The sequence below is a fragment of the Leptomonas pyrrhocoris genome (assembly GCF_001293395.1).
Source record: "Leptomonas pyrrhocoris isolate H10 chromosome Unknown, whole genome shotgun sequence".
Classification (NCBI taxonomy): domain Eukaryota; phylum Euglenozoa; class Kinetoplastea; order Trypanosomatida; family Trypanosomatidae; genus Leptomonas; species Leptomonas pyrrhocoris.
The window spans coordinates 1-131,861 of NW_015438391.1; the positions used below are offsets into that span (position 1 = coordinate 1).

The 131,861-nt window shown below is 58.5% G+C and overlaps 29 protein-coding genes across 42 annotated transcripts; all 29 read right to left on the bottom strand.

Annotated features, from left to right (window-relative positions):
• Nucleotides 1–591: 591 nt before the first annotated feature.
• ABB37_09786 (hypothetical protein) lies at nucleotides 592–3,594 on the bottom strand (the record flags this gene model as incomplete). Its single annotated transcript, XM_015809415.1, has 1 exon — nucleotides 592–3,594. Exon 1 carries the CDS (start codon nucleotides 3,442–3,444, stop codon nucleotides 592–594), a length of 2,853 nt encoding a protein of 950 aa, XP_015651897.1. The 5' UTR covers nucleotides 3,445–3,594.
• Nucleotides 3,595–7,120: 3,526 nt separating this feature from the next.
• Nucleotides 7,121–8,780, bottom strand: ABB37_09787 (hypothetical protein; the record flags this gene model as incomplete). Its single annotated transcript, XM_015809416.1, has 1 exon — nucleotides 7,121–8,780. The coding sequence occupies exon 1, from the start codon at nucleotides 8,525–8,527 to the stop codon at nucleotides 7,121–7,123; it is 1,407 nt and encodes a 468-aa protein (XP_015651898.1). The 5' UTR covers nucleotides 8,528–8,780.
• A 738-nt stretch (nucleotides 8,781–9,518) lies between these two features.
• Nucleotides 9,519–12,157, bottom strand: ABB37_09788 (hypothetical protein; the record flags this gene model as incomplete). The annotated part of the gene is made up of 1 exon (XM_015809417.1): nucleotides 9,519–12,157. Exon 1 carries the CDS (start codon nucleotides 11,019–11,021, stop codon nucleotides 9,519–9,521), a length of 1,503 nt encoding a protein of 500 aa, XP_015651899.1. The 5' UTR covers nucleotides 11,022–12,157.
• A 693-nt stretch (nucleotides 12,158–12,850) lies between these two features.
• On the bottom strand, nucleotides 12,851–14,746 carry ABB37_09789 (hypothetical protein; the record flags this gene model as incomplete). Of its 2 annotated transcripts, none has more annotated exons than XM_015809419.1 (1): nucleotides 12,851–14,746. In XM_015809419.1, exon 1 carries the CDS (start codon nucleotides 13,835–13,837, stop codon nucleotides 12,851–12,853), a length of 987 nt encoding a protein of 328 aa, XP_015651901.1. In that variant the 5' UTR covers nucleotides 13,838–14,746. The 2 variants fall into 2 exon arrangements, with proteins under 2 accessions (XP_015651901.1, XP_015651900.1); XM_015809418.1 differs by having other exon boundaries at nucleotides 12,851–14,682.
• An 889-nt stretch (nucleotides 14,747–15,635) lies between these two features.
• On the bottom strand, nucleotides 15,636–16,232 carry ABB37_09790 (putative mitochondrial hypothetical protein; the record flags this gene model as incomplete). The annotated part of the gene is made up of 1 exon (XM_015809420.1): nucleotides 15,636–16,232. Exon 1 carries the CDS (start codon nucleotides 16,137–16,139, stop codon nucleotides 15,636–15,638), a length of 504 nt encoding a protein of 167 aa, XP_015651902.1. The 5' UTR covers nucleotides 16,140–16,232.
• Nucleotides 16,233–16,589: 357 nt separating this feature from the next.
• Nucleotides 16,590–17,739, bottom strand: ABB37_09791 (hypothetical protein; the record flags this gene model as incomplete). The annotated part of the gene is made up of 1 exon (XM_015809421.1): nucleotides 16,590–17,739. The coding sequence occupies exon 1, from the start codon at nucleotides 17,502–17,504 to the stop codon at nucleotides 16,590–16,592; it is 915 nt and encodes a 304-aa protein (XP_015651903.1). The 5' UTR covers nucleotides 17,505–17,739.
• A 681-nt stretch (nucleotides 17,740–18,420) lies between these two features.
• ABB37_09792 (mitochondrial edited mRNA stability factor 1 subunit) lies at nucleotides 18,421–21,366 on the bottom strand (the record flags this gene model as incomplete). Of its 3 annotated transcripts, none has more annotated exons than XM_015809424.1 (1): nucleotides 18,421–21,366. In XM_015809424.1, the coding sequence occupies exon 1, from the start codon at nucleotides 21,115–21,117 to the stop codon at nucleotides 18,421–18,423; it is 2,697 nt and encodes an 898-aa protein (XP_015651906.1). In that variant the 5' UTR covers nucleotides 21,118–21,366. The 3 variants fall into 3 exon arrangements, with proteins under 3 accessions (XP_015651906.1, XP_015651905.1, XP_015651904.1); XM_015809423.1 differs by having other exon boundaries at nucleotides 18,421–21,358; XM_015809422.1 differs by having other exon boundaries at nucleotides 18,421–21,352.
• Nucleotides 21,367–21,832: 466 nt separating this feature from the next.
• On the bottom strand, nucleotides 21,833–23,530 carry ABB37_09793 (hypothetical protein; the record flags this gene model as incomplete). The annotated part of the gene is made up of 1 exon (XM_015809425.1): nucleotides 21,833–23,530. Exon 1 carries the CDS (start codon nucleotides 23,261–23,263, stop codon nucleotides 21,833–21,835), a length of 1,431 nt encoding a protein of 476 aa, XP_015651907.1. The 5' UTR covers nucleotides 23,264–23,530.
• Nucleotides 23,531–24,354: 824 nt separating this feature from the next.
• ABB37_09794 (hypothetical protein) lies at nucleotides 24,355–25,844 on the bottom strand (the record flags this gene model as incomplete). 2 transcript variants are annotated; one of them, XM_015809427.1, is made up of 1 exon in its annotated part: nucleotides 24,355–25,844. In XM_015809427.1, the coding sequence occupies exon 1, from the start codon at nucleotides 25,726–25,728 to the stop codon at nucleotides 24,355–24,357; it is 1,374 nt and encodes a 457-aa protein (XP_015651909.1). In that variant the 5' UTR covers nucleotides 25,729–25,844. The 2 variants fall into 2 exon arrangements, with proteins under 2 accessions (XP_015651909.1, XP_015651908.1); XM_015809426.1 differs by having other exon boundaries at nucleotides 24,355–25,841.
• Nucleotides 25,845–26,453: 609 nt separating this feature from the next.
• Nucleotides 26,454–29,558, bottom strand: ABB37_09795 (hypothetical protein; the record flags this gene model as incomplete). Its single annotated transcript, XM_015809428.1, has 1 exon — nucleotides 26,454–29,558. The coding sequence occupies one exon, from the start codon at nucleotides 29,556–29,558 to the stop codon at nucleotides 26,454–26,456; it is 3,105 nt and encodes a 1,034-aa protein (XP_015651910.1).
• A 1,005-nt stretch (nucleotides 29,559–30,563) lies between these two features.
• ABB37_09796 (hypothetical protein) lies at nucleotides 30,564–32,424 on the bottom strand (the record flags this gene model as incomplete). Its single annotated transcript, XM_015809429.1, has 1 exon — nucleotides 30,564–32,424. Exon 1 carries the CDS (start codon nucleotides 32,286–32,288, stop codon nucleotides 30,564–30,566), a length of 1,725 nt encoding a protein of 574 aa, XP_015651911.1. The 5' UTR covers nucleotides 32,289–32,424.
• Nucleotides 32,425–32,785: 361 nt separating this feature from the next.
• On the bottom strand, nucleotides 32,786–35,106 carry ABB37_09797 (hypothetical protein; the record flags this gene model as incomplete). The annotated part of the gene is made up of 1 exon (XM_015809430.1): nucleotides 32,786–35,106. Exon 1 carries the CDS (start codon nucleotides 34,850–34,852, stop codon nucleotides 32,786–32,788), a length of 2,067 nt encoding a protein of 688 aa, XP_015651912.1. The 5' UTR covers nucleotides 34,853–35,106.
• A 502-nt stretch (nucleotides 35,107–35,608) lies between these two features.
• ABB37_09798 (hypothetical protein) lies at nucleotides 35,609–37,553 on the bottom strand (the record flags this gene model as incomplete). Of its 3 annotated transcripts, none has more annotated exons than XM_015809433.1 (1): nucleotides 35,609–37,553. In XM_015809433.1, the coding sequence occupies exon 1, from the start codon at nucleotides 37,265–37,267 to the stop codon at nucleotides 35,609–35,611; it is 1,659 nt and encodes a 552-aa protein (XP_015651915.1). In that variant the 5' UTR covers nucleotides 37,268–37,553. The 3 variants fall into 3 exon arrangements, with proteins under 3 accessions (XP_015651915.1, XP_015651914.1, XP_015651913.1); XM_015809432.1 differs by having other exon boundaries at nucleotides 35,609–37,497; XM_015809431.1 differs by having other exon boundaries at nucleotides 35,609–37,485.
• A 491-nt stretch (nucleotides 37,554–38,044) lies between these two features.
• On the bottom strand, nucleotides 38,045–39,266 carry ABB37_09799 (putative Protein kinase; the record flags this gene model as incomplete). The annotated part of the gene is made up of 1 exon (XM_015809434.1): nucleotides 38,045–39,266. The coding sequence occupies exon 1, from the start codon at nucleotides 39,035–39,037 to the stop codon at nucleotides 38,045–38,047; it is 993 nt and encodes a 330-aa protein (XP_015651916.1). The 5' UTR covers nucleotides 39,038–39,266.
• A 418-nt stretch (nucleotides 39,267–39,684) lies between these two features.
• On the bottom strand, nucleotides 39,685–40,919 carry ABB37_09800 (putative replication factor C subunit 4; the record flags this gene model as incomplete). Of its 3 annotated transcripts, none has more annotated exons than XM_015809437.1 (1): nucleotides 39,685–40,919. In XM_015809437.1, exon 1 carries the CDS (start codon nucleotides 40,768–40,770, stop codon nucleotides 39,685–39,687), a length of 1,086 nt encoding a protein of 361 aa, XP_015651919.1. In that variant the 5' UTR covers nucleotides 40,771–40,919. The 3 variants fall into 3 exon arrangements, with proteins under 3 accessions (XP_015651919.1, XP_015651918.1, XP_015651917.1); XM_015809436.1 differs by having other exon boundaries at nucleotides 39,685–40,913; XM_015809435.1 differs by having other exon boundaries at nucleotides 39,685–40,889.
• A 998-nt stretch (nucleotides 40,920–41,917) lies between these two features.
• On the bottom strand, nucleotides 41,918–42,760 carry ABB37_09801 (hypothetical protein; the record flags this gene model as incomplete). The annotated part of the gene is made up of 1 exon (XM_015809438.1): nucleotides 41,918–42,760. Exon 1 carries the CDS (start codon nucleotides 42,548–42,550, stop codon nucleotides 41,918–41,920), a length of 633 nt encoding a protein of 210 aa, XP_015651920.1. The 5' UTR covers nucleotides 42,551–42,760.
• Nucleotides 42,761–43,353: 593 nt separating this feature from the next.
• On the bottom strand, nucleotides 43,354–45,580 carry ABB37_09802 (hypothetical protein; the record flags this gene model as incomplete). Its single annotated transcript, XM_015809439.1, has 1 exon — nucleotides 43,354–45,580. The coding sequence occupies exon 1, from the start codon at nucleotides 45,241–45,243 to the stop codon at nucleotides 43,354–43,356; it is 1,890 nt and encodes a 629-aa protein (XP_015651921.1). The 5' UTR covers nucleotides 45,244–45,580.
• An 823-nt stretch (nucleotides 45,581–46,403) lies between these two features.
• On the bottom strand, nucleotides 46,404–47,693 carry ABB37_09803 (putative radial spoke protein 3; the record flags this gene model as incomplete). Its single annotated transcript, XM_015809440.1, has 1 exon — nucleotides 46,404–47,693. The coding sequence occupies exon 1, from the start codon at nucleotides 47,460–47,462 to the stop codon at nucleotides 46,404–46,406; it is 1,059 nt and encodes a 352-aa protein (XP_015651922.1). The 5' UTR covers nucleotides 47,463–47,693.
• Nucleotides 47,694–49,060: 1,367 nt separating this feature from the next.
• On the bottom strand, nucleotides 49,061–68,447 carry ABB37_09804 (putative calpain-like cysteine peptidase putativecysteine peptidase Clan CA family C2; the record flags this gene model as incomplete). The annotated part of the gene is made up of 1 exon (XM_015809441.1): nucleotides 49,061–68,447. Exon 1 carries the CDS (start codon nucleotides 67,577–67,579, stop codon nucleotides 49,061–49,063), a length of 18,519 nt encoding a protein of 6,172 aa, XP_015651923.1. The 5' UTR covers nucleotides 67,580–68,447.
• A 4,206-nt stretch (nucleotides 68,448–72,653) lies between these two features.
• ABB37_09805 (putative calpain-like cysteine peptidase putativecysteine peptidase Clan CA family C2) lies at nucleotides 72,654–92,102 on the bottom strand (the record flags this gene model as incomplete). Of its 2 annotated transcripts, none has more annotated exons than XM_015809443.1 (1): nucleotides 72,654–92,102. In XM_015809443.1, exon 1 carries the CDS (start codon nucleotides 91,140–91,142, stop codon nucleotides 72,654–72,656), a length of 18,489 nt encoding a protein of 6,162 aa, XP_015651925.1. In that variant the 5' UTR covers nucleotides 91,143–92,102. The 2 variants fall into 2 exon arrangements, with proteins under 2 accessions (XP_015651925.1, XP_015651924.1); XM_015809442.1 differs by having other exon boundaries at nucleotides 72,654–91,694.
• A 2,801-nt stretch (nucleotides 92,103–94,903) lies between these two features.
• On the bottom strand, nucleotides 94,904–107,629 carry ABB37_09806 (putative mitochondrial calpain-like cysteine peptidase; the record flags this gene model as incomplete). The annotated part of the gene is made up of 1 exon (XM_015809444.1): nucleotides 94,904–107,629. The coding sequence occupies one exon, from the start codon at nucleotides 107,627–107,629 to the stop codon at nucleotides 94,904–94,906; it is 12,726 nt and encodes a 4,241-aa protein (XP_015651926.1).
• A 1,972-nt stretch (nucleotides 107,630–109,601) lies between these two features.
• On the bottom strand, nucleotides 109,602–111,647 carry ABB37_09808 (hypothetical protein; the record flags this gene model as incomplete). The annotated part of the gene is made up of 1 exon (XM_015809445.1): nucleotides 109,602–111,647. Exon 1 carries the CDS (start codon nucleotides 111,471–111,473, stop codon nucleotides 109,602–109,604), a length of 1,872 nt encoding a protein of 623 aa, XP_015651927.1. The 5' UTR covers nucleotides 111,474–111,647.
• Nucleotides 111,648–113,865: 2,218 nt separating this feature from the next.
• On the bottom strand, nucleotides 113,866–116,445 carry ABB37_09809 (putative ABC transporter; the record flags this gene model as incomplete). The annotated part of the gene is made up of 1 exon (XM_015809446.1): nucleotides 113,866–116,445. Exon 1 carries the CDS (start codon nucleotides 115,930–115,932, stop codon nucleotides 113,866–113,868), a length of 2,067 nt encoding a protein of 688 aa, XP_015651928.1. The 5' UTR covers nucleotides 115,933–116,445.
• A 415-nt stretch (nucleotides 116,446–116,860) lies between these two features.
• Nucleotides 116,861–118,874, bottom strand: ABB37_09810 (hypothetical protein; the record flags this gene model as incomplete). The annotated part of the gene is made up of 1 exon (XM_015809447.1): nucleotides 116,861–118,874. Exon 1 carries the CDS (start codon nucleotides 118,856–118,858, stop codon nucleotides 116,861–116,863), a length of 1,998 nt encoding a protein of 665 aa, XP_015651929.1. The 5' UTR covers nucleotides 118,859–118,874.
• Nucleotides 118,875–119,819: 945 nt separating this feature from the next.
• On the bottom strand, nucleotides 119,820–121,000 carry ABB37_09811 (putative Rna processing factor 1; the record flags this gene model as incomplete). The annotated part of the gene is made up of 1 exon (XM_015809448.1): nucleotides 119,820–121,000. The coding sequence occupies exon 1, from the start codon at nucleotides 120,810–120,812 to the stop codon at nucleotides 119,820–119,822; it is 993 nt and encodes a 330-aa protein (XP_015651930.1). The 5' UTR covers nucleotides 120,813–121,000.
• A 406-nt stretch (nucleotides 121,001–121,406) lies between these two features.
• Nucleotides 121,407–123,237, bottom strand: ABB37_09812 (hypothetical protein; the record flags this gene model as incomplete). 2 transcript variants are annotated; one of them, XM_015809450.1, is made up of 1 exon in its annotated part: nucleotides 121,407–123,237. In XM_015809450.1, exon 1 carries the CDS (start codon nucleotides 123,099–123,101, stop codon nucleotides 121,407–121,409), a length of 1,695 nt encoding a protein of 564 aa, XP_015651932.1. In that variant the 5' UTR covers nucleotides 123,102–123,237. The 2 variants fall into 2 exon arrangements, with proteins under 2 accessions (XP_015651932.1, XP_015651931.1); XM_015809449.1 differs by having other exon boundaries at nucleotides 121,407–123,190.
• A 676-nt stretch (nucleotides 123,238–123,913) lies between these two features.
• ABB37_09813 (hypothetical protein) lies at nucleotides 123,914–126,306 on the bottom strand (the record flags this gene model as incomplete). 2 transcript variants are annotated; one of them, XM_015809452.1, is made up of 1 exon in its annotated part: nucleotides 123,914–126,306. In XM_015809452.1, exon 1 carries the CDS (start codon nucleotides 125,786–125,788, stop codon nucleotides 123,914–123,916), a length of 1,875 nt encoding a protein of 624 aa, XP_015651934.1. In that variant the 5' UTR covers nucleotides 125,789–126,306. The 2 variants fall into 2 exon arrangements, with proteins under 2 accessions (XP_015651934.1, XP_015651933.1); XM_015809451.1 differs by having other exon boundaries at nucleotides 123,914–126,262.
• Nucleotides 126,307–128,045: 1,739 nt separating this feature from the next.
• Nucleotides 128,046–129,152, bottom strand: ABB37_09814 (putative ribokinase; the record flags this gene model as incomplete). Its single annotated transcript, XM_015809453.1, has 1 exon — nucleotides 128,046–129,152. Exon 1 carries the CDS (start codon nucleotides 129,030–129,032, stop codon nucleotides 128,046–128,048), a length of 987 nt encoding a protein of 328 aa, XP_015651935.1. The 5' UTR covers nucleotides 129,033–129,152.
• Nucleotides 129,153–130,044: 892 nt separating this feature from the next.
• ABB37_09815 (putative mitochondrial heat shock protein DNAJ) lies at nucleotides 130,045–131,474 on the bottom strand (the record flags this gene model as incomplete). Of its 3 annotated transcripts, none has more annotated exons than XM_015809456.1 (1): nucleotides 130,045–131,474. In XM_015809456.1, the coding sequence occupies exon 1, from the start codon at nucleotides 131,179–131,181 to the stop codon at nucleotides 130,045–130,047; it is 1,137 nt and encodes a 378-aa protein (XP_015651938.1). In that variant the 5' UTR covers nucleotides 131,182–131,474. The 3 variants fall into 3 exon arrangements, with proteins under 3 accessions (XP_015651938.1, XP_015651937.1, XP_015651936.1); XM_015809455.1 differs by having other exon boundaries at nucleotides 130,045–131,431; XM_015809454.1 differs by having other exon boundaries at nucleotides 130,045–131,183.
• Between the last annotated feature and the right edge of the window lie 387 nt (nucleotides 131,475–131,861).

Genomic DNA, 131,861 nt, shown 5'->3' on the forward strand with positions numbered 1-131,861 from the left:
GATAATAATAATATAGCAGTGGCTTTTTGCGAGCGAGCACTTCAACGGTGAAGTCAGAAACAGCAGGAAAAACAAACACAAACAATATATATCATTATGGCAGAAGATGGAGAGGAGGGAGCGTGGTGCGACAGCTGGAGCACGGGGCACAGAGATACATCCATCGAAGCACATGCGCGACAGACGAAGGGCGGAGTTCCTCCTCGCGACCCAGAGAAACAACAACAAAGAGAGAACAAAACTCACGATCTGCTGTGCAGCGAGCACACAGGACAAAACGTGAGCAGTTTGCCCGGAGTGTTTGCCGCAGGTTGCAACATGGGCGCTACCCCCGTATGCGCGGCGAGTTCGTTGCGTGACCAAGGCAGTGACCTGCTTCACACGACTTTTGTTTTGTGTGACAAGATGTCAGTGGTGCTGTATCGTACGTCAACGTCTCGCTACACACATCTCATTAAGAAAAGTGCAAGAGGAAAAACTCAAACACTCTAATTTACATCGAAAAACCACCGCGAAAGATAACCAAAACCACCGCCCGGCGTTTGGTAGCGCGATGACTCCGTAACTGAGTAACAGAAGAGAATGCTGCCACTACGCCTCGTCGTTTGGCATCAAACAGCAGTGGCGTGTCAGCGACAGGCGAAGTGGCAGACAAAGCGCCATGAAGGCCTCATTCGAGAGACCGGCGTAGCGCCAGCGCGTAACGGATGCGCTGGACGGATAGGGCCGCAGTTCCAACGAGCTCTTCCTAATCTGGCCATCCTTCGCAGAAGCGCTTGGGCTCGCCACGTCGGCGCCTTCCGCGACTGCCGAGGAGGCAGCGGAGCGCTGCGGCTGAGCTGCCTTGCGGACTCGATACTGTCGAAGGGCCGCCTCCTTCCCCAAAGCACGCCCGTCCCCCGACGTAAAGCCAAGAACGTCCTCCCCGTCAATTTTGCTTTCTGCAGCGCGGGCGTTGGCGTCGAAATCGAACACGGCCTGTGTCGCCACTGCATTGCCCGAGAGCAAATGGCGATCCTCCGCTTCCGGGGCCTTCATTGCCAGAGTGGGGGTTTTCGCCCGCGCGACACCCAGCAAAAACTCCCCCTCTTGCAGGAGCACGAGATGACTTGCTAGATAGGTAGAAGTGCACAGGACGGCGGAGGCGGCCGCGGCGCGCTGCGCCGCCGACGAGGCATTTTGAATGTACTGACCCAGCTCCAGCTGCACCGGCACCGAAGCGAGCAAGACGGGGTGCAGCTGCGCAAAGGCGCTCATCGGCGTCCGTTGAAGAAACTGCTGTTGCAGCCGCTGGTATGGGGCGTAGAGGTAAAAGAAGGCGACAGAGAAGGGCAGTGCCCACACCGTATTCCCGTCCTGTGCACACGTGGCGAAGCGCGCGGTGCTGTGACGCGCGAAAGGCGATGCGCCAAGAGCTTTGGTAGCCTTGGTGTTGGTGTTGACGCTTGATGATGTCTTCGTCGGTGCAGCGGCATTGGAGTAAAGTGACATACAACCCAGCACCTCCGCCTCGCCGACCCATTGACCTGGCAATACGCGATTTACCTCGCCGCCTGCGTGCAGTGTCACACATGCCTGCGACTCCGCCACGTCCGTTGGCAGGAAGTACACGTACTGGCTGTCGGCTTCTCCCTCCGTGTAGAGGACCTGGTTATGCTGCAGCTGCACCGGCTCCAAAAGCTCCGCCAGCCGCCCTGCCAAGTAGCCCCATTGTTTGTCTTGGGTTTGGCAGATCGTCACGTAGTTCTCCTCGGCCGTAGTAAGGAGGTCCGCGTCCGTGTCATGTCGCATACCGGGTGGTGCCTGCGGGGGCGGAAGGAGCTGCTGGCGAATGCTCTTGAGAAACGAGCTCGACGAAAGCGCCTCCGCGGTGGGACGACCACTTAGGCCGACGCCGTCGCCGCCGCCGCCGCCTCCTTCGGCGTCCTCCGGCAGCGGCACGTTGGCCCACACCGACCGCCCACCCAACACCCGCTGCCGCGCCACCTGCCGGTCGAGAAAGGCCGAACGAACGACCTCTGCACACTCCGGCGTCCACGACGAACTCACCCGCGCCGTGGAGGACACCGCGGCCGCCGCCTCCGCCGCGTCGTAGCACAGATAGGCCACCTCGGTGCTCGGCCGGAAGGCGGACAGCAGCCCGGACGGGGTCGAAGCCGCCGCCGCCGCAGCGCTGTCCACTGTGGCGTAGCTGGAAGCCTTTCGCAGGGCGCTCGAGCCGGTCGCCGCCGGAGTTGTGGAGGAGACTGACGTGGTGGATAAAGTCTGCGCCGTGTAGCGACGGATGTACGCGGTGCAGTTGCCGAGAAGCCACGGCACGGAAGAGACGCCGACCTCCAAAGCGCGTTGGACTTCGTTAAGGGTCTGGGCGGACCAACTGGTTTGAATCGTCGAAAGAGGCGAAGATGGCGGCCCCGTTGCAGGCGAGGATGCCGCCGCCGCCGCCGTCGGTTCCGTGTTGTGCGCTAGGCGAAGCTGATTCAGGCGACATTGCGCCAACAACATTCGCTTCTCACTCTGCTGCAAGAGCGTGTCATCAAGCACGACGGTGGTTAAGGAGGGGGTCGACTGAAGCAGGCGAGACAGCGCAGGCACGAGAGCCGAAGCGACCGGGTTGCCGGAGAGATCGAGCAGATGGAGACACGGATGACCCTGCAGTGCCTCCAGCACGTATAGTAACACCTTGTTGCCATTGCCGTGGTGCTGCTCGGAGGTCGCGTCACTGGAAAAGTCGAGGGAGAGACGAACGAGGCGCACAGTGCGGAGCCGTGGCAGCAGGGAACACATTTCCTCCGCTTCGGGTGAGCTGCCGCTGTTGGAGGACGGTGCGGCTCCCTTACTCCACAGCGGGGCTACGGCTCGCACCACCACCGCGCGCGTACGGCTACGAGAGGCCGATGGGGAGGGGTGGCGGTGTCGTTGGGCGAGGGCGACGCGGTGCACGCGGCACAAATCTGCGAAGGCGAGAAGCGTCTTGGGCCCGGCGTAACACGACGAGAAGTCCAGCGCGGTGGCACGCGAGTAGAACAGCTCGGCGTCCTCCTCCTCATCACTTTCGTCCCTCGGTGTGCACCGATCTGTTGAAACTGAAGCGTGCCGATGGGCGACGAGGGACGACCCGGCAAGCATCGAAGCCCAAAACGCCGGCACACGAGCAGCGCCGTGATACGCACACAGCAGACGAAAGTACTCGAAGAGAACGGTGGGCTGCTCCACTACGCGCCGCACTGTGGACACACTCATTTTGGATTCGACGTCGTCGGAGAACGCGGCGGTTTGGTCCCATTCGGAGTCCTTGTCATCAGCGCTGCACAGCGTGGCGGAGGCTTCGCCGAGATCGTTGTTGAGACGAGCATGCGCACCAACAGGCTCAGGAGAAGCGCGAAAGTTTGGCAGCAACGATGTAAGGACGTGCGCGTGCCGGCTGGAAGGAACTGCCTTCATCTTTTGTTTTGTTTTGCTGTTTGAGTCCGAGTGTATGCCTGCCAGCTGTCGAATCGCTTTTGTTGGCAACGCTGAAGGCAAGTCAATGCTGGTGACTTCTTGAGGACAGTTATGTGCCGGCAAACAAACAGCGCCAGTGTGCGGCTAATCTTCATCATTTGAGTGTAGTGTGAGAGGGGAGGAGAAAAAATAAAGAAAGAAGGAGCAGGTAGAGCAGCGGTCACACCTTAAAACTTAAAAAAAGAGCTCGATGTTTTTTTTTTGCCCGTTCCTCTTCTACATGGAGCACCTCCTGTGCTTCGGACGACTTGTTTTGTACCCGAATGGAGCCGCTGCAATTCGTGCGCAGGCGACGTAGGCTTACGCTGCCGCAGTGAAGATGTATTTTCGCCTTGCCAGACTCGCCCCTCGGGGTCGACGAAGACAACGCATCGCGACACTCAACATGAAGACACAAAAAAGCCGGCATTATTGGCCACAGCCACCACGAAGCCCCTCTCCGCAACGCGTGTTCAGGAAGCCGTGCTGTCACTTGCTCAGCATCATCAGTTTTTTTGTGTCTTTCAGACCCGAAGATGTCCCGCTGTATATGAGAAATTGATACGCACAGTAATGGAAAAATAAAAATACAAAGAAGAAATCCTCGTATCAATGGACACCTAGAGGAGCACATGCACTACATCCATATCAAGGAAGCATCCAACACAATGACAACGCACAGTGTCTCACACAGCCACACACAGCGACCACCATGGAACACCGACCTAAAACCAGAGAAATCATTCGTGTTCCATTAGAAAAGGAAAAATGAGAAGACAAACCAAAATATAAAGTGCAGGAACTCGCAAGTAAAAACAGGAGGCTAAAACAATTGGTCGAAAGATATGAAAATGAGAAAGTTTATCAAGCAAAAACAGAGAAAACAAACTAACTTAAATAAATAAAAAATGAGCGTTAACATGAACATCGACTCCCCCCACGCACTACCTTAAAAGTCCAGTGGGAAAAATACGATTTAAAAGGCAGATGCAGTCTCTCCCCACCGAACAACAACAAAAGAACTAACACAGCAATAATAAATGGTACCTAAGAGGGAAAAGGAGACATACAAACAACTGTCATAAGCCCAACACGTAGGAGTTCTTCATTGACCGCCTTGTGTCGATACCATCGTCCAACCCAGCGGAAAACACCGGAGTGTCAGATCATCATTCGTATCTCCTTTATTCGAGTAGAGTCAGAAGAACAGTAGAGTGTCGAAAAGCAGAACATATTGCAGCTCCGTGCTGTTCATTTGTTTTTCCCACCTTCTGGACCTCTGAGACGACGCAGACAAAGAATTCTGTTTACACACACAAATAAAAATGCAGTTGAAGTTCAAAGGGTTCCAGTATGTATTTGTATATTCAAAAATAAAAAATAGACAAAAGGATTGCGGGGTGCACAAACACGAATCTTTGCCTTCGGCTCGAGAAACGATGCGCATTAGTGTGCCAGCAACCCACGAATTTATGTTGTCGATGATGCTTGCTCGCTTGTCTTCGTCGGCGCGATCATGAAACATTTCCCTCTACCCTCCATGTAGAGTCTTTGCAGGAGAGGATAACCCTATTTCAGATAAAAGACCCGTTCTAAACAAACGCATTTACGCGGCACGACAACATTTTTCCCCTTCTCCTTTCGCCCTTCATGTGGTGTGTGTGTGTGTGTTCGTTTTCGGAGCAGACGAATACATGTAAACAAAGCTGCGAAGTTCCACCAAGCAAAACTGTCGCGGGGAACGACGGAGCGGAACAACAACAATGAGAAGAAGAACATAAAGAACGTTTTTTTTGTGTTGTGTGTTGATGTGTTCGACATAGCCTGGTCAGTACTACACCGTCTGTACGGAACACACAAACGAAAGGAAAATAATAATAATAATAAAACTAACTGTGTATTCACATTTTGAGTTTTAAAAAGAAAAGAAAAAAGACCCTTTTGGCACTGAAACAGCGACTAAGCTACACACGTTTGAAAGGCGGAGGAAGAAGGAATGGTGGAGCTGAGAGCATAGTCGCTTTCGTGACGTTGGTGCCGCAGCTCAAAGGAGGGACACCAGAGGGGGACACGCAAAGTTGGGCAAAACAAAAAGAACCAAAAGAGAACAGAAAGTCGGTAAAGGAAGCCGGGGAGAGAAAGGAAGAAAAAAGGTTAAGGGCTACGCCGATGACAACACTGTTGAGCCCTAGAAACAAGCACAAGAAAGCAAGAAAAAGAATCGATTGCTTCTCTATTCGAACACTCCTCCCTCACATGTAATACTAGTAAGCCAAAAGGAGCCAGGCTGAAATTTGCAAGGGCCTCCCCTTCGCCCAAACAGCGGAGCCCCCGCCGATCCACACAATACGCTCCTCACTTCTCTTTTTTCAGTCACACAAGGAGGGAGTCATTTAGAGGAAAGAAAGCAGCAGGAGTTCGATTCCATCAGAAGAAGAAGAAAACCCAAAAACTACCAAATGTAAATCAACATCACTTCAAAAAAAAAAAACGAGCCGGAAGCCGGGTGAACGGACATAGGCGAAACAAGGCGAGAGAGATCAATGAAGAAACCAAAGGAGAACGAAAAGAAAAAAAAAAGAAGCAACACTCTTGAAAGGCAAAGCCCCGTTGCGAGGCCGATCGCCACAAACGCTCCGATAAGAAAACAAAAGAAAAGAAGAGAGAAGAGAGAAGAGAGATTGATACCTGCGCGGCGACATCAAACGAAAGTAAAGCAAATAAATGAGCGCCAACGCTGGCTGCTGTCGGAAAAGCGGGAATGAAATAACGTTCGTGCACGGAAAGAGAAAAGGTACGGAGGTGCAGCGCTGCATCGCGGTGTAAGTTTTAAAAAAATATCTGCCGAACATTCTTCCTTCATCATCAAGAGAGAGAGAGAGAGAGGCAGAGACGAAACCATGGGTCGTGCACGAACAGTCCCATCTCTCATCTCCCCACGATGACGACGCCGCAAACAATCGCAGCTATGCATCCCCCTCCCGTACAAAGAAGCAACAGCAAAGAGAAACTGAAGCCTCGTCAAAATGAAACGAATAGAAATTACGCTCCGGACCAACAGAAAAAAATATATGAGGAAAGGGCAGAATACTACTAGTAAAAAAAAAAAATGCGGCTGTAGACATAAAGCGTTTTTGATTTTGTCAAGAGGCGATTACAGAGAAATGAACGAAATAGACAGCGGACAAAGCGGCACAGCAGGGGCGCTGTGCGGGAAAAGAAAAGAGGCAAGGCCAAACATACCTAAGCAGTTCCGTGCTGTGAAAGAATGGGACATCGTCAGCAAAACGCAGGTGGTTTAACAGAAGTGCTGAAGCCGTCTTTGTTTTCACATCATATTCACATGCAACGAAGAAGAAGCAGAGCAGGAAGAGACTAAAACAAACGAAAACAAACAAAAAAGGTTCGGAAGCAAACAGAGCGTCAACTCGGCACGATAATCATGAAATTTACAGAGGGGGACATTCCTCGCTAATACTGCCGCAACCCACGTGCCCAACCACACACAGTTCTGTCTATCCATCGTTGTCGACCTTCCCTTGGTTACCTTGTTTCGCCCAGCTTCTTCTACGATCAGGGCTTACCGAAACTCGTCTTGCACTCACTTCCGATAAAACAAAATGAAAAACAGAGAGCCTCAGTCCAGAAAGCTCACCTTCGGATGGCGCCGCATCCGTCGCACCGACGCGGACGAGCTGAACAGAGAGCCGCTGAAGGAGTCATCCCGGAAGAAAGCTTCGTCAAACGGCGCCGGCGAGACGGACGGCGTAACCGCGTCGGCCACCCTCGATGCGGTAGACGAGTTGCTGAGAGAAGCTTCGAAGTTCGGCGAAGCGGGCGAAGGTGAGACCTCCGCAGGGGCCACGAAGGTGGCGAGCGACCTCGACTGTGCAGGGGCGAAGTAGGCCGTCCGCACACGTGCCTTTTCCGTCGGTGGGTAGTCGTTGGTGTTGAAGGACCGTTCCGACTCGTACAACACATCTTCGTCCTCGTCCGAGTCGAAAGAGGAGTGGGTTGATTTGGTGTCCCCCGTCGTATCCGAGATGGGCGTCGGCGACGAGGAGCGCGAGAGGTGCACGCTGGAAGCGGCTCGAGTGGCGGCCGGGGCAAAGCACCACCAGCGGTGTTTGCGCGCACAGCATACGAGAAGGACCACACCGATGACAGCGACAATGACGATGGCGACGCCGATGCCGACCCACATGCCGACGCCCGCATGTTTCGGCTCCGACAACGAATCGTTTGGAGCTGCAGTCGGAAGATCAGGTGGTTGCATCGTGGTGGTCGTGGTCAAAGACGCGGTGGAAGACGCCGCGGAACTGGAGGAAGGCTTAGTAGAAGGTGTCGTGGTGCTGGTCGATGAGGTGCTTGGCACATCCGGGATTGGTGTGGTCGTGGTCGTGGTGGTGGTCGTCGTGCTGGTGGTCGTGGTGGTGGTGGTGGTGGTGGTGGTGGTGGTGGTGGTGGTGGTGGTGGTGGTGGTCGCCACAACGTTCAAGCACCCCACAAAAAAGCTACCGCTCGGCATCGGCACCGTATTCCTATACGGGTACATCGTCTCATAGGCGTCGATCCAGCTCGGAAAACCAGCTGTACTCAAACGCATCATCATGATGTACTGCCCGTACGCTTCACCAGGGTAGATGGCGTCACGATTGTCGTTCGTCAGCCAGTACATCATCGCGATGTCAAGCGGCCTCGACCCCTGCAGCCCACCGTAGCCCTGCACGTAGGCGTGGAAATTGCCGACGTAGAAGGGCACCGCGTTCTCGATCCCCGCGTACCGGCCGACGTCCCAATACCATACGCAGTTCGTCGATGCAACATTTTTTGGGCAGTTCGCCGACAACCGCGTTGACCCGCCGAGGTAGGTGAAGAAGCGTCCGGTGTCGACGTGCTCCATCATGATCGTTTTGATGGCGGCGTGCATTGCGTTGGTGGCGTCGGGAATCAACGTGCCGCCGAGGCTGGAACAGACATTGGCGGAGCTGGCGTAGGTGAGGTAAGCGCTGCTTGCGGTAGCCGTCAGACGCACTTCGCTCATATCGTAGCCGGCAGAATCTGCCGAGGAGGGCAACGCTAAGGAGAGGAGGAGCCAAGCGGTGAGGGCGACTACGATGTGACGTGCTGAGGCGTCTCGCAAGCTCCTACAAGGCCTCTTTCTCGAGAACGGCATTACCGGTAGTTTTTCGTGGGATTCCTCGTAACTTTTGCAGACTGTGGGCTTTCCCTCCCAGACGTGCCTGAGACCGTTCCTTCCTTGAGGGAGGGGGAAAAAAAAAGGGAGCGGCGTGCGCTAACGACCGAACGAGATCAGAACCAGAGAAGATCAGAATGAGAAAAGAAACAGTTGTATGTGTGTGTTCTTTTTGATTCTAAGTCGGTCACAACACAGACGTGTAAAGTAGCTCTGCTCTGCGACAGCCACCGCTCGTAGATTGTGGTGCGCGAGCCACAACTCCAGCAGTTGGAACACATTGAAACAGCAAAAACGAAAAAGCGCGTCCTGCCTTGCAAAAAACGCAGGCGGCATTGGAAACGACTACGGCATTTGCCATTCCACCCCTGCGTCGCCTTCTGCGAGGCCGAAACGGGCTCGTTTGCGTAAACGCTGTAGCACCGCCGGTCGCAACAAGCTTGCCGCCAGTGACCAAACGCGCAGCTTGTTTTTCTTTGTTTTTACCTGTTAGTGGAAAAGTGAATCCTTTTTTCCTTAAAGTTGCACTGCAACTGCCTTTTTACGGTGACAAAGAAGTCGTGAAAGGCGAACGGCAGACCGCGCTTCAACGAGGAAGGCCACGTATGACTGAAGTGAAAGAAATATATATGTATTAAAAAAAACCAAAACTTGGGTAGCCAAAAGATCGCAGAAGGGTGAAATTGCGCACACAAGAATATATATAAGGTGCACCAGAAAGGTGTTTTTTCTCCATACGTGGCACCTCTGCTAAAACACGGAGGTCATTGGCGTACTAAAAAAAAAGTACACAAAAACAAACAAAAAGAATACGATGAAGCACACGGCCGTTAATCATTCACTCAGGTCCACAAAGCTCACGCTCGGCGATCGCCGATGCTGCGGACGGTGTGGCGTGCGTATGGTGGACATTCTTCGTGTGCGCGTCAGTCCAGCTTGCGGGACCGGCTCCGGCGGCAGCGACGGCGTCGGCGTGTACACGTACGGATTCGCTATGCGAGTGCCTTTCGACGCAGGGGACGTGACGACGGCGGGGACGGAGGCGGGGGAGGAAAAAGAGCTTGGGTGGGGCGGCTCCAGCTGCATCGGGCGGGGGGCGGGATGACCCCCGCCGGCGAGGGCCCTCGCCACGTCGTGCATCTCCTCTACTGCTGGCACGGCGAACTGCGCAAAGGCCGTCTGCAGACTCGCCAGCGAATCGGTGCTGTCGGCGCTCCCCGAACCCGCCCGGTGCGCCGGCAGGCGTTTTCGCCACGACGCGATCGCTGACGCTGCGTGACGTGGCAGCGGAGGTCGAAGCGCTGCGCGAGGCGAAAGACGGCCGAATGTCTTCACCAGCGTTGCGACGAGAATCGGAAGACGAAGACGACGCATCCGCCGCGGCAGCATCCGCTCGAGTAGAGATGCCGAAGCAGCACCAGCCGTGGTACTTTCCCAGCACGCACACAACGCCGACTACGAACGCGGTCGCCACCACGCCGATCACCACACCAATCCCAGCCCATGCACCAGCGCTCAACGGAGTGCTGGAGTTTTTGGGCTGCGTATCGGTACCGTCGTACGTGGCGAGAGAGAGGAAGCCGTCAGGTGCAGCGCCGCCAGCTGAGGAGACGCTTTCACGGCTTTGCAGTGGACTGCTGCGGCGTGTTTGCGAAGTGGGCGCCATCCTTGTCTTCGTCGCTGCAGATGTTAGCATACACAGCGCGTACCACGTGCCCGTGTTCAGTGTGCTATAGGAGAATTTGGCAGGGCTACTGTCCTTCCACGCCGCGCTCCTACCTGCTGTTTGCATCATGACGAGATGCTGTTGATGGTGGCTCTCAGGGTACTGCTGAGTGGAGTTCGCAGAGTACCAAAATGACGGCAGGTTGTTCAAGGGTCCAACACCGAGTAGTTTTTGCGGAGGAGCGTTGCCTTTGTAGAACAAGAACACGGTTTCCACCGCTCCGTAGCGGCCGCTGTCCCACCGCCAAATGCACTTGAGTGACGGACCTGTGGTGGGGCACGCAGGGGACTGCGCCGACGACCCGCCAAGGTAGCCGATGTAGGTCGAGACGCCCACGTGATTGATCATGTGCGCTCTCAGCTTTGCATGCACCGCAGTTGACACGTCGGTGAAGAGGCTGCCACCGACACGGTCGCACTCCAGTCGCTGGCCGGCCTCCGTGTTGAACTGTGGCGTTACTCTGGCCACCACGCTCACCGCCGATGCATCGAAGATAGCTGCAGAGGCGCAGGACAGGACGCAACACTCCAGTGTCCACAGAAGGCAAATGGCAAGAAGAAGACGATGACGGGGCCGTGACAAGCGAGTCGTACCAATGCCAACCAGAAAACTCATATTTAATGGAACGCACAACAAGTCGGTACGTGTTGAGTATGAAACAAAATATGAAGTTTATAAGGAGAGGGGAAAAAACAAGAAGAGTAACGAAGGGAAAAGGATTGAAACCGATGCTCGAGTACCCTGCTAAAGAGCACTCACCGTTAAAAAACAAAAGGGCGTTAATCGAACACCCCTCACACACCCAGAGAAAAACAACAACCAAAAATTGGACTTGCGATTCTAATAGGAATAGAAATACACGTACAAATAACAAAATCTAACGTAGACCAGGGGAAAAAGGAAAAAGGCCTCGGCGGACTTAACCTGTGTTTCCTACATGCAAAGGGTAGGAGTACGGAGGGGTTTTTACGGTTAACGATGGACGAGCAGCGCAGACTCAATAAGAAACACTTGGATTCGTGGGAAGTGAACTTTATGTACACAGAAAAGAAAAGAAAAGAAAAGAAGAAGAGAGCAGCAATAGCCAGCTACGGGATAGAAACGAGGGAAACCAGCGATATTGGAGTACAGGAATCAGAAACAAAAAGAAAACTTGCGGGGAGGATTATCGGTGCTGGAGCACGTTGTATGAACAGACGCAGAAAACGAAAGAGAAACGTTATTTTCACATTACAATCAAGGAGATGGATACACCGCTTTTTTATTCTGCTTTACAGTTTGCGCAGTCTGATGAAGTCGATCTCGATCTCTCTCCTAAACGTGCACCAGCAATTACGCAGGAGTGAAGGAAAAGAGACTCTTCAGTACCTTAGATGAGGATATCCCTCAACAAAGGAAGAAACAGTATGAGGAATATTAAAAAAGAATACGTGATTTCGTGGTGTACGAGCAATGAGCTATCTGACCAGTGGATCGTTGGTGTAAATATGCATGAATGGATATCCAAGAGGGCACGATACCTCTTTTAAGAAGACTCGGTTTTACTTTTCTCGAGCGTGACAGCTTGTGTTTTCGCTTTTACTTTACTTGGGACAGTTGTCGCGGTAAAACAATTCGGAAACACAAAAGGCAACGTACAGTTGTAATTCGCAGGAAAGAATAAGTTTTTTTTTTGCTTGGTCTGTGTGGTTACTCAACCTTCGTAGACCGCCGCGCTGGGTGGGGTCTTTCGGTGCAAAGTGTCAATTCTCTTCGGCAATGGGAAGCAGGTGTTTCGACGGCGTAGTGGTTGAAAGAACGAAAAAAAAGAATAAAATTGGAAAGAGAGAGAGATCAACGAGCGAAAAGCATCCGAGACGTTGTTGTTTTTAAGGCCCGTTAGCATTCCCGAGTGAGATCAAGCTTGTCGATCGTCATCAGGAAAGAGGAGCGCGTTGAATGATGAGGTGGCTGCCCAGCATATTCCAATGCGTGCCGCAACAGTTTTTCTTTTTCAACTGTTAGAGAAACTGTGTTCTCAACATTCGTAACAACGTCTCCTCAGAGCACAGGACGCATGACTGGTTCTCTTTTTAATGTTGTAGCAATCAGTTTAGAGTGGTCTTGTAGTTTCGCTAAGGTAGACAACGAAATAAAACAGAAAGACGCACAATCCAAAAAAAAAGGGCAAGTAAACTCCCGCTCATGTGCACATGGGTAATGTATACATATATAGGTATATATATATATATATATATATGTGTGTATATATTGTACGTGTTCCTTCGTCGTACGGAAACCACCCGCACATACAACGAAAGAAGAATCAAAACAACAAAACTGGCTCTTTCCTGTAAAACACCGCGATGCACATGGAACGCGAATTCTTGCTAGTCGCCGTCACGCGAGGATCAGCTTGAACTGCTGTGACCTGTCTGCTCCTTCTCTCCCGCGGTGCGGTCCCGTTAGTTAGAGAAGCTCACACTTGACGATCGTGGGAGACGCTGCTTTGACATGCCGGAGAGCCGGCGTTGTGGGGTAGAGGGTTGCTGCTTGGACTGGGATTGCCGTGGATGGAAGTGTCCAATCGGCGGTAAGGCTGGTGGAACAGTTGGCGAAAACGTCATCGCTGGGTTTTGCCCGGTTGCACCTTTTGGGGGCACCGTTCGGAGGGCTGCGTCGCCACCCAAGTGGCCGTTGCGCTCGCCGTTCTCCACGTACACTTCATCGTCGTCGTCGGACGAGTCGTCCTCGTCACCGTTCCGACTTCCATTCGCCGCGTTGATGTCGACCAGCGAGCGGCGCGGTGCGTTCTCATCCAGGGCGGCCTCGTGAAACGCCCGCTCGCCCTCGTGCAAACCGAAGGAGTCCTCGGAGGGGCTTTTGCTGCCGAAGCCGGTGGACCCGCCGGGAGAGATCACAACCATCTCGCGCGGCTTCGGCGCAAACCAGCACTTCTCCTTTGTCTTCAGTTTACAAAGCACGAGACCGGCTATCAGCCCGGCGAGGGCGACAATGGCGACGGAAATGCCGACCCACTGCGCCACTTTGGGGGCCGGCGTCGATGCGGGGCTTGGGAAGCGACTGGAGGTGGTGGTCGTCGTCGTGATCGTCATCGGCACCGCGCCGGAGGACTTCGTCACTGACTCGCTACCCGTGACCTCCGCCGCGCCCCTCACCGGAGGTTCGGCGTTGTCAACATCGGCCAGCGGTGTGAGCCCGCCCGGGCGGAGTACACTCTCGTGTTTCTGCCGCTCTTGCTGGTCCAGCATCCACAAGAGGGAGTTCACCACCGCGTCCGCCTCGGAGCTGCGAATGTCTGTGGTTGCGGGTGGGCGGTCATGGGCCGCGGGTCCGCCTGCCGAAGAGGCAGCTGCGCCGCAAAGATGAACGGTGACAAGAATGCAGAAAAGCGCTTTGTAAAGCGCCCTTCCGCGAGATATGGGAAGCATCGACAGATCAGGCAGCGACAACGGTGGAGGGGTAATAGAAGAGGAGAAATAATTTCAAAGTGAAACGAACGTGAAAGCGACCGTACGCGACCGGTAGAACAGACAGAGAGCCAACGGGAGAGAGACGTCGGGCGCGATGAGAGGAAAGACAGCAACGATATACACAAAAGCCACTACGCAGATAAAGCAAACAACAGGATCGAATGAACGCACAGCAGCGGATAGCCAAACCCGATATAGAACTCAGGAAGGGACGGAGATGATGCAACCTGGAGAGGAAGAAGAAAAGAAGGAAAGAGAAACAGCTTCTGGCAGAGAGAGAGAGAGAATGTGTGTGTGTGTAAAGCAAAACTCTACTAACATGAAAAGCGCCAACCGTAAGGGGAAAAGAGACAGAGGCAGTGCTGTGAACAGATAGCTATGCACATATCACAAGTACTTACCAACAGGAAGAAGAAAGAGGGCACCTTAATCACACCCAAGGAAGCAAGAGAAATTTAGATGTCCCTGCAAGCGCACGTACACGCCTTCGAAAGAAACAAACAAACAGAAAAAAAGAGACGATTCTGGTGATGAAATGAACGACGAGCTTAGAGGAGAAAAGAAAAAACGATGGGTGCTAAATGAATTCGCCAGTTGAGTGGAGAACCAAAAAAAAAAGGCTTTGCCCAGCTGTTAACGTACAGAAGAATGCCTAGCACCGCGAGAAACCTAGGAGCTTCGATACGCACACAACGGTAGTTACCACGGATAACCCTGCTGAGGACAGTTATTGCGAGGCAGCGGCGGAAGTTGCAGGTGGGTGCGAGAGCGCACTTCCTTCAAAGGCAACGAGGGAAATAGGCTTACAAGGTCAATAGTCGCAAGCCAAATAGGCTAGCTGGCAGAACAAGAAGTAACGCGTTGGGCTTTCATTAGAGAGAAACGAAGAGAGAGAGGGAGGAGGGGATAAGAAAAGCTAGGGTCAAAGTAAACCAAAACCAGATTGGTGTGAACACGCGCCTAAATCATTCCGAATTGTATCTTTCACCAGATGCTCAATTACGCGCGACGCAACCGTAAGTCAGCTATGAACGAGATCACACGATACATTCTCGTTGCGTTTGTCCAATAGGAGTTTGAGCTCTACGTAATAAGGCGTACTTTCCACCATGGAAATGCGTGTCGCCTCCAGATGTGTGTCAGCACGTCTAGGTCGCTTACCGGGGCAGGAGGAAAGTGAAGCCGTACGAGCGACACTCGATCCGCTGCATGGCCGTGATCATGCCTGCGACGACAACAAAGGGAAAAGCTCGCTTGTCCTTCTAACCTCGAAGGTTTCGTTCGTTTCTAGGGATTTGTAAACAGCTTAGCACGGGTTTCCGTGAGTCCCTACAAGCTACTACTACACTACAGATAGAAGGAAAAGAGTGAAGAGAAAAAGTATAGAGAGAGAACCCCGCACAGCCCAGCTACCTGTTAGGGACGCTGAATCGAATGTAGACAGGAGGAGGACCGAGAAACACAAGGAAACACAACAACACACAGCAGAAAATAATAATAATACGGTTCCTCCACGGAACTCCGTGGCTTGCGCGTGCCATACGTCCCTTCCCCTTCCTCCTTTCGTTCTCCTCTCCCACACAGAGTTTCTGTCGAGAGCGTTAGGCAATGAAAAACTTTGGCACTTAAGAGCAAAAGAAAAACACTCCTAAGTGCCGCCGCCCCGTCATTTCCAAGCCGCCTCCACTTCTTCGTCTTTCCCCCATCTTCGCAAATCCAACCATTACACAATAGCACTTCATTCGGCTCCGCATCTTTACGCGTACAGCTGCCTCTGGTTCTGCGGCAGCGTGGCCTTAATGTTGACCGGGAGGTACTCCTCGATCTTGCCGGTCTCCACCAAGCGGCGGGCCTGCTCGCCAAAGACGGTGTTCTGAAGCACGTAGGCGCGCAGGCGACGGCGTTCCTGAATGTGCTCGGCCGTGGCAAAGACGATAAAGGTGGGCGCGCCAACTACCAAAAGACGGCCGTAGCCCTGCGGGGTGTAGCGCCAGCGCGACGTCATGAACTGCGTCACGCTTTCCTTGATACGCACATCGATGCCGATGTCGAAGAAGTGAGGGGGGCCGAACTGGCGGCGAATGGTGGCCGTACCGGCGGTGTACATCGTGAGAGCGCCCATGACTGCGGCGGACACCACGATGTTCGTGCGGCGCCACCACTGGCGGTTCTTCTCAATCTCCCAGTCGCTCTCCGTTTGGAACTTGCGCCAGCGGAGCATCCACTCGTCCAAGTACTGCATGGTCAGCTCTACCTTCATCCTGTCGGGGGGAATAGAAGCGCGGGGGAGGGCTTAAGAAAAGAAAAGAAGTGCCGGAGACAACAGCAAAGTAATACTAACTACTCGCGTTACTGGTGTGCGTGGAGCACAACGGACGCGCGTGAAAGAGAAAGTGGGAGAGGGGGTGAGAGAGACGCAGACGTGGTAGAGGGAGCAAAAGCGCAGCAAAGAACACAAAGAGCATTGCTTGACGCAGATGCCGTCACCTCAACTTGCATTTGTGTAAGTTGGCAAAAAGCGTTGCTACGCCGTCGAATACAAACCGGTTTTTATTTTTCTTTCGCTGCCAACGGTACAATGGCGGTGGGACGATGTACTCCTTTCCCTCTCTGTTGTTAAGTGTGTCTTACGGCATATTCCTTTGCCAGTAAAAGTCTTTGGAAAGGCATATGCAAGACCAGTTGAGCGGATGTTTGAAGGGCGAGGAGATCAAAGCCAAGACGACCCGATCTCCTGGCAGAGAATCCGCAGCAGAGTTACGCGACCGTTTCGAAGCTCCTTCGTTATTTGGGATCGCATCGCAGCAGCAGCCTCGGGGGCGAGACGGCCTTGGGAACCATCATTTGCTGGCAATGTTTCCCTTGCTATCTGCTGATGTACCTCGTACAATCGCCGCTTCACACAGCGCTGAAAGTCCTTTGCGCTCTTCAGCTCGGCGCGCGCCTCCTCCAGCGCAGATGCCTGCTGCTTTTGTGCCGCTGCAGCACCAGCAAAACCGTTCGTGGTGTTGTCAGCGGTGAGCAACGCCGCTTGGCATCTCGCGCGCGCCACCTCTGATGCCAGAAGACGTCGTGCATCGAGTAAACGACGCTGATAAGAAAGCGATGCGTCGGACCAATACAACAAAGGGCGCAGTTCGAATGCCGAGGGCAACGCGTCTCCTAATGCAGGTCGTCCTTCTGCAGCTACTTGTTCCTTCCGACTCCTTTCAAGGGGCTGTGTGTCTTGACAAGTGCCAGGTGCTGTGAAGGAAGCTGACAGCGTCGTTCGGCAAGCCGTGTAGCGTGCGAGCGTTGACTTTAAGCTCTCCCTCACTCCTTCACCCCTCTCTGCTGCTACGAGAACTCGCACCGCTTCCACCAGAGTGTCGGGAACATTGGCCTCCGCATGCGCCTTGTCATCTGTGGTGCTCTGCAGATCAAGAAGAGAGGCTACGCAGCGCTGAAGCTGAGACAGCGTTTCCATGTGCGACGCCATCAAACGTTGTTGCCGGACGCGCACCAGACGCGCCATCGCGTACTCTTCACGCAGTGCCCGATACCGCGACAACGCGCCGTCGCGCTGTGCGACCTCGGAGACGAGCGCCGCGTGGACGACGGTGGAATTAACCGTATACGCTGACATGCGTGATGGGCCAACAAATATCCACGCGAACGCAAGCAGTATAGAGAATCTAAAGGAATAACTCCGTGTGTGAATCTATGAATCCTTAAAAAAATAAAAAGGTGAGAATGAAAACGACGAGAGGATGCGTGCGTGACCAATAACAGTGAAGGAAAAGGCGCGCCGTTTTCGGCAGATCGAATGCCCCGCTGAACTATCGCGTGTACAACGACGACGAGTGCGAGCTCAGGTCTACCTAAAAAAAAAAAGGAAGAGTTTGGGATGACATCAACACCACGCAAGGACACGTTATGGCAGGCACCAATGGAGCAGCGAAAGGGGATGACACAAGAAAAGAAAAGTTGAAGTGAGTGATTCGGTTGCAGGTGCGGCTACCCTGACAGAGAGCACTAGAGCGTCGGTCACGTTTTCATCTCTCCGGCGGGCACAGTGGGTCCAGCGATAAGTGTGAAAGCAGCGCGCATCGCAGCCAACGCCACGCCGAAACTCCCGGTGGTGATGAGCAGAAAATGCGGCGAACGGCTGCACCACCGATTGACTCTCACCTACTTGATGAAGGGTGAAAATACCTGCTTGCAAACACCCAGTTGGTATCACAGCGCGTCAACAATAAACTAGCAAGTTTGCGTGTGTGTTTGTGTGTGTGTGTCTGAAGGCGCGACGTCCACCTGTCAAATCAACACGTATTATTCGGGTTTCAGCTAAAAAGAGAGCTTTCTGTTGTCTGTGATTCTTCAAACAGTTTCCTGTGGCCTCAACAACGGCATCAAACGTGAAAACCACACAGTACCAACAACCACACAAAGGGCCGACATTGCAAGAGCATTAACAACTCAACAACGAAAAGCTGAACACCGCAAACGCAGCGCAGAGCGGCGAGGAGGGGGGGGGGTGAGAAATAAGAGAAGAAGAACCGTTACTCCTTCCTTGCCGGTTCGTCCATCGCGTCCTGCAACGTGTCCACCGTGTAGCCCTGCGCGTCCGCCGTGTCGGCTGTCTTGCGCACCTGCATACCCTTCACATCCAGCCACATGTCCATCGGTGTGACGAACAGACTGCGCTTCTTCGCCTCGCGGTACTTCTCGTACAACTCCTTGCTCCTCGCCTCGATACGAGAATCATCCAAAACGGAGTAGTACGTCTTGCTCTGCCCAGACGGCCGCCGCACCTTCACCTCTACTGTCGGCCAGTACTCCCGGCCGAGCTGTGCCTTGCGGGCGTCGGCGAGCAGCTCGGAGACCTTGGTCGAGCCGTAGGTGATGTTGTCCGATTGGTCCTCGTACTTGTCGCTGTCCAGCTTCAGCACCCCCATGCCGACGCGATCCCCCGCGAGAATGCGCAGGCGCCGCTCCGTTTGCAGCTCCACAAACGGGTTGCCGTAGGCGTCGAGCCGCTTCAACTCGTCAAGGCGGCAGCGGATCGACACGTTGCGGTTGTGCACGTCCACCATGCGCTGGTACCAGCCCTGCCAATCGTAGCGCTTGTACTGCAGGTTGTCGTACTGCTCCACCACACCCATCTCCGCCGGCACGTTGAACTGCGTCGTTGCGAGCCCGACGGCGCCAATGCGACGGCGCGTGCGCTGCGCCATGCTGGCCGCCGCCGCCTGCGGGACGTAACACAGACGGATGTACATGCGCGCCATGCACTCCACGTACCACAGCGCAGGGTTGGCCTGCGCCACGGCAGGAGCAGCGGGGAGCAGCACCCCGCTCGACCCCCACGACGGGTGACGCTGCCTAATGGCATCTAGGAGTAAGTCGAGCACCCCGCTGTCCACCTGTGGGCGTCGTACGAGTTGTTGGCGCTCCACGGCCGTCGCCGCCGACTCCAGTTCGTCCAGCGACACGCCCGCCTTGCGCAGCACCCCCAGCGTGCGATCCACCTGCTGATAGGAGGTGAGGTGGCGCACCAACTGCCCCACCTTGGCGTTACGCACCGTGGCGCGGTCGCTGCGGCGGTTCAGCACACCCTGCAGCTCATCGGCGTACTCCTGCGTGAAGAGCCGCTTCGTCGCCCCCTTGGCACCCACCGCATTCTTCAGGATTTTCTGAGTCGCGGCGAGGGTGGCGGGATCGCTCAGCAGCGCGCGTGCGTGTTGGCGCCACCGCGTAGTCCAGTCGACGGCGGCCATCGCCGCATCCCAATCAATCAACGGCTGATTCCTACCGGCGTTGCGGCCGTCCGTGAGTTGAAAGACATGTCGGACGTGCGCCTTGGCCGCGTCGTCGAGGCCGCTCAGGAGGGAGTGCAGCAGCGACTTCACCTCTGCCGTGCTGTCGAAGCGTTCCACAGCGTCTACCACGTCCGCCTGCAGGAGCTGCTGGTCATCCAACATCGCCTCGCACAGCGCCGCCTCGCGTGCCCAGTCGTAGAGCCCCTCCGCCCGCAGTGCCTTCGCCAGACGTCCGCAGTCCTGTGCCTGATCCAGCAACGCCCGTACCGCCTTCTCCGCAAAGGTACGCTTTGCCACGGGACTGACTAGACGCATGGAGTCGGCCGGAAGCCGCTGCACGTCATCGCCGCCAACGCCGTCATCTAAGTGCGCCGACGCACCGCGCAGCTCCGGCGGCGCCCGCGTGTGGCTCTCTGAAATCGCAGCTAGCAGCAGGTACAAGGCGACGGGCGCCGTCATGGCCGGCGTGCGCACCGCATCCTCCATCATGAGGGCATCCCAAGCAAACCCCAGCGTGGCGTGACCGGGGGAAACGGTCGAAGAAAAGAGCTCCGCCCTGTGCGCGTTGACGCTGTCGAAGAAGATGCGCCACACGGCGTCACCGTAGCCGAGGTACGGACTGTTTTTCACGAGCGGCAGCACGTCTTCTTTGAGAAAGGCATTGCGCTTCTCGACCGCCTTGCGGCGCAGCACCTCCAGGGCGAGGGCACCATCCTCGCGCGGTGTCAGCGCCGTCATCTCCGCCACACAACTCGCGTGCAGCGCCGCCAACTCTCGCAGAAAGGCGTCCTTATTGAATACGTGCGTCGTGTTCAGCTTGCCATACGCCTGCACGGCGCGCGTCCACGTCTCTTCCAGCTTCTGCTGTGCGTTTGGAGCAGCGGCGTCGCTTGCTAACCTGGGGATGACCTCTGCGGCAAAGCTCTGCACCATGCGATCTGCCGCCGGCGATACCGGCGGGGCGTCCGTGACGAGGAGCTGCTCCACGAAAACGGGCAGCCGGGGGTACTGGTCGCCCAACCAGTACTGCAGCGTGCCCCATTTCCTGTCCAGGCGCAGCCGCTCCTCCAACGACGGGGCGCTGACCGCGGCGGAGCGCAGTACGGAGCTCTCTGGCGCACGCGACTCCTGGTTCGGCAGCGTACGCGAGTACGGATCTTTATCACTGGTGCCGAGGCCTTCGTGCACTTTGCTGCGGAAGAGATCGGCCGCTGGGGCGGCGTTTACGACGTTGCGCGCAAACGTGTTGCGCAAGTCTTTGGTGGCCATCGACTCGTGCTTCACGAGACCGGCGCCGTGGGAGCCGTAAATGCGGTCCTTGTGCTGCAGCTGAAGCAGCGCAGACGACGTCGCAAACATGCGGCACGACGCCGCAGTTTGCACGAGGTGCGACGCACCCGGCGAGCCCGTCGGCGCGGCGCAAGAGATGCGATACATACGAGCTAGAAATACGTGCAACCGTCTTCGTGGGTTTAACCACCGCCCCGTGCGCGGCTCGGACAAACAACCAAAAAGGCGATGTTGTGCTGTAAACACACCTAAGTGGGTGCACAACTGTTATCGTGTTTTACAGTGTGGCTTCCAGAGGAGTGAAAATACGCGGCACGTAAGACAGATCCCGCAGAGACGGCCAACAACAGACCGTTGACCACGTTCTTACCTCTAACGTTTCTTTTTCTCTCTCTCTCAAACGTATAGGGTGGTGGTGGTACGTTGACATTCCACTCAAGCGAGAGAGAGAGAGGAGAGAAGCGGCGTAGCAGAAGGACAGTCGGAGAAGTCAAACACACAAACACTTACTCGATGGCGAGTCACTGGTTTAGCAGGCCTGTTCCGGGACACGATGGGACCTCAAGACGATTGCCCGAGGCCACGTGCAATATATATACATATCCACGTATATTGGTACGAGGAGCTGTGTTCCGATCCACAGCACTTCAGTTCTAAATATCTCTGTTAAGCCTGCCGCCGGGGCTCGGTGGATGCATTACTGGAATACGATACAAAAGGGAAAAGGAGAACTCTTTAATAAGATAGAAACGGAAAGGAAAAAAGAAGTGGAGAAGAACAGAGTGCGCCGTCGAGAAGCGATGAGACGCTGCGAGTGACTCCTTGGGGAAGCTGTCTTCGGTGCATCGCCAAAGAAAACTCTTTACAAAAACAGTTGGCTCAACAGACACAGCTTTTGAAACGTGGACGCAAAATTGCTACGGTGCAAGCCCACCTGGTGTTCCTTAACGTAATGCAAGGCGCCGTCGTACGACGCGTTCTCTGCGCCTGCCAGGCCCAACAGGAACGCCGACTGCACCGTGACGAGCACCACAAAGAAGGTGAACGTCTTCAACAAAAACGCCTTCACCATCTCGCTCGTCATGCCGAAAACCGCATTGGCGTTGCGTGCGGTGGACGAGGGCGGTGCGCCGGCCCCGCGGTAGTACAGGTGGCGCACCAGCGCGTACACAAGCAACAGAGGGACGTACACCCAGCAGTACTGGGCCAGGCCTCGAACACAAAACACCAGCAGCATCGGCACCAGCACCGCGGCGAAGGCCACAAAGCTGGAGCCTTGCGTCAACACCGTCGGCAGGTCATCCAGCTCCAGGCTGCTAATGCGGAACAGCAGCTCGACAATAAAGACGGAGTCCTTCTTCCCCTCGTCCACCTTCACAGCGGCCGTCTTCGCACGGTCGCGGTCGAGCGGCAGCAGTATAACGTTGAGGTACTCCCACACAGAGGTCAGTAGTCCAGAGAAGATGTTCGCCGCGCCACACACGCAGAGGCGTCGCCACCCGCCATCAATCGAGTCAAAGTGGTATTGGATGTACAGCAGCATCGCGCATGCTTTGATGGAGCACAGAATGATGTAGTAGGGGTGAAAACGAAAGATGAGGCGCTGAATCTCAAGACGGACAGCCTCCATCGTGTTGGTCAGGGCCTCCGTGACGACAGGGGCAGGGACAGGGGGAGACGGGTTCTCGCTTTGATAGACGGCCGCCATCTCCGCCGCTGGTACGGTCACTGTCTGACTGCCCGCCATAAAAGACGCCGGCCCGGCGGTCTGCGCGCGTGCGAGGCTTTCGATGGCGAAGGAAGGATCCTCCGGGTCCGCGCCGGGCGCCGCGATGCCGCGAAAAAAAGCTGCGCTGTCGTAGAGCTCGACCGGCGACATCAGCGGCGTGTGCTGCACGGAGACTGCAACGATGTGCCGCGTGTGGGTGAGGCGGTGGGCCTCGGCGGATGACGGGGCCTCGACGATGTGGGCCGCACGGCTCATCCACAGCACGCGGCTCCACTGCCGGAAGGTGTCCGTCACGCTGCGGTCGCGCTGTGCGAAGAGGTTGAAGAGGGCGTTGGTGAGCGTGAGACTTAGGCTGGCTAGAAAGAGAACGAGTAGCGAAGGAATCATCGTTTCGTCCGGAAGCATCTCGAGGATGGAGCGCTGCGGTTGTGGTGGTTGTGGTGGCGATGGAGATGGCGGCTGGGGCGGGACGGGGCCGAGGAAGAAAGGCTGCAGAGGACTAAACTGTGATGCAGCAGCTGCTGCCCCATCCGCACGATCCATCATGTTGCCGTAGGACGGCATTTGAAGTGCACAGCCAAAACACTTTCTATGAAAACAGACAAACAAAAAAAAAATGCTTTGATTATTGTGTTTCCAGCACAGAGCGAGAGAGCCTCGTAAAAGCGCAGGTGACGCGGCACCTTTGCTGATTGTTCGACGGCAAAATGTCAAGAGAACGTGTGGCGCATCGGCTCTCGGTTGGACGATGAAACAACACACGGCGATAATGCTCCGCGGCACGGGGTTTAACTCATGTGTGAGGCACAACGTTGGAACAGGCAGTGCAGCTCGAGAAGGACAAAGGAGGTCATTGGTGGGGGGGGGGGGGAAGGCGCGAAGGGAAGCAGAGAAGAGTTCATGTAAAGGCAAACTCGCAAGCCAAAGCTGAAAGCCGACATTCTGCGTGTCGAAGCCTCGATATCACAGAGCAGACGGACAGCATCAGGACTTCAACGCAGTCATCCCAACGCGCGGAGGCGTCATCAACAACAACAAAAAAAGAGCACCATAATTGCACCTATCGCAGAAGCACGCTTACGCGGCGCAAGAGCAGCGAAGGGAAAACGTTTCTTTTCCCTGCACACAGTAGATGCTTCACGACCTCCGGCTATTAAGAGCGGTCTCTTTTGCATCTTAACGGAAACACAGCGCACTTGTTGGGGGAGTACACATGTAACTGCAACCGCAAGTGACCATTAACAAAAAAAAAACGTACACATGTACAAGATAAAATACATCTGAGATAGAGTGAAAAGAAAGATGAGGAAACAGCCACCTCCATTCACGCCACGACACACGTCTGCTGAGTTTGATCCGCATGAACACGACGTGGGAAGAAATTGGAAAGAGGAAATGCCGACTTCTCTGAAGGTGCTCGTGAAACTGTGATAAAAACGAAACAAACAAAGATGACGGCGAAGACGGCGTGTTTTTAACCTTACAACCCACTGCATATCGCTGCAAAAATAAAACGCCGTCGCTGGGTGATTGTTCAAGGAGCAGTAGGAGAAGAAGACGAAGCTGATAGATTTGCGTAAGAAAACTGCACGGGTCGCCCCGCTTATGTCGCATGTGTACTTTAGAAGGAAAGCCAAAACAGAGAACGGCAAAAATCAAACGTCGAAGTCCTCTGGCAAAGGCAGCGCAACCGCCCTTCGACTGCTTTCAGAGCCACTGTACATATCGGCTGCAGCAGCCGAATCGCGATTCGCGGCACTGACCTGCTTAGCTACCGGGCTTTCGTCTTCTTGCAATGCCTCCTGCAACTCCTCCATAATGCGTGCCGCGCGGTGGTTCCATCGGCGATAGTTTTGGACCAGTGCCGCGTTGTAGCGCTGCTCCTGCAACTCCTGGGCACGTTGTTGATGCAGCGAAATGTCCTCGTCCAGCTCTCGGCCCGCCTCCACGTACTGCGCCGCCTGCCGCTCCTTCGCCCTCTCCGCCCTCTCCTTCTTTTCGCCGGCCCCCTTCACAATTTCCGTGCCACGAGACACGCGCTGCTCGATCACCCTCCGCAGCGTCGCCTGCTGCTGCTCCTGCCGAGCGGCGTGGAACTGCGCGCGCTGACGCAGGTAGGATTCTTGCTCTGCCTTGTTTTCGGCGAAGCGCTCCTCCTGCTGCTTTTGGCGCTGGTTGAGTTCACTGACGAGCTTGTCGTGGTCCCTGCGGACCGTTTCCAGAATGGCCTCACCGTTCTCCCACACTACCTTCGACTTGGCGCGGCTCGCCGCCTTCTTAGCCGACCACTTACTCATCTTGGACTCACGGATCGTGGCGAGTTTCATTTCGATCTCCTGACTGTGGATCTCCGCCTCGCGCGCCTTCTTCGCCTGCTCCCGCGCCGTCTGCGCAGCGCGACGCTCCCGCACCTGGCGGGCGTACGTCTGCTTCATCTGTTCTCGATCGTGCAGCTCCTTCTGCTTGCGTTGGCGCTCCATCGCGAGGTTCGCCAGGTTGCGCGTGCGGCGCCCCTCATTCGTGCCGGCCCTCTCCACCGTTTCCTCCTGTGCCTTTTCGTTGTGCGTGCGGCACTGCTGCGCCTTTGCGTCGGTGCGCTCGTTGCGGTCCTTGTAGTAGGCCACCTGCATGCTGCGCATCTCCTCCACCTGCGCACGGCGCTGCTTTTCCTCGTACTGTCGCTTCCGCTCGGCCTCCTCCTCGGCCTTGATGCGGCGAGCGTAGGTGTCTAAGAAGCGCTGGTTCTGTCGCATTTCAATCCGCCAGCGCGTCTCCGCATTGCGACGCTCCACCTCGTCCAGGGCGGACTGAATGAGCGCGACGCGGTGCTCGACTTCAGCTATGCTCACGTCGCGCGGTGGCTGCCCCGTCGTCTCCTCGAGCAGACCGCGCAGCTGAGCAATGTAGCTGGCGTACTCTTGGCACAGGGCGTAGTCGTCCGTCGTGCCCTTGGCTGCTGGGTGTGGATTTGGCGACGATGCGCCATCTTTAGATCCCGAAAGAGGTGGGAGCGGTCGCTGCGTACGCATCCTATAAAAAAGGTAATAATAATACAAAAAGAAATGAAGGGAGAAGGTCAACAACCGTCCGAGTTGTAAAAAACCTCAATGTGGCCTTTTTCTTTTCGAGAACCTTTTTCAGCTGCTGCGTTCGATGAAATGAACGTTGAGATAAGAAACAGAACGGGCAAAGAGAGACAGAGACGGGCGATAGGAGTTCGTCGGCGCCGTTTCGAAGTTTCGAAGTAGCTTACCTTCTCCAACACGAAACTCACTGAAAAGCGTTCTCCGCAAATATCCACCGTGGAGCACGCACTTGTGTGATTGCTACAGTCGCAAGAAAGGTCCACGGGTTCAGCAATGCGGCAAGATCCATTTGAATCGTCTTGCAAATGAGGGGCGTTTTTAAACCAGTGTGCATTACCGCTACGCACGCATGAATGTCCAAACTTGTGACTCTCTTCCCAAAACAAAAAAATTTGAAACACAAACACACAGGATTGGAAAGCGTAACTCCGAGCACCGAGGAAACAAAAAAAAGCGCACTGATGCATGTATGTTCGTTACCAAGATGACTCTTTTCTACAATAAGGTTGATCAATCGCGTCTGCCCCACAACGCTCCACATACGTCTTTGTATGAATAAGCTGTTCTATGAGTTTCATCAACTCCCTTCTTGTTAAAATTATTCTTACATCTTTCAGGCTTTCAGATACGTGTGTGTGTGTGTGTGTGTGTGTGTGTGCGTGTGCGTGTCAGACCGCTCGCCGGCGCTGGTGTTCGCGCAGCTGGCGAAGCAGCAGCGCACGTCCAAGACGTGCCCGTTCTTCCGGGGTGCTCTGCATGATTTGCTCCACAAATGACAACGGCGGCGCAGGCAGATCTATCGGAGGTCGGCGTGTTGTCTCCGTCGGCTTTGGAGTCGTCAGCGGGTGTGCCGTGTCGCGGTGCACGGCAGGTGATGAGCTAAGAGCTCGTTGCTGCTGCTGCTGTGTCGCTAAAGAGCTCGGTAGTGGTGCCCTTGCACGGTAGGGAGCCGGCGTAGCGTTGCCTGTCTTTGCTGCGGGCAGCGCTGCCTGTTGGCCTGACTTAACAGACGTCGCTTGCGGCGGCGAGCGGGAAGGCCCGCGAGTCCCGACAGAGGCAGCCCGCGGTTGTGGCCGTGGTGCGGGTGAAGTGCTCTGCCTGGCTGCGCTGCGCTCACGATCTGACGGGCCCAGTGCCGCCGCCGCGGCTCCGCTGCGTGAGCGCGCTCTTGGAGTTGCGCCACCAGCACGACCATGCCCACTGGCGATACCCTCCGCAGTGTTGGCTAATTGCGAGAAGAGCTCCCGGGCAGTGGAAGTCTGCTCTGCGGCTGATGCACTCACCATCGAGGAACCGTTGTCGACCTTTGTGGATGGAGCATGCACAGCAGGAACGTCGGGCGCTTGTTGACGAGACGCGATGTAGGCGCGCCGCAGCGCCTCACTCTTCGTCATTTTCACCGGCACCACGACATCGGGTCTGCACTCGTACGGGATGAGACGTCGAGGTGCGGGTCGGAAAGGGTAGTCCTCGTCCGTCACGACGCCCTCCGCAATGCCGCGTCGGCGCTGATGCTCCTTCTTCCACTCCTCCAGCGCCAGCGCACGGTTCTCGCGGATTTGGGCGATGAGCGCCGGGTCCGGTTTCTCACGTTTAATTCGTGGCAGGTTGAGCGGCGAACCGGCCACGCTGCCGCCGCCAGCGGAGCGCGGGGCACTGCTCGCCCGCTTCGCATTTGCGGCCCCGCTTCCTGCGACGGCGCATGCGGGCGGGGGTCGGGTGAGCAACGCGGCCTCAGCCGGCGCCACCTGCTGCTCCGCAAAGTACCGAAAGACGACGGCGACGAACTCTGCCTCGCGCAGTTTGTGCTGCCCACAGTTCTCCACTGCACTCAGCAGCTCCTCCGTTTCGTCTGTGCTAAGCAGGTCAAAGGAGGCCCGAGCGAGGAGGGCAACGGACTGCGGCGCTGCGGCACGGTACGACATGTGTTGGGTCTCGCTCACGTACTTAGCCAAGGCCCTGTACTTCGCCGCAAGGACAGACCGGTAGTATTCCTGCTGCAGACGCCGGCGGTCCTCGGCGAAGATCAAGGCCTGCTCCGCCCGCGCGACGCGCTCCTTCTCCTCATCCAGCTGCAGCCGAAGCCGATCCTTCATCGCGTCCCGCTCGGCTTGACGGTAGAGGTGGCGCACAATGTCGGGGTCCCGCTCACCGGCGGCTACCTGCGCCGCGACAATGCGCTGCGACGCCGCGGAGAGGAGAGGTTGGTGCTGCTGATCTGCAGAGTTCGGCGCCGTCATCGCCTCGGTTCCACCTGCCGTCGAGCGAGCCGCATACGGAGCTGCCCCTGCCCCTTCCTCCCCCTCGTACGGGGCTGGGTCCGCCGTTCGGACCACACCTCGTGCACACAAGCGATCCACCACCTCCGCCAACCGCTCCGGCCGCAGCGGCGACGGCTGCACGCGGCCCTCCATCTGCCGGAGAAGCAGCGGCTTCACCTCCGCCTCGAAGGCGCGCCGATCCTCCGCTTCTGCGTACAAGTTGTGGAACACCGCCGGCCCCGCAGGGGTGAGGGCGGCGGGGTCTAACTGCGCCGCGCGCAGCGTCAGCGGGCGGAAGGTGCACTCGCGCAGCTCGCGTTCCACCTCCTGCTGCTGCCGCTTTGCGAGCGACTGCTTGCGACGGATGATCTCCGACTGGACGCGGTTCTCCGGTCGTAGAGACGGCGGCCGCTGCAGCCGTGATGCGTACGGAGAGACCTGCGGAGCGAAGGGGCAGTCTCGGCGACGCCGTGCCTCTTCTAGCACGCCCTGCCGCGCACGCTCCAACGCCATCCACTGTTGCTTCGCCACCTTGGCGCGCATCGCCTCCTCATAAATGTCGGGTGGGTAGGCGGAGCTGCTCGTGGTGCCGTGGTGGTCTTGATCGTCGGTAACGCTATAGGAGTGGGAGCGAGGCGTGGTTGAGACCCACTGGCTGGTCAGAACTGCCGCGCCCTCCTTGCGGGACAGCGCTTGCATCAGCGCCGAGGAATACGCAGTTGCATGCGGTGAGGTGTCCGTGGTGACGGTAATGTCGCGCAGCCCGCTTTCCCACGGCACCGGCGTCGGCTGCTCTGCACTGGCGGCGGGGTTGTGCCGTTCTCCAAATGGAAAGTTTTGTAAGTCAGTTGGCGCGGCGGACGTTTGCGGTGGTGCTATGGTGAGCGCCGGCGGCGGCATCAGCGGTCCACCTTGGGCAGTGATTGACCTAGCGGTTTTATTACCGATATCACCACGCGCCGTCGGATGGGGGACGTAGACAGCGGTGATGGGCCGCGGTGAGGGCGGCGATGCCGCCTGCGGGGCTGACCCGGCTGGCATTGGTGCAGGCGGAGGCGTCGTCCGGTGTTGTGGCCCCCCTCCGTTTGTTGCCGTAGGAAGGGGGTGCGCCTCGTCTGATGTGCTCGCACCGCGTGCGCCGAGGTGGGAGATGAGTTGGTTAATGTTCGCGTCGGAGTCATCCGTGTCGACCGGAATTGGGCTCCCCATCGCCGTCGCCTCCGCCGGGTATCGATTCGTGGACGGGGTGTGCTCGCCGAGGCTGGTGCTGCCGCCGCCCTGTGTGGTGTGCAGCGTCGTACTGTTGTGGTTGTCGCTGTTCGGGTTGACAGAGGCGGATGCCGTGGCGTTGGCGGCAGAGGCGGAGCGCGACTGCGAGGATTGCCCGCGGCTCACCGCGTCCAGCCATCCAGGCGAGCGGGACTGCTTCGCCGCGAGGAACTCCGCCAAGTCCACGGAGTCGCTCAGGGAGCGCGACAGCGGCTGCACCGGCGGCTTCTTTTCTGCCGGCATGAGTTGAGCGATTACTCGATATACGTTCGGGGACCAACTGAACGTGTCAACGCGCCTCGGTGCTTCTACGGCACGCCCTCACAAATACCAGGATTCAAAGAAACAACAAAGAAGTTGAAACGGTAAAAACAACCAATAAAACACCCGCTGGTGACTCTTTTCGTTCTGTTTCTCTCTTTGTATATGTATATGTGGATTCTATACAGGGTACCCAGAATGCGTGGGCGTGGGTGCGTCTATGTGGCTCTTTATTCCTCACCAACTTCTGCGTCAACGAATCGCTCACAAAGGGGGTAAGGAGTAGGTGCTCGGCGGGATCAATGCGTATCGCGCGTGTTCAACCTGACGGCTTACCCGAGTCTAATACTTTTGAGTAGATGTGTGTGAGCAGTGCAGTCGAAGCTCTAATGAGCGCCCCTGCGAGTACAAATCTATGACAGAAGAGGTCTAATTTACCTGCGACTCTGGCGCACGTAATACATGCGTAATTCACGTTTCCAACTGCGTTTCAGCTTCCGTACGCACCGCAGGAAAACAAAGCAAAGAATAACGCATACGGTCACGAGAAGTGCGAGACAACAAAGGGGGAAAGTTTGGCAGAAGCGAAGAAGCATAGGCAACGACAGGTCGTGTGCATCCTTCTTCACGTATGTGCTGTAAAAAGCTATAAATAAATAAAAACGTCGTTGGGTTTGCTTGCAATGGCTCATCGAAAGGAGCTGGTCAAGCAGAAGCGACGCCGTCTTTAAGAGCTTCTGGTCAGCGCGAGCTCCTTCGCACAGGAAATTACCATCTCCGCTTTTTTTCGTTGCTTAGAGTGTTGATTAGAATAGCTGAGGCTGAAGAGGTGAACGACGTTATCCATCTTTTTAAAGCTCGTTCGTTTCTCCGCCTTACATAGGAAAGAAGCATTAGCGCACGCCCCCTCGACACTTCTGATTGCTTCGCATGTCCACCAACTGGACGGCAGCAACGGAGTGTTGAAAAGCCACGGAAAGGGAGAACTTACTCGGAGCGAGAAGGGACGAAGGCGAGCAAGGCAGGCTGCGCGTATCGCCTCGCCGACACCCTCTGCGCCTCCGTCATGGACCCTTGCACGGGACGCGGCTCCGGTGTACCTTCGTGCAACAGCCTCGTCAGCGCCTCTTCCTTCGCCCACTCGGCGTCTTTCGCGGAGCTTTCCACCTTCGCCACGTACGCGTCCTTCGCGACATCCTCGGCATCCACGATGAACTTCGCCGTCTCCGCCACCACCACGCCGTTCTCCTCCTGCATGACCCACTGAAAGAACTCTGGCGTCATGAACTGCGTGCAAGAGGTTCCAAAGAAGGCGGCATCCATGCGAGGCACCTTTCCCTCCCTACGGTGCAGCACAAAGCGATCCCAGTCGAGACCCAAGATGTGCACTCGCACCTTCGGCAGCGACGCGGCATACTCCACTCCGCTCGGGGTACCAGGAGGAAGGTAGTTGTAGTTCTTCGCGGCGTCCCAGGCGAAGGCGTGGTCCGCCCACGGCCACGGCAGGCCGGTCATCAACGTATAAAGCCAGGCCCGGACGTTGTGCAGAGAAACGACGCCGTTGCCGTACTTGCACGTCCCATCTGTCGTGCGGTGGCGAATGTGTGCGTTGTCCGTCAACGCGCCAAAGGCGAAGAAAGGGCCGTTCTTGATGTCCCCCGCGTAGGTGCCGCGCCCGGTGCGAGAGAAGAAGCACAGCGTCTTGTTCGGCATCTTGTAGTCGTACGAAAAGCCACGGCGAGGGTTGATGTGGCTGGTGTCAAACGCTACCCCCGTGTTGCGCCACGTGCGGTATTCCGGAAACTTCAGCAGGTTCGTGTACTCGGTGAGGTGAAAAACGAAGTCCCAGTCGATGATGTTGTCGCGATTGTCGTAGCGCTCCGCCATCTCTTGCCGTACGCGCTGCGTCCACTGCGACTCGATGTCGCACACCGAGGCGTCGGAGCTCCAGTGTGACAGCTGGCTCTCCACAAAGTCGCGCTCCTTGTACTTCATCTCCGCAAACGACACAATTTTGTGAAGCGCGGAGGAATCGTTCTCCAACGCCTTGCGCAGCCGCTGCACGACGTTGCGCACCTGCGCCGCTGTGATCTCACGCATTAAGGAGTTTCCATACACATCGAGGAACATCAGCACGCGTTCCTCCAGCTCCTCCAGGGCGAACATGCTATCCAACAGCCACTGCAAAAAGAAGAGATGCCGGCAGTGCAGTCGCAGGTTCGGCTCGTAGAGGTAAAAGTGATAGGTCGGTGTCGACGAGGTCTCCGTTGTCGCTCCGTGTGCGTCAGACGCGCGCAAGGCGGAGAGGGTGCGGAGAATGTGACGGATGTCGCACGCACCTGCCAGGAGGACGTGCACGTCGTTGTCTGCGTCACTACTGGTAGCGGCGGTGGCAGCCGCCGGTGCCTCCGTGGACGCCTTGTCAGGTGCGTCGGACTTATGACTGCGCGCTTGGGCAAGAAGCGCCTCAAAGTCTAGCTCGTCTTTGCTTTTCGCGGTCGTGGTTTCCGACGACGCCGGCACCGCTTGTGGAGCGTTCGCGTTTTCGCTCGGTCTCGCGTGGGCAACGGAATTCGGCGTTTTAACTGCACGACACGGACGCTGCGCGAGCAAGGAGACGAAGTCCACCGCCGGTGACCAGCCCCAGCACACCTCCGTACCGATGGAGTTGAGCAGCTGCTGCTGCTCATTGCGCAGGTACTTGTCGCTCATCGCTCAGATAATTACGTGCGCTGCGGTTATGGACTATGACGAAACAGAAAAATTGTATTTCCCGTAACGGTGTTTCGGGGAGCACTACCCGCATGAGACGCAGGAGGTACCGTGTGAAGAGAAACGAAAGCAGGTCTTGGAAGAGAGAGCTGCCTCGGTTGCAAACAAAGACGCCATAGTAAGCCCGAGCGGGAGCGTCTGCGGGGGCTGAGAGGTCAACCACATTTGACGACATTGGAAGAATGCTGACACGTACGCATCTGCCACGTTGTTGCTACAGCCTTTCACGTGTCACGTAGTGCCTTCTGCCGTTCTGCTCTTCCAGCGAAACAGCCGAGGTGTTCTTTTTTTCTCACATTGTCCGATTTCAAAAGACTGCAACACAAACAACAGCAACTCGGCACTTTTCACCTCTCCGTTGCGTAAGTGCGGGTGCACCAGAGTCCATTCAGCACTCAGAACAACAACGAAGAAAGAAAACTCATCGCAGTTTACGCTTACCAGATGTCGTACACGGCCGACAGCGACGGCCCATAAGCGATCACGCTCGACGGCTGGTGCTGGGACGTGGGCCAGACACAGGTTACATGCAGGTCCTTCACCGCCTTGCCAACCTCCACGATCACTACGGAGCTCTGGTCCGCCGCCTCCTTCACCTTCATGCAGCCCCCAAAGTCCGCCCACTGCTCGGCGTTGCACCACTTCATTTCAATGTTGTGCAGACTGACCGTGCCCTCGCTGTCGGCAGCGTAGAGGGACAGCAGCGGCACCGGCAGCGACACCACACTGTGCACATGCGGGAAGGCAGAGCGGAGGGGACGGGCCGTCACGATGATGCAGAGCACCTGAAGCGTGGGGGAGAAGTAGTGGCTGCCTTCATCGTTCACCGACATGCGGCAGACAGCGGCGTGGCCCGCGCGGGTGAGCAGGAGCACGTCGTGCGTGGCGATCACTCTCTCCTTGAGCAGTACACCTGTCTCGTGAGGCGCGTCATTGGCGGCCGAAAAGGAGGAGGAGAGAGCACCAAGGCCGTAGAGTTGAGTGGGCACCGCGTCCCGCAGCTCGCTGTGTAGCTGGCCCAGCGGAACCGGATCCTGTACGCGGTGTACCGCCACCACCCCAACGTCGTGCTCATCGGTCGTGCGCCCGTCTTCGAGACGCCACAGCGCCACCGTGCCGTCATTTCCGCTGCTTACAAAGCAAAAGCGCGCGTTCCCGCTTCGGTCGACGTTCGTGAGCGGCAGGAGGGAGTGCACAAAGGCGCTGGCGTGGCAGTTCGCCACCGTGCAGACCGGCGCCCCCGCCGCAATGTCCAGCACACGCACGGCGCCGTCGAAGGAGCCGGAGACGAGCAGCGACTGATGCCGTGACAGCCCCTCAACCGTTCGTGGTCCCGTGAAGAAGAGCGTCGTGACACCCGCCGTGTGCGCCCTCTCAAAGCGCCGCACAAGCTTTCGAGTCTCCAGATTGTACACCTTCACCCACCCGTCCCGGTAGCCCACGGCGACCCACTCCACACCCGCGTCCGCGCCTTCGGCGGTGTCTCGTGCGAGGGACAACACCCCTTCCGTGTGGCGCAGCGAGTTGCCCGTCACCTCGCCGTTCTCCGTGTTCGCAACGTCCACCACGCCATCCGCACGCCCAACCAGCAGCAACTTCTCCTCCAGCAGCAGCGGTGCGCAGCAGCAGGCGGCCTGCTGTCCATGGTACGGAAATCGACGCCGCACCTCTTTCGGAGCGGCCAGCGGGTACTGCAGAAACGTGTCCGCCCACGCCGTGTCGCCGGGCAGCTCCGACGGCCGATCCCGCTTGCGTGACGGCTGCGTAGCCTCCGACGTCGACGCCGACACACCGTTGCGTGCAGCTCCGCCTGGTGCAGCGGCCCGTGCAAGTGCCGCGGCTAAGCGGCCCACCGGCGCGTCGGTGCTGAACCGAATCGCCGTTTTGAGCTGTTGTAACAGCGCGGTGCGTCGCTGGCGCATTTCGGCTGTCACCCGCCGCGTCCCCGCCGTGCCCTCCGCCATCGTGCGCTGCCCTTGCTCAATCATCTTCTCCAGCCGTATGTACCGGGCTGGGGTGTCGACCTTCATGAGCTGAAAGATCGGCGCGTTGAGGAGCAGCGAGCGGGCAGCCGGCACTAAGCCGTGCAGCTCCACCATTTCCTCCAGGATGACCTCGTACAGCGTCGCCTTCACCTCCTCCGGAAGCAGCAGACCGTCCACGTACACGTGTAGGACCTCCGCCCAGCTGCCTTCCATTACTGCCGCCTCCAGGCCGTGCTCAGACGGACGCGCGAACTCTTTGCCGGACATCTTCTTGCTACCAGGTAGGTTTGCCTGGCTCGCTGCCGAATGCGCCGCGGTGCCGCCGCTGCCGTCATTACGAGTATTATCGCCGCTATCCTGTGCGACGTGAATGACGTTGTAGGGAATTTTCGATTCTGCCTGGAGGGCACGCAGCGACTGTTGATAGCCGTTTTCATCGAGGAACTCGTACACGCAGCGCAGAACCCTCTCATGTGCGATTACCCTAGATGAGGATGACAACGGGGAGAAAGACGCCATTACCGTAGCGGAGCCCCCTAACGGTTCGTGAACTAACGGCGCTTGGAAATGACAATCAGTCTTTATGAAGAGCCTAAGGTGTTGCTTCTGGGCAGCTGTGTATGTGTGTGTATGTGTGTGTGTGTGTGTCGATGAGCCTTGTTTTGTGTTATGCGGTAGTTGGTGTGGGAGAATATGTTCTCGCTATCAGTTTTAAAGAATCGTCTGTTTAATTATTTTTGACCCCTTGAGAATTCCCACCTCACTTGCGATACTTCAATTTTCAGGCACCACACGCAACAACAACGAAGAAATTGGGAATTGAAAACAGCGCAAGTTCATGTACGTCGCTGTGTCGAAGAGAAACGTTCTTTTCATCGGTTCCTCTTGGGTGATCGCGTCTGCCACTCTGTGTGCTGTATGAATGGCGAGGAACCCTCCCTTGGAAGAGGATAGAGAAGCGAGAGAAGCAACTCGTGCGTTACCGCCGGTAACACGGTGATGCATTCTATTTTCTGTTGTTGTCGGTTTCTTCTGAGACCTACTTCGCCAGGCACGGAAATTGGAAGCGGTTACGGAAAAGAAAGTGTATGAGGTAAAGAGAAAGAGAATATCGCCACCAGTGGTAATAACAGCGCAAGTAGCACGTGAGCAACACAGTCCGCTGCTCTACGGCCGGGCACGTTGCGGCCGAAACGGCTGAGTCTCGCCTTAAGCGTACACTTCTGACAACACCACGCGTCGTCGTGCGATGCAGACTAAAAAGAAAAAAGAGCCTCAAAGACGCGGGTGGCCCTGCTGGTCTCGCTCACGATGCTGGGCGATGGTGCGGGCCAGCTTCGCCAAGGCGGCGGCCTCCCTGTTTGCCTGGGCACGCACGAGTTGCTCACGCCGGCGACGCAGCGCAGCGCCCTTCGCATCCAGCTTCTCGCGCACCATCTTCCGTGCCTGTGCAGTGGCCTGGCTCCACATGTCCGCTTCGGAGGTGACGGTGTCGCCTTCGACGTGGCGCCGGTGGCGCAGCACAGGGAGGATTTCCGCGGCCCAGCGACGCACCATGCGCTCCTCCAACGCGTACCGCAGCTTTGGCTCAGTGAACTCCTTCTCCATGGAATCCAATTCGACGGAGAAGTCCTCCGCGGCGGTGCGATGCGGCCGCTTGCGTCCGTCGCTGTAGTCCAGGTTGCCCCGACTGACGCGGTAGGCCGCTTCTAGCCGCTCCGCCTTGGCGCGCTCGCGCTGGCGGCGTGTTTGGGCTTCCGCGGCGTGCCCTGTCTTGAACCTTTCGAGCCCGATGGCGGCCGCCACCGCGTGGGAGGTTGGGGAGAGAAAGTAAAGCTCGTCTTCCACCTCATCTGCACTGGGGGGGTTCTCCCGGTGACTGTGTACGTGACTTGGCTGCATCGATGTTGGCGGCGGAGCAAGAAGAATGTGCGGCTTTGAGAAGTCAACGCGCGCTCGTGGCACGACAACGGATGCGGTTGCGTGCGACGACGATAATGACGATGATGATGACGATGAACTAGAGCTGCTGGTGCTGCGACTGCCTCCGTATAAGGCACGCGATTCTGGCCGCGGTTCCACAGTCCGTGCAGTAGAAGACAACAGAGGAAGAGGACTGCGAACAGATGTATTTCTTGGACGCGCAGTGGTCCGTCGTGATGCGTCAGCAGCAGTTGATGTTGCTCTTGCCGCTGAGGATGGCGCGGGCGCCAGCGATGTTGCAGCTCGTTGCGCAGGCGCCGTGCGAGTAGGTGCCGCCACCGTCTTCGCCGACGTTGCTGCCGACGTGACGGGGGAATGCACCGTCGACGGGCTGACGATCGCTTCAGCAGCGGCATCCGCTTCATTTTCCTGCTCACGCAGCTGCGTGCATCGTGGGCAGAGAAACGTAGTAGGTCGCTCCGCCAAGCCGAGACAGTCGAGATGTGCCGCATATGGGCACTGCCGTCGGTCGCAGAAGATCATCCGAGCAGCATTGTGCGATTGCTGGCAGATATCACACACGACCTGCCCTGACGAGTCAGGCGCACGACGCACTGCGTCTTCCTGCTCCTCTTCGTCCTCGCCGTCGGAGTACGACAGCTCCCACGCCTTGTAGTTGCGTTTGCGCACCTTCGTCTCCTCCTCCTGCTGCGTGGCCGGGTTCAACGTATAGATGCGGGTGAAGCGAGCCTTGCACAGCGGGCAGACGTTGGTGTTCTTCGCCCACTCTTTAATGCAGTAGGAGCAGAAGGAGTGGTCGCAGGAGTTGAGGCGACCGCGCGGGTTGTCGACGCGGTGGATTTCGGTGAGGCAAATACCGCACATGTTTTCGTACGTCGCTGCTGACTCTAGCGGCGAGGAAGCCGCTACAGGGGATTTCGGAGACGACACCGGCTTCTGCGCCGGTGCCACCTGCGTATTGTCCGCCGGCGTTATGACAGAGGCATCCATAGTCTTCGGCTATCGGTGTTGAAAGGCAGAGCAGCTACACAGCGTGATGGCTCGTCGATTCGAGGTTGTGGTGCGTATCGTGCGCTCAATATTCGATGGGCTGGTGGGAAATGTTCGTATTGTGACGAAGGTGGAGGATCAACGCAGGGGAGCGCTTTTGTCCCCGCCCGGAGCTGCGCCACCGAAGCACACGCGGTATTTTTGTCTCAAGAGATTGCTATGCCGCACGCTGGTCAAGGGTGAGAACGGATTGTAAAGGAGAGGTAGACAGGAAAAGAAAACAAACTAGGCGAGGAAGAACAGTGAAATAGGCAGACTGTAGAGGTGGGAAAGGCACCATGACACGCAGTTTCGTTTTTGTATTTTCCTTTGTCCTCACGTCATGGTGTGCTGACCTCGCTATGTGACACAACCGATGAGGCCCCTCCATACGAATTACTCCGATGAGGTACAAGACGAGTAGGCGTCCACCGCAACGATGGTTGACTGTGCTCAGCAAAAAAAAAAGACGGTGCCAGACGGTGTTGTTGTGCCTTTCGCTACGCGCGGGCTGGCTGCATGAAAGGCGCGCGGCAGTCCCCAAACGTGATGACGCGGAGTCAACAAGCGGCTCAGAGCACCGAGAAGCGAATGAAAGGGGCGCCAACACAGCATCTATTTTTTTTTTTCGTTTGACAACGCAGTCTAATAGGACGCAAACAGTAAAAAGAAAATGACCACTACAACAGTTAGAGGGAGGAGGAGGAAAAGCCGAACGCATGAGAGGCGAACGCACGCTTATTGCGGCTCGTCTCGCAGAAAAGGGTGCTCTAGAATTTCTGGAATGGTGGGCCGCAGCTTCGGATTGGTGACAAGCAGATACGCGATGAACTCCACCGCCTTCTCGTCGTAGTCACGCAGCCTCGTTGGCAGCGGTGCCACGTGGAACACCTTAAAGTTTCGATCGTATCCGGGCAGCTTCGTCACGCCCGGCCACGTCTGCTCCGTCGGCGTACCGACGACGTAGAAGATCTTGTCCAACTGATCCCGTGAGTTTTCTCCGCGAAAGAGCGAGTAGCCGAGAATCATCTCCGCCACAATGCAGCCGACGGACCAGACATCCGCCGCCGGGGTGTAATGGCGCTCGCCGAGGATGATCTCCGGCGAGCGGTACCACAGGGTCATGACCTCGTGGGTGTAGGTCTGCACCGACATCTCGAAGGTGCGGGCCAGGCCGAAGTCGGCGAGTTTCACGTAAAACTTCGTTTCCCCGGTCTTTTTGTCCTTGTAGTTGGCGACAAGGATGTTGCCCGGCTTCAGGTCACGGTGGATAATGCGGTTGTTGTGGCAGGTCCACAGCGCGTAGAGCATGTGGCGCGTAAAGTCGCGAACAAAGGAGAGAGGCACAGCCGTGCCGTTTGTCGGTTTCTCACCGTGCACGGGGCGGTAGCGCTTAATAAAGGCGCGCAGATCCTCATCGAGCAATTCAAAGACAAGATACACACGGTGCTCGCTGCACACCACATCCAAAAGGCGCACCACGTTCGGGTTGTCGCTCAGGTCGTGCAGCAGCGTCACCTCACGAATTGTGGTCGCCGGCACGCCCTCCGAGAAGCCGTCGAGACGGAGCTTCTTGATGGCATACTTCGCTCCTGTGGCTTTGTTGCGGGCGCGGAAGACGACGCCGTAGGTGCCCTCGCCGAGCAGCACCTCCGGCTCGTAGGCGGCGCTCAGGGCCATGACGTCGACGGGGTCGAGCTTGCCGCCGAGGTTTTTCGCCTCCTCACTCATGATGAAGAGAAAACTAAAGTCCTACAAAGAAAGAGAACTACGGAAAGCAAAAGCAGAGGGAGGTGTGTATGACATGAACAAACGTCGGGTGCTGTGAGATCCCAAACGCTAAACGCTCGCTGCCTCTTCCTATATTATTTTCGTCCCCGCTTGCGCAACAACGTTTCCCCGTGACGTTGAATGTAGAAAAGAAGGGGGAGAAAGTGTTTGGAGTGTATTAAATGACTGCTTCAGCAACAAGAAACAAAAAGAGAAGGAGTACAGCAGGAGAGAAAGATCCGAGTTTGTGTAAGATGCTAAAGCAGGGAAGCAAAGTGAAGACCCTGTGGAAGAAGTGGCTGCTCTGATAGGTATCTTCTCCGTGTGTGTGTGTGTGAGTGTTCTACAGTAAGACAACACATCTACTTGAAATAGCGACGAAAGGTGTACTAATAGCAGCTGCCCTTTCATGTACATTCCCGTTTTGCTCACATAAGAAAACACCATGGATCTTCTTTCCCAAATGCTGTCACCGTACCCACCCGCGGAAAGCAACAAAGGACACAAAACTACCTTCACGGGTGGGGTTTGGATGGGTGTCGGGAGCTTTACGCTTCTCGTTGTCTACTTAGCTACTTCTCGTATTTTTTTATGAGTGTATGTGTCATCTATGATTCGTTATTCTCCACCGCGGCGATCATGCGTGCCAGCATCGCCGCCAACTGCAGCGGTGTGCCCACGCCCTCCGCAATGCGCATCGTCGTCTCACCCACGACTTTCAGCACTTCCAACTGCTGCAGTTCGCTACGGAATAAGCGCGCGTTGGTTTGCACCACCTTGAAGAACGTCGCGATGACGTCCGCCGGTGCGTAGCCGCGATTGAGCAGTCGATTCATTTCCTTATGCGCCTCCTCGATGCTGCGCTTCGTTACACAGGCCGCTATGATGTTCTCCACCAGCACCGGATGTGGTTGATCGCACACCTTGAACACGTTGTCCGCGTTCACGAGACCGTAGCCGGTGTGCGTCGCCTGCAGGGAGTTCATCGCCTGACGCAGGTCACCTTCCGCGAGGTACAACAGCGCTTCCAAGCCGTCGTCTGTGTAAGACACGTTTTCCTGCTGTATCACGTACACGAGCCGCCGAAGGATATCCGCGTCGCCAAGTTTCTTGAAGCGAACCACGGCGCAGCGCGACTGGATCGGCTCGATAATTTTACTGCTGTTGTTGCACGCAAAAGCAAAACGCGTAGTGCTGCTGTGCAGCTCCATCGTCCGACGCAGCGCCTGCTGGGCAGCGGGTGTCATGCTATCCGCCTCGTCCAGCAGCACCATCTTGTGAAGGTGGACGACCTGCTCCGCCGCCTGCGCCCCCTCGCCGCTCGTAAAGAACTTCTTCGGAAGCGTCTTCTTGGTTTGCGCAAAGAGCTTGATTTTCTCCCGCACCACATCCAACCCACGGTCGTCGCTGGCGTTCAGCTCCAGCACCGCGTCCTTGAGGATGTCTTTGCCCCTGGTCTTGTCTAGTGTGGCGGTGGCGGATGCTGCGGCGCTGCTCTGTAGCAGCAAGTCCCGAGCTAAGCACAGCATGCTCGTTGTCTTGCCCGTCCCCGGGGGGCCGCAGAGAAGCAGGTTCGGCAGATTGCCCTCCTTTGCGATCACCTGCAAACGTGAGATGGCCTCGGTGTTGCCGACGATGTCGGACACCGTCTGGGGGCGATATTTTTCAACCCACGGCGTGTTGGCGGTGGACATTCCTTTCGTTCCTTCAGCGGTCGCGACGGCGAGCCGTGAGTAGGACAATTGATTGAACTAACGAGCACTACGGCAGTAAATGCATATGATGTGGAAAGAAGCTTGAACTGCGCCGCTGCTGGATAGCGTCGATTTGATTTGCCTCGCACTCGCGCAGACAATACCAGAAGAGTAGTAAAACACACAACAATGGAACATCAAGACGCGAGAGGAGGTAGTAGGGAAAAAAAGAGCTGACGAACACCAGCATGGGAAGCTACACCGCACAATGTACTGAGAGCAGACCACATACTTTTCTGTTGTGGCTGTGGCATCCCGCTCATCATCATCTCTTTTGAACAGGCGACGTACGCTGCCGTGGTCGACTGCAAAGACCTACGTCACGCCTCTCCGACAGTACTGTTATTGCTCTTTGCGTTCACTTCCGCCACAATACGAAAAGCAACAAGTGGGAATAAATAAATATATATTAGGTCAAGAAAGAAAGAGAAAGGACAGCAACAACAGCTAGTGCTCGACTCACACTCTACGTCTGCTACTTCGGAGCACAACAATAATACACAGGGCGAACAAACAGCGACAGCACCACCTTTCACATTGAGCGGATTCTGTTGTACACATTGCAAGTAAAGGACAGAGAGAAAGAGAAAAAAAGGTCGCGCTTTCGCGTGCGTCGGCAGTTCATCGCGGCACGTGAACGGGGTTTGGCCAAGAAAGGCGTAACTTGAAGTGAGAACAACAACAACAAAAACTCACCAACCAAGCAAACAACACTGCGTCATGCTGTGCACATGGCATCTCAAAAGAGAAGCATCAGAAACAATAAAAGAAGACATTGAAACGGCGCCAAAAAGAAAAAACCCGTTCGTCGGTGCAAAAGGGGATGTATTTTTCCGCATTACAAGCAGAAGAAACGGGTGAAGAAGAGGACGGGTCTCGAGGACGAAAGAAAAAAAAACAGCTATTAACGAGCCAATGAAAACACAGGCAATAAAGACGGCGTGGTACACAATGAAGGAATAAGAACCACACTTCTTAGCTCTTCCTTCGCGCGCGTAGCCAGCGCGCAGCATCTCCACAGCAGAGAGCAAAAAAAAAAGGAAGAAGAAGAAGCACGTTACTGTCCCAAAACAGTAGCACACGTCATTTAATCTATAAACATCGTCAGCACACTCGCAACGAGGGAAAGGACGCAGGAAATGACGTAGAAGGCGAAGCCCGCCGTCAGGTCCCAATACGACGACTTCATCGAGGCGTCACCGCACCACCCATGCAGGTAGAGGTTTAGCATAATACCGAATGTCACCGCCGCCGCGGCACCAGATAAGAAAAAGTACAGCGCCAGGGGGAATTTCACCACGGCAGCGAAGGTGAAAGTGAAGGCGGACAGGATGAGGTTCGCCACACCCAGCACGCACGTTACGACGGCAACGCCCTCCGCAGCTTGAATCAGCATGTTGCCCGCGTAGCACGAGAAGTACTCATCACGAAGGTCCACCGTTGTTGTGCCGTCCCTCGCGTTCCCATACTTGAGTTTCCACAGTGTCATGGTGCTTTTCGCCGGCGGCGAACCGGCGAGTTGGCTGAATTTCTGCAGCGTCGCCGCATCTTTAGAGATGTCGAAGCTGGGACTCCGCACCGTCATGTTGAGCGCGTCCAATTCGTTCTGTTTGCTGGCGGGCACCACGAGAAAAGGCACGAATACGCCGATGACTGCGAACGCGAGGGCCACGATCGACAAGATGAGCACGATAATGCGGACTACCGTGTAACACGCCATATCTAAGAATATTGCAAGTGTCTAAAGAGCAGGTTATATTTGAAGCAATAGAGAAGTCTTCGCTTCCGCCAAAAGAGGTCAACGAGGAAAAAACGTAAAGGAAAAAAAGGCAAAATAGTTTTTTTCTTAAAAGAAAGAATGATACGAGAAAACGATTGTATTTTGCGCGAACGAAAGTGGATGGGTCGAGGTAACTGAAGGCACCGTTGCTTTTTGGAAAGCAAAACACCGTTTATTCCCCCAGAGAGAAAGAGAGAGGAAGAGAGGAGATTTGGATGAAGCAGTAGAGGTTACTCAATTAAAGGTTCCTAAGCAGTTAGTGAAGATCACAAGGACTCTGGAGACGTTAGCACCAAAGGCAGGTAGCCGCGTCGATTGCATTGAGAGTTCTTGCCCAGAGAAGCAGAGAAACGAGACAACTTCATGATGTTATGGTTGTTGTTTTCCCTGCGTGGATTCAGCGTACTGCGTTCATTTTCCTCTTGACTGAACAACAGAACAACAAAACTTCAGGTGTTTCCCGCAGCAGCGACAGGAGATAAAAAGAAAAACTCAGAATCACAATAATGATAACAAAACAATACAGTTTAACGATACAAGGAGAACGGTCGAAAAGCACGGACCACGGCCATCTAACGAGGTGCTGCCGTTGCCGTTCATGGGGTTGCATGATATCCGCGAGAAGCAGAATAAGCTACCGAGCGGAAGGGGGGGGGGGGAGAAGAACAGCTGCGCATGCAACGTCGCCAGGCCCTTCGCATTGAAGCGCCGTAGGGTGGAAGACATTCGATCTTTCTTTCCACCTACATCCGTAGGCGATTCGCCGTCGTTCGTCGCAACATCGCAATACGCGCCGACACGGGAAACAGAAAAACACTTCGGTCAAAATCCTCGGTGCCCTCGATGTCGCGACGATGGATATCCTCCTCCTGCAGCACCGCACGCAGACGTGCCTGAATGCGGCGCAGCGCTAACGTCGGCGAGGCATCTGCGGGAAAAGAAGTGACCGACGGGGTGTTGGTGCCGGCGCTGCTTTTGGAGTCGCGACGGCGCGGCGTCGTACGTCCTTCCGGTCCGTCTCCCCAGCCCGGTTTCGCTTCACCGCGGTGGAAGAGCGGGTCCTGATCCCACACGGAGGCCCCTCCGCTGGTGGTACTCGTTTCTTTGATGGGTGAGATGTTCGGCGTGTCGCGCGACATACGCGGCGTGCTCTGCGCTGCAGCACTGCTAGAATGCGGCACCCGAGAGCCGCGCGGCGCCGAAGCCAGTTGAGCGCGCAAGGCCCTGCCGAGGATGGCGCCTTCCGCGGGTGTCGCCTCTTCAGCGTCGCCGGACCGCGGAGTTCTGTTGAGGGGTGTCCGGAGAAACAGCTGCGGTGGTGGTGGTGGTCGCAGTGAGTAGGCGGACAGCGAGTGAGAGTAGACCCGTGTGGGGGTGTTGCCAGCCTGATGGTTGATGCTGCTAACAGGAACGGAGGACGCTGCAGGCGCCGCAGCGGACAGTGGTAGACGGACCCGCGAGGTTTCAGGCTTGGGTGCAGTCGACGGGGCTGCCGCGGAAGCCCGCATTTCCGTTTCCTTTTCTTGTCTTGTGCTGTTCTGTGCTTTTGCTTCTCCTCCCACTGTCGTTTCATCGTCACCGCTGAAAGTGCCGTTGGGGTGCTTCTCACCCAATAGCGTTGCGTCGGCCCAGCACTGCACCCGTCCCAGCATCTCCGCCCGGTACAGCCGCGCACGACCGTCCACCTCCACATCCTCCACCCTCCGTCGCGTAGCTTTTTCTTCCCGCTCCACCTCCTCATAGGCCTGTTGCCGCAAGGTGCGCATCGCCTGCATCCACGGCGAGGAACCCTCTGCCATCACACGCTGCAGGCCACTGTCGCGCGCCGTGTCCATCGCGTACCGAATGGTCGGGTAGGCCTCTGACCCCACGCCGGAGTTGCGCGGTACTGCGTGGGCCAGCGGTGTACCGGCGCGCCGTCCGCCCTCTGTCATTCGACGGCTGGCACTGCTCGTTATCGTCGTGCCTGCATCATACGGTGCTGCGCTTCGTGGGGGCCCGTTGACCGGCGACGTCCCTGCGTCCTCCAGTTCGTAGCGGCCCATGTCCTCTAAGGGGTCACGGCGGCCTCGTTGGGCACTGCCGCCCATCCCGCGGGAAGCGCTGCGCAGAGGCGTCATGCGACCTGCCTGTCGGCGCTTCTCTTCGCGCAACAGGTCCTCGCGCCTCTGCACCAACACCAAGATGGTGCGATCTTCTAGAAAAGGGGAGCAATCGGAGAGGAAGTTGTCGATGTCGTCGGAGCTCGTGGCGTCCAGCAGCTGCACGGCCACCTTTTGCGCCTCGACAAGTTCGTGCCGCAGTGTCTCCGCGTTGCACAGGTCGGTGTACATGCACAGCTGCACCTCATCGGGCGCACCGCGGGCCTGCACGAGGGCTTCGAAAATGCCACGCTCGTTCAGCTCCTTGCACGCCTTCCGCAGCGGCTTCACGTAGCGTCGGCAGGCTTCCATGTGCACCAGGTACATGTCCTTGGCGCGCGCGATCAGGTTTCCGAGCGACGATGATGCCTTGCGCGCGTGTGGTGAGGCGTGCATTGCGTCCTCGGCCGCCACAAGCGCCTGCTCGAGCTCTATCACATCACCTTTCTCGAGTGCGTCGCGCAGTGCAGCAGACACAGCTGTTACGGACATCAGCGGATTAAACAATTATCGTGCGATTGGAAAAAAAGGAAACGAATAAAAAGGCCGTGGTAGCAAGAATATGGCTTTCATCGAAACAAGACCGACTATATGTATGTATATACAAAATTTGACAAGTACGCCACAACACAGAGAACCTCCCGAACCGCTAGGCAACAACAGAGGCGAGCAAAAACGGTGGCGTTGACCACAGCTACCGCTTGGTTGCCCCAACTAGAGTGTCCCCGGCAAATACTAATAATAGAATGCTTCAATCGCTAGGCCGCGAAAAGCCGTTCTTTTGCTTTTGAAACACCAGCACACTCGTGTAGTGCGCGCACATTCGGACTGCAAACCGCACGAGGGAGAGAGAAGGAGAAATGCGAATGTTGAAGTAGAGAGCGATGAAACCTACGTTGGTACAAAGATTCGAATATACCGCGAACAGCACACTACAAGTGTTCAAAAGAGCAACTACGTTCGCGCCACGTTCTTGCGGTTGTGAAGCAGCAGCTCGGAGCTCTTCCCAGGGACCAACACCCAACCCAGCGAATACAGACAACACGAACAACTGAAAACAAAAACAAAGCCACCGTCGCCAACTCCGCTACAATCGACTATCCCATCGACTTCGCATGCGCTGCGTTGGTTTCCTGTCTGCTTTCATTTTCCTTTCTTTCCCGCAAGACAATAAAGTCATGTCAGCATGAACAGCAAGATCAAAACGGTACATAATTAGAACTATTGTTCTCAACAAACAAACAAACAACACGGGAAAAGAACTACATCGATGAAGCACACAACCTGACGTACATCTCCACTCCTCCCCCTTCCCTCCCCGTTTGTTTGGCAGCGGTCCTTGAAGAAACAGAAGAAACGGAGTGGTGTTTGACAAGGATTGGAAAAAGCAACTCCAGTTCGCCAACGACTGCTACATCAAGGGAGCTCTCTTCTGTTTTCAACGAGGGAGAGGGTAGAAGACACGACGGAAAATGTGAAGGCAATTGGTGTCTACTATACATGTGGGGCAACAACGCAACTACACATTGCTGCAAACAAAAAGGGAAAAGAACAACAACAAAAAAGAAGCATCAAGCGGTGCTGCAGAGAGAAAATGCCGTCTACCGCGCCTTTCTAATTAAAAAGGAGGTCTTACTTGTACTCCTTCTCCGCTACGCTGATTCCGCTTGCTGTGCGGCGCGACTCTCCTCTAACTGCAGCGCGTTCATGCGCACGACCTCACGAATAAGATCGTCTACAAGCGAGCGAGCCTTCTTCTTCTTCTCTAGCTCCTTGTCCACCTCACCCATCAGCCACGGGAAGAAGTCGAGCTCCACTTCGTTCAGCACACGATCGGCAAACCAGCCCTCGTCTTGCAAGCGTGAGATGACGCGGTTTTCCATGTTTGTCATGTAGGCCTTCGCAAACTGGCGGGCTTGCAGCTTCTCGCGCGTTTCCTTCTCCCGCTGGATGCGCTCCATCTCCTGCTTCTTGCGGCGCTCCTTCTCCTCAAACTTTCGACGCTCTGCTGACTCCAGCTTCTGCGCCTCCAGCAACTCCTCCTTGCGGCGCTGCTCAAACTCGATTTGTTGCTGCCGCAGCAGTTCCAGTTCCTCCTCCTGCATCACCTCTAGCATCGCCTGCTCGAGCGTCTTGCCGACCAGCACCTCCAAAATCGGCTCCACCGCCTCGTCGAAGCGGAACAGCTCGCCTTCGTAGATTTGCGTCTCGGCGTCGCGGCCAGACTTGGTCGGGATGTACTTCGGCGTCGCCGGCCGGTCCATCAGCGGGTCCGTCTGCGTCTCCTGCACTACCTGCTCCACCTTGTCGGTGAGCTCCTCGAGGTACTCCTCAGTCTGAATCGGGATGTTCTCGCGGCCCTCGCCGGGGTCAGGAGTGGCCATGTGGCGACGCGCCGACTCCAGCTGCTTGCGCCGCTTGATCGAGGCAGCGCGCTGCGAGGCCTGCTTGCGCCGCTGCGTGTCCACCATCTCCCGCTTCTCCATCTCAGCTCGGGCGGCGGTAGACATGATGGGGTTCGCGTAAGTGTTGCCGCGGTACACACGGCGGTCGTTCATGACGTTGCCATACCGCTGTGAGCCGCTATTTTGCTTCTCGCTGTCTTTGAGTCCTGATGGATCGCGGAACTTCGGCTTTTGGAAGCCCTGCGGAGGCTGGCGGAAGGTGTAAGCCGCCGTCGTCCCCTCCGTGTCCGCTGGTGGTCGCTGCATTGTGATGGCGGAGAAAAATTTCGAGCAGGGAGAAGGCTCTGTGTCTGCTATGCTTCTTAGAGGTGAATGTATGTGCCGGTCGCAACGTTCTCTTCACCGTGAATGCTATTGTGTCTGTGCGCCAGCAGTGTTTGCCACGCTTGCGATGATGACAAAATAGAAAAGAAAAGGGCTGCGTGCTTTCCCGTTTTTTCTTCTACTGTACAGCAGAATAACACAAGCGAACGTGACTTCCCAGAGGACGTTCAAATCAATGAAAGAGGCATGAGAAAGGGGCGCGTTTTGGAGTAGGTCACGAAGCCAAGGGAGAAGTCAACGGGTGTACAAGCGTAGAAGCACAACACAAGGGGGTGGGGAGCAAGAAGAAAGGCACATTAACATAAAATGAGAAAAACAGCGAGGGGAGGCGGCAGACAAGTGCGGTGAACAAAAGCGCGGTCAGCGCGCAACGACGGCGAGCACCTCGCAAAGCCCAACGCAATCACCCGGGCATCAGCAAGAGGAGGTGAAAGCACGAACACAGTGGTGGCTCTGTGCACATAGCTTCGGACCATGTGCCTTGTTACCCAACAGCGAGAGCGACAGACAGAAACCGCAAGAAAGGAGCTCAGAAGCTCTTCACCACGACGGTGCGGTGAGGTGCAATCCCTGTTCTGCACCACGCACTTCGTCGAGAAACGTTCGTGGTTCTTTGATTTTGTATGTGTAGTTGACTTGTCATACGGCTCACACAGCGCATGAGCTTGGGTGCGTTAAATACAAAAGTACATCAATCACAGGTAGAGATCCAATATACGAACAAATAATGAGAAGGAAGGCGACAGCCGCACATGGATGGAAGGACGGACAGGGGGGTCGAAAAAGGAAAAGGAAGAAGTGGAAATGAACATCCAATGCGAAAAAAGAAACGCGCAAAAGGAAAAACAAAAACCAAAAATGCAGGATCGTGTGCTCGTAAGAAAGTTGAAGACAGAAAGAAAGGAAACACATCGGACGGCGTGGCTCTGCGCTTTATCACATACGAAAAGGATGAAAGAAGAACAAAAGTAAACGGTGTTGTACATTTTTCTTTTTTTTTGGACATCGGACCTGCGCAGCGTACCGCACGTCCCAGCAGGTTCGAACGCTATTGCGGGAAAGAAAAGGCAAAGGAAGGGGAGATGACGATGGAGTTCCCTCAAACTCCACTTAACACGTATTTCTACGGTATGTGTAATCGCGGACCTTGCCACTCTGCTATCCAACTGCTTTAATATATATAAATATTTCCCCACGAATTGATGCCGAGTTGCCATCTTCCATTGATGCGGCACGAGCTGCAGGACAGCAACGATCTGTGCTTGAGCTTTCAACAACCATGACGTTTTCTTATTTTTTCCGGTTGACAGCCTCTGTCCGCTTTGCGGTGGTGGCGCAACAAAAATGACCCCCCCCCTCCGTCTCGAGCGATTTCGATTCCCTCAAACCGAAACGACGAGGGAAGGAGCGAAGAAGGCACACAGAATCGTGTGAAGAAGAAAAGGGGGAAAAAAACACGCAATTGCAATTACATCAAATGCATCCCCTAAAACGAAAAAAAGAAAATGCCACAGCTGCAGCTACTTCACTACCAGTTGCCGTTGGAGCGAGGCAGGCGTGCTCCGCGACGCGGCGGCTGGCTCTCCCGGACTGCTGCAGGCATTGCGCAACGGTGGCAGGCTCTCGCCGCGCCGAGGGGAGCGGCTTGACGACGGTGCTTGCAAACGCCGCGCTGGAATACCTTGCTTCTTGCCGTTCTTGGACAGCGTGGGGAAGCGGGACTGCTGCAGGGGCCGTGCACCGACAGGGGGTGCCACGAACTTGACCGTAACGCGCTTCGGTGTAAAAATGCTGATGGTGCACGGACAGTCGCCCGACACCGGTGGGTTCGGCGAGGTCAGCAGCAGGGAGTAGTATCCGGGCTTGTCGGCCCGGAAGGCCAGCGAGTGCTCCCGCGCGTTCGTGGCGTCGCCCGAAGACGTTATCTTCATCGCCTGGTCGTTAAAGGCGACCATCACGACGTCGTCGTCCGCCACAACATCGCCCTTGCCAGTCGGATGTGAGTCGGAGACCTTCTCCTGATGCAGCAGCACGTGGACCTCGCAGGCAGCGCTCACCGTGAAGTCCACACGGCGCCCCTCCTCCCCGGGCGACAGCGTCACCGTGGCGTTCGTCGGCGTGCGGGAGAGGCCGCAGAAGTGCATCGGCGTCAGCGAGACCTTCGCAAAGCCCGGGTAGACGGACAGGTGGAAACTGCCGTGCTGCCCGGCCTTCGCCGTGTACGGGATCAGCCAGCAGGTGGTGCTGGGCGGCACTTCCATTATACTGCACATCTCACGCGAGTCGAGCATGATGCCCTTCTGCAGGAACTTCGCCGTGCTGTTTGTCACGAGCGGCGTGGGCGGGCTGGCCGTCAACGTCGGCTCCATCAAGACGATGCCGCTTTGCGGGTAGTGGTGCAGGCCGTCGGGGTCGATGAATTGCGGTGCGTCGTGTCGCAGTTCCACAAGCACCGTCGCCGGTCGACTACTGCTGTTCTGCAGTAAGTAGATCGGGTTGTTGCGGAAACTGGTGTACTTGGGGTTGCCGCCGCTCGTGCGACTGTCCCAGCAGCCGCCGGCGGTGAGGCGGTCGCCGCAGTTAATGTGACACGTCTGAATACTGGAGAAGTTACGCAGAAACGTTGGCAGCGGCAGGTAGAGCACATCTGTCCTCTCCGGGTCGTAGCGACAGACCTGCTGCAACTCCACGTTCCAGTTGATGTCACCGTGACACAGCGGGCCGCTGTAATAGGGCTCATCGCAGCAGTAGGAGTTCTCCAACTTGATCACCACATCAGACGGGTTCGTGCTGCCGGCGAGGGTGACGATGACGCCGAGCAAGGCGTAGCTGCAGCGCGGGTGGATGCCATCCGGCGCGGTGTCGCTCGACGTACACACGATCACGTCACCGCGACCGAGGTCATCCGACACGCCCTGCCAGAACTCGACGGAGCCGCTGTCGCCTAGGTTGGCCGCCTCTGCAAGCTTAACGTCGAAAGGCGTGTGGGTCACCGGCCGCCCCGTCAAGTCGCGTAACGTCTCTAGCGGCGTGCAGTTGTCCAGCTGCTCGTAGCCGCCGACGAACTTGGCGTAGGCCTTCTCCACCAGCAGCGGGTACCACGAATGCGACGGCGATTGCACAAACTTCGGCGCGCGGTTTGCCGTGCACGGTATGCGGTCGTCGATGTCGACGTACACTGGGTTGCTGTTCGGGTCGAAAAAGACGAAGGTGTACGGCGCGTTCACCGGCGGCTCCTTGGTCGCGATGAGGCGCTTAATCAGCACAGAGTGGCGCGCCATGGCGGAGAGGAAGGGCGCGATGTAGCCGGCGTCCTGCGGGGCGGATACGACGTCGCTGGGGTCGTAGGTAGTCACCTCAATCGATTCGCCGCGGCTTTCAGGGTACAGCTCACACACCCGCGGCCACGCCTCGGCGACGTGCCTGTTGGCCTCGTGGAACTCGTTGTCCTGCCACCCGCGTATCTCCAGTGCCAACTCGTGTATGCGGCTGTTCATCCGCTGCTCAATCTCGCGCACGCTCTTCGCGTTATCGTCGCCTCGACGCAGCTGACGACGGTCCAGCTCCAAGGAATGAAAGACAGGATCGGTGTCGAGCGGCAGCCGTTCGAGCGGGATGCCCTCCGGCTCCTGATCAAGGAAGGCGCGGTCCTTCTTGATAAAGTTCGCCGCCAACTCCATCAGCCGCTCGTTCAGTTTCCCCTCCAGCGGAGCGAGATTCACCTTGCCCTTCTTCTTGCCACGGAAGTGTTCCAGCTCCATGTGGTGGAAATCCTGGTCGGCGTGCAGTGGCAGGTCACGCAGCGGTACACCGCACGGCTCCGGGTGCAAGTAGTCGCGGTCGTTCGCCAGCAGCTCGTCGGCCAGCTCGTACGCGCGGCCATCCATACCGCACTCCAACACGGAGATGTCGGCCGCGTTGCGCTCTGCGTCCTCCTTGCGCAGCTGCCGGCGCGTGCGCTCAATCGTGCGCAGACGAGCGTCGTTGTTCAGTGGCAGGTCACGCAGCGGAATACCCAGCGGGGCGGGGTCCATGAAGGCACGCTCGGTGTCCAGTAGCTTCTGCGCCAGCATCTCCGCGCGCTCGTTCAGCTTGTCCTCGATGGACTTGATGTGGGCCGGGTTGCGGCCCGCCTCCTTCAGCGCACGCCGCTGCTCCTCCATCTTACGGAAGTCCTCATCGCCGTTGAGGGGGACGTCGGCGATCGGCACACCAAGCGGCTCGGGGTTGAGGAAGGCGCGGCCCTTCAGCACGAGTTCCTTCGCCATGGCGTGCACGCGGTCATTCATCTTCTTCTGAAGCTCGGCGAGCTCTGCCTTGTTCTTCTCTGGACGCTGCAGCATCTTGCGCAAAAGCAGCTCCTTCTCATGGAAATCGCGGTCGGAGCCCAGCGGCAGGTAACGCAATGGGACACCTTCAGGCACTTGGTCCAAAAAGGAGCGCTGCTTCTCCACGAAGGCAGTCGCGATCTCGCCGATGCGGTCGGCCATCTGCTCCTCACAGGCGCGAATGCCTTCGTGGTTGCGCTTCGGGTTCTCACGCAAGGCACGGCGTTTGCGCTCCACCTGGTTCAGAATCGGATCGCGGTTGAGCGGGAGTTCCTCTAGTGGCACGCCCATCGGTTCGGGCTCGAGAAAAGCGCGCTCCTTGCGCAGCAGCTCGCGTGCAATCACCTCCGCCCGGTTCTCCAGCTCCGCCTCCTTTGCTGAAATGGGGCTGGCGTTCACCACCGGCTCGCGCTTCAGCCGCAGTCGCTCCTTCTCCATCGCGCGAAAGGGGGCATCAGAGTTCAGCGGCAGGTCCTCCAGCGGGACGCCCTCCGGCTCGCGAGTCAGGAACGCCCGTTCCGCCTCCAAAAAGTCCTTGGCCATTTCGTGCGTGCGGGTGTTCATGCGCTCCTCCACCGCCCTCACCTCCGGCTCCCCCGCGCCGCTCTTCAGCGCCTTCTTGTGGCGGCGTCGCTCGCGTGCGAGGTCGCTGAAGGCCTTGTCAGAGTCCAGCGGCAGCAACTCGAGCGCCACGCCTTCCGGTTCGGGGTCGAGGAAGGCGCGGTCGGCGGCCAGTAGGGTGCGCGCCAACTCGCCGGCCCGCTCGTCCATCCGCTTCGCCGTCTCAGCCCGCACGTTCTCATCCGGCGTGGCGGTGCGCGTGTTGCGGTAGCGCGTGATTTCCGCCTGCTTGAACTCCGGATCCTCGTCGAGGCCGAGCTCCCACAGCGGGATGCCCTCGGGCTCCTGCTTCATGAACTCGCGACGCCGCGCAAACTCCTCGCGGGCCAGCGTGTGGGAGCGGCGGTTCATCTCCTCGCCTAGCTCACGCAACACTTCCTTGTTCAGCTTCGTAGTACGCGGGTCCTTGGAGCGGCGACGATACTCTAGTTCGAGTTGCTGGAAGACGGTGTCGCTGTCGAGCGGGACGTCGCCCAGGAACATTCCTTCCGGCTCCGCGTCCAGGAAAGCGCGCTCGTTCTCAATCACGTCGTCGGCGATCTCGCACGCACGGCGGTCCATGTCGTCCTCAATCGCAGCCATCTGCGTCGCCTCCACGCGACCCTTGCCTCGGCAGCGACGTCGCTTTTTCGCCAGCTCACGGAACTCCTCGTCGGCGTGCAAACCCAGCTCCTCCTTCGGGATGCCGCGGTACGTGGCCTTGAGCGTCTCCAGGTCCTGCCCGATCACCTCGTTGGCCAGCTCATTTGCACGAACTCGCAGCTCCTCCTCGTCTGCCAGCACCTCCTTCTTCATCGTCGGCGTCCGCTTGTGTGCGCGCCGCTGGCGTTCCAGCTTCTTGAACTTGCTGTCCGTGTCCAGCGGCAGTTCATCGATCGGGATCCCGTAGATCTCGGGCGGGAGAAAGCTGCGCCCGCTAACTGCGATCTGCCTCCCCAGCTCGTTTGCACGTGCGTTCAGCTTCTCCTCCAGAGCGGCCACCTCGTCCTTTTTGTCCTGCGGGTTCGTGGCGAGCAGCACGGCGCGCTTCACCTCCGTCGTGTGAAATACCGCGTCCTCCTCGAGGGGGATGTCGCATAGATCGACACCTGCGGGCTGCGCATCGAGGTACTTGCCGCGGCCGCCCTTCAGCTGCGCCTCGCCGACCTCGTCTGCGCGAATCTGCAGCTCGCGGCACAGCGCCGGCGCGCTGGTCGGGCCTGCTACGCCGCCGTTGCTGCGCAACACACTCCGCAGCTCCTTCTCCTTGGCCACGAAAGCCCTGTCGTCGTCGAGCGCCAGCAGCTCCCGCGGAATGTCAGAGGACGTGTCGCGCAGGAAGCTGCGTCCCTTCGCCTTCTCCTCCTTCGCCAGCTCATGCGCCCGCTCGTTCAATCGATCGCAGATTGCCTGCACCTCGGAGGAGGACGGCGACGCCCCGCCGGCCAGCAGTCGCAGTCGCGCGCCTTCCATGTTGCGGAACGTCGCATCGTGGCCCAGCGGTACATCGGATAGCGGTATCCCCTCGGGCTCCTGATCGAGAAAGTCGCGACTCTGCCGCAAGTAGTCCTTGGCCAGCACACGTGCCCGCTCGTTCATGCGGGCGATGGCCTCCTCGGCGGCCGCCGCGTTTCGCTTGTCAGCGGCCGCCTCCTGCGCACGCATCTCCTTCTCGGCCTGCCGGAACTTGGCATCTTCCTCCAGCGGCAGCAGCGCGAGCGGCACCCCCTGCGGCTCGGGGTCCATCTTGGCACGATCGGCAGCAATGCGTTCGCGAGCCATGGCGTGCGCACGCGCGTTCAGCGTTGCCTGCACCTCGCGCACCTTTGCGGGGTTGGCCGCCGCCTTGCGCTTCGCCGCTCGCAGAGACGGCACGGCAGCGGCAAAGGCGGCGTCGTGGTGCGGACGGAGGTACTTCAGTGGGTAGCCCTCCGGCTCGCGGTCCAGTCCTTGGAGGTCTTCCTCGAGCTGCTTCCTTGCCAGGTCCACCGCGCGGACGTTCAAGCTGCCCTCCAGCTCTTCGATGCGAGCCGCGTTGACGACCGGGTCGCGCGCCTTCAGCTTCGCCCGTTCGATCTCCATCACGTGAAACTTGCTGTCCGTGTCGAGCGGCAACTCCGCCAACAACACGCCCTCCGGCTGCGGGTCAAGGTAGGACTGGCGGTCCCTTGCGAGAATAACGCTGGCCAGCTCATGCGCACGCGCGTTCAGCTGGTCTTCGATGTCGCTGATGGTGGACGCATTCTGCTCGGGATCCTTCGCCTTCAACACCGCACGTTGCACCTCAAACTCGTTAAAGGTGCTGTCTTTGTCCAGCGGCAGCTGGCTCAGCGGGACACCTTCGGGTTCGCGGTCGAGGTATCCGCGGTCACCTTGCAGCAGCTTCTCCGCTGCCTCCTCGGCGCACGCATTCAGCGACTGCACAACAGGGGCAACCGCCTCTGCGCTACGCGTCTTGGCGACGTGCTCCTTCTCCTCCAGAAGGGAGCTGAACTTGGGGTCGTTATGCAGGTTCAGCAGCTGAATCGGAATGCCACGCGGTGCCTGCAATAGCCCCTGGTAGTCCGTCGCCTTCACCTGGCTGGCGAGGGCGTGGGAGCGGTTGTTCAACTGATCCTCCAGCTCGCCGATACGGTGCTGGTTCTTCTTCGGATCCGCTAGCTTCAGCGTCGCCCGCTCCACCTCCAGCGCGTGGAAAGCGGCGTCGGTGTCGAGCGGCACGCGGTGCAGCGGCACGTTCTCCGGCCGCGGGTGAAGGTAGCGGCGGTCGTTCTTCGTCACCATCTCCGCCATTTCCCTCGCGCGGTCGTTCATCTGTTGCTGCACCGCAGCGATGGCGGCCCTGTTGCTGCTGCCGCTCCCATCGCCTGCGCTTGCCTTCAGTCCGCGCAGGTCATCCACCAGCTGGGCATACCGGGCGTCTTGGTGCGGCTCCAACGCGGTCAGGGGAATGCCGCACGGGTTCTGCTCGAGGCCACGCAGGTCCTCTTGCTTCTGCGCAACGGCGAGCTCGTGTGCGCGGGCGTTCAATTGGTCCTCGAGGTCGCTGGCCGCCGTGTTGGCGTTGAGGGCTTTGGCCTCGGCGCGCTTCGCCTCCAGCTGGTGGAAAGTGCGGTCGGTCTCGAGCGGCAGGACGTCGAGCGGGACGCCCTCCGGAAACGGATCAAGGTAGCCGCGGTCTTTGCGCAGCTGCTGCCGTGCCACCTCGTGTGCCCGCTCTCGCAGCTGCTCCTCCAGCTTCGCTAAGTCCCTCGCATCCAAACCGGCTCCCTCCGCCTCCGCCGCTTGAAGGAAGAGCTTCTTCGCCTCTAGCTGCTTGAACTCTTCATCGGACGACAGCGGCAGCAGGTGTAGCGGCAGCCCCTCCGGCGCCGCCTCGATGTAGGTTGGCCGATCCTTCGCCAGGAAGGCTTCGGCCAGTTCGTAGTTGCGCTCGTTCGCTGCAGCCCGCAGCTGCTTGAGCTTCGCCGCGTTGGCGCTCGGGTCCTTCGCCAGTCGCCGCAGCTCCGGCAGCATCGCCTCTATCGTGCTATCCTTATGCGGCTTTAGCAGCGTCAGCGGGACACCCAGCGGGGCCTGGTCCAGCCCTTCCACGTCGCGCTTCAGCTGCGCGGCAGCCAACTCCTCCGAGCGAGTCTTCAGTTTGTCCTCCAGCTGCGCCATCGCACGCGGGTCGGGGTACGCGGAGCGTTTGCCCACCGCCCGCGCCACTTCCATGTCGTGAAAAGCTGGGTCGGTGTCCAGCGGCAAAACATACAGCGGCACACCTCCCGGGTTGGGATCGAGGTAGCCGCGGTCGCCGTCGAGCGCGGCGGTCGCCAGTTCCAGCGCGCGGTCGTTCATCAGTCGCTGCTGTGCCGTGATCTTGGCTGCGTTGCGCACCGAGTCCTTCTTCAGCACGCGAACGTCCTTGATGAGGCCGGCCATCCTGACGTCGTCGTGCGGCTCCAGCAGCATGATCGGGATGCCACGCGGAGTCGGGTCGACGCCCTCCAAGTCCGATTGCTGTTGAGCCTCGGCCAACTCACGTACACGCTGGTTCAGCTGCGCCTCGAGCTGGCCAATCGCCGAAGCGTTCTTCGCAACATCCTTCAGGCGCAACGTAGCGCGCTCCGCCTCTTTGTCGTGGAACTGCTCATCCGTGCGCAGCGGCAACAGGGCGAGCGGCACACCGTTCGGCTCGGGGTCGAGGTAGTCGTCGCGGCCCTGCTCCAGCGCCGTCCCCGCCAGTTCCAGCACGCGCTCGTTTAGCTTTCCCTTCAGCTCTACCGCCTTGTTCTTCAGCTGCGGCAGGCGCTTCGTGCGGCGCAGCTCGGGAATCATGCTGGCGACCGTCTTGTCTTGGCGCGGATTCAACAGCTCCAGCGCGATGCCGAGGGGCTTTGGGTCGATGCCGTCGAAGTCGCTCTTCAGCACATCTAGCGCCAACTTCGAAACGCGCGCGTTCATGTTGTCTTCCAGCTGGCAGATGGCCTTGCGGTTGCCCATGGGATCGCTCTCGCTCAACTTCCGTCGCTGCTCACGCATTTCGGCGAAGGCGCTGTCCGAGCTCAGCGCCAGGTCCGCCAGTGGCACGCCGTTCGGGTTCGGGTCCAGGAAGTACAGATCGCCGCCCTTCGCCTCCCGTGCGAGCTCACTCAGGCGGTCGCTCATCAACTGATCCAGATCCTCCTTGAAAGAGACGGATGGGTTACGTTTGCGGCTACGTCGCTTCTCGGCCGCTTCTCCGAAGAGGCGGTCGTTGTGCGGCTTGAGGTCCTTCACTAGGATGCCCTCGTAGTGCGGCGGGAAGGCGGCGAGATCCTCGTCCTTCACGACCTCGGCGAGCTCGCAGGCGCGGTCGTTCAGCAGGCCCTCCGTGTTGCTCACGGCGTCTGCGTTGCGAACCGGGTTGGATGCCTTCAGTGTCGCCCGCTCCACCTCCAAGGCGCGGAAGGCGGGATCGGTGTTGAGGGGCAAGTCCTCCAGTGGAATACCGCGCGGACGCGCTTCTAGATAGCTCGCGCGGTCGCCCGTCAGCATGCGCTCGGCCAGCTCGTGGGCGCGGGCGTTGAGGGCCTTGCTCTTCGCCGCAATCGCATTGGCGTTCTGCGTTGGGCTGTGGTTCAGTTCGCGGAGCTCGTCAATCAGCGCGCATGCCGCGGCGTCCTCGTGCAGGTTCAGCAGATCCTTTGGAATACCGCATGGTTTGGAGTCTACCGCCTCAACGTCCTTCGTACGCTGCTGCTTCGCCAACTCCAAGGCACGCTCGTTCAACTCCGCCTCTAGAGCGCTGATCTTGTCTGCCTGTCGGCGAGGGTCTGTGAGCTTCAGCTTCGCCCGCTCCACCTCCATCGTGTGGAATTTCTTGTCCTTGTCCAGCGGAAGAAACTCTAGCGGGACCTTGTCCGGCGCCGGGTCCAAGTAGGCGCGGTCCATCACCTTCTGCGCCAACTCATCTGCACGGGCATTCATATCCGCCACGTGTGACTTCGTCTCATTCACGTCCCGCGGTGGGTTGCGCTTCAGGTCTCGCAGCTTCTGCACCTGCTTCGCAAAAACGGCGTCCTCGTGCGGCTTCAGCAGCTCGAGCGGCACCCCGCGTGGAGCGGAATTAATCCCCTCCAAGTCAGCTGCCTTCTGCATCTTGGCCAGCTCGTGGGCTCGGTCGTTCAGCTTTCCCTCAAGCTCCTTTATTTTGCTCGCGTTGTGCGCCGCCTTCTGGGCCTTCAGCGCCTTGCGTTCGACTTCCATCGCACGGAAAGACTCATCGGTATCGAGAGGCAGCTCCTCCAGCGGCACGCCTTCCGGGTTGCGGTCTAGGTAGTCGCGGTCGCCCTGTAGCATGCCGCGTGCAAGCTCGTGCGCGCGATCGTTCATCTCACGAATCAGCGCCGGCAGCTGTTCCTTGGCGGCTGCCGGGTCCTTCGCTTTTAGCTCCAGTGCACGGCGCTGCTCCACGAGCTGCGCGAACTGTGCGTCGCTGTGCGGGTCGACCACCGCCAGCGGCAGCCCCTCCGGTGCGATGTCCAGCCCCTCCAAGTCCGCCGCACGCCGCCGCTCAGCCAGCTCCATTGCACGCAGGTTCAGCTGGTTCTCCATTTCGGTGATCTTCTCGGCGTTGCGGCGCGGATTGTCTGCTTTGAGCACGGCGCGCCGCACCTCGGCCGCGTGAAAGGTCGGGTCAGAGCTCAGCGCCAACAACGACAGTGGCACCTCCTTGGGGTATTTATGCAGGTACCCGCGGTCGTTCTCGAGCAAGGCGTGCGCCATCGTCTGACAGCGCTCGTTCATGGCGGCCTTGAGCCGCGCCACCTGGGGATCGCGTCCGTCAAGCGTCGGCAGCTGACGCAACTGGGAAACGAGCTCCTTAAACTCCGGATCCTCATAGGGTTGGAGCACCCCCAGGGGCACCCCAAAAGGCGTACGGTCAACGCCCTCCAGCTCCTTCGCGATGCGCTCGTTGGCCAGTTCACTCGCGCGGTCGTTCAGCTTTCCTTCCAATTCCTGAATGGCAGACGCGTTGCTGTGGGGGTCGAGCGACTTGAGGTTCGCTCGTCTCGCCTGCAGCTGCTGGAAAGCGGCGTCGGTATCCAACGGCAGGAGCGACAGCGGCACCCCATTGGGATTTTCGGCAAGGTAGTCGCGGTCGTCCTCCACACGGGACTTGGCCAGCGCACGGCACTGCTCGTTCATCTGCGCCTCTAGCGCCTCAATGGCGCTTTTGTTGTCAGCGGGCTTCTTCTTCAGCTTGCGGAGCTCGTCCGCCATCGCGGCGAACGTCGGATCCGTGTGCGGCTGCAGCACGCTCAGCGGAACCCCAAACGGGGCTGCCTCAAGCCCATTGAGGTCCTCCTCTTTCTGCGCCAGCGCCAACTCGTGTGCCCGCTCGTTTAGTTTGTCCTCCAGCGCTTTCACCTTCGACGCGGCGGCTGCGGAGTTCTGCGCCTTCAACCGCGCCCGCTCCACTTCCAACGCGTGGAACTTGGGGTCGGCGCTGAGCGGGAGGACCTCCAAAGCAACACCCTCGGGTTCCGCGTCGAGGTAGCCGCGATCGCCCTCGAGACGCCGGCGGGCAATGCTGTGCGCCATGTCGTTCAACGCCCGGTTGCACGCTTGCATTCCCTCGCCAGCAGGGCCGTTGGACGCGAGCAGTTTCCGTCGCTCCGCTTCCTTCTTCAAAAAAGCATCCTCACGCGCTAGCCCGAGCGTTTCGAGCGGGAGGCCCTCCGGCTCCGCATCACAGTACGCCTTTCGCTCTTCATAAACCATGGCGCACGCCCGCTGATTCAGTTGGTCCTGCAAGGCGGCGAGCTTCGCTGTGTCGCTGTTGCGCGGACGCTGACCCGCCGCTGCCAACGATGATACGATGCCACGCACCGCCCCTTCGAGCGCGAGGAACTCCAAGTCGATGTTGATGGGCAGCGACCGCAGCGGCACGCCCTCCGGCGTCTGCTCCAGCACCCCACGCTCCTCCTTGTGCATGTGCTCCGCCAATTCCAGCGCGCGTTGATTCAGCTCTGCCTTTACACTCGCCGTCGCGTTGCCGTCTTGCTGCGCCTCGGCATCGCGCAGGCGCTCTTCCAGCTGGTTAAACGTGGCGTCGGAGTCCAGTGGGAGGTCCGTCAGCGGAATGCCCAGCACGTCCTGCTCCAGCTTGCTGCGCAGACGGTTCTTTGCCTCCGTGGCCAGCTCGTGTGCCCGCGCGTTCATCTGCTCCTCTGTGTCCTTAACCGTAGCCGAATCGGCCGCCGACGCGGAAGTGCGAAGCTGCGCGCGCTGCTCCTCGAGTTGGCTGAAGATGCGATCGGCGTCCACCGGCACCTGGCGCAGCGGCACCCCTTCCGGGCGAGGGTCGAGGAAGTTGCGATCGTTCCTCAAGTAGTTCTCCGCCATCGCCAACGCCCGATTCCGCAGAGCGTCCTCCGTCTCCTTCACGGTAGCCTTCTGCTTCGGGTCATGCAAGGCAGCCGCGCGCCGGATCTCCAAGGCGCGGAACTCGTCATCGTCGTCCAGTGGTAGAGCGTTCTGGGCCACGCCACGCATCGCGGGGGGCAGGTAAGAAGAGCGGTCCTTGCGGTTCGCTTCCCGCGCCAGCGCCAGCACACGCTCGTTCATCTTGTCCTCCAGCGAGCGCAGTAGAGCGGCGTCAGCGTTGGGGTCCTTCGCAGCCGTGCGGTGTCGCGTCTCTGCCGCCATGAACGCGCGGTCCGCATCGAGCGGCAGACTGGTGAGCGGGCGCCCTTCGGGGTTGGGCTGCAGGAAAGCTGCCCGCTCCTTACAGCACTGTTGCTCAGCCAACTCGTAGGCCCGCTTGTCCAGATCGACAACCAAGTCCTGCATCACTTGTGAATCCGGCTTTGGCTTCCGCAGCTCCTGGATGGCCTCCACCTCGAGGGCTTTAAAAGCCTCGTCCTCATCGAGGGGCAGGTCCGCCAGGGGAATCTGCAGCTCTGCCTGCGCCATGCGAGAACGCACGCCGTCGATGGCTGCTGCCGCAAGCGCTTTTGCACGAGCCTTCAACGCCCCCGCCTGCGTGGCGGAGTCGGTGGCGGCCTGACTCGTCGCCCTGGCGACCATAATCTGCGTCGCCGCCTCGTCCTCCATCAGCGGAAGAAGTTCGCGAGGGATGCCGCGCAGCTTCGACGGCACGCACTCCGCAATTTCCGTTTGCTTGAGCTTCTTCGCCATGTCGTGCACCTGCTGGTTCATGCTCTCCTCGAGTGCCACGATCGCCCCGCGGTTGGCCGCCGCGTTTCCGCTCGCCAACATGGCCGCACGTTGCTCCTCCTTGACACGGAAGTGCTCGTGATCGTCGATGTGGAGGCAGTCCAGAGGAACGCCTTCTGGGTGCGTGTCGAGGAAGGCGCGGTCACTGGCCAGCCGCGCCCGTGCGAGCTCATCGGCACGAGCACGCAGCTGTTCCTCCAGCGCCGCCACCTCCGCAGCCTTGCGGGGGTCAGCCATGGCACGAGCGCGCTCCGCCTCCAAGCCGCAGAACTCGTCATCGTCGTCTAACGGCAACGCCTTCACCGGAAGGCCGCGCACGGCCTTCGGCAGGTACTTGGAGCGGTCGTCCGCGTTCATCTCGTGCGCCACCGCCGCCGCGCGTTCGTTCATGGCATCCAGCAGCCTCTGCAGCTCGCTCGGGCTGGCCGTGCCGGCGTCACGAGCCTCCAAATACGCCGCCTCCGCTTCACGGAACGCAGCATCGTCGTTCAACGGGAGCCTCGCCCACGGCCGGCCCTCGTACTCCGCCTTCAAGTATCCCTGACGCGCCTCCGCGAGGTACTCTTCTTCAATGGACTGTGCGAGTTGCCGCATTTCGTTCTCTTGCGCCTTTATCGAAGCTGCGTTCTCTTTCGGCTTCTTGTGCAACTCCCGCAGTCGCTTCTCCATCACAGCGAAACGCGAGTCCTTGTCGAGCAGGTGCTGCAGTTTCTCTGCGGAGATGTGCGTTTCGCTGGCGCCGGCGCCGAGAAAGCCGCGCTCTTTGGACTTCTTCGACGCCGCCAGCTCGCTCGCCCGCTCAATCATTGCGTTCTTCAGCCTCTCCATCTCCTGTGCGTTCGCGTGTGGGTCCTCGTTCTTTAAACGCAGGCGCTCCACCTCATACTGGCCAAACACATCGTCAGCGTCCAGCGGCAGCTCGATGATCGAAATGTCCTCGTACGACGGTTCCAGCACCTCGGCACGTTGGCTCTCCTTCAGCTGCTGCGCTACCTCCGCAGCCCGCTGGTTCAAATCTGCTTCAATGTTCACCAACGCCGCGGAGTTTGGCGCCGCCGACGCCTTCAGCCGTGCACGCTCGCCCTCCTTGCTGCAGAACTCCTCGTCTGAGTCAATCGGCACCAAGCTGAGCGGCACACCGGCCGGTTTCGGATGCAGGTAGGCTCGATCACTGGCCAGCCGCGCCCGTGCGAGCTCATCGGCACGAGCACGCAGCTGTTCCTCCAGCGCCGCCACCTCCGCAGCCTTGCGGGGGTCAGCCATGGCACGAGCGCGCGCCGCCTCCAAGCCGCAGAACTCGTCATCGTCGTCTAACGGCAACGCCTTCACCGGAAGGCCGCGCACGGCCTTCGGCAGGTACTTGGAGCGGTCGTCCGCGTTCATCTCGTGCGCCACCGCCGCCGCGCGTTCGTTCATGGCATCCAGCAGCCTCTGCAGCTCCTCTGGCGTCGCAACACCGGAGGCGCGAGCCTTCAAATAGGCTGCTTCGGCCTCGCAAAACGCAGCATCGTCGTTCAACGGGAGGGCCGCCGATGGATGTCCTTCGTATTCGTCCTGTAGGGTCTTCGCACGCTCCCCGTCCCTGTACTGCGTGTCCATCTCGAGCGCGAGGTTCGCCATTTCCTTCTCCAGTGCTTTGATAGCGGCTGCGTTTTGTAACGGATTCTTGCGCAGCTCTCTCAGGCGCTCCTCCATCTCGGTAAAGCGGGGATCGCTGCCGAGGACGTCGCGCAGCACATCCGCGTCGACGCCGTACGCGGCGAGAAATGCACGCTCGTTGGTCTTCTGCGCTTCGGCGAGTTCAGCGGCCCGCGTGTTCAGTGACTCTTCGAGGCTGCGAATGGCCTTTGCGTTGCCTTCGGGGTCATCGTGGAGCAGACGAAGTCTCATCGTCTCCTTCGCCTTGAAGTCCTCATCCGAATCGAGGACCCCCGCGTCCAGCACGGCGAACTCGGAGCCCATGAACTTCTCCCGCTCCGCGTTCTTCAACTCGCGTGCCAGCTCGTGGGCCCGCTCGTTCAGCTGTGCCTGCAGCTTGCGCACCGCCAGCGGGTCAACCGGTGGTGTGCGGAGCAACGCGCGCAGCTCGTCCTCCATCTCGCAAAACTCCTCATCCGAGTTCAGCGGGAGGAACTCGAGCGGAACGTCCTCCGGTGTGGGGTCGAGGAACCCCCGCTCCACCTGGTGCATCATGTGCGCAATCTCACGTGCACGTTGGGCCAGCGCCGCCTCATTGTCAGCCACCTCCTGCGGGTGTTCATCGGCGTGGAGGAGCAATCTCGCGCGCTGCTTCATCAGCTCCGCAAACGCCTCGTGCGACATCAGCTGAAGGTCGTCACGCGAGATGCCGTCGACGCGTGCATCGATAAAGTCGACGTTTGCAGCCGCTGCCTCATCCGCCACGACATCGGCAAGCGCACGCAACTTCTCCTCCAGTGCGGGAATCTTGTAGTCGTTGCGAGGGTCCTTCTTCAATTCGTATCGCTCCTTCTCCACCGCCATGTATTCTTTGCTTTCGTCGAGGAACGGGTTCAGCGCTTCGAGATCGCGATCCGGCAGGTAGGTGGGACGTTCCTGTCCGAGCTTCGCTTTTGCCAGCTCGCGTGCGCGGGAGTTGAGGCGATTTTTTAACCGCTGTATTTCCGCATCGCTGGCGGACGGGTCGTCCAGCAGCCGCCTCAAGGTCGTGAGATCTTGTTGAAACTTCCGGTCCACGTTCAAGTTCAGCTCCGCAAGCGGGATGCCCTCCGGGCACTGCTCCAGAAACGCCATGTCGAGCTCATCCAACTCCTTCGTATCATCTGGGGGGTCCGTGATGCGCACATGGGCCTCCTCCACGGCGCAGATCTCCACCTTGCACGGCACCTCGCCGTAACCGCGAGGACAGGTGCAGAAGATGACGTAGTGGCCGGGTTTGTCGAGGTGCGTCACGACGCTGAGTTCGCGATAGTTCATGGCGGACTGTGATCCCTTGATGCGCCGGTTCTGCAGGTCGTACAGGTACACACCCAGATAATCCTCCGCAATGATGTCGCCTCCCGTGGGAGAAGGCGACAGTTTTTCTTGCCGCACCACCGCATGGACGTCTGTGGGGGAGTCTACCAAGAAATCCACCCGCTCCTTGCCGCGGTTCTGCAGGTCGACGTGGGCGAGCGCCGGGGCGTGCTTCGCGACGGTTGGCTGGTAGCGCACCACCTCCAGTTTTTCTTTGTCACCCGTGTGCTCGAACCAGTAGGACAGCAAAAATTTACTGTTCTCCTGTCCGTCGAGGTGACCCACCACGTAGCACAGCGACCGGGGCGGAAATGTGAGTACGTTCGTCACCTCCCGCTGCGGTAGTAGCGGCAGTGAATGCACCAGACGATGGTTGTCCAGGGTGACGAGGTGCGTCGGGATGTCCTGCGAGTTCGGGTTCGCCAAGGCTACCGTGAGACCCTTCCTTGGGTATTTCAGCTCCTGGTTGTCGAGGGTGTGCATCAGGTGGCGCTGATCGGGCTGCCGGAGCATCGCCACAACCTGTACTGGGTCCTCGCTCTCGTTGCGGAAGACGTAGAGAGGGTTGTCGCGCCACGAGATGAGCGTCGCGTTGCCGCCGTTGGTGCCCTGCGACCACTCACTGTTGAAGTGCCACGAGGGATCGTCCAGACTCCGCACATAGCCCATCTGCACACTCGAGAAGACTTTCGTAAAATGGTTGGCTGGGACGAAGAAGTTGCGCTTGGCTTCCCCGGGATGCAGTTTGTTGACAAGCTCGGACGTCCATGCGTCGTCCTCTGGGTTCATAGGGCCGTAGTAGGGGGAGTCCTCGAATGGGTTAAACATCTTCACCAAAATGTCAGACACTTTATTGCCGCCGAAGAGTGGGATAATGTCCAGGATGGCGTAGTATTGCTCATCCACTAAGCCGGCGGCCTCTGCGTCGTCGCCGCTCGCCTGCGCCGTCATGCACAAGTTCGGCAGCGTTGTTGCCAAATTGAGCCAGTACTCCGCCTCGTCAAAGTAAGACATGTTCACCTTCGCGTCGCGAGGGTTGGTGGAGACGGTGAGGCACGGCTGTCCGGTAAAGTCGTGAAACACCTCCTCTTGCGTGATGTGCTCCAAGTTGTCGTAGAGGGTGTAGAACTTCGCATAGGCCTTCTCCAGCAGCAGCGGCCACCAGTGGTGCGTCGGGGAGCGGCAGAAGAGGGTGTCACCCTTGATCACCGGAATGCGGTCGTCGATCTCCACCTTCACCCACTGGCCGTAGCGGTGGAACTGGAAGGTGTAGCGGCCGTCCTTGCGCGGCTTCTTCGAGATGAAGCAGTTGCGAATTACGTCGGCGTTGTTGCCCAGCAGACCAGCAAGGGCCGTCATGCCACTGCAATTGTAGTGTTCGCCCTGCTCAAACTGGCCGTGGTTCAGCACATCCGGCAGCAGCGGCTTCGTCTTGCCTTCGGGGTAGAGGTCGCCGATGTGCACCCACGGCTCCGTCGTGACGCCGCGGTTGTCGGTGAAGAAGCGCTTGTCCTCGAACGGGGAGGCGCTGTCGGCAGGCTCCGTGTGGCGCGCAGTGTCAAAGATAAAGGGGACGTAGTCGATGGGGTTGCGCTCCTGGTCCGCTTCGTCGCCCTCGTCGATGAGGTCCTCGTCGTCGAACATGGTGGCGTCCTCCGGTGGGTCAACGATGCGGACGTGCGAGGCGGGAGTGGCGACGATCGTCACGTACGCCGGCACGTCGCCCTTGGCACGCGGACAGGTCAGCGAGAGGGCATACCGACCACTGCGGGGAAGGTGGTGGATGATGCTGATCTCGCGAAAGTTCGTGGCGGCGTGCACACCGCCGATCTTGCGGTCCGTGTCGTCGTAGAGGTACATGCCCATGTAGTCCTCCGTCATGGCGTCACCGCCAGATTTGCTGACGAAGGGCTTCTGCTGGTGCAGGAGCACGTGCACATCGCTGGCCTCGTCGACGTAGAAGTCGACGCGTTCCTTTTCCTTTTCGCGTAATTCAAAATCCGCCTTGGCGGGGTCGGCCCAGTTCAGTCCGGGCACCTGTAACTTCTCCACAGAAAAGTTTGTGTAGTTCTCATTCTTGAAGCGGTACACGGCGAGACGAAACGACGCCTCAAGCGATGGTTGCAGGGTTGAGGGAAGCATGAAACACATCGAGTTGGGGGGAATCGTGACAACGTTCGCCACCTCACGCGAGTTGAGGAAGAGACTCTTGTAAATGGGCCTGTGGTTGTTGCCGGTGATCCACAAGGTGGGAGCTGGGTTCGGGTAGCTGGGCTTCACCACGACGAGACCGCATTGACGGTAGGAGGAACCCTCCTCTATGTGTGCAGTGCGGCGCTGATCCTCTTGCTTGATCACCACCACAATCTTCACCGGCGTCGCGCCGTCGTTGCGCACGAGGAAGGCGGGGTTCTTGCGCCACGTGACGAAGGTGGGGTTGCCGCCGGCGCTCTCGCCCTCCCACGCGCTGTTAAAGTACTGCGCCTCGTCTTCGATGGTGCGCATGAAGCAAAACTGGATCGAGTTGGCCAACTGAAGGAAGTTGTTGAGGGGAATGAAGATGGAGTGGCGGTCGTCTACCGGGTACTGCTTGCGCTGCTTCGCCGTCCATTTGGAGTCGTTCTTGTTCAGCGGCCCGTTGTACTCGAACTCCGCGTCCTCGAAGGGGTTGTGCAGGTGGACAACAATGTCGTCAAGCGTGGAAGATCCTGTGAGGGAAAAGATCTCCAGAATGGCGTACTGCTGCTCGGACTGCATCCCGACCGCCTCTAAGTCGCTCGCCTTCGTCAAAGTGGACGCTACGAAGTCGCCACGCTGTAGGCTTTCACCCAAAGACAGCCAGTACTGCCCATCCGCAATGTCGACACCGGCTGATTTCGCCAGTTTTGCCGTCATGGGGATGTTGAGAACCGGGCTGCCAGTCAAGTCGTGAAACGTCTCTAGCAGCGTGCATCCGTCGAGCTGCCCGTAGCTGTTGTAGAACTTCGCGTAGGCCTTCTCCAGCAGTAGCGGCCACCAGTGCTCCGTGGGTGATTGCATGTACAACACGTCGTCGTCCTCGAGCGCGATGGAGTCGTCGATTTCCACCTTAACCCACTGCTGTCCGCGGAAGAACTGAAAGGTGTAGCGGCCGTCCTCGCGCACCTGCTTCGTGACAAAGCAATTCCGAACGACATCAGGAAACCGCACGAGTGCTGCTAGTGCGGACAGCATGAAACACTCGTAGTGGTTACCCTGCGCAAACTGCCCGCGAGACAACTTCTCCGGCAGCAGTGGCTCTTCCGCGCCTCTGGGGTACAGATCGCGAATCGACACCCATTGGTCGGAGACTTCACGGTTGTTGTTGATAAACTCCGTGTCCTTGAAGAGCGTGTGGCTGTCTGGCACTTCCGCGAAAGAGGCGGTCATTTTTGGCTTGCTATCGGCAACAAACAACAAAACTTGCTAGACCTCTGCTGCCGTTGAAAGCAACACGGCTTTAACAAGGCAAGCAGAAATGAAAGAGCAAGAAAGGGAAAGGTTTCCAGGTTGAGTTGGGAGGGGAGGGAAGGAAAGCTGACAAGAAGAAAAAACTCAATAACACAACGATGACAACGAAAAAACGGCGGAAGATGCAATGTAACGCGCACACGTCCGCCGTGCACAAGTGGCAGATAACACCCGAAAGCAAAGACGAAACTGAAAAGGAAAAGAAAGTGAACACTCACATACGCACAAAGGGGAAGTGGTAAAAACGAAAACAGGGCTATGTACAAAAGCAGAAAAGATGTATTTAAAAAAAAATTTGCTTGGGGAGTTCGCAGCGGGAAGATACGTGGGTTTCTTGCGGCAGTGTGATGTATCCCGGCGTGTGCGGCTGAAACACACAGAAGAAAACTGGCCAGAAAAAAAAATAGAAGAGAGCAAATGACTGAGGTAACGAGCTTCTAGAAAATGGTACACTCCCACACACGCAGACTCCGAAAACAAAATAAAAGGACTAAGTGGTACTCCTAGAGTTGTCCTGCACTACAACGAAATGCACAACTGCTCTAAAAGTAAAGAGTCTCCGAGGTCAGAAAAGAGTCGTTTGTGCAGGGTTGGGGTACTCTTGTGTTGTCGCCGTTGTGTTCTTTGGTCCAGTGCCTCCAGTGTAAGAAGAGACGACAAAAAAAGAGAGCGGCGGGAGAAAAAAGAATGAATGCAGTGTTCGCTTTTGCAAACCTCTGATCTAACGTGTTGTGTATCGGTTTGTCGTAACGGTTACCGTCTTTGCACCTCAAATTAGGATCGTTGCTGATGCGTTGTTCGAGAACCGTGGATGCGATGCGGACGACAGTGAGGATGTTGTTCGAGTTGAAAGCGAGGTGAGAATGAGAGACAAGAAGAACAGAGGAAATGGAGGGAACAACGAAAAAGAAGGTAATTGTGTTGAGCGAAAGTGTCTGTGGAAGGCAGGAGTAGCTCGATGCGATGTGCGCCACATGTGAAGATGCACCGCGGCGTTGATGAGAGCATTTTCTTCTTTCTTTTTCCGGCGGAAGGTCCACTCTACGTGGATGTGCTCTCGATAATACCGTGAAGTTTTGCTACACGAGGGCAAAGAATGTCCTTCTCCGAAAGTTCTTCACTTGACTCTTGATGTTGAACAGAGCAAGAGGAGGCGCGCGTCTAGCTTGAGGGAGCTCGAAACACCCAAACTAGCAGCCCTCCCAGCGCCCCCTTGCAAGCACCGTCCAGTTCATTTGCCGTCGCTGGCTTACAGTATATATATCCGTGTTTTCGGACGTTGTTGTTGGGTTTCAGTGCGATTGTCGTGCCAGCTACATCAGCTTTCGAACAGCGTAGAAAAAGGACGGACGAGAAGAAAAACAAGAAGAAAAACAAGAAGAAAAAAAAAACGCTGAAAAGAAAACGCAAGTCTCGCCTTCTCTTCTACCGATCGTCGCAGTCGACTGACACGCGAGGAACTAAAAAAAAAAACGCTCTCTCCCTCATCTTGCCTCGTTTCGATCGTTCATCCGGCGTCTTCTCGAGAGGTGAAATTGTGTTGGGTTTTTGTTTGAAAGAGTGCTGGAAAGAACGTGTGCAGGTGAAATGGTGTTTTTTGCCAACGTAGTTTTGAAATAAATAAAGAAATAACACAATGAAAGATACGACGACGACGACGTGGAGCACGGAATAGCAATAGCTATAATAAAACGCTAAAAGAACCACATGTGATCCTTTCGCGGCGTGCTATGCGATGTCTCCGACCTTTCCGCCACGCTTTCATCGTGGTAGAAGGTGCGGCTCGGGAAAAAGGTTCCTGGCCTGCCTTTACAGAAACGTGCAGGCGCGAGGCGATTTTCTTCGCCCTTCTTCCTCACCTCGGTGCGAAAGGGCAGCTTCCAGATTTTCAAAAGGGGAAAAAAGGAGAACGAAGTAAAACAACCAATTCTCCACACAAATCAAAAACATAAATGAAGGGAGAGTACTTGCAATAGTCGCTGGTTTGATTCAAAAACACGCAGAACACACACACACACATTGAACGCTAAATAATAATAATAATAATAATAACAGATATAAAAGCGCATCATCGTAGATCATCCTTTCTACTATGTAAAATCACGCGATTCAACGCTGATGGTTGTGGCGTGAGGTTGCCGGCCAAATACTCTTATTTCGCTTTTCTGTGTCGGTCTGTGAAGTGTTGTACGGGGTGCAAAGAGGACTATTTCGTTTTGCGTAAAACTAAGGACAGGCGCCCGTTCAGCCGCGTACATCAGCCCCCAACGGACGCACACGCAGATTCATCCTCGATGAAAGACGCAGAGACAACAGGCTCGATAGGTCCCCCAAAGTGCTGCCTGTCCCTCATTCTCATGAATGCCACAGATGGAGCGCCTTCCTCGCGACCCGTACAGCACCAACACACACGCACACACACCAAAGAAGAAAACGAAAACCACAGAAAGGGTGCTTCAGTGCACTTTCATGACAGCACAGCGCTAGAGTGAAGAATGGAGAAACAAACAAACAATAAAATGCCAGCGAGAGAAACAGAGAGCAAAGAGAGCACAGCTTAGAGCACCGATGCCAGAAGCCGAGAGAAAAAGAAGAAAAAGAAAAAGATGTTAGCCTTCACATATATATACCGGTCAACGGCAGCCACCACTCTCCCACCCGGTGGACCCGCCGTTTCCTCCACTTTCCTATTTCACTTTTTAGTTCTGCAACTCGCCTTAAAGAGTTCAACCAGAAGAGGAAAGGAAAATGATAAATCCAACAGGAAAACATCGCTCACGGTAACAAAGCACGTGATGACAAACAAAAGCATGGCCCCATCAAGAACGGCCGTTAAGGACGTGGATGGGACTGCGGCATCTGATTCACTCTCACAAAGTAATCTATCCCCTCTACGACTGCCAGTGACCCTTTTTATGGTTCGAGTGCCAAAATTCTAAAACAAATATTCACCTCCGCACACACGCGCACACAGAAGTAACGATGCTGCTGTAAGAGAGTTTGGCGCGTAGTAGATTACTTTCTGAATATGTCTCTCGTGCTCCTTTTTTTTTGTTGTTGTTACTTGACGTGGAGATAAGGCGCATGCTGCTGCTTCAGCTGCGCTAATGAGCGTTGACGATTCTTTTCTTTTTACATTCTTTTCTGTGTACAGTTGACAAGAACAAGTAAAAGTGCGGCGACACGTGGTTGTGAAGAAACATCGAGAGTATGAAAACAGCGCAGTTAGTGCTGTTCAACACAGCGAGACGAGTAACCATTATATTCCGTCGTCCTCAGAAAGAAAACAGAACCTCACGTGTATCAAAGGTCAAAGAGCGGTGTAGTTGGCAGAGAGCGTTGCCTTCCCCAAAGCAGCGTTCATACACGTCTGAGAAGAGAGAGAAAAGATGTCTTTTTGACCTCCGTTGTGCTTGTCGCGGATTCTTTCGAAGTACAATGAAACAACTAACGAGAAACAGACAAACAAACAAACAAAAAATGCTTCTATAGCAACAAATAATAATGATAAAAACGGTGCATCCAGAATGAAGAAAAAGGATGAAGAAAGCGACGAGGTACCGTTGGTCAGTATGAACCACAAATTTCCCCAAACTTGTCGATCATCACAACGCCAGCGACGGCTCTCCGTAACCCTCCTTTTGTTTCTTTTCGCTGCGACACCGGTAAACCAGGAAAACATAATATATATATATATATATCAATCAAACAAACAATAGAAGATCGGGGTTTTCAACGAAAAAATGCGTATGTGTGTTTAAACACATTTATGAGAAAACTCTCTTTCGAAAAAACCAGCGAGGTTTAGGCTTCCTTCTCCACGTGCTCTTTTCCATCCCTTTGAGGGGGCTAGCAGCAGTACAAAGTCCGCTGACTTCCTTAGAGAGAAGAACTTCGACACGTCCTCTTTTTCTCGTTCTTAAGTGGCCTAATGAAGTTCCCCACAAGCAGTCTGTGCCGCCGCATCCGAGGTTTGAGGAGTGCATTGCCTCGAGCGGAGCGGGAGGAGACGGCTCGCCTTCACAGGTTTTTTAAAAACAAACGAAAAAGAAGAGGAGAAGCAGGACAGAGAAACAACGGAGAATTATAATTGCACAGAATCGACAGGCTAGCACGAGAAGTTCACATCAAGAGTTAAAAAAAAAACAGCGAAAGAATAAAACGATTTGGCGACTATGAAGAAAAAAGTGAAAAGGGGAAGAAGACACGGAAAGGGAAAAGAAGGTCACGTCCGCTCCGTTCCCCGCTCAGACTTCTGCGATGCTCTCAGCGACTGCAAAACTCCCTGTCTTTAAGTTGGCGATAGGTACCACGCGAGTAACGGAAGCCTCAGTTCAGGTCTTCACATTTTAACCTCCATGGAAAAGGCAAGCGGATGAAAGTAGCAAATATATATATTCACTTTACCTGCCTTTTTGTAGACACGGTGTTCCACCGAGCTCAACCGCGCCTGCAAAAAGAGAGAGGGAGGAAAGGAACGAATAGGCAATACAACGGAAGACCACCAACCATCACGCAACACTCACACCTCAGCATCAACAACAAATACAAAAGCGGGACAAGGGAGAGTATAAAACAGAGCACAGAGAGAACGATGTGTTTCATATATGCGTGTGCGGAGGCAGAACACGGAGAAGACCACACGCACACCACAACCATAAATGAGAAGACGTCCTCTACGTTCTTTACAGGGAGAGAAATAAATAAACAAAATACGAGGAACCAAAACAATAAAAGGGCCCCTTCGCCTTTTCATCATCTCGTGCTCACTAATTGGCTATTTATGCAGAGCAACATATATGATTGCGAAAGCAAAAAAAAAAAAAACTCCTTCGCAGAGGAAATGGCTCTCACGGCACGTGTCTGCGATGAAGCTCTCCTCCCTCGGTCGTCGTGAGAAGAGAAAAGAGGAAAGTGCAGGGAGCGGAACAAGAAAAAAAAACGGCGAGAAAACGAAGTGGGAGCATCTTCAACACCGCGAAACTCTGCATCTTTAACGGCGACCGCGGCTACCATGGCGACCGCTCTCCTCACGGCTACCACGACGGCCGCTAACAGAACGCTGATTTACAGGCGGCAGGGAGTCGGTGCGGCGCACGTCCTTGCCGCGGCTCGCCGCACGCGACGCGCTCGGTGCCGTCGCCGTGCGTGACAGCGTCGGGAAGCGCGACTGCGACTGAAGACTCAGCGGCTTCGCGTCTGGTGCGACGGGGACGAAGTCGGCGCTGACGTCCGCCGGGGTGTAGATCTCCAGGTTGGCTGTGCATGGCCCGCTCGTCGAGGTCGCTGTGCAGTTCAGCAGCAACGAATACCGCCCGCCCTGCGGCGCCTTGAAGACCAGCGCGTGCTCGCGTGCGGTGCTCGCCTCACCCGTCGTGCCAATCTTAATGCCGTACTCGTTGAACACCGTCATGAACACGGCGTCTTCCGCGACGGCGTCGCCCTTGCGAATGGTGCTCGGGTCCGACACTTTCGTTTGGTGGAGGAGGATGTGCACGTCGCTCGCGTCGTTCACCATAAAGTCGAGACGCTGGCCGTCCTCGTCACCGGGCGTCAGGCTAACGGCGTGGCGGAGCGGCTTCAGCGTGAGGCCGGCGTGGCGCAGCGGCGTCAGTGTGACCTTTGCCATGTCGGGGTAGATGGAAACGTGGAACTCGCCCATAGTGCCGCGGTCCTTCGTGTATGGGATGAGGTAGCAGGTTGAGCTCGGCGGCAGTTCCATTTCCGCACAGACCTCGCGCGAGTCGAGCATCATGCCCTTCTGCAGAAACTTGTGCGTCCCGTTCGTGATGAATGGTGTCGGCGGCAGCTTCGAGTTGATCGGCTGCATCAGCGTCAGCCCCGTGTACGGGTACTGCTTGCAGTTCGTCTCGTCCACGTAAAGCGGGTTCGTGTGGCGCACCTCCGCCAGGATGGTGGCCGGGCGCGATGTCGTGTTCGCCACGAGGAAGATCGGGTTGCTGCGGAAGGTCGTGTACTTGGACGTGCCGCCTGCGGTGAAGTCGTCCCACTGCCCCGGTGCGCTAAGACGGTCACCGCAGTTGATGTGGCAGCGCTGCATGCAGCTGAAGTTCTGCAGGAAGGTGGGCAGCGGCATGTAGATCATGTCGTTCTCGTCCGCCGTGTAGTCGCACGCGCGTTTGACGTCGGCCGTCCAGTTGCTGTCGCCCTTGCGCAGCGGGCCGTTGTAGTACGGCGCATCCATGTAGCAGTTGTGCACCTTCACGACGATGTCGGACGAGTCGGACGTGCCGGGCTTCACCTCAAAGACGTCCATCAGCGCGTAGCTGCACTGCGGGTGCAGGCCGCTCGGCACGCTGCCGTTCGCCACGCACACGAAGACGTCACCGCGCTCAAGGTCCTCGATAACGCGGCGCCAGAAGGCCGGTGTGGTGTAGTCGCCCATGTTCGTCGCCACCGCGTGCTTCGGGTCCTCGAGGGAGATGTGCAGCACCGGCCGGCCCGTCAAGTCGCGCAGCGTGTCGTGGGCGTTGCAGTTGTTAAAGTTCTCGTAGCCGCCCACGAACTTGGCGTAGGCCTTTTCCAGCAGCAGTGGGTACCACATGCGGGACGGGACCTGGGTGAACTTCGGCTCACGCTTGTCGTCGCACGGCACGCGGTCATCGATCTCGACCGTCACTGGCGAGCTGTCGGGGTTGAAGAGGGTGATGCGGTAGGGCTGCTGCTGCGGGTGAGCCTTGTCCTGGAACAGGCGCGAGATGAGCACCGTGTGGCGGGCCAGAGCCGCGATGAACGGTGCCAGAAATCCCATGTCTTGCGGCGCCGACGAGACGTCCGACGGCAGCGTCGTGTCCGGCGTCACCGGGTCGTAGACGCCCTCCGGGTACAACTCACGGATGCGCGGCCATTGCTCCGCAATGTCCTCGTTCGCGTCGTGAAATTCGGGGTCCTGGTAGCCCTTCTTGTCCTTCGCCAGCTCGTGCGCCCGGTCGTTGAGCTGCGCCTCCAGATCCTTTACAGTCTTCGCGTTCTTCACGGGGTCCTTGTTCAGCTTGCGGCGGTCCACCTCCATGCCGTGGAAGTCCGGGTCGCTGTCCAGCGGCAGCTCCTCGAGCGGCACACCCTCCGGCTCCGGGTCGAGGTAGGCCCGGTCCTTCTTGAGGAAGTCGCTGGCGACGCGATCAGCGTGCTTGTTCATCTGCTCCTCCAAGTCGCGCACCTTGTCGGACGCCTTCGGGTCTTTCTTCGCCTCCCGGCGGGCTAGCTCCGTCGCGCGGAAGTCCGGGTCCTCGTCGAGCGCGAGGTCGGCCAGCGGCACACCGCGCGGCTCCGGGTTCATGAAGTTGCGGTCGTCGGCCAGCTGGCGCTTGGCCAGCGTGCGCGCGCGGTCGTTCATGTCGGCCTCAATGTCCTTGATCGCGTCCGCGTTCTTGCGCGGGTCCTTCCGGAGATCGCGCAGCTGCCTCTCCAGGTCCTTGAACGGCTTGTCTTTGCCCAGGTTGAGGTCTTTGAGTAGGATGCCCTCCGGCTTGGGATCGAGGAAGGCGCGCTCCTTCGCCAGCTTGTCCTTCGCCAGCTGCTCGGCGCGGTCGTTCAGCTTGTCCTCAAGGTCCTTGATGGCCTTGGCGTTGTTGCGCGGGTTCTTCTTCAGCTCGCGGCGCTGGTTCTCCAGGTCGTGGAAGGTGGGGTCCTCGTTCAGCGGCAGCTCCGCCACCGGCACGCCTTCCGGCTCGGGGTTGAGGTAATCGCGATCCTTCGCGAGGAAGTCCTTCGCAAGGTCGTGCACGCGGTCGTTCATCCGCTCCTCCAAATCCTCGATGGCGTCCTTGTTCTTCGCCGGCTGCTTCTTCAGCGCGCGCAGCTCCTTCTCCATGTCGTGGAACTCCTTGTCGTCTGCAAGCGGCAGGCGCTCCAGCGGAACGCCCTCCGGCTCCTGGTCAAGGAATGCGCGCTCCTTCGCCAGAAAGTCGCGTGCGATGTCGTTCACGCGCGCGGCAATCTCCGGCTCAAGGTTGCGCAGCGCATCCGCGTTCTTCCGTGGGTCCTTCTTCAAGTCGCGCCGCTTGCGCTCCAGCGGGTTCAGAATCGGGTCGTAGTTCAGCGGTAGCTCATCCAGCGGCACGCCCATCGGCTCCTGCTCCTGGCCCGCACGCTCCTTCTGGAGCAGCTCCTTGGCGAGGTCGTCTGCGCGGGTGTTGAGGTCGTCCTGCAACTGTGCAATCTTGTCCGCGTTGCTGCGCGGGTCCTTCTTCGCCTTCATGAGTTCGCCCTCCATCTCGCGGAAGAGCGGGTCGCGGTTCAGCGGCAGGTCGGAGAAGGGAACGTTCTGCGGCTCCGGTTTCAGGTAAGCGCGATTCTTGCTGAGCTGGTCCTTCGCAATCGCATGCGCGCGGTCGTTCATCTTCTCCTCCAGCTCCTTCACCTTCGGGTCGCGGGCCTTGCCGGCGTTCTTCAGCGCCTGACGCTGCCTCGCCAGCTCGTTGAACTCGGGGTCCTCGCTGAGCGGCAGGTCCGCCAGCGGTACCCCCTCCGGCTCAGGGTCGAGGAAGGCGCGGTCCTTCGCCATCTCCTTCTTGGCCAGCTCGTGCGCGCGGTCGTTCATGCGCTTCGTGAGCGCCGCCACCTTCTTCGGGTCCGCCTTGGGGTCCTTCTTCGCCTTGTAGTGCGCGATTTCGGCATCCTTGAACTCCGGATCCGTGTCGAGTGCCAGACGGTCCAGCGGGACGCCCTCTGGCTCCTGGTCCATGAAGCCGCGCTGCTTCGCGAACTCCGCCCTCGCCAGCTCGTGCGCACGGTCGTTCATCTTGTCCTCCAGGTCCTTGATGACGTCCTTGTTGCGCTTCGCCGCGCGGGGGTCCTTGGCGCGGCGGCGGCGCTCCGCCTCGAGGGCGACGAACTCCTTGTCGTTGTCGAGCGGGATATCCTCCAGCGCCATGCCCCCCGGCTCCTTGTCGAGGAACGCGCGCTCTGCCGCGATCACGTCGTCTGCGATCTCCTTCGCCAGCTTGTCCATCTCCTCCTCAATCGCCTTCACATCTGGGGTGCGGGCACCGCGCCTGATGGCGTCGCGGCGGCGGTTGGCGGCGTTGCGGAACTTGGGGTAGGAATGCAGGTTGAGGTCTTCCTTCGGGATGCCGCGGTAGGCAGGCACTGGCAGACAGGCGAGGTCGTCCGCCACGACCTCAGCGGCCAGCTCGTGGGCGCGGTCATTCATCTTGAGCTGCGTGTCCGCAATTGCGTCTGCGTTGCGCTTCGGGTCCTTCTTCAGTTTGCGCAGGTAGTCCTCCAGACGCAGGAAGTTCGGGTCCTTGTCGAGCGGCACATCCTTGATCGGGATGCCTTCCGGCTCCGGGTCCAGGAAGCTGCGGTCCTTCTGCCGCTGCTCCTTCGCCAGCTCGTGAGCGCGGTCGTTGAGGGCCTTCTCCAGCTCGTTGATCTTCTTCGCGTTTGCCTTCGGGTCCTGCGCCTTCAAGATGGCCCGCTGCAGCTCCGCCTCGCTGTACTGCGGATCCGTGTCGAGCGGGAGGTGCTCCAGTGGCACGCCCTCGGGGTTGGGGTCGAGGTATTTGTCGCGGTCGCCGCGCAGCATGTCGCCGCCCAGCTCGTCCGCGCGGTCCTGCATCATGCCTTTCAGGTTGTCGATCGCACCGGCATTGCGGCGAGGATCACGGTTGAGACGGCGAAGCTGCTGCTCCATCTTCTGGAATGGAGCGTCCTCGTCCAGTGGCAGCAGCGCCTTCGGGATGCGCGCGGAGGTTGAGTTGAGGAAGGCACGGCCGGCCTCCTTCGCCGCCTTCGCCAACTCGTGCGCACGGTCGTTCAGCTTTTGCTCCAGGTCCTTGATTTTCGCCGCGTTCTTCTTCGGGTCCTCCTTCAGCTTCGCCCGCTGCGCCTCCAGCTCGCGGAACTTCGGATCGACGTCGATGCCGACGTCAGCGATCGGCACGCCCTCCGGCTCGGGGTCGAGGTAGCCGCGGTCGCCCTGCAGCAAGTCGCGCGCCAGCTCGTGGGCGCGGTCGTTCATCTCCTCCTGCAAGCCGGCGATGCGGTCGGCGTTGCGCTTCGGGTCTTGCTTGGCCTGGCGCAGCTGCTTCTCCAAGTTCGTGAAGGTCTTGTCGTTGTCCAGCGGGAGTTGGGCCAGCGGAATGCCCTCTGGCTCCGGGTCGAGGAAGGCGCGGTCGCGCGCGATCTGCGCCTTGGCGAGCTCGTCGGCGCGGTTGTCCAGTTTGCCCTGAATCTCGCGCGTCTTGGGGTGGTTCGGCTGCTCCTTCTTCAGCCGGCGCAGCTCGGGCAGGTAGGAGGCGAACTCCTCATCGTCGTGCGGGTTCAGCGACTCGAGCGCGACGCCGCGTGGCTTGGGGTCCAGGTTGCGCAGGTCCTCCTTCTTCTGCGCCAGCGCTAGCTCGTCGGCGCGCAGGTTCAGCTGGTCTTCCAGCGCGTTAATTCGGTCCGCGTTCTTCTTCGGGTCCTGCGCCTTCAGCTTCGCACGCTCCACCTCTAGCTGGTGGAAAGCGGGATCGCTATTCAGCGGCAGGGCCGATAGCGGCACACCCTCCGGCTCGGGGTCGAGGTAGTTCCGATCGCCGCTCAGCGCGTCCTTCGCCAGCTGGTTCGCGCGGTCGTTCAGCTTGTCCTCCAAGTCGCGGATCGCCTTCGCGTTGCCGCGCGGGTCCTTCGCCTTCAGCTTCGCACGCTCCACCTCCATGTCGTGGAACTGGGGGTCGTCGTTGAGCGGAAGAACGCGCAGCGGCACCCCCTCCGGGTTCGCGTCGAGGTAGTCGCGGTCACCCTCCAGCATCTGCCGCGCCATCTCGTCCAGGCGCTCGTTGAGTATATCGCGTGTTGGGTCTTTGTTGGCGCCGCCGATATCACGCGACTTGTTCGCCGCACTGTTGGGGTCACGGCGCTGCGCGGCGAGGTTCGCGAAGGTGTCGTCGTCGTGCGGCTTCAGCAGCTCCACCGGAATGCCGCGCGGCGCATCCTTCAGGTCGGCCAGATCGCGCGCCCGCTGCTCCTTCGCCAGTTCGTGAGCGCGGTCGTTGAGGCGCTCCTCCAGCTCCGCGATCTTCGCCTGCTTCTTCTTCGGGTCCTGCAGGACCAGCTTAGCACGCTCCACCTCCAGCTGATGGTACAGGGGGTCCGAGTCCAGCGGTAGCGTCTCCACTGAAATGCCCTCCGGTTTGGGATCGAGATAGGTCGGGCGGTCGCCGGAAAGCACGTCGTTCGCCAGCTCGTGCACGCGGTCGTTCATGTCCTGCTCCAGGTCGGAAATCTTCTTGGGGTCCGCCGAGGGGTCCGCCTTCAGCGCGCGCAGCGCGTTCACCATCCGCGCAAACTCGGGATCCTGGTGCGGGTTCAGCATGCGCACCGGGATGTCCTCAGGCGTTGGCGACACAGCGCGCAGATCCTCCTCGATCTGGTCCTCCGCCAGCTGATGTGCGCGGTCGTTCAGCTGATCCTCGAGGTCGTGAATGGCGGCGGCGTTCTTGTTGGGGTCCTGCGCCTTCAACGCGGCGCGCCTGGCCTCCAGATCGGTGAACTGGCGGTCTGTGTCGAGGGGCAGCACATCGAGCGGGATGCCCTCCGGTTCGGGGTCCAGGTAGCCGCGGTCACCCTTGCGTTGTTGACGGGCCAGCTCGTGCGCGCGCTCGTTCAGCGCGTCCTCGAGATCGCGGATGGCGTCCTTGTTCGCGCGTGCGTTTTTGTTGATCAGGTCAAGGCGCTCCGTTTCCAGTTGGTGGAACTCCGGGTCGTTGTCCAGCGGAAGCGCTGCAATGGGGATGCCTTCAGGATTAGGGTCCAAGTACGAGGCGCGATCCTTCTCCAGATATTCCGCGGCGAGGGCGTCGAGAACGTCGTCCAGCTTACCCTGCGTCTCGTTCAGACGGGCCTGGCCACGTGCGGAGGAGTCCTTCTTTTCCGCACGCAGCTCTGGCAGCTTCGCCGTGAAGTGCGGGTCCTCGTGCGGGTTCAGCAGCGCCACCGGCACGCCGAGCGGAGAGCTGTTCAGCCCTCTCAGGTCCTCCTTCTTCTGCTCCTCGGCCAGCTCATGTGCGCGGTCGTTGAGCTTGTCCTCTAGGTCGGCGATGGCCTGCTTGTTCTTCATCGGATCCTGCGCGATCAGAACGGCGCGCTGCACCTCCATCTCGTGGAACTCCGGGTCCTCGTTGAGCGGCAGCTCCGCCACCGGCACCCCCTCCGGCTCAGGGTCGAGGTACTTGCGATCGTTGTCCAGCATCTCAGCCGCCATCTGGTTCGCCAGCTCGTTCATCTGCCCTTCGACGTTGGACAGCTTGTCGGCGTTGCGGCGCGGGTCCTTGCGGAGCTCACGCGCCTGCGTCGCCAGTTTGTGGAAGTCGGCGTTGTTGTGCGGCTTGACGGCGTCGATCGGGATACCCTGCGGCTCACGGTCGATGTTCCGCAGGTCGTCCTCCAGCACCTGCTGCGCCAGCTCGTGTGCGCGCTCGTTCAACCGCTCCTCCAGGTCCTCGATCTGCTTCGCGTTCTTGACCGGCTCCGCCAGCACCAGCTTCGCGCGCTCCACCTCGAGACCGTTGTAGATGCCGTCCGTGTCGAGCGGGAGATCCGACAGCAGCACGCCTTCGGGGTCGCGATCCAGGTACGCTGGCCGCGCCGCCCTCAATGCGTCGTTGGCCAGCTCCTTCACGCGGTCGTCTAGTTGCTGCTGCAGGTCCCTCGCCTTCTGCGCGTCGCGCGGGTTCCTCTTGGCGCGGCGCAGCTCCGGAAGGATCTTCGCCACCTGCGGGCCCTCGCGCGGCTTCAGCAGCTCCAGCGGGATGCCCATTGGGTTCGGGTCGACGCCGTCGAAGTCGCTGGCGAGGATGTCCTTCGCCATGTCGTGCGCACGATCGTTCATCTGCTCCTCCAATTCCTTGATCTTGTCCGCGTTGCGCAGCGGGTCCTTTGCCTTGAGACTCGCCCGCTCCTGGCGCAGCTTGTTGAACTGCGGATCGGCCTCTACGCCGACGTCCTCCAACGGGATGCCCTCCGGCTCCTTGTCCAAAAACCATAGATCACCCTGCACCTTCTCCTTCGCCAGCTCAGTCAAGCGGGCGTCCATGTCGTTCAGTGTCCTTTGCATCTCAGGCGAGTTGGCCTTGCCAGCCTTCTCAAGCGCGCGCAGCTGCTCCGCCAGCGCGGCAAACTTGGGGTCGTCGTGCGGCTTCATGGCGGCCGTGTCGATGCCCTCGTACTGCGGCGGGAAGTGCGACAGTTCGTCGGCCTTCTTTGCCTCCGCCAACTCCGCGGCGCGATCGCTCAGCCTATCCTCCAGGTCGGCGATGCGGCGCGGGTTGCGGCGCGGGTTCTGCGCCTTCAGCTTCGCGCGCTCCACCTCCATCTCTGCAAACTCGGGGTCCTTGTCTAGCGGCAGGTACTCCAGTTTCACGCCCTCCGGCTTCGGGTCCAGGTAGCCGCGGTCGCCCTCCAGCAGCGCGTCCGCCAGTTCGTAGGCACGGTTGTTCATCCGGTTCTCCAGGTCCTGAATGGCGTCGGCGTTCTTCTTCGGGCTTTTCTTCAGCTCGCGGAGCTGCGGGATCATGCTGGAAATCTGCGGATCCTCCGTCGGCTTCAGCAGCGCCAGCGGGATGCCTTCCGGCTCGGCGTCGCACCCGGAAAGGTCGTCGTCGAGCTGCTTCTTCGCCAGCTCGTGGGCGCGGTCGTTGAGACGCTGCTCCAGGTCCTTGATGGCGCGGGCGTTGCGCTTCGGGTCCTTCAGCTTCAGCTTCGCCCGCTCCACCTCCATCGTGTGGAAGTCGGGGTCGGTGTCCAGTGGCAGTTCCGCGATCGGCACGCCCTCCGGATCACGGTCAAGGTAGTCGCGGTCCATTACCTGGTCGGCCAGCGAACGCACGCGGTTGTTCATCTCGTCGAGCACCGCCTGGACATCCGCCTTTGCCTTCGGGTCCTTCTTCGCCTCGCGCACGCGCTGCACCGCCTCGGCAAACTTCGGATCGGCGTGCGGGTTCAGCAGCTCCACAGGCAAGTCGCGCGGAGCCGCCTCGACGCCACGCAAGTCCTCGGCGAGCTGCGCACGGGCCAATTCGTGGGCGCGGTTGTTCAGCTGCTCTTCGAGGTCCTTAATCTTGGCGGCATTGCGGCGCGGGTCCTGCTGCTTCAGAACGGCGCGCTGGACCTCCAGCTTGCGGAACTCCGGGTCGGTGTCGAGCGGCAGCTCCTCAATCGGCACACCTTGCGGGGTCCGGTCAAGGTAGGCGTTGTCCTTGGACAGCAAGTCCTTGGCCAGCTGGTGCGCGCGGTCGTTCATTTGCTCCTCCAGTGCCGCCAGCTTGGCGTCGTTCTTCATCGGCTCCTTCGCCAACTCACGGTGCTGGTCCACCATCTGCGCAAACCGAGGGTCATCGTGCACGTTCAACAGCGCGATCGGAATGCCCTCGGGGGCCTGATCCAGGTTTTCGATGTCCTTCATACGCTGCTGATCCGCCAGTTCGTTCGCGCGGTCGCGCAGGCGGTCTTCGAGGTCTTTGATCTTAGCGGCATTGCGGCGCGGATCCTGCTCCTTCAGAACAGCGCGCTGAACTTCCAAGTCGTGGAACTGCTGGTCCGCGTCCAGCGGCAGCAGCTCAAGCGGCACGCCCTTCGGCTCCCCCTCCAGGTAGGACGGGCGGTCGCCACGCAGCTTCTCGTTCGCCAGCTGGTGCGCGCGGTCGTTCATGGCGGCCAGCACCTCCTGCAGCTGCGGCGTCGTCGTCCTTGGATCGGCCTTCATGGCGCGCAGTTGAGGCAGGTAAGAGGAGAATTGCTTGTCCGAGTGGGGGTCGAGCACCGAGAGCGGGATACCCTCCGGCTTGGGGTCAAGTCCGCGCAGGTCTTCCTGCTGCTGCGCCTCTGCAAGTTGCCTCGCGCGGTCGTTCAGCTGGTCCTCAAGGCCCTCGATCTTCTTTGCGTTCTTGACCGGGTCACGTGCCTTCAGCTTCGCACGCTCCACCTCCATACGGTTGAACTGCGGATCCGTGTCCAGCGGGAGGTACGTAAGCGGCACCCCCTCCGGCTCCGGCTCCAGGTAGCCGCGGTCGTTCTTCAGCATGCCCTCCGCCAGCTCCACGCCGCGCTCGTTCATCTTCTCCTTTACCTCGCGGATGCCTTGCGCGTTGCGCTTCGGGTCTTGCTTCAGCTCACGCAGCTGAGTGGCCAGCTCCTTGAATTGGTCGTCGTGGTGCGGAACGATAGCGTTGTACGGCACGCCAAGCGGGTCGGGTTCGAGAGCGCGGACTTCGTTGTCTTTCACTTCTTTGGCCAGCTGGTGCGCGCGGTCATTCAACTGCTGCTCGAGCGCTGCGATCGCCTTCGCGTTGCCACGCGGGTCCTTCGCCTTGAGCGCTGCGCGCTGCGCCTCGATGTCGCGGAAGGTCGAGTCGGTGTCGAGCGGGACGTGGCGCAGCTCCACGTCCTCCGGCTCCGGGTCGAGGTAGCCGCGGTCCTGCTGCAACATCTTCTTGGCCTTCTCGTGCGCCATCATGTTCAGGTCGTCCTTCATGTCCTTGATGCCCTTGCGGTTGGCGACGGGGTTGCGCTCAAGACGGCGCAGCTGCGTCTCCGCATCCGTGAAGGCCGGATCGTCGCCGAGGTTCAGCAGCTCCATCGGGATGCCCTCCGGCGCCTTGTCGACGTACCGCTTACGTGCCTCGTCCGCCAGTTCAGCAGCGCGGGCGTTCAGTCCATCCTCAATCTCGCCGAGGCGGTTGGCGTTCTTCTTCTCGCCGTTCGGCTCGTTGCGCAGTGCGCGGGCCTCGTTTTCCAGTGCGTTGAACTCCGCGTCGTCGTTCAGCGGCAGCGTCTCGAGCGGGATGCCACTCGGGTCAGGGTTCAGCGGGCGACGCTCCATGTCGTGCACCGCCTGCGCAACCTCCTTCGCGCGCTCGTTCATCTGATCCAGCAGCTGCTGCGCCGCCTTCGCCTTGGCCGGGTTCTGCTTCGCGTCGCGGTACATCTCCTCTAGCTCGTGGAAGTGCTGATCCTCATCGAGGTAGGGATCCAAATCCTCCAGCGGGATGCCAAGCGGGTCGGGGTCCATATCACGACGGTTGTTTTGCTTCACCTCCCTGGCCATGTCGTGCAGGTGTTGGTTCATCTGCTCCTCCACGGCACGGATGGCGTCGCCGTCCCGCGACGGCGCGCTCTTCAATGCGGCGCGCTTCATCTCCAGGCTGCGGAAGGTTGGGTCCTCGTCCAGCGGCAGGTGACGCTGCGCGACGCCCTCCGGCTCGTCATCGAGGAAGATGCGGTCGTTCTTGAGCGCCTCAGCGGCCAGCTCGTCAGCGCGGTCGTTGAGGGCGTCCTCAGTCTGCTTGATGGCCTGCGCGTTGCGGCGCGGGTCCTGGCACAGCTTCGCCCGCTGTGCTTCCAAGCGGCCGAACTCGTCATCTGTGTCGAGTGGCAGCTCCGAAAGCGGCACGTTGCGCGGGGACTGGTCCATGTATTTGGTGCGGTCCTCCGCGTTCTTCGCCTTAGCGAGATCGTGCGCGCGATCGTTCATCATCTGCTCCAAGTCGTGCAGGCGATCGTCGTCCGCGTAAGGGTCCTTTTTGGACTTGCGGTACTGCTCCTCGATGCCGAGGAAGGTCGGGTCGTCGTCCAGGCCTAGGTCGCTCTGCTTGCGGCCCTCCAGCTCCGGGTCGATGTAGTCCTTTCGCTCCTCCGCGGCCTGTTGCTTCGCCATCTCGAGCGCCATGTCCCGCAGCACATCCTCGCCAGCCTTGATAACCGCAGCGTTGCGCTTCGGGTCGGCGCGCTGCTCGAGCACCTCCGCCTCCTTCTTGAGGTACTCGGGGCTCCGGTCGAGAGGGAGGTCCTCCGGTGAGAACCCGAGCGGGTGGCCCAGGATCGCCCGTTCCTCGCCGCGCATCTTCGCCGCCACGTCGACGGCGCGCTTCTGCATCGCGTCGCCCAAATCGCGCGCCTTCTCCGGCTCGCCGTCGCCTGTGGCGGCGATGTGCGCCACCTCCAAATCGGCAAACGGGACATCGTCGTCGAGCTGCAGCGCCTCGCGTGCGATGCCGCCGACGCGCGTCGGCAGCACGTTGGAGCGCACCTGCTGCTTCATCGCCTTGGCCATCTCGTTCGCGTGTTCGTTCATCGCCGACTCCAGCTCGCGAATCTTCGGGTCAACGCCGCGCGTGCTCTGGTTGTTGGCGCGCAACGCCGTCCGCTGCGCCTCCATCTTGGCGAAATCCTTATCCTTGTCGAGCGGGATGTACTTGAGCGGCACGTTCTGCGGCGCCTCCTCCATAAAGGCGCGGTCGGCCTGAATCTTCTCCTGCGCCAGCTCTTCGGCGCGGAGGTTGAGGGCGTCCTCGATGTCCACGATCGCCTTGCGGTTCTTGGCCGGCTGACGCATCAGGCGCGCACGCTGTGCCTCCAGGTTGCTGAACTCCTCATCCGTGTCGAGCGGCAGCTCCGACAGCGGGACGCCCTTCGGCGCGGGGCTCATGAAGTTGGGGCGCTCCTTGCGGTTCATGTCCTTCGCCAGCTCGTGCGCGCGGTCATTCATCAGCTCCTCCAGGTCCGCCACCTCCTGCGGATTCGCCTTCGGGCTTTTCTTGAGATCGCGGTAGCGCGTCTCGAGTTTGTGGAAGGTCGGGTCCTCGTTGAGCGGCAGGTTGTCGAGCAGGCGACCCTCCGGCTCAGGGTCGAGGAAGCCGCGCATCTTGCCCAGCTCCTCGGCCGCCAGCGCGTGCACCATCTCGTTCATCTCCTTCTGGAGGGCGTCGATGGCAGCCGCGTTGCGCCGCGGGTCCCTCCGCAGCGCGCGCAGCTTCTCCTCCTTGGCGACAAAGGCCGGCGTGCTGTCCAGCGGCAGCTCCTCCAGCGGTACGCCGAGCGGGCACTGGTCGAGGAAAGCGCGGTCCTGCGCCAGCTGCTCCTTCGCCAGCTCTCCGGCACGGTCGTTGAGGGCCTCCTCGAGGTCCTGGATGGCCGTCGCGTTCTTCTGGGGCTGCTCCTTCAGCAAGAGCCGCTGCACCTCCATGTCACGGAAGGGCTGGTCGGAGTTGAGGGGGAGTTCCGCGTACGGGATGCCGTTGAACTTCGCGTCGAGGAACTTCGGACGCTCCTTCTCCTTCAGCTCTTTGGCCAGCTCGTGCGCGCGATCGTTCAGCTGCCCCTCGAGGTCGGCGATCGCCTTGGCATTCTTGCGCGGGTCCTTCTTCAGCTTCGCCCGCTGCGCCTCCATCGCCGCGAACGTTGCATCCTTGTCCAGCGGCACGAGGCGGAGCGGCACCCCTTCGGGCTCGGGGTCGAGGTAGTTGCGGTCACCCTTCAGCTTCTCCTCGGCGAGCTCCATGGCGCGGTCGTTGAGGCCCTGCTCAGCGTCCGCGATGCCGCGGGCGTTGCGACGTGGGTCCTGCTTCAACTGCTGCCGCTTCACCTCCCCCGCATGAAACGGCTGATCCTGGTCTAGCGGCAGGTCCTCCGCCGGGATGCCCTTGTACGTGGCGTCCATGTAGTCCGGGCGTTCCGCCACGTTCATGCCGTGCGCGACCTCGTGGGCGATGTCATTCAGGCGCTCCTCCATGTCCGGCACCTTGCTGGCATCACCGCCGCGGTTGAGTGTACGGCGGCGCTTCGTGTCGAGGTCTTTGAACTCGGGATTCTCCAGCAGGGGCAGCGTCTGCACGAGACGGCCTTCCGGCTCGGGGTCAAGGAAGTTACGGTCACGTGCGGCCTCTGCAGCAGCCAGGCGGTCCGCCAACGCACGCATGTCGTCCTTCAGGTCCTCGATTGCCTTGGCGTTCTTGCGCGGGTCCTTCTGCAGCGCCCGCAGTTCCTCCTCCTTCTTGAGGAATTCGTCGTTGCAATCGAGGCCCAGCTTCTCCAGCGGGACGCCATAGGGGTCCGGCTCGAGGAAGGAGCGCTGGTTCGCCTGCTGGTTCTTTGCCAGCTCACGCGCGCGGTCGTTCAGCTCGTCCTCCAGGCCGCGGATATCGTCGCGGTTGCCGAGCGGGTCCTCCTTGCGCAGCTGCAGACGATCGATCTCCTTTGGGTGGAAGACGGCGTCCGTGTCCAGGGGCAGTTCCGCGACCGGGATGCCGTACGGCTGAGGGTCGAGGAAGAGCTCACGCTCGTCGTGCTTCAACTTGGCGGCCAGCTCGTGCGCACGGTCGTTGAGGGCCTTCTGCAGGTCTTTGATGGCCTTCATATCCTTCTTCGGTTTGCGATTCAGCGCGCGCAGCTCATCTTCCATCTTGCTGAACGGCTCATCCTCGTTCAGTGGGAGCAGGTCCAGCGGCACGCCCTCTGGCTCTCGATCGAGGTAGGTACGCTCCTTCTCGTGCATCGCCTTAGCCAGATCCGCAGCACGCTCGTGCATCTGGTCCTCCACATCGTCGATCTTGCGGGCGTTAGCGGCGGGGTTGCGCAGCAGGTTTGCCCGCGTCTGCGCCATCTCCGCAAAGGTCGGATCGTTCAGCAGTTCGATGTCGTCACGCGGAATGCCCTCGTACTCGGGGTCCATGAAGTTGAGGTCCACACCGGACGTCGCATCGGCCAGAGCTGCCGCCCGCTCACGCAGGTCGCCTTCAATCTCGCGCACCTTGGCCGCGTTGCGGGGGTCGCCCTTCAGGAGGTGGCGCATGCGCTCCGCGTTCGTGTACTCGGGGTCCTCGTCGAGTAGCGGGGCCAGCTTGCTGAGGTCGTTGCCGCTCAGGTACTTCGGCCGTTCCTTTGCAAGCACCGCCTTGGCCAGCTCGTGCGCGCGGTCGTTCATCTGCTTTTCCAGTGCGAGAATGGAGTCCTCCTTGCCCTCGGGGTTGTTGTGCAGCCGCTTCAGTGCGTCGAGCTGCTCTTGGAACTTCGGATCGGTGTCGAGCGGAACGTCGGCAAGCGGCACGCCCTCGGGCTCCTGGTCAAGGAAGGACAAATCCACCTCGCCCAGCTCGCGCGCGTTCTCGGGGGCCTCGGTGATGCGCACCTGCGCCCGCTCCACCGCGACCACCTCGACCTTGCACGGCACCTCACCCACACCCGCAGTGCAGTTCACGCCCAGAGCGTAGCGGCCCGGCTTGTCGAGGTGTTGCACAAGGCCAATCTCGCGGTTGTTGGTGGCCTGCGCGCTGGGGCTAATGCGCTTGTCGTTGCCGTCGTACAAATACATAGAGACAAAGTCCTGCGCAATCGCGTCACCGCCGCTTTGGTGCTTAAACGGCTTCTCCTGCTTCAACAGAATGTGCACGTCGGTGGGCACATCCACGACAAAGTCCACGCGACCGTGTCCCTTGTTCTTGAGGTCGACGTGCGCGATGGCAGGCAGCTGGCGCGCCACATCGATGTTGAGGCGGCGGATGTCCACCTTCTTCTCATCACCGTTACGGAGGAACCAGTAGGAGAAGATGAATTTGCTCTTGTCGCGCTGCATCCCAGTCGGCACCACGTAACACAACGAGTTCGGCGGGATCGTGATGACGTCGGTCACCTCGCGGTTGTGCAGATACAAGCCAGAACGGAGACGGCGATGGTTGTTGCCCGTGACGAGGTAGGTGGGGATACGCTCCGCGCTGGTGCTCTGCGTCACCACCAAGGCACACTGGACGTAGTTCACCTCGTGGTTCGTCTGGCGGTGCAACAGATGGCGCTGGTCGGGCTGCCGGATCATGCCGATGATCTGCACAGGGTCCTCGCTGTCGTTGCGCACGGTGTAGAGCGGGTTGTCGCGCCACGTGACAAGCGACGGGTTGCCGCCAGCCGTGCTCTCGCCCCACTCACTGTTAAAGTTGCGGCACGGGTCCAGCGGGCCTTTCACCCACGCCTGCTGAATGTTCGCGAAGACATCGAGGAAGACGTCGGCGGGGACGTAGAAGATGTTGCGCTGCGCCGGGTTGCAGATAGAGCGCATCTCCGCCGTCCAGCGGGGGTCGTCCTTGTGCATCGGGCCGCGGTAGGGGGAGTCCTCGAAGGGGTTGTAGAACTTCACCAAAATATCCGCCGGCTCCAGGTCGACGGCGTTGCGGGTCTCTAAGAGGCCCAGCAGGGCGTAGCTGTCCTCGTGGTGCAGGCCGTACTGCTCCGCCTGCTCGCCAAGCGCTAGGGCAGCGACGGCGGTTTGCTCCAGGTCACGATTCAGGGTACGCCAGAACTGCGCGCTGCCGATGTCGTAGTCCACGGTTCTGGCCTTCTCCGCCTCCATGGGGATAAAGAGAACGGGACGACCCGAAAAGTCGTGAAAAACCTCGCCTTGAGAGATGCCCTCGAGGTTTTGGTAGAGGGTGTAGAACTTCGCATAGGCCTTCTCCAGCAGCAGCGGCCACCAGTGGTGCGTCGGGGAGCGGCAGAACACGGTGTCACCCTTGATCATCGGAATGCGGTCGTCGATCTCCACCTTCACCCACTGGCCGTAGCGGTGGAACTGGAAGGTGTAGCGGCCGTCCTTGCGCGGCTGCTTCGAGATGAAGCAGTTGCGAATTACGTCGGCGTTCCGCTCAGCTAGCGCGGCAAAGCCGGTTAGCGCGCTGCAGTCGTAGTGGTCGCCCTGCTCAAACTGGCCGTGGTTCAGCACATCCGGCAGCAGCGGCTTCGTCTTGCCTTCGGGGTAGAGGTCGCCGATGTGCACCCACGGCTCCGTCGTGACGCCGCGGTTGTCGGTGAAGAAGCGCTTGTCCTCGAACGGGGAGGCGCTGTCGGCAGGCTCCGTGTGGCGCGCAGTGTCAAAGATAAAGGGGACGTAGTCGATGGGGTTGCGCTCCTGGTCCGCTTCGTCGCCCTCGTCGATGAGGTCCTCGTCGTCGAACATGGTGGCGTCCTCCGGTGGGTCAACGATGCGGACGTGCGAGGCGGGAGTGGCGACGATCGTCACGTACGCCGGCACGTCGCCCTTGGCACGCGGACAGGTCAGCGAGAGGGCATACCGACCACTGCGGGGAAGGTGGTGGATGATGCTGATCTCGCGAAAGTTCGTGGCGGCGTGCACACCGCCGATCTTGCGGTCCGTGTCGTCGTAGAGGTACATGCCCATGTAGTCCTCCGTCATGGCGTCACCGCCAGATTTGCTGACGAAGGGCTTCTGCTGGTGCAGGAGCACGTGCACATCGCTGGCCTCGTCGACGTAGAAGTCGACGCGGTCCTTCTCCTTCTGGTGCAGTTCCACGTTCTTGGTGGCGGGGTTCGCCCACGCAATGCCGGGCACCGCCAGTTTCTTGATCGTCAGGTCGCTGTAATCCGCGCCCTTCATGCGGTACAGCGCAACGGAGAAGCCACCCTCGGCACCCTTCAGCATGCACGAGGGGACGAGGTAGCACAACGAGTTGGGGGGAATCGTCATGGAATTCGCCACCTCACGCGAGTTGAGGAAGAGACTCTTGTGAATGGGCTTGTGGTTGTTGCCGGTGACCCAGAAGGTGGGGATGGGGTTGGCGTATGAGTAATTGATCAACACCATACCGCACTGGAGGTACTTCGTCATTTCATCTGGGGACGTGAAACGACGCTGGTCCTCCTGCTTGATCACCACCACAATCTCCGAAGCGGTGCTGCCGGTGTTGCGCACGTAGTACAATGGGTTCTTGCGCCACGTGACGAAGGTGGGGTTGCCGCCTGCGCTCTCGCCCTTCCACTCATCGTGAAAGTACGTCGCGTCTACCTCTACCGGGGTCATGTAGCACAGTTGAATCGAATTCATGATCTTTAGAAAGGTGTTGAGCGGCAGGAAGATGGACCGCTCGTCGTCGACATCGTGCTTCGCGCGCTGCTTCGCGTCCCAGGTGGTGTCTTTGGAGTTGAGTGGGCCCTTGTACACGTACTCCTCGTCCTCGAAGGGGTTGTGCAGGTGGATCACAATGTCGTTGATGGAGGACGTGCCGGTCAGCGAGAAGATCTCCAGCACGCCGTACTGCTGCTCCCGCTGCAGGCCCATGTTCTCCAACTCTATATCCTTGGTGAGCACAGAGGCGACGAACTGTCCAGACTGGATGCGCTGGGCGAGGTCCAGCCAGTAGAAGCCCTCCGTCACCTCCGCGCCTGCTGCCTTGGCCAGCTTCGCGTCCATGGGGATGTTGAGAACCGGGTTGCCGGTCAAATCATGGAAAGTTTCTTGTAGCGTGCAGCCTTCAAGGTGATCGTAGGCGGTGTAGAACTTCGCGTAGGCCTTCTCCAGCAGCAACGGCCACCAGTGCTCCGTGGGGGAGCGGCAGTAGAGCACCTCGCCTTCCTCCATCGCGATTTTGTCATCGATTTCCACCTTTACCCACTCCTCGCCGCGGAAGAACTGGAAGGTGTAGCGGCCGTCCTCGCGCACCTTCTTCGACACAAAGCAGCTACGAATCACATCGGGGAAACGGATCAGCGTCGACAACGCCGAGAGCATGAAGCACTCATAGTGGTTACCCTGACCGAACTGTTCGCGCGAGAAGGTCTCAGGCAGCAGCGGCTGGTTGACCCCGCTCGGGTAGATGTCCTTGATGCGCTTCCACTCCTGAGAAATGTGGGAGTTGTTCCGATCGAACACCGCATCGGCGAACAGCTTGTTGCTGTCGGGAACTTCCTGAATGGACATCTTGCACTACGGTAAAGCGGGGACAAGACGAAAAGAGAATGTGGTAGATGAAAGAAGGAAAACGTAGAAAGAAAGAAAAAAAAAAGAATGAAGGGGTCCCACGCCTGCTGTGCGACGACGCTGCCGGTGTTGCTCCTTCCTTTCCGTGGGGAGCCGAAAAGAAAAGCGTCAGGGGCAGGTGAGGCCGTAAATCGCTGCGAGGGCAAGGAGGGGGGTGCGTCACGATGACAAATAAGGAGAGAAGAAGGGAAAAAAATGAACGGGTAATAATAACAGCGTGGCACAGCAACAACAACAAAAACACGGCAGAAAAGAAAGCAAAAATAAAACAATGAAAATGCAGGAGTAATAAGAGCAGCGTTGAAAGGGCAGCGAAGCAGAAACAAAATCAACACAGACGGTGTACGATGATGTATATGCCGAAGCGAAATGGTATTTTGTTTTTTGGGGGGTGCTTGTGTCTCTCACGGGGAACTGCGTTCGACTGCGCTAGTCTTAATCTACTGTTGAGTGGAGTGTTATCTTTCACTAGATAAAGAAAACAACACACTCTGCAAGTCAGACAAGAGAATGAACAGTAATCGAGAGTACGAGGGAAGGATGGAGATGGCTGGGCGAGAAGTCGCTCGTTTATTGGGAACGCCCACGTACACACACACACACACACACGCACGCACGCGCACACAGCGACAGGGGTGCGTCAGTAATACGTGATCGGCTTTTTTTTACACAACTGTTCACCTTCGCGGTATTCTCCGAGTACAAACTCTCTCGATCTATTTCTTCAACTTCTCTACGCTTTTAGAGTTCTTCTTTACTACTTTTTCGAACTGTTCTTCGCTTTCCCTCTCCGCCGCTAGGGTTTTTTGTTGTTGTTATCGTGTTACCTCGAGCTGAAATAGTGGGGAGCTATGTAGCCAGAGATTGAACGACAGCACAAAGAAGATCAAAAGGTAAAACTGAGTTGGGCAAAGGCGATTTATAGGTGGAATGATGTAGAAGAAACAGTAAATGTGTTGATGTTCCCGTTGATCAGGCGCCAACGTAACGGCGTTCATCGTCGCGCGCAAAATACAAAAGAGAAAGAGGAAAGGAAGAGGTGAAACAATGGATGTAGCCAGCCGGAAGGCTCCTCATTAGCAGTCGATTGCCGATGCGCTTGCTCGAAAGCAATCAGCTAGGACAGTGCGGTGCTAGCCGCTATAACTCTTCGATGACGATGCAGCATCAACGAAGTCAGCGCTCACTACCTGTTGTTCTGAAAGGAGGTTGCCCGGTAACAGCAGAAGAGAAGCAACACGCACGCAAGTAGCTCCTCGCAACAGCGTGCGGCACGGTAATACTCGTTGCGCTCCCTCCTCGAAAACCGGTGTTCTTTGGTACAAATATGTTTTTCTGTACTCTCGCCAGTGCGGTGTAAACGGAATAGTTTTAAAACGCACATGGATTCAACGAAAACGGCACGATGAAAGAAGAAAGGGAGCATTCTCTGATGACTCATGCGCAAGCAAAAAGCTTCGTATTTTCATGACTGCCAGCTTGCCGCCTCTTTCTTCCTCAAGGAAAGAGGAGACAAGAAGATGAATCGAAAACAAAAACTCACATCAGGGAAAGCACCGAAAAGAAGAGAGTACGCAGAGTCAGAATACAGCTCCGCAAAAGAGGTACGCATTACACATCCACAAACACACTGCAAGAATGGTTCTCAACTTTACTCAACACGTCACGCACACGCCGCACGAGCGAAAAAAGGCGGCACCAACCTACAAAACAAAACAATAGCACATTTAAAACTTCAAAACGAGACGATGTTGCACGAGAGAAAGAAGCGATATATATGACCTCAGAAATAAGAAAAACACTCGACCGGACGTAGAGAAATAAAAATGTTTGCAATCGGTAAACACGGCGTACGAGCAAACGAAAGAAAGCACGACAAGAACGAACTCAATACTCTCCTCGTCGTGTGTGCATCGCTGCCCACACAACGCACGTTCTTCTCATAAACCGCACTTGTTTATCCCTTCTAAAACGCACTCCTTTGCTCCGTTCACTCCTGCGGCCCCATGCCTCTCTCGTCTCCTTCACCAACGACGTCAACGATAACGAATGTAAAAGCGCAGAAAAATTCTCCACAGAAGTTGTCTTTCCGCTTGAATCGCAGACACGCGAAGACGATGCAGAGTGCAATGCGATGCGAGTGTATCCCTCAATACCCTCCCATGTGACTCGGCAGAAAAGTTCCGAATGCGCTTCCACGGCGTCGGCGTCGGCGATGCTATCATCGCAGGTTAGAAAGCTGAATAAGTCCTTCTTCACCTTCGTTGTGGAGCTTCGCCAGGCAACAGGAAATAGTTAAAAACTACAAAAAGAAACGTGCATCCTCCCTCAAGGATGCGTGTTTCAATTGTCTCGTTGTCGCGCTGTTGCACCGGCGTCTCCTCACGCTGCGTGGATTTCGTCTCGCGAACCGAGTGAAACTTGGGTTCTCCAAAGCTCATCGCGCCAAACTCAAAACCAAGGATTCCGAATGGAAATCTACTCATGCGGCTGTGTCCAAGCCTAGGGCAGTGCTTCAATGTGTAGGCCTGGCTGCATCATAAAATGTTGGAGAAAAGAACATCTTCCCTCAAAGATCTTCTTCCCTATGACGCCACACCTGTTTCGCTTCGTCCGTTGGAAACAAGAAACGTTGCTCCGTGCTGTGCACTGTTCGCCGGAGTGGGCCCGACCACACTTCCTGCCAAAGCGGCCGGCAGAAGCATTCGGAAACAAAGGCAGCGCGAGCTCTTGAAGGCAACCAAAAACAACTACGAAGCGACAACGTGCGTTTCCCGTTTAAAAAAGAAAGCGCGCAAAACGCAGCGGAAGGAAAACAAAGCCTTCGTACTCACGCTTCATCTCGTGTTGAAAAGGAGAAGAGAGAGGCTTCTACAGTGAATGAGCAAACACCAAAACGGAAGAGATAAAAGTGGAGGATTTCTCGATGATGAAAAACGGAAGTGAAAAGACAAGAAAAAGCTGAAGACACAAGTAAAACAGTTGAAGCTTACCTTTCCCCAAACCTCGCCAAAGGTACGGCTGCGAGGCGGCAAAAAGGTGAAGGGCAATGAAACCGGTTTCATCCACGGCAGCTCAGCCGACAACAGCTCACTCTTCGTCAAGCCAGCCGCTAAAAAAAAAGGAACGAGTGCACTTGCGAAAAAAAAGAGCACGTGGAAAAAACCCGCTGCCGTTGTGTTTTGAGGCGCTGATCGCGTGATAAATAAAAAACACAAACGCGCCTTTCATTTTGCTGTATGTGCCATCGGTGCCGCCAACTCTCGTTGCTGCAGCGCAGACACCAGCAGCGCAAGTCTAGCCCTACAGACTCACTTCGCAAAGCCGCAACGATACGAGAGAAACCAAACACGTCTAAAACCCACCAAAACAATGGGACACGTCAGAAAAGTCAAATAGTCGGCGAAAGAAGAGATAAATAATAAAGCGGTAAGTAGTTTCTCAAAACATGAACTCACACGTCATCCAAACGGGACCAACGGCACGCAACGGCCGTAAACAAGTAAAAGCACACGTGCGTCAGGAATAGGAAACACTTGCCGCTGTGCAGCGTCGCCACGCATCCTGGTCGCACACCAAACTCACTTCCGCACGCAAGTAGTTTGCAGAATGAGCGCAGCCGCTTGCTAAACCACGAAAAGAAACTCTGCGTAAAGGCTTTCCCCCCCCCCCATTGAGTGCAGGCGTCACAAAATGAGGCTTTACTGCGAGTAGCCGCGGCTGCGTGGGTTGCGCGAGCCGTTCCCGGCACCGTTGGACGCCGAGGAGGGTCGCTGCGGCTGACGCGTAGTGTGCCGCCCGTTCGTCGGCGTGGATGCGACACTGTCTGTCGAGTTCAGCCGCCCAGGGATGCTTGGCCGTGCCGTCCCGCGCACCGCCAGGAAGCTCGCCTGGATATACTTGGGGGTGTAGATGGACAAGGTGCACGGGGCACTGCCGGTGACGGGCCTGGACGGGCAGCCGACCAGGAACGTGTATCGGCCAGCTTTGGCAGCCTGGAATGCAATCGCGTGCTCGCGCGCGTTGGACGCGTCGCCGGAAGAACTCACCAGGACGGCGTTGTCCTCGTAGGCTGCCATGAAGATCTCATCCTCTGCTAAGTGGTCGCCGCGCTTCGCCGAAGCGGGGTCGGTCACCTTGTTCTGATGCAGCAAAACATGAATGTCGCACGGCTCACTGACGGTGATGTCCACGCGCGCCGTCGTGCCGGACCCCGGCTGCACCACAACGTCCTTCGACATGCAGTTGTGCGTCTCCGCGATGGGGCGGAGCGTGGTGAGGGTCACCGGGTACTCTTGCGGGTACACCGAGAGCTGGTACTTGCCGATGCAGTTCTTCTTCTTCGTGTAGGGAACTAAGTAGCACGTGCTGTTCGCCGGCAGCTCCACTTCGGCGCACACCTCGCGCGCGTCCGTGAGCAGGCCCTTCTGTACAAAGCGATGCGTGTTGTGCGCCAGCAGCGGGGCCACCAGCTGGGCAGCGCCGTCGGGCTGCAAGAGAGCCAACGCCGATTGGTGGTACACGCCCATGTCGTGCGCATCGTAGAAGACAGGGGCCGAGTGGCGCAGCTCCGCCAGCACCGTGGCGCTGCGACCGCCCGTGTTCTGCACGAGGTAAATGGGGTTACTGCGGAAAGTCGTGTACTTGGGGTTGCCTCCGCTGCACGACTCGTTCCACTCGCCCGACACCGTCAGGCGGTCGCCGCAGTTGATGTGGCAGCGCTGCATGCTCGAAAAGTTGCGCAGGAAGATCGGCTGCGGCAGGTAGAGAAACTCCGGCTCATTTTCTGGGTCCGCCTTGCACACCGACCGCAGCGTCGGCGTCCAGTCTTGGTCGCCAGCGCACAGCGGACCCATGTACTCCGGGGCATCGTGGTAGCAGTTGTGGATCTTCACCACAATGTCCGAAGGGTCGTTCGAGCCCGGCACTGTCTCGATCACGTCGAATACGGCGTAGTAGCAGTGCGGGTGGATGCCGTCTGGCACCACCTCGTTCGACACCGCCATGAACACATCGCCCTTCTCCAGCTGGTTGTGGGTGCGGCGCCAGAAGGCGACGTCGCGGTAGTTGCAGTTCGCCACCTCGCTCGCCAGCTTCGTGTCGAACGGCAGGTGCGTGACGGGGCGCCCCGTCAGGTCGCGCAGCGTCTCGTGCGACGTGCAGTCGTCGAAGCGCTCATAGCCGCCCACGTACTTGGCGTACGCCTTCTCCAGCAGCAGCGGCCACCACGCCCCCGTCGGTGACACCGTAAAGCGCGGCACGCCCTTCTCGTCGCACGGAACGCGGTCGTCGATCTCGACCGCCACCGGGATGCTGTTCGGGTCAAAGAAGATGAAGCTGTAGGGTGCCCGCACGGGGTGCGTCTTGGTTTGGAACAGGCGGTGGAGCAGCGGGGGCTGGCGGCTCAGCGCGGCGAGGAACGGGGCCAGGTAGGTCAGATCCCCCGCCGGCGAGGCCACATCGGATGTCCGTGGGTGGTCCGGTATGAGGGGCTCGTGCAGGCCCTCCGGGTAGATGTCGGCAATCCGCGGCCACAGGTTCGCCACCTGCTCGTTGGCGCTGTGGAAGGAGGGGTCGACGAACGGTGCAGCCTCCTCCACTGTCTCCAGGCGATGCTCCTCCGTGCGCTCCTCCACCTCCCGCACCACCTTCTTATCGCGCGGACGGCGGGAGCCGCTGCTGCCTCCCTGCGGTGCCTCACTCGGCTTCATCGGGCTCTCTTTGTCGACAGCGGGGACGCGCTTCGGGTGGTCGCGCTTGTACTGATCCGCCAGCTCGCCCACCCGCCGTCGCATCGCCTCCTCAACTTCCGCCTTGTAGCCGGGCGGGTAGTCCTCCGGGAAGTACATCGCCCTGCGACGCTCATCTGCGAGGTCCATGAAGGCTTGGTCCTTGCGGAACGGAATCTTGTTGATGGGCACGCCGTGCACCTTGTCGCCCAGGAAGGGATACGACTCCTGCTCAATCATCTGCTCCGCCAGCCTCCTCGCCTCAGCGTCAAGCTCCGGGTCAATGGGCTCCAGCTCCCCCTCCGGATTGCTGCCACGACGGTTGCCGCCCGGGTGCTTGTGAAACAGCTCCCCGCCGGAAAACTCGTTCAGCTTCTCGACTGGGACGCCGCGGTACTCGCTGTGCACGCGCGGTTTGGCCAACTCGCGTGCGCGCTGCCGCATCGCCTCCTCCAAGAACTGGATGCGATCCTTGTTGCCCTTCGCATCAGCCGCCTCCAGGTGGTAGCGCTCGTGCTCCAGTGCCTGGAACATCTCATCTCGGTCCAGCTCAGCACCGTGTTCGAGCATCTCGTCCATTTCCGCTCCACAAATGCGACGGCGATCCGCATCCTTTCGGCGCCGCGCAAGCGCCTCGGCGCGGTCGCGCATCTCCTTTTCCAGCTGCTGGACTTCCTGCGGGTTCACCTGCGGGTTCAACTTCTTCCGGGCGTACTCATCCGCCAACCTCCGGAAGGCGGCGTCGTCTTCGAGAGGGAGGAGAGACACGGCCACACCGTCCGCCTCGTTGAACGGCAGCTTCGCCGTCTTCTTCAGCTCTTCGCGAGCCAACGCATGGACACGATCATCCATTTTCTTCTCCACGTCCGCGATGCGGCGGGCGTTACGCTTCGGGTCCAACTTCAGATCGCGCCACTGGTCCTCCATCGCAACGTACGCAGCGTCCTCGTCCAGCGGCACATCGTGCAGCGGCACGCCGTTCACGTCCTTGCCAAGCAGGTCCTCGCGCTCAGCCCACTTCACATCGTCCGCGATCTCGTGCGCGCGGGCGTTCATGTTCTTCTCCAGCTCCGCGATGCGCCGCGCGTTGGCGCGCGGGTCCCGCATCAGCTCACGCCACTCGTCCTCCGTCGCCAAGAACTCGGCGTCGTCGTCGAGCGGCACATGCGCCAGCTTCACGCCCTCCGGCTTCGGGTCCAGGATGCGGTTGCGGTCCGCCCACTTCCTCGCGTCGGCAAGCCTGTGTGCGCTGTCGTTCATGTTCTTCTCCAGTTCCGCGATGCGACGCGCGTTGGCGCGCGGGTCCCGCATCAGCTCACGCCACTCGTCCTCCGTCGCCAAGAACTCGGCGTCGTCGTCGAGCGGCACATGCGCCAGCTTCACGCCCTCCGGCTTCGGGTCCAGGATGCGGTTGCGGTCCGCCCACTTCCTCGCGTCGGCAAGCCTGTGTGCGCTGTCGTTCATGTTCTTCTCCAGTTCCGCGATGCGACGCGCGTTGGCGCGCGGGTCCCGCATCAGCTTCCGCCACTCGCTCTCCATGGCGGTGAAGTCCGGGTCGTCGTCGAGGTTCACGTGCCGCAGCTCCACGTTCTCCGGCTTCGGGTCGAGGATGCGGCCGCGGTCGGCGTTCTTCTTCGCCGCAGCAAGCTCCTCCGCACGCGCACGCAGCGCGTCCTCCACCTGCGCGACCGCAGCGGCGTTGCGCTTCGGATCATCCGCGAGCAGCTTGCGACGCCGCTCCTCCATGTCCCTGAACGGCTTGTCGTCGTCAAGCTCCAGCGCATCGCGCTCGACGCCGCCCACAACGCGCGGCAGGAACTCGTCGCGCTCCTCCTCCTTCGCCTTCTTCGCAAGCTCGTGCGCGCGCTCCTTCATCCGCTCCTCAAGGTCCGCGAGGCGGTGGGCGTTGCGCTCCGGGTCCGCCTTCAGCTTCCGCTGCTCGTCCTCCATCGCAACGTACGCCGGGTCGTCGTCCAGGCCAATGGCGCGCAGCGGCATGTCCTCCACGCTCTCGCCCAGCAGGGCCTCGCGATCCGCCCACTTCTTGTCGTCCGCAAGCTGCCGCGCACGCTCCTTCATCTTCCTCTCCACGTCCGCAATCGCGGCAGCGTTGCGCTTCGGGTCCAACTTCAGATCGCGCCACTGGTCCTCCATCGCAACGTACGCAGCGTCCTCGTCCAGCGGCACATCGTGCAGCGGCACGCCGTTCACGTCCTTGCCAAGCAGGTCCTCGCGCTCAGCCCACTTCACATCGTCCGCGATCTCGTGCGCGCGGGCGTTCATGTTCTTCTCCAGCTCCGCGATGCGCCGCGCGTTGGCGCGCGGGTCCCGCATCAGCTCACGCCACTCGTCCTCCGTCGCCAAGAACTCGGCGTCGTCGTCGAGCGGCACATGCGCCAGCTTCACGCCCTCCGGCTTCGGGTCCAGGATGCGGTTGCGGTCCGCCCACTTCCTCGCGTCGGCAAGCCTGTGTGCGCTGTCGTTCATGTTCTTCTCCAGTTCCGCGATGCGACGCGCGTTGGCGCGCGGGTCCCGCATCAGCTCACGCCACTCGTCCTCCGTCGCCAAGAACTCGGCGTCGTCGTCGAGCGGCACATGCGCCAGCTTCACGCCCTCCGGCTTCGGGTCCAGGATGCGGTTGCGGTCCGCCCACTTCCTCGCGTCGGCAAGCCTGTGTGCGCTGTCGTTCATGTTCTTCTCCAGTTCCGCGATGCGACGCGCGTTGGCGCGCGGGTCCCGCATCAGCTTCCGCCACTCGCTCTCCATGGCGGTGAAGTCCGGGTCGTCGTCGAGGTTCACGTGCCGCAGCTCCACGTTCTCCGGCTTCGGGTCGAGGATGCGGCCGCGGTCGGCGTTCTTCTTCGCCGCAGCAAGCTCCTCCGCACGCGCACGCAGCGCGTCCTCCACCTGCGCGACCGCAGCGGCGTTGCGCTTCGGATCATCCGCGAGCAGCTTGCGACGCCGCTCCTCCATGTCCCTGAACGGCTTGTCGTCGTCAAGCTCCAGCGCATCGCGCTCGACGCCGCCCACAACGCGCGGCAGGAACTCGTCGCGCTCCTCCTCCTTCGCCTTCTTCGCAAGCTCGTGCGCGCGCTCCTTCATCCGCTCCTCAAGGTCCGCGAGGCGGTGGGCGTTGCGCTCCGGGTCCGCCTTCAGCTTCCGCTGCTCGTCCTCCATCGCAACGTACGCCGGGTCGTCGTCCAGGCCAATGGCGCGCAGCGGCATGTCCTCCACGCTCTCGCCCAGCAGGGCCTCGCGATCCGCCCACTTCTTGTCGTCCGCAAGCTGCCGCGCACGCTCCTTCATCTTCCTCTCCACGTCCGCAATCGCGGCAGCGTTGCGCTTCGGGTCCAACTTCAGATCGCGCCACTGGTCCTCCATCGCAACGTACGCAGCGTCCTCGTCCAGCGGCACATCGTGCAGCGGCACGCCGTTCACGTCCTTGCCAAGCAGGTCCTCGCGCTCAGCCCACTTCACATCGTCCGCGATCTCGTGCGCGCGGGCGTTCATGTTCTTCTCCAGCTCCGCGATGCGCCGCGCGTTGGCGCGCGGGTCCCGCATCAGCTCACGCCACTCGTCCTCCGTCGCCAAGAACTCGGCGTCGTCGTCGAGCGGCACATGCGCCAGCTTCACGCCCTCCGGCTTCGGGTCCAGGATGCGGTTGCGGTCCGCCCACTTCCTCGCGTCGGCAAGCCTGTGTGCGCTGTCGTTCATGTTCTTCTCCAGTTCCGCGATGCGACGCGCGTTGGCGCGCGGGTCCCGCATCAGCTCACGCCACTCGTCCTCCGTCGCCAAGAACTCGGCGTCGTCGTCGAGCGGCACATGCGCCAGCTTCACGCCCTCCGGCTTCGGGTCCAGGATGCGGTTGCGGTCCGCCCACTTCCTCGCGTCGGCAAGCCTGTGTGCGCTGTCGTTCATGTTCTTCTCCAGTTCCGCGATGCGACGCGCGTTGGCGCGCGGGTCCCGCATCAGCTTCCGCCACTCGCTCTCCATGGCGGTGAAGTCCGGGTCGTCGTCGAGGTTCACGTGCCGCAGCTCCACGTTCTCCGGCTTCGGGTCGAGGATGCGGCCGCGGTCGGCGTTCTTCTTCGCCGCAGCAAGCTCCTCCGCACGCGCACGCAGCGCGTCCTCCACCTGCGCGACCGCAGCGGCGTTGCGCTTCGGATCATCCGCGAGCAGCTTGCGACGCCGCTCCTCCATGTCCCTGAACGGCTTGTCGTCGTCAAGCTCCAGCGCATCGCGCTCGACGCCGCCCACAACGCGCGGCAGGAACTCGTCGCGCTCCTCCTCCTTCGCCTTCTTCGCAAGCTCGTGCGCGCGCTCCTTCATCCGCTCCTCAAGGTCCGCGAGGCGGTGGGCGTTGCGCTCCGGGTCCGCCTTCAGCTTCCGCTGCTCGTCCTCCATCGCAACGTACGCCGGGTCGTCGTCCAGGCCAATGGCGCGCAGCGGCATGTCCTCCACGCTCTCGCCCAGCAGGGCCTCGCGATCCGCCCACTTCTTGTCGTCCGCAAGCTGCCGCGCACGCTCCTTCATCTTCCTCTCCACGTCCGCAATCGCGGCAGCGTTGCGCTTCGGGTCCAACTTCAGATCGCGCCACTGGTCCTCCATCGCAACGTACGCAGCGTCCTCGTCCAGCGGCACATCGTGCAGCGGCACGCCGCTAACGTCTTTGCCGAGTAGGGCCTCGCGATCCGCCCATTTCTTTTCGGTTGCGAGCTGGAAGGCTATCGCGTTGAGCTGGTCCTCCAGTTCGTGAAGGCGTTTGGTGTGTGAGGAGTCCTCGGAAAGGAGGCGGCGACGCTCGCGTTCCTTGAGTCGGAACTCGTCGTTGATGTCCAGCGGGACTTGGCGGACGTAGACGCCGTCGGGGTGCTGCTGGAGGTAGTCCTCGCGCTCTTTCCACTTCTTGTCCTCCGCGATTTGGCGCAGCCGATCGTTTACGGCGGTCTCTAGCGCGTGCTGCTGTGGCGCCCCTCGGCTTTTCGCTCTCTCTGCTGCGCGAATTGCCTCCCAGAAGGGTTCGTCTTTGCCGACGGCGGGGAGGGTTTCCAACGGCATGCTCGCCGGGTTGGTGTCGAGGTAAGGATAGCGGCGCGCCAGCTCGTGGGCTGCCAGCACGTTGACGCGCTCCTGCATCTCGTCTTGAAGGGCCTCGATGGCAGCCGGCGAGGCATGCGCCGCCATGACCTTCTTCAATTCGGCCTCCTTTTGCAAGAACGGCGTGTCGCCATCCACGTTGAGCTCTTCGATCGGAATGCCAAACGGCTTGGGGTCCAGGAAGGAGCGAAGTGCCTGCGCGCGCTGCCGCTTAAGCTCGGCGTTTCGCTTGGACAGCGCCTCCTTTAAATCATCAATCTGGTCCTTCTTGCCTTGTGGGTCTTCGGACATGAGCGCAATGAGCTTGTCCTCCATGTCGCGGTAAGGGGCGTCGCTCATCAACGACGGACTGCCCGCTCGGTCGCCAGTGATGTCGGCACGCAGGTTCTCTAAGAAATCCTTCGCAAGCTGCTCCACGCGCGCGTTCAGCTTTACCTCGTTCGCTGCGATCGCCCTGGGGTCGGGTTTAGGCATGCTCAGCAGATCCATGTGCTCCGCCTCAAGGCGCCGCATGGTGGGGTCGCCGTCGAGGTCGAGAAGTTCTACCGGAATGCCGCGGGGCGAACCGTAGCGCGCCTTCCGGTCCCGGTTCACTATTTCCTTGGCGAGCTCCGCCGCGCGGGCGTTGATCTTGTCCTCAACGGCGCGGATCGCAGCGGCATTTTTGCCGGGGTCATGGCGGAGTCGTGCGCGCTGCGCCTCCCACTCGGCGATCTGAGCATCGTCGTCCAGCGGCAGCTCCTCCGTCGGCTTCCCGTAGTAGCTCGGCTTCAGGTACCGCGGCCGCTCGTCGCGGTTCATCTGCTTTGCCATCTCGTCTGCCTGCACGTTGAGTTTGTCCTCGATGTCGGCGATCTTGGCCATGTCTGGCTTCGGCACTTTCAGCAGGTCGCGACGATCGCGCTCCAGCTGCAGAAAGCCGTCATTATTGTTGAGGGGCAAGTCGTCGATGAGGCGGCCGTTGTGGTCACGTGCGAGGTAGCCGGGGCGCTGCTTTGCGAGCAGCTCGGCCGCCATCTTCTCTGCCATATCGTTCAACTCGTCCTCCAGCGCAGCGATGACGCGGGCATTTGGACGCGGGCTCTTCATCTGCTCCTGCCGCGCCGCCTCCTTCAACACAAAGCCGCGGTTGGCGTCCAGCGGCAGCTCGTCGTTGGCGACGTGGAGGTGTTCCGGCTTAAGGTAGTCACGGTTTTCGGCGAGTTTCTGGCGGGCTAGCTCCTCCGCGCGTGCGTTCATCGCGTCCTCCAGCTTGCGGGTCTTGGCGGCGTCCGGTGCGTCCTTCGCCCGCTCGCGCAGCCGCTCCACCTCCAGCGCGTGGAACCGCGGGTCCTCGTCCAGTGGAAGGTCACCGACGGGGATGCCGAGGGGCATGGGATTCAGGAAGCGCTCCCGCTCGTCATCCTTCAACTCCCTAGCCATCTCGCGCGCACGGTCGTTCAGCTTGTCCTGTAGCTTGACGATCTCGTTGTGATTCTTTCGAGGGTCCTTCATCGCCGTCCGAAGGTCGTGTTCAAGCTTTGTGAAGGGTACGTCCTCGTTCAGGGGTAGCAGCTCCAGCGGCACGCCCTCCGGTTGGGGGTCCAAGAAAGCGCGCTCGCGCTTGTGCATGTCGTCGGCCATTTTGGCTGCCAAGTCGTGCATCGAGTTCTCCAGACCGAGAATGCGCGACGCGTTCTCGGACGGGTGCCGCTTGAGGGCTTCGCGCTCCTGTGCCTTGTGCATCAACGCCGGGTTCTCCTTGAGCGGGATGTCCTCCTTCGGCACGCCTTCGTAGAAGGAGTTGAGGAACGACAGACTCGGTGTTTTGGTGCTCGGCGCCTCCGCCTCCCGCAATGCGGGTGCAGCACGGGGCGCCTTGGCCGGCTGCTGGACTGTGTTGACGGCCGGCTTCGCTGCCACGACCGGCTCGACGGCGCGGATGTGCCGATCGGGGTTCATGACGTCGTCCATGTTCACCGGCTGCACGGGCGGCTCCTCCGCAAAGTCGTCGAAACTCGGCGCGTTCTCGCTGGCGTCGGTGATGCGCACCCGCGCCGCCTCCACGCCCACAATTTCCACCCGGCACTTCACCTCGTCGTCCTTCGCCACCGGGCAGGTCAGCGACAGCACGTAGTGGCCTGCGGCGGGGAGGTGCGTCACCAGGCCAATCTCCTTCAAGTTCGACGCCGACGACACACGCGCGACCTGCTGATTCGCGTCATCATAGAGGTACATGCCCACGAAGTTTTCGGTGCGCACGTCGTTGCCGCCCTTCGAGTCCTGGTTCCACTGCGACAGCAGAATGTGTGCGTCGGTCGGCACATCCACGAGGAAGTCCACGCGATCTTTGCCTTGTGGCTGCATCGTGACGTGCTTCACCGCGGGCAGGCCATGCGCGACGTCCGTCTTGAGCCGGGCGATGCTCACCGCGCGTGCATCCGCAGGCTTCTTGTACCAGTACGACAGCATGAAGATGCTCTTCTCGTGGTACATCGCGGTGGGCACAAGGTAGCAGAGAGAGTGCGCCGGGATGGCAATGAAGTTGGCGACCTCGCGGTAGTTCAAGAAGACGCCTTTATGCGCGATGCGGTGGTTGTTGTGCGTGACGAGGTACGTGGGGATGGAGCTGTTCTCCATGCTCTGCGCCAGTAGCAGGTCGCAGCGTACGTAGTTCAGCTCCGCCAGTAGGTGGAACTGGTGGCGCTTGTCGGGCTGCCGTATCATGCCCACAATCTCCACCGGCGCCTCGCTCGCGTTGCGCACCACGTAAAGCGGGTTCTGCCGCCACGTCAGCAGCGACGGGTTGCCGCCGTTCGTGCCCTCCCCCCACTCGCTGTTGAAGTTCCAACACGGCTCCACAAGCCCGCTCAGATGCGCCTGGGAAAGGGTGAAAAAGTTGGCGGCAAAGACGTCGGCCGGGACGTAGATCGTGCTGTTCGAGGGTTGATGGCCCTGCAGCTGCGGCGCGGCCCACCGGCGATCCCCTCTATTCGCCATCGGACCCGAGTAGGTGTTCGCGGCGTAGGGGTTGTGCAGCTGGACGACGACGTCTGCGAGGGACTGCGGCTGCGCGGTTGTCGGAATGATGTCGAGGACGCCGTAGAACTGCTGTGCGTTGACGCCGAGACGGTCCGCCTCATCGGAGCTCTGCGCGGACATGGCGGTGTTCGGCAGCTCGTCGCGCAACTGCATCCAGAAGGCGGGCGAAGCCACGTCGAAGCCGGCCGACCGCGCCGTCACCGGATCCAGTGGGACGTTAATGACGGGGCAGCCAGAGAAGTCGTGGTAGACCTCTGCGAGGGAGCAGCCCTCCAGGTTGTCATACAACTTGTAGAACTTCGCATAGGCCTTCTCCAGCAGCAGCGGCCACCAGTGGTGCGTCGGGGAGCGGCAGAAGAGGGTGTCACCCTTGATCATCGGAATGCGGTCGTCGATCTCCACCTTCACCCACTGGCCGTAGCGGTGGAACTGGAAGGTGTAGCGGCCGTCCTTGCGCGGCTTCTTCGAGATGAAGCAGTTGCGAATGACGTCGGGGTGCTTTGCAATCAGGGTGGCAAAGCCAATGAGAGTCCTGCACTCCGGGACAGTGCCCTGCTCGAACTGATCGCGGCTCAGCACATCCGGCAGCAGCGGCTTTGTCTTGCCTTTGGGGTAGAGGTCGCCGATGTGCACCCACGGCTCGGACGTGAGGTCGCGGTTGTCCAGCATGAAAGCGCGATCCTCGAAGGGTACGCTGCTGTCCGGCACCTCGTGCACATCGCTCGCCGGCGTCGTGAAAGGGAAGTAGTCGATGCGGGCAGCCTTAGTGTTCTCCGAGTCTTCCTCCACCACCTCCAGCTCATCGGGCAGCATCCCCGCATCCGCCGGCGTCTCCACACGGCGGACGTGCGAGGTAGCGGATGAGACGATTGTCACGACGGCCGGTACGCTGCCTTTGCCACGCGGGCAGGTGAGGGAGAGAGCGTAGCGGCCGCTGCGGGGAAGGTGGTGAATGATGCTCGTTTCACGGAAGTTGGTGGCGGCGTGCACGCCGGCGATCTTGCGGTCCGTGTCGTCGTAGAGGTACATGCCCATGTAGTCTTGTGCCATGGCGTCGCCGCCCGTCTTGGGGCTGATGTAGGGCTTCGTCTGGTGCATGAGGATGTGCACGTCGGTCTCCTCGTCCACGTAGAAGTCGAGCCGATCCTTGGTGCGCATCTGCAGCTCCACGTTTCCGTACGCCGGGTTCCGCCAGTCCATCTTGGGAATGTCTAGCTTCCTCATCGTGATTTGGCTGTAGTTTTCGTGCGCCATGCGGTACACGGCGAGCAGGAAAGGTGCCTCCTCGCCCTTGTGCATGCACGAGGGGACGAGGTAGCAGAGAGACTGAGGGGGAATGGTGACGCTGTTCGCCACCTCACGCGAGTTGAGGAAGAGACTCTTGTGAATGGGCTTGTGGTTGTTGCCGGTGACCCAGAAGGTGGGGATGGGGTACAGATAGGAGTACTGCGAGAGAATCATGCCGCACTGCATGTAGGTCGTTTCCTCCTCCGGGCCCTTCAGGTGGCGCTGGTCCTTCTGCTTCACGACAAAGGAAAGCGTGACCGCCTCGGTGCCGTGGTTGCTTATGTAGTACAGTGGGTTCTTGCGCCACGTGACGAAGGTGGGATTGCCGCCGGCGCTCTCGCCCTTCCACTCGTCCTCAAAGTACGTCGCGTCAGCTTCGAAGGTGCTGACGTAGCACAGTTGCATGGAGTTGACGATCCTAAGAAAGGTGTTGAGCGGCAGGAATATGGAGCGAGGGTTGTCCACATCATACTTCGCGCGCTGCTTCGCCGTCCATGCCACATCATTCCGGTTGAGGGGGCCGGTGTAGATGAACTCGTCGTCCTCCAAAGGGTTGTGCATGTGCACTACGATATCGTCTACCGCAGAGGTACCGCTGAGGGAAAATACATCCAGTATGCCGTACTGCTGCTCCCGCTGCAGGCCCATGTTCTCTACCTCCACGTCTTTTGTAAGAGCAGACGCGACGAACTGTCCAGACTGGATGCGCTGGGCGAGGTCCAGCCAGTAGCGGCCCTCCAGGATGTTGCAGCTCGCTGCCTTGGCCAGCTTCGGATCCATGGGGATGTTCAGAACCGGGTTGCCGGTCAAATCATGGAAAGTTTCTTGTAGCGTGCAGCCTTCAAGGTGATCGTAGGCGGTGTAGAACTTCGCGTAGGCCTTCTCCAGCAGCAACGGCCACCAGTGCTCCGTGGGGGAGCGGCAGTAGAGCACCTCGCCTTCCTCCATCGCGATTTTGTCATCGATTTCCACCTTTACCCACTCTTTCCCGCGGAAGAACTGGAAGGTGTAGCGGCCGTCCTCGCGCACCTTCTTCGACACAAAGCAGCTACGAATCACATCGGGGAAACGGATCAGCGTCGACAACGCCGAGAGCATGAAGCACTCATAGTGGTTACCCTGACCGAACTGTTCGCGCGAGAAGGTCTCAGGCAGCAGCGGCTGATTGACCCCGCTCGGGTAGATGTCTTTGATGCGCTTCCACTGATCAGCGATGTCCCCGTTGTTCTTTGTAAACTCCGTGTCCACAAACACATGTCCGCTGTCGGGGACTTCACTAAATGAGGACGGCATTTTCAGACACCGATTTGGCAGAGCGTTCCTGTACGTTTCACGCCCAAATCACCGTGAGCGCGGCTTCGTCTATGCACGGAAATGCGTGATGGTCCTCGCGCTTCGGACACAGCAAGGGAGAGCACGCAACGAAGATGGATGTAGATTTAAGAAATGAGGCCGAGAGATGCCCCTCTAATGAACCTTTCTTTTGAACAGTGAAGAAACAAACAAAAAAAAAGAGAGGTAACGTGAAAGAAAGAAAGAGAAAATAACAATGCTGAGATACGCCGTGGACGAAGAACAAAAGAGGCCGACACAGTTACAAGAAGGACAACCAAATTCAACGTAGTAACACGCCTAAAAAAAATGCCACTTCTAGTAGAAACGCGGTAAAACGAGGGAACACCGCGCGTGTACAAAATAAATAAATAGCGCCTGCTCGGTGCTGCCGTTGCGGTGGCCAATCGACGCGCTCTACCTGTCTCGCTGAGGGATGAGAAACAGGAGGTGGAGTGAGGAGCTCCAAAGACGCGGTCACGGCAACCAAAAGCAGGCGAAAACTATAAACAACGAGAGTGCGTGTGAGGGAAAGGAAAGCACTACGATGAAGCAGAAGAGCGCGATTGTGGAATCCAAACGTGGAACACCTCGACTTCAGGAAGAGGAACGAAGAAAAAAACTATGGAGGAAAGAGTGAAGATGAAAAGCGAAAAGAGAAGACGGGAGTCGCTCTTTTCAGGCTTCTTTCTCGATCACTCAATTTCCTTCTCTCCTCCTCTGCGCGCTTGCCTTTTGGCGCTTCTTCTGCAATACACTTCTGTACTGCACAAGGGGAAAAACAAAAACCTGTAATGCGCGCGTGTGTGTGTGTGGATGCCTGATGGTGATGGGAGCAAGGGAAACTCCATTAACAACCGAAGCAGCAGAAGACAAAAAAACAACGAGGGGCCGGCAAGCTGTGAGATCGGCAGAGGTGCGGAGGAAGGGTGTGAGACGAAGAGGAGAAGCGCTGCAAAGAAGCGAAGAGCGGTGGTGGGGGAATCTTCAGGAGTTGGCGGAGCAAATCGCCAAAACGATGCCCGAACAGTTGAACGCCTCGCAAAAAAAAAAAGGCGCGGCAACACCCACAATGCGGCGAATCTCAACTCTGCTATTCGACCGGTCTTCTCTTCAAAATGCTACGGAAAGAAAAAAGGAAGACGTTCAGCGAAGTACGTTAGCGTCGCTGTCTACGTACTTTGCGAAGATTTTCCACGATGTGCTTTCGCTGGTGTGATGATGACAGTCGATGTTGTTGTTGTTTTGCAGATCTTTGGGTGCGTTCTAAACGACTTCCTCGTCTAACCATCATTGGGTTTTTTTCCAGTCCACAAATTCAACACCGCGTCCCCGCGCAGGTGAGGTGAAGAAAGAACGAGAAAGAGAGAGAGAAAGAAAATAAGACAATAAACGAAAGCGTCATTCAAAGAGGAGATCAGCGTTGAACCTACGCATGGCACTCCACTTCTCCCGTCGTGTGGAAAGTTGATTCTGCGGAGGATATCAAAACAGCGCACAAAACGCGGCAGCCCGGCTTCAAAATGGGGGGCGGACGAAGCAATCTTCACGTGGTGAGTTGATCAGAAGCTTAAGAACTGCTCAATAAAATGCTTCGTCGCCACAGCAAGGAGAGCAGTAAAGAGGGAGTGTTGTCTTTCGATGCGGAGATGCCATCCAATATGAATTGATAACCTTTTTTTTTTTCTTCGGAGGAGGGTTGGGAGTTGGCTGCTTTGTATTTCAGTTCTGGCTTCAGCTTACACGTGTTTTAATTACAGTGTCCTTCATTCACACGATGAAAGGCGCATTTGATTTATTTAACCGATTGGTTTTGTTGCCCATTTTTTGGTTGTCAAGCCCAACGACGTAGAAACAGGAGACGCACGAAGATGACGACGCGTTTAAAGCTCGCACGCCCAACGTGCCAGTAGGAACCGCCGTGGGACCCGCATCACGCCTCGCTGGAAGAAGCATCACTGTCGTCTGTTTCTGCTTCCTCGCCCTCATCCTCGTCGTCGTTGAAGTGGCGGAGGGGAGGGAGGTCCTCGAGTCGCACAACGCCTTTCCGCAGGCCCTCCTGCAGCGCTGCCGGAAGCGAGTAAGGACTGAGCAGGGAGTCCTCGGATGCAGCAGCCGTTGCAGCGGTGTGCTTCCCTTTGTGCACCATCGCCTCTAGCTCCGCTCCCGAGTCGTCGTCCTCAGAAGAGTCAATGTGACGCCCCCGCTTGCGTGCGCGCTGCCGGCACAGGTCAATCACCTCCTGCGACGCCTCGTCATCGTCAATGCCGCTGCAGCTACGCGTGCGGATTGGAAAGCGCCGCGGCACACGCGACAGCACCACCGGCACCAAAAAGCACTCCACCGCATTCCGCAGCAGCGAGTAGCCGCCCTGCAGCCACTGCACAAAAACGTGTGGAGTGGCCGGGCCAGCTGGGTCGGAGGGGAGGCGAATGAGAACGGTGAGGAGCGCGTCGGCGGCCCGCACCTCGTTCGTCTCCATCTCTCGCAGCGTCGCTGCCGTCAGCGTGGGTCGCTTGCGGATGCGCACGGCGCGACCCTCCCGTACAGGTGTGTAGAAGGTCCCCTCTGGCAGCGGCATCACTGCTGCTTTGCTGCCTGCCTCCTGCGCATTGGTACGTGAGGTAGAGGTGGGCAACTCACTACTACTAGCAGTGGTGGTCGTTGCGTTCATAGGTGAAGCCCCCGTCATAAGTCTACCATTGCTCGTTGCTCCGTCGACCTGCCGCTCCACCAGCAGCGGGAGTCCACTGCTGCCAGCCAGCTTGGACCACCCCCACACATACCGGCCCTCTTCCACAAAGATGAGATCGTAGGTGGCGATGTGAGGCGCAAAAGCCTCTGCGGCCGGCAGGTACAGGAGAACGTACTGCTCCTGCGTGAACGGGTCGGTTGCCCGGCCAAATGCCTCGACACACTGCCCAAAAGGAATCTCACCGACTACGTCCGCGTAGCGGTGCGGAAAGCGACGCACACGTATCGTCTTCTCCTGCCGCGCCGGATGGTAGACGCGGTAGAAGGGCTTCACCTCGTCATAGAGGCCCACACCGCCATCCGCCCAGCGCACGTACTGCCGGTTCATTGAAATCGCATCTGCTTCTCTCACATCACCCGCGTACATGGGCGGCGCCTCCTCTCCCTCCTCATCGCTGTCGCTCGTCACATTATCGGCACGACGTGTGTGGTGGAAGCTCGGAAAGTACGTCACAGCCGTGCCTTGACGCACGTAGCCCTTCAGCTCATGCCAGCGCCGGTGAAGAAGGGGCTGCCACTCCGCCTCGTCGGCGGCCGCGGCGGGCGTCGCTGCGAAGCTGCCGCACAGCCGCCAGTGCGCCGCCGGCAGAACGGGCAGTGCGCGCGGCTCCGCCTCAGCAGTCAGCGGTAACGCCCGCCGCTTTGGGTGCAGTGCCGTCGTCAGAGTTTGACGCACGACATCGACGGCGCACTCCGGCGGTGCGAGCAGCAGCGCCACGTGCGTGTCGCGAGACAGTTCCCACCTCCCCAGCGACAGCACAGCTGTGCGCGAGGGACACCTTCGCGGCGGCAGCGGCGACGGCTGGGTAGATGTGCAGGAGACGAAACCCAGTGGCACCGGCACCGCGACGGCGTAGAAGTCGTCCGCGAAGCTGCGCCCGTGCCGTGGCACCGTGAGCGCCCACACCACAAAAGTGGACACCTTCTCTGGGGAAGACGGAGGGGGTAGCAGCTTCACCTCGATCGAGGCGACGATCGTGCGGTGGCGCAGTGCAAGCAGGACGCACACGCCGGTCTCCTCGACCATAAACGAAGAGGAGGTTGTGGCCATTTCCGTGATGATGGTGTGTGCGTGTAACGGTGTGTGCTGCGCACGTCGTTGAATGGCCTTATCCGTTAATTATAAACACCCACAAATTGGTACTGGCGTAGACAGAAAAAAACGAAACAGTACTCCGCTGCTTTTGCAGCCGACACGTCACGGCAGCTCCGGCAAAGACTTTTCTGCACCCGATGGGCAGCGGGGGACCGGCCGAAGGGAGCAAACGAGAGGGGAGAGAAAAGGGTGTGTGTGAATTGGGGAAGATAAGGAGGGGGAAAAACACTGCAACAAGACCGCAACGGCGTCGCAGGACAGTATCACGGTGGAGAGGGTTTTCCACACACACACACGCACATGCATACCTACGGGCACCGTGTACCTCCACCGCCGGTGCATCGAGGGCTACGTGGGTGCGTTTGAGAATTGTGCACGAGGAAAGAGTCGTGATCACGTGAAGGACTCCAGCATAGGAGAAGGCAAGCTGCAGTCGGCTGCCGCGATGATCGTACTCTTCAACACTCAGCCCGCGCAGCGTCTGACGGAAAAGCTTCAATTCTCATCCTCTCGCTCATCAACGACTCGAATGCATGAAGGTGCTTCTTTTCGTCGTTGTTACCAAAGCGATTAACCTCAATGCAAAAGCATTCAAAGAGTAGTACATTTTCCTGCTGCCTCTTCCCTCACCGAGTGGGGAGCGTATCCTTTTCTATTTTGCAGCGGAGTACAGCACAGCCTGCGCTGGCGTACTTTAAGAACAATAGCTATTAAATATATATATATAAAGAAGAAAAGGAGCTTTCGCGTTGCTGTTTTGTTTTTGAGATGCACACCGCAAACTGAGATGGAAGGACGTTAGTGGCAGCGTGTGTTGAATTAGCGGGGCCGCAACACTTGCGGTCACAAAAGCTAACAGAATTGATTGAGAAAAAAAGAAAAAAACGCTCAGCTTTGTCCTCCTGCCGCTCCAAGTTGGTCCTCGGACAAACAACTGCCATCGCAGTAACTGTGGTAAGGGGTACTGTTTCCTCCTCTTTCTTGGATGAGGAAATAGAAATCTTTTTGTCCTCTTGAAGAGAGAACGTGGATCCAGCAGAGCAAGCACAGCGTCCTTCCTCTGTTCATCGTGCAGGACATCACCTCCCATCTGACTTATTTTACTTCCGAATTCTTATCGCCGTAAGCTGCAGCCCTTGCCTGCGCACGCGTCAACTGGACGGCTGCGAAGCTTCTTTTTTTATATTACCGTTCGCGTGCCCTTTGGGTCGCCTGAGACGCAGAGCAAGACGTTGATAGCGGAGCAACGCTACTCAACACAGAACGCAATGGCCGATAGCGGTGCCCACGGCTATACCTTTTCTATTGAATAGATGACGCAGAAAGTCGCCCACGCATCCACAGCGCAAAGAAAAGAAACAGGCGAGCAAAACGGTCTTGGTGTCCCGTCGACGGCAAAAAGCGAAATGCGGTCACGGTGCGCGGAGGTGTCCGCAACGACCGAGAGAGCAACGCAATAAAGGCAGAGAGCTGCGAAAGCAAGAGTGCACGAACAACAGAAGAACTCCGACGAAGACACCTGCAGCAGACTCGAAACGCGGATCGCCGCACACGCATGTAAAAATACAGACAAGCCCACAACCGCTTCATGCACATAGCAAACACTTTAGAAACAGTGTTCATCATGGTGACTCATTACAGACCCCCGAGTGCGACAGCCCAGTCGTTTTTTTTTCTTCTTCTTTTGGCGCGATCCTTCGTTGTCGTTGTGACAACTACCAAGAAGAGGGAATTACGGAAAAGTGGCTCAAGAAAAATGCCAGACGGCAACTAATAATGACTAAGTTCAAAGTAAACGTTTTGGTGTGCAGAATGGTCCTCCCTGCGCACGGAGTGAACTGCAACTCAAACACACCCACGGTTTTCAGCAGACGGGACGCAAGTACGCCACAGCAGAAGCACTAGAAAACTAATTAAAAATTACCTAAGTTAGTCACGTAGACATAATGAAAAATAACAAAAGAGAGGGTTTTGACAAGGGTAACCAAAAGTACTCGAGGTGTACACGCCACAGAAGGGAGACAAAAACAAACAACACCCACGGAATGTGTGCTTCACTTTCGCACAAGGAAAGGTAGAGGCATAGGCGTTCAACAAAACAAAAAGATAGTGAGCAGCAGAAAGAAGACGATAGAGTGACTAGGGACGGCTGTGCATCACACACGTTCACGCAGTCGGCGCAGTCCACTCACGCAAACAGACCTTCATCGATGACAAAATGAATCATTTATATAATGATGGCCTTGCGCAAAGACACACGTGACGAAATGCGGGTTATTCGTGGAAAAAAAAAGGGTTAAAAGACTCAGCAAAGTAAGAAGGTAGATTTAAGGTACTAAAATTACACTTAAACCGTCTTATCATCCGTCTCGACGCGCTCGCCAATTTTGACGGTGTTGGTCACCTTCTCGACGGACCACTTGCCGCCGTGGGAGATCTTGAGGATGTTCGTGTGGTGCCGAATGACGACGTCGCGGTGGGTGACGGAGATCATGCGCACCTTAAGACGGCGCAGGTGGTTGAGGACGTCCTGCTCCGTGTCGTCCATCATCGACGTCGCCTCGTCGAGAATCGCGACCGGCGTCTCGCGGCTGCGATCCATGCATAAGATGTGAAAGAACACGCGTGCCATGCTGATGCGCTCTTTCTGGCCACCGCTGAGGCTAGACCAGTCGTAGGACTCGTCGACGTCGTCGAGGTCTAGGCCCATGACGGGGCTCTCGTATCCCCGAATCACGTTCACCACCGTCTGCGCACCGGCCAGCTCGATCGCCTCCACCACCGCCTTCCGAATCCGCTGGGTGGGCACCTTCACTGGCTTCGGGAAGGCGAGCTGCTCATACAAGGTGCATTGCGGCGCCATGTAACTGTGCTGCGGCGCTAAGAGAAAGCGCACCGAGTCGTCCTGTGCGAGCAGACCCGTCTTGGGCATCCACAAGCCGCACAGCATGCGCAGCAGCGACGTCTTACCGCAGCCATTCTCGCCGATGAGAACCCAATCCTCGTCGCTCATGAAGTTCACGCTCATGCCCTCGAAGAGAGGTTGGCCCGTAGGGGACTCCAGCACGACGTTCTCCATCTTGACGAGGGGAAAGACCTCGGCGCCCTTAACGTGGGTGATGCGCTCGACCGGTGTGTACTCGATGGGCGTGTTGGGCCGCGGCTCGTCCCCGATCGTCGGGGCCTCGCGAATGAAGGTGCCCGCGGCGATGCTCTGCAGCGTCGTGTCGAACGCGGCCATCTTGGTGGCGAACTCGGTCAGATGAGACAGCTCGCGGAAGTTCACGACGAAGTCCTTCACGCTCGAGTTGAGGTCCTCGATGAGCTGAATCTCGAGGTACACGTCGTTGACGGAGCGGTGGAAGTAGGTCTTGCGGGAGCTGCCAAAGGTGACGATGTGCGCCATGACGGTCATGAAGGTGGAGAAGGTTGTCTCCAGCATCTCAAAGTTGCCTTTGGCGAGGGCCATGTGGTCTAGCGTGTACTTCAGCTTCGCCAGCGACACGTCGAGGCGCCTACGAGTGTAGAGGCCCGCGTTGTGCATCGCGATGTTCTCCACGTCGTTCATGTCGTTCGTCAGCATGCGGCGGTAGTCGTCCTCGAGGGAGAGCAGTCGGGAATGAATCCGGCCAAACGCCGGGGAGAGGGCGCGCAGGACCAGCACGGCCACCGTGGTGATGCCGCTCATAATGAGCGCGGGGCGCAGGCCTGCCTGCTGCACCAGCGCCGTCATGGAGGTCGCGCATTCCAAACCAGGAAGGACAAAGTAATACGGCAGCTCCGCAAAGTGCTCCGCAAACTCACCGCAGTAGGTCGCAATGACCGTGTCGGCCGCCTCTAGTCGGTTGTCCAGCACCGTCGCTTGGTAGTAGACGAGGTGCTTGTAGAAGCGTCGCTGGAAAGTGTGGCAAAGGCGCTCACGGTAGCATCCAATGAGCCACGGGCGAAGGCCCTCGATGACGCCGCTCGTCATGGCAGACGCAAGACCCACAGCTGTGCGAATGAGGATCTTGTGCACGAAGCGGTAGAGCCGCTGCGAGATGGCGCCGTGCAGCATTGTGGCGAGTACCTCGCCGTTCGCCTTCGACACCCACACCCGTAGCACCGCCTTCACAACGAAGAGCAGAATGAAGATGGTCGTGCCGGCAAACTCGCGGCAGCGCCACGTCGGGAGGGCGATGCGGGCAATTTGAAAAAAGTTGCCAAACAGCGACCATGTCACCCGCGTGTCGTCCTCGGTGTGCACCTGGCGAATGGACTTGCCAAAGATGCGGAGGTAGTAACGCTGCGCTAAGAAGGACAGCAAAAATGCGGCGGACGTCCCAAGCACACCGAAGCGCTCCATCAGTGGCACGCTGCTGAGTGCCACGGACACGGAACTCATCGTCCGCTGACGGCTACGAATGTACGGCATTTGTGAGGAGTGCCGCTACACTGGACAAGATACAGACAATGCTTGAAAAAAAAAAAGGGACGGAGAGGCGTCGATGGCTGTTTCTTTGTATCGTTCTTTTGAAATACAACAATTAAAGAGCTATTTGAAAGGGTAGTTCTTTCCCCGCACTTCAGCAACGGACTTTGCAAACGCCGCAAAAAATACAGAAAGAAAGAGAGAAGCGGGAGAGAAACTGACAGACAAATACAAACGCCAGGTCAGTGGCCGCGTGAACGTGTGCGTAGCTTTATTGTCTCGAAAGGCAACTATCAATGCTGTGCAACGAGTTGCTGCAAACCGAGGAAGAGAACGGGAAAAAGAAAGAGTTCAGTTAACTTAAGTGAGTTTTTGTCTAAGAATGCTTAAAAGAAAAAAAGAACGACGACGAAGAGGAAAGAAGCCCACGGGTGACGCTAAATCGGCAGTTCGTTTGATTCTTCTGCTTTTCTCCCCCCTCCGTGAAGGCGTTCGTCAGTTGTGTCGCCGGTGCACTGGCAGACCCACACAGACGCAAACAAGCAGATCAACACCAATCCAAAAAGAGACAGAAAAGGGGCAGCGGCAAAAGTACCATTGACGCAAAGCACATCGTGGCACAGGAGAGAGAGAGAGAACATTTGTATTAGTTTTTCCTCTTCGTCGAAAGGAGCTTTCACTTGTCGAAAACTGCAGTCTTCTTATCTGAACCTGAGGAGTTGGACCGACTATCGTTGTCGCACCCATTGCTGAAGTGGGTCGTTCATCGTTGGCGTCCAGCGCACAGGGAGCGAAAAGGACGCGCGACAATAACATCAATTACGTGGTAATTCCTCTCAGCTGTTGTTCTTGTTGTTGTTGTTGTTTTGCTAGTTTTGGTAAGGCAATGCTCTTCACATGGGCTTCAGCGCAACGCAGGTTCTCTCCGTCCTCACGGCGAGAGCTCGAGCGGTGCCGATATCGTGTTGTTCAACGGCGCCGGGCTCGAAAAAAGATCACTCGACGACGACGGGGTGCGGAGGAAGGCGTCGTACGGCGTCGTCGGTTTTGTGGCATCGTAGTTGCGTGGAGTGAGCGGGGGAGCGCCGGGCTCCTCCTCATCCTCCTCCGTGCTGTGGCGGCCATCCAGCGGCGTCGCGTAGCCCTCCGTGCTCGCCTGATCCGCCGAGATGGAGCTGCAGATGCTGTGCGCATCCACCGTCGTTCCTTCAAAGGCGAGCGGATTGCGCAGGCTGTGACCGGACTCCGCCAATGCGGCCGCCAGCGTCGTGGTGGTTGACGGAACAGGAACCGCTGCAAACGACGTCATCGGCAATGGAGGCGGTGCTGCCATAACGCCGGTGTGATTGGACGTCGTAGTGGTAGTCGCTCTCGGAGCGGCCGGCGCAGGACGTGTGCGCGGCGAGCGATTCTGCCGAGGCGTAGGCGACGCAGCGGTCGCAGCGGGCACTGCGTTCTTCTTGGGGTCACCGCTGGAGAGGCCAGGCGACGCGGGCGATCGGCGCTTTGCGGGACGGCCGTCGTTGCTGCTGAGCTCTCGCTGCTTGGCGCTGCTGACGTCACCACTGCCGCCCCGGTTGGCGGCCGGCTTCTTCGAGCTTGTGTGCTCCTTCTTTGCGGAGCGCAGCTGCCGGTTGGCGGCCACCCGCCGCGCCTCCGGGCTGAGGGGAGACTGCATCTCTGCAATGCACTGCAGCCGGCGCTGGTTCTCAATGCCGGCGTCCTTCTCCGCCGTATCGAGGTCCATGTAGCACAGCTTCGTCGCGCGGCTCGCGGACTCGATGGTGCCGACGGTTTTGTAGTACTGCTCGCAAATGGTGGGGAGGAGTCGGGTGTAGTTGGACAGCAAGCTGGCCAGCGGTGTGTACTTCTCCAGTGACGGGTCCGGCACGCGCGACGCAGCACCTGTGGCGGCGGCGGCGATGGAGGAGTAGGGGACGCTCGGGGAAGGCGCAGACGTGGAGGCCCCGAGCGATGGCGTACAACACGGGTGATGGGGCGGGCTGCTGCTCTGCGTGTCGCACAGCACACCGTTGTGCGACCGCTCCAGATGGCCCTCTCCGCGCGTGAAAGGAGTGTGAAGTTCACCTTGAGGCGGAGAGCGGAGCTTCAAGGGAGACGACGCCGATCCTGTGCCGCTGCCGTTAGGCGTGCGAGAAAACGGTTCACCGCCGTGTCCACCGCTCTTGCGGGTCAGCGGGGAGCCGGGTGAAGCGTACTCGCGGTGTGCGCTGCTGGACGGTGCGGCCTCGTGCGCTTCTGCCACTGCGGCGCCAGCACCATTGGCGTTTCCGCAGTAGCGGCTCAGCTTCAGTGCAATGAACCGCCAGCACGGATTCCATCGGCTGTGCTCGTCGTGCGTGATGGCGATGCCAAGTTTGATGTCCGCCAGCTCGTGGCCCAGCACCTCGTACTCGTGTCTGTAGTTCATCACGAGATCAAAGAGGGAGTGGAAGGTTACGGGCTTGTACATGAGAGTGCTTTTGCGGCTCAGGCCCAGGGCACCGTACAGCGAGGGCGTAGAGCGGGTGCGTAAAACGAGCACAATGTGGCGGTAGGTGTTGCCGTTCGCTTCTGACTTGAAAGAGAGCGGAATGCGGTCGATGTCGCGGAGGCACTGGGTGAAGTGCAGAGCTAAAAATGTTGCCTCCAGGCAGCGGATCGGCAGCGCCTCTGCGAGTGCCTCCTTCGCCGTCATCAAAATGCTCTGCAGCGACCGATGCTTCTCCAGGGAGAAGAAAGTGCGAGGAAGGTGGTTGTAGGTAAGGATGTTGATCTGCTGCTGAATGTACGGTATCTGCTCTAATGAGGGCCGATCGCGAGGGATGGCAGCCGCGCTCGGCCGCGGCGGGTCTGCTAAGCCTTCAGTGCCATTAAAAGGATTTTGTTGGCTCAGTTGTTCGACAAGGACCGCCACCTTATCAGCCATCTCTGCGTGCACGAACTGGCGTATAGAAGAAAAAAAGAGGATGGTAGCGGATGAGGATGGAGACGAGCCCGCGCCCGCAGGAAGAAAACAGAAAATTACGTGCTCCCAACTCGTCTAGATGATCAACGGTCCAAGTATAAATCTCGTTGGTGGACGCCCACGTACACACTCTAGCTCCACGCTGACGTACTCATGTACTTCTCAGCATTCGGGGGCGTGTGTGTGTGCGTATGTGCCTATGAACGAGCGACCGTGCTCCTGCACTTTCGGCGTTCAGTAAACGAGTGTCAGTTTTTTCAAGGGGCCCAACAGCAACGGAACAAAAAAAAAGGTAGAGCACAGATGCGGTGCAGACTGCACAATGATGTGTGTCGCCGGAAATGGAAAGAAAGAAGGACAACACGACACGCCGCAGTAAACGACAATTGGAGAAGCAATTCAATACGTAGCGGCTCTTACAAAGCGATGTGGCACAAACAGATCTCTTTTCGGACACAACAGAACGTCCTCCGGGGTAGAAATTGCAAATGAGCAGGCGCACGTCCGGTGTTCTCCGTTGCTATTTTTTCTTTTTTAAGCTACAACAACACGCGACGTGTTCTTCGCCGTCACACCTCAGTGTGCGAAACCGTCTTTCAAAGGGAGGGCATACAAATACCTTTCTTAAATCCTCCAGTGATCAGGCTTCTGTTTTTGCATTTGTCGCTGCTCGTTCTTTATGGAATGATAATAATAATAAAGGGTGTTACTCGGGTTAATTATCACAGAGCTGCTCATAGTCCAACGACGACGAAGGACGAAGAAGCAGAAGCTTGAAAGAAGAGACGATCAGCATCGTCCAAGAAGGAAAACCACAAACTACACACACACACACACACACATATCACAAAGGCAGACACGACAACAACACGCAAACGGAGTAAAGGATAGAAGCAGACGTCGAAATGAATTGCAGCGGCGCTTACATGTACCACTCCAGCGTGTCTGCGTCGTGCTCCTTCTTGCGGAACCACTCGTACTCACCGAACTGGCGATCAAAGGTGCCGGACTGCAGCGACAGGAGACGCAACGTAAAGCGCGGCCCCATCTCCTGCAGCCGCACCGCCTCCAAGCTGTCAAAGATGTAGCGGTGGGTGCGGAGAAAAATGTAGTCGCGCTGGTTGTGGAAGGTCGCCACCGCGCGGCCGGCGTAGTCGCGTGTGGCGGGGAAGAGGCACTCCAGCATCCGGGAAATACGCCGGCCGAGTCGCGTGTCGAAGTTCTTGAAGATCAGCTCGGGGTAGTGCTCCGTGCGCGGCGCCGCGTCCTCCAGCTGGGCGTAGGTGAGGAAGTTGGACACGCGGAAGGTCGCGGTGGGGCCCTCTGGCAGGTGCGATACTATGAGGTTGAACGGCTCCTTTAGGCGGTCCGTCACGACCAGCAGGTCGGTGAACGAACGGTTGGAGCAGTACTGCGTAATTTCCTTCAGCGTGTACGACTTGCGGGGCCGGTAAATGCTGTTCGGGACCAGCCACAACAGCTCCTTCACCATCTGCTTCGTGCGGAAGCACGGGTGCTCGCCTGTGGTGATTAGCGCCTTTGGGTTCTGTCGATCGCGAAAAAAAGCCGCGAACTCGTCGTCCGCCTCGTCGTTGATGATCTCCGCATCGTCTTTGTTTTCAATAATCGTGACATCCTCTTTGCGCAAGCGTTCCTTTGTCTTGGGGGTGGCCTTCACCGGGGCCTTGTCCTTGAGGTGACGGCGCTGGTTCTCACGCGACTCGCGACGCGCGCGCTTCGTGTCTTTCTTTTGCTTCAAGATCTCCGTGAACAGCTGCGATTTTCGAATTGGCTGCCGTGTGTTGCGGAAGCGCTCCATAAGCTCCGGATCGACCTCCTGCGCCTTGCTCTCCAGCTTGTGCTGGCGCTTCGCGTAGGGCCGCGTGCTACGCTTCGAACGTGCGCCTTTGCCCATGTCTAGAAACGAAGAAGTGCAACAAATTTGCTGGTCCGCTTGCCTTGTGGAGGCGCAACACCAGCAGTAGTACCAAAAGCTTTCTTTTCCCTACGCAGTGTTCTGTGCCTGCATGTGTGTATGGCGTCTCTTCTTGTTGTTGCGTGCACGCTCCTTCTCCAGTACGACGTGAGCAGCGGTACCGTGGCTGCGTGCGGCATGAAAGGCACGGTGTGAGACGAGAAAACGGAACGAAAGCCAAAGAAGATCGAAAGAAGACATACGTTTGATGGACGGGCATTACCGATCGCGATGTAGTGACATCACCTGCACACGCACAAGATAATTCCTTGTTATGCTTCTTAGTTTTGCTTTTTGTTTTTGAATTAGAAAAGTTTGTGCATCCACCACGACGTCGATGTCGCCTTCACTTCACCTGGTCGTCAGCGTCTACCGTTGCCCTGCACGCATCCGACACGCCTATCAACAAAAACCTTTGCAAATGGTACCGCCTTCAGCGTTCCCTGGTCGCCTTTTCACGTGCCTCTGGCAGATTCGATGCTGCGTTGTGCCGAAGAAGAAGAGCCGTGCACTCAAATAAAAGGAAAAAAAAACTCAACTACGCAGCTGGTATTTTCGTCCTTTAAACTCGGCCACTTCCTTGAGCTTCGCATTGAGCAACGCGTCGAAGTTGGCCTCGCTCTTGAACTGCTGCATGGACGGGTGCTGCTGGATTTCCGCCTTCGACGACGGCGCGATCGCGAGCACCGAAACGAGAGACCGCTTGAAGAGGTAGTTTGTCGCGTCGCTTGCCGCAGTGGACACAGGTTGCCGCTTTTGCGGAGCTGTCGAATTCGAAGAGGCAGCCTTCACACTGCTGCCACTCGTGCCAGCGCTGGCAGTACCACGAGGAGAGGGCTCGGCGCTGCCGCGGCGCAACTGCTCGTTGGTCCGCTCCTCCACGAGACGATCGCGCTCCCGCTGCAGGCTTTGGTAGTACGGCATATCCCCCGCAAACCCGCCGTCCACGCGGCTGCCGTGCACGACAACGTAGGGGTTAAACGACGAGGACAGTTTCACCAGCTGCATGTCCGCACCTACCGAAATAAGGTCCGAGACAGCGCAGCACTCGCCGAGAGGAACCGCACTCAGCGTCGGACTCAGAAAGAGTTGACGGATGGTGGGCTCCAAGGCAGCCGGCACGACGCCGTTAGTGGGAGTCGGAACAACACGCACGAGGCCCTCGTCAAGGCATTGAACCCACGTGTGCGGCGACACCGCGGCTTCCACGGCGTGTTGCTCCGCCGCTGTAACGCTCTCCAACTTCCGCGGACGGGCACTGAGGAGGAGAAAAAGATTTCGCCTGTGAAGGACACTCATGTACACGCCGGTGCGAAGGTGCACGCAGCATCCGGCTCCGATCGCCGCGTCCACCTCCCGGGCGACGCAGGTCTCCGACATCCCCCAGCTTCGGCAGATCTCGGCAACGTCCGCAAAGAGCGACTGATACTCGGCCCACGCACGGTGCTGATCCACCAACGCCTTCCACCGCTGCCGCACGGCAAGAGTGGAAGAGGGGGAAGAGGATGGCACAGCAGATGGCTTTTGCAAAAGCTCCACCAGACGCCTCAACGGAGCTGCGGCGAGCTGCAGCTGAAGCACCGCAGAGACGGCGTGCGAAAGCTGGTTTACCTCTGCGATCCACGCCGCCGCCTCCACCGCCTCGCCATCTACGCGTGACAGCACCGAGGGCATGGACGGCGCAGAAGCGTCGCGCTCCCGCTTGCGTGTCTGCTCCACTTTGTAGAGGACGGCCTGTCCGGGCAGCGTGGAGTCCCTCAGCAGGTGCAGCCCAGGCTGCGCGGCCTCCCTCGCCAGAATCTCCGACGCACGCGCAATGTCATTCGCGCGCTTCAACGCCGCGGCACCGCCGTCCTCGTCGCACACGATCAGCTGACGCACCACCGCGGCAACCTTGTCCACGTGCTCCTGTGCCGGCCAGACGAGGTGGTTCCCGTGGCGCACAAAACGGCGAAGGCGGTGGTCGTCCCACAGCACCGCGCGTGCCCAACGAAGTTCTTCCAGCCACCGTTCGTGTGCGCGGCGCACCACGTCGTTCGGATCCGTCGATGATTCCACGGCGGTGACGCGCTCTTCTTCGCTGTGGATGTGCAGGAAGCAGCGGCGGCGTGCGCCGTTCTCAACCACGATTTCGGCCGCCCCATTCAAGACACTGTCGCGCAGCTCGGCTGGGATGAGCAGTGGAACCTGCACGTGCGAAGAGGAGAGGGACGCAACAGGACTGGACATAATTTGTGGAGACGTGACGCGTGGAAGCGCCAACGCAAATACATATATATGCGTCTTCTATATTTTGTTGTTTCGAAGGAGCAGTTTCCTGTCCATCGTCACATCAAACACGTAAACGGGAAGAAAAGGAGGTGGCTTAGAACGAGAAGAACAAGAATCGTGTTTACCGCGGCGGCGTCTTTCAGAAAGCCAGATAAAGTGCTGTTCCTCAACACAATCTCATTGCTCAAGCATCAAGACGGTTGCATCGGATCAACCGAATAAGACCTGGAATTCATGCTTCTCAACATGTGTGAGGCACCGCGCACGGGCTCCCTCATCCACAGTAACGCGATTGTCCGAAGAGGACACGTCACCATTAGCCGCTGACAGCATAGAAACGGCAACAGTCTCCAGTCTCCAGTCCTCGCAAGGTAACTATCGAAGCGAAAATGCTTGCAACAGGGATTCACTCCTCTTTCAGAGCCACGTTTGTCTCACGTTTATGGGCAGTATTGGACGGTCTATCTAACGTATATGGCGTTACAGAAATCATGACAGGCAGCGTTGAGAGAGAAAGGAAAACACCTCAGCAAACACACGAAGATAAATGAAAAAGGTGAGCATCTATAGGAGTGGAACAGAAAACAGAAAGCGCGAAACTCCGCCTCAACGAGGGCAACGTCAACGATCTAAAGAAAAAAGAATAATAGTGCAACGACGCGAGAGTGCGTTCAGACAGGCTGCATTTGCAGGCAAGAGAAATATAAAAGAAGAGCTACGTGCGCCGTTGCACTGGCTTGTTGGTGATTCCTGTATGTGTGTGTGTGTGGTTAACGGCGTCGCCCGATGGAGCTGGGCAAGACTAAGTTCGGTTGTCGGCCAGGCCCGCGACCGCCAGCGCCGCCGCCACCACCACCCCGCCGAGTCTCCGGCAGACCGCCCGCCTGCATCATCATTTCATCGAACTTCGAAGGACTCGGGAAGGCTGCTTCGAAGAAGACGGCCATCGGGTCGTTCGGGTCTGCACGCAGCGCTGCCGCACGACGCGGAGGCGGAGCCGGTGCCGGCGTGGTGGCCTCCTCCGTCTCCTCCACCGCCTGCGCACGCCGGCCGCGACCAGCAGCAGCACTAACGAAAGAAGCCGCTGCGTTGCCTCGGCCGGCGACAGCAGGTCCACGGCGCTGTCGCGTCGCTGGGGCGCGTGTGGCACGCGGTGCTCGCCGCACGATGCGCTCCACGCTGGCCTCGTCGTGGTCCAGCACGTCATCGTCGTCCTCCTCCATGTCGATGTGCGAAATGGAGCGGGTCGGTGCGGGGCGCTGGTGCTGGCGGCGTGGCAGCAGAATGGGCTGCTCCTCCGCCTCAAAGAGAAGGGAGTCGCCGAGGTCCGGCACGACGCTGGCGGTACGCTTGTTTGCGGAGGCGGCGCGGCGTGCGGAGGGCTTGCGAGGCGCCTTGTTGGGCGGCACGAGAGTCGCCTCAGGAACAAGGCCAGCACTGCGGCTCTTGGCCTGACGACTGCGCTGGCGTTTGTTGCCGATGGGTCTAGCCTGCTCTTCCTCCTCCTCCTCCTCCTCCTGGCTCTCTGCCCCTCCGATATCTTCGTTGTGGTCGTCGTCGGAGTCGATGTCCGACCAGTCAATCACCATCACGCTGCGCTTGCTCTTGCTCTTGCCCTTCCGGGACAACAGACTCGACACGATCTTCTCCAAGCGAGCGCGCTTGCGAGCCTCATTGCTGCCCTCTTCCTCCCCCGCTCCCTCCTCGACGTCGTTTCCAGCCAGTGCGTCCTCGGAGACGATGGGCATGGAGCGCCGGCGGTGCTGCTGCGGTGGTCCTTGCTGCCGCTGCTGTTTCAAGGTAGACTGGCGAGAGAGCTCCTTCAGCGCCTCCTGCACCGCCGGGTCGGGGTCGTCTTCGAGCTCGCGCAAGAGGCTGGAGTTGCGCTTCGATTTATCGGCGCGTGCGCGAGGCGGCGACGGCGTGACCGAGGCGTGACGACGCACCGTGGCTGCCATCAACACCTCCTTCGCGTGCTGGAGGGCGTTGATCTTCTCCGTGGCCTCCGAGACACGCCGCTCCGCCCGCTTTGCCTTCTCCTGCTCCGCCCGAAGCTGCTCTTCCACGCGGCGCTGCTCCGCCTCCTCCTTCTCTAGTTCCGTCTTGGCGCTCAGCACGAACTCCTCGACGAAGCTGTCGTCGTAGAAGCTGTGGTGCAGCTGCGCCTCGCGACGACGCGCCGCCAGCCGCTGACGGCTGTTGGAGCGGCCACGTGTCGGTGGCACCGGGGAGCGGCGCAGCGGGTCCTTGTGCCGCGGGACCGCCGACACCGTCGCCGCCGCCACCTGTGCCGCCGGGGCCGCCCCGCTGTCATCCTCGTCTGGAAACGACGAGTTCGTCTTCAAGATCGACACCGGCGGAGGGGAGAGCTGCCGCACCGGGGAGACGAGGGCGGAGGCGGAGTAGGTGCCGTTGTAGTTTGGCCGCTCCTCCCGCGCCCCGCTGCGTCCCTCCGCAAATGTGACGCTGCGATGCCGCGGGTAGTACGGCAGCGGGGACATGAGCGGCGAGTCGTCGCCGAAGACGCCTTTGGAGCTCATGCGCGAGTAAGAGCGCTGGTTGACGGAGAGGGTGCCGAGTTGACGGTGCGGCACCGGGGAGCCCTGCCGAGACGAGGGTCGATGTGCGATTGCGTTTTCCGTCATTGTGCTGTTACTGGCTGAACAAGAGAAGAACAGAATCAAACAAAGAAAATCTATCGAGGGTATCTACGTATGTGTGCGTGGCGCAGTCTAAGTCCTCACCAAACAGGAAAAAAAAGAGGTGGAGTGTCTAAAAAGAAAAGCACCAAAAAAAGATAACAAGCAGAAGCGAAAGCGGCAACAGTTCTCGTGGAAATACGAAAATCAAGCGGCGCAATCGCGTGAGCTACTGCGATTCAGTTGCGAAGCGGCTCTCCTGCTACCAATGGGGCCCTCTACTCTGATTTCTTTGTCAGGTCCGTGCTGCGTTGTCGGCTGTCTGCCTTTCTCTTCGAACAAAAGTGCTGCGCTTCAATTGAGGTCGTCCTTTTCCGCTTAACAAAACTTTGGGTGAGGACGTGTGTGTGTCAGAATGCAGTTCTCGTTTGCTTTACTTCACCCTTCCGTTCTGTTCCTATGACGCAGTATATTATTATCTTTGCAACACAGAGAGCATAAGAGTTCTCAGCCGCCCGTCAAACTAGTAAAAGAGTGAAGCGGGGAAGAAGGAAAGAAAAGAAAGAATATGAACACGACTTCCAATGGCAGAACGATCTTTAAAGCGTCCACGGATCAGCAAGGTGAGTGAATTGCTTCGTGGTTACGTTTCGGTGACGCGGTGGAGCCGTGCCCTCTCACGCCATCCAATACGAAAGAGGATTGATTGCAGCATTCCACCGCACAAGCAAACAGTGAAGGGACTTGCTATATTTTTTAATTTCATGGCGGCTGCGTCATCACACACGTGTGCCCTTTCCGCTATTCGTTCGTCGATCTTTGCTGATGAGCTCTTCCTTTATGTTCTACTCTCTGTGTCTCGTGGGGGAGACGGCGATGCCGATTATTATTTTGTTTTTGAGTGAGCACAGCATGGATGCGGCGATGCAGCTGCTCGAGGTGGAGGAGTTCGCCTTTACGATTTAACATGCTAAACAAAGAAAGATAGTTTACGTGCGCCAAGTGATTTCTGCACCTCTTTCTTTCTCCATTTTTGTTGTTGCCAAAAAGGTTCGCCGTGCTTTTCAGCCGCGGTGATCATTCACAACGGGAAGGAGGAGGTAATAACAATAATAATAATAAGAGATGAAAGCACGCGCTTGACAATCCAAGAGAGACAGAGAGAAAAGAAATCTGTCTCTACAGCGCCGGCGACGACGCGAAAAGGACAGCCTCAAGCATCGTGCTCCACGTAGCGCGCGTCGCTAGCCCTCACCGCGTGCACCAATTCCTTCACATCAAAGCCGACAAATACCAATACAAATGCGCTCACGCGATGCTGAACAACGTCAAAAAGAAAAAGGCAAGAGGGTGGCCATCCACCTGGAAGATCGAAAGAACAAAACCAAAAAGGAACGCACGAGACGACGTGCATTGAGATGCGGCGGTAATGAAGAACAGCGTACCAACACCGATCTGTCTTGCGACCTAAAAGAAACACCTCTCTTATATTTTATTTTCGTAAACTCACTTTGTCTCGTTTTTCTTCTTTCTTAGAAGAAGTGGACAGAGAAAAAAGGTGCGGCCATGCACCCATAAATAACAAGAAAAATAAGAAGAACTCGACAGTATTCATCAGCACGGCGAGGAGAAAACTCGTGCACCTCCGCATACAAAAATGTTTAAAACACGTAAGACAAACAAATAAGGCGCTTGATGAAAGCAAAAATATATTTCGTTTTGAGGTGGATTAGAGGGAAGTGGATGGCGAAGTTTTCGTTGTGATGCCCGCAACACCAGAGAGGAAAAGTGGCGCTGCCAACCATGCGCGACGAGAAAGAGAAGCACCCAGCTGCAACACCCTTGCATGCGGTACACCGGCTTTGGTCCACTGCGTTACCCCGTTTCCTTCGTTGCCGGTCATCCATGAAGGAGGGAAAGCAACGCGTCTGTGGAAAAGCGATGTAATTGCCTTTTCTTCTCCTTTTTTGCTGATCCTCTTACGCCGCATACAACATCAACGCCTTCCTCCTCTCTGCTGCTTTGGCTGCCTTCACGTGAATCGCCTCATCTTAAGGAGAGAAGGTGTGGTTACAGTTCGTTCCGCAATGTGTCGCCTTTTGAAAGAAAGAAGCCAATAAACTCAAAGAAGACGAGGGGAAAGTGCAAAGAAGGCAAACCAACAGCCCTGCGTTGGCGCGCTTTCTTGAAGGGTTCTCCCTGTCGAAGCTGCCAGCGCACACCCGTCGGCGTGTGCATGTGGCTCCTTCTTTTAGGAGGGGCCCTACATCACGCCAGCCGGGAGCTCGCTCGGCGTCGGGTACGACTTTTGCGTGCCCTTGCGCGTGACGCTGATCGCGGCACACTCGTTGGCGCGCTTGCACGCGTCCAGCAGGTTGTGACCGCGATTCAGGAAGAACACCATGGAGCCGACGAAGCAGTCGCCCGCGCCGGTGGTGTCCACCGCCTTCACGCGCTTGCCCTTGACGTGGACCGGCGTGGCGCCCTTCTCCGACAGCGCGAAGCCGGCCGCGCCGAGGGTGATGACGACGTCGCGCACGCCCAGCGCGTTGAGGGCCTTGATGGCGCGGAAGGCCGACTCAGTGTCCGTCACCTTCACGCCGGTCATCAGCGCCGCCTCCACCTCGTTCGGACAGAAGAGGGAGACGCAAGGCAGGAAGGGCTTAATCTGCACCACCTCCTTCGGCGTAGGCGCGGGCGCGGTGTTGAAGACGGTGTAGACGCCGCGGCTGTGGGCCTCCTTAATCACCTCCAGCGTTGTGGCGAGCGGGATTTCGTTCTGGCAGATGAGGTACTTCAGTCCTTTGTGGAGAATCTTCGACCAGTTCGCCGTCTGCGCCCGCGCCAGCTCGGGGGTGAAGTGGTGAGTGGCGTTGGGGTTGATGACGATCTCGTTGTGCGAGGTCTTGTCCACGAAGATCATCGCCAGGCCGGTGGTGCTCTTGCCGGTGCGGAGCATGTGCGATGTGTTCACGCCGTTCTTCTCCAGCTCCTTGATGTAGTCAGAGCCGTCGCCATCCGTGCCCACCATGCTCATCATGGCTACCTTCGCCCCGAGTCGGCCCGCCGCCACTGCTTGGTTGCCACCCTTGCCGCCGAAGTTCTTCTGGAACGAGTCGGAGTGCATCGTCTCGCCGACCTGCGGCATGTGGTCGACGTAGCCGACGTAGTCGAGGAAGCACGAGCCCACCACCAGGATATCCGGGGCAAACGCCTCCGTGTGCGACTGAGCGTTCTGCACGCGATGCATGATGCTGATACGAGGGGGAGTTAAAACTAAAAAGTGTATAGAAAAATATAATATAAAAAGAGATGAAAAACGTATGAATTGAGAGCTTTTGAAGAGCACGTGGCCGCGTGATGATGAAACTTGAAGGGTGGGCAAATCAGCGAAGACGTAGCAGGCGCCAGGTAAACAAGGCAAGAGGGAAACAAGGGATGTGTACATCAAGGAGAAACACGCAGAGGAACATGACCTGAGCGTCAATGGGTATTTTTCTTTCTAACTTAACTTGACGATCGGACGCACGTTTGCTTCTGAGAGTGGTCAGCATCAGCGAGCAACGCGCATCCGAGAGCAGCCCAGTGTCGCGGCGCCCCACAACGCAGCGATCCTTGCCTGCGCAAACGCATTCCTATGAAGCGGAAAGCACGCCTTTAAATACACATGAAGACAATGGACCCTTTCCAGGTGCGAGGAGAAAAAACTCACCGGCTATTTCCCCGCTTCTGAGCTTCGTGGAAAAGAAAATGCATGTTATTAACTTTTACACTTCCGATCATCATGGATTGTTGTGGTCGGTGTTTTTGCTGTACTTTCCAGCTGTGAATAGTCCCACTGTTGAAATAAATCGTCAACACGCACAAGCTGCTGTCGCCGCCTGCACCCACACAGGCCGGAGCCTCGTCCCCTCTGTCGGGCAGCGGCCTTCATCCAAGGAGAAAAAAAAGGAAGCGACAAATCCAACGGCAACCCATACCGCAAAGAACGCAGCAAACGCACATGGTGAAAGAAACAACCAGAGAGGAAGAGGGCAGCACAGCACACATTGGTCGCACCAGCGCCTAGCGCATCCGCCGCTTAGCCCCTCGCAACCGCTTTCCACTCCTCCATTACTTTGGAGTTTTCATGCATTACAGAACGAAGTGGTTCTGCTTTCTGACACGGCTCACCTGAGTGCTACGTCTTCCCGAAAAGGGCGGAAAGCGTCGCACAGCGCAAAAACCAAAGACTTGATGGCCACGACCACGCTCAGCGTGCATTAGAAAGGGCGTCGTGCGGCACGACCGAGGAGGTTGAGCATGAGCACGGAGGCAGTGAAGAAAGGGTGCCGGGCGAAGAAGCCGATGCAGCAGAAGAGCAGCGTGCCCAAGACAACCGTCCACGCACCAAGAATCAGGAAGGACACAAGTGGGCTGCGGCCATGGGAGCGAACGCCAAACATGCTCTGCGTGAAGTCCTCGGACGGTTTCTCGAACTGTGCCGAGACGTTCCCGAAGTGGTGGCGGCCATCCTTTCCCACGAAGCGGCTGCGGTAGAAGTCCTCGCCGGTTTGGTTCGTGCTCGCGTTCGGGTCGCTGCTCGACGACTGCCGCACCGTGAAGCGCGTCCCACGTGGGTCGGTGTAGGTCGTCTCCTCCATGCGATTCCCGTGTTCGTCGGTGAAGATGCGGGTGGAGCTGCTCTCGGTGCGGAAGAAGGGGCGAAAGGCCTGCTCTGAACCAGGGAAGCTTCGCCCCACGTGTCCGCCTAACCCGCTGCCGGGCATGCCGCCCCGCCGCATCTCCTCCTCCAAATTCCTGAAAATCTGGTCCACGCGCATGCCACCAAACAACTCGCGAAAGAGGCGATCCGCCTCCTCCTTCGACATCTGTTGGTACTGATAGTTGCCACGGCCCATGCCTCCAGGGAAGCCGCCAGGGCCGGAGGTGGAATAGCCGCTGCCGCTGCTCGACGGGTCGCCGCCCATGCCACGGTACATGGCCCGCTGTGCGTCGTACTCACGCCGCTTGTCCTTGCTACCAACAACACTGTAAGCGGCAGAGATTGTTTTGAACTTCTCCTCTGCTCCGGGGGCGTGATTGCGATCGGGGTGGAACTCGAGCGCGAGCTTTTTGTAGGCGCTCTTGATCTCATCCTGTGTGGCATCCGGCTTAACGCCCAGCACGGCGTAGAGGTCTTGTTGATCGGTGCTGCTTTGCATGCGGTAGCTCGCGGTGAAGGGCGGCGACGACCCCAGAAAAAAGGCCCGCTTGGACGCGGACTGCCATCGTCGCACGGATGTCGTGGGAATCGAAGAGAGCGGCCCAGTATTGAGCAAGAGAGGCACGCAAACGCTACGCATGGTCTTTGCGGCGGCCGGCGATGGCCACGCGATGCGACGGATCAAACGACGCATGCTAGCCAGAAAACAAAAAGAGGAGGGGGGAAAGAGAATAAAGAAGCTCGAAGGACTACAGCGATACTAAGCGTTTAACTTGCTGAAGATGAATTGGTAAACGAGAGAGGACACGCTGCGTAAATGGGTCTGCACAGAACTCCTTGAACACGCAGAATAAGAAGACACGCAGCGATGACGCGAAGACAGGAAGGTGAGAGCAATCTTCTTTCTGCTTGCTGCTGCCTCCTTTCACCGCTGCACCGGTAGCTGTCGTTCGTGATTGCGGAGTTGAACGCGGTGTTGGGATCACCTTGGCGGCAGCGGAGATAGGAACGAAAGAATTTCAGGAAGGACGTAGTAGTGTGAGGAATGAGAAGACTACAAGAAGATGCTGTCTGTGCACTATTATTATCGTGGGAGCAGCAAAAAAATAATACGCATCGACGCCGCTGCCTTCACAGCTTTAATTGTCTCTTTTTTTTTTAAGCGATGAGAACAGCAAAGTGGGGCATCGTTTGGCTTGCTTCTATCGGTGAGGCGCCTCACCGACGATTTAGGCCATAAACGGTCTTCTTACGTTTTTGAATGTTTGTAGGTGGGACTCTAGAGGAAAGTCTCTTGGCACAGTAGCTGTCTATAGGAGTAGATGCACAACCTTGTGTGGATGCTCCACATTCGCCAGTGCATTGGCGCCCTCT